Raw genomic sequence first — 144,179 nt, 5'->3', positions numbered from 1 at the left:
AAGTTCCATCTATCTAACTGTACTTCATTTAAATTTTAGATAACATTACTTTGTTTATAATTTTAGATGCTATCATATTTAACATAATTTTAGTGACTAAATTATAATTTAATATTGGCTATATCTTGGATCTCACTTATATATGTTAGATTGTTTTATAAATATATTTTAATTTTGTCTTAAATTTTATGTTATTTATTTATATGTTCAATTTCTATAGTGCCCATCTCAGCTAAATGACTCTGGCAGCTTACAATTATGAACCAATAAAACAGTTAAAACAATTGAAAACAATAAAAATAAATAAATACATACAGCAGTTGAGATAGTTAATCAACTAACAGTAAAGCCAAGAAATGGGGCTCTTATAGATGGCTTTACTTATCATTTACTAAGATGAATGGATGGATATATAGAAGATAGATAGATAGATAGAGAGAGAGAGAGAGAGAGAGAGAGAGAGAGAGAGACAGACAGACAGACAGACAGACAGACAGACAGACAGACAGACAGATTTTCACAGAGTGCTCTGCTTCTACGGTCTAACAACCACAATAAACTTAATTAAATATGTATTGTATATGAATTGCATATACAGGCTAACCTTGTGTTTCACAAATTTTGAATAACAAGAGTAAATTACAATAATCTTTCTCTATAATGCCCAAGCATGGTTGTGCTTGGGACAGAAATAAAGTACAAGTTTTAAGAGAATTGGAGATGCTACGGAAAGATATCATGTTTGTTCAATATTTAAAAACAAATTCTGCAAGCTTGACAGCAAGTTAAATACATTCTGCAGATTTGAGTACTACAAAACACAATGATTGATCAAAATTGTGATAAAATAATATGCAATTAATCAGAAACCAAAGAGCTTTATCATATTAGCTTCAATTTTCTTTTCAAAAAATACTGACTACTTTAAATTGCCAAACAATCCTATGGTTTGATCAGAACACTCTAATCTCAGAATGTTCTGCCAATTTCTAAAATTGCATTATAGGGTTGAAGTAAGAAAAAACAGAATGTACTGTCATTCCTTCTGTTTGGTTGGTTCTTCAGTTTTGTGGAAAAATAGATTTTCAAATATATACAGTACATACTATTGGTGGGTAATTTCAAGATCTACTTGTGAAACTCTTAGTTGTTTATATTGAAATCAAACTTGATTTCATTCTGTTAAGCAGCTGTTCTATCATTATGTGACCATTTTCCATGATAAGTGGGAAGCTACTTATTTGTGAGCATTCCTCACAAAAAGAAGGACTAACCTTGAAGAAAACTCTTTTTTCTGGTGCATTATGGTCATTTCAGTGTTATTTCATTGATTCAATCATTCATTCATTCGATTACAATAACTGAAGTTATCTGAGTAGATTGTAAAGTTAAATTAAAAGTTTCTAAAACATTTTTTAAACCAGCAAAGCAAATAAAACAAACATCCACCTTCTTCTTCTGAATAAAAGGCAGCACACTTCTTCAATAAAACATGGATAAATAATATATAATATAATAGTAGTAAAGTTGGAAGGGACCTTGGAGGTCATCTAGTCCAACCCCCTGCTCGGGCAGGAAACCCTACACCATTTTGGACAAGTGGCTGTCCAGTCTCTTCTTAAAAACTTCCAGTGTTGGAGCATTTACTGCTTCTGGAGGCAAGCTGTTCCACTGATTAATTGTTCTCACTGTCAGGAAGTTTCTCCTTAGTTCTAGGTTGCTTCTCTCCTTGATTAGTTTCCACCCGTTGCTTCTTGTCCTGCCTTCAGGTGCTTTGGAAAATAGCTTAATTCCCTCTTCTTTATGGCAGCCCCTGAGATATTGGAATACTGCTATCATGTCCCCCCTTGTCCTTCTCTTCGTTAACCTAGACATACCCAATTCTACCAACCGTTCCTTTTATGTTTTAGCCTTCAGTCCCCTAATCATCTTTGTTGCTCTTCTCTGTACTCTTTCTAGAGTCTCAACATCTTTTTTACATCGTGGTGACCAAAACTGGATGCAGTATTCCAAGTGTGGCCTTACCAAGGCATTGAAGAGTGGTATTAATACTTCACGTGATCTTGATTCTATCCCTCTGTTGATGCAGCCTAGCACTGTGTTGGCCTTTTTGGCAACTGCAGCACACTGCTGGCTCATATTTAGGTGATTGTCTACTAGGACTCCGAGGTCCCTCTCACAGTTACTACTATTGAGCATGGTGCCACCTATGCTGTACTTGTGCATTAATGACTAGTTTGTGCATTAATGACTAGTTTGTGCATTAATGACTAGTTTGCTTCCTTTTGCTCATGTAATAGTAGAATGTCTGCATGGGTGTTCCTCTCTCTTTCTCTTTCTTGTTTACATACACACACACACACACACGCACACACACACACACACACACAGAGAGAGAGAGAGAGAGAGAGAGACATAGACACCTCTAACACAAATACACACACCTAACACAAACACACATCTATGTGTGTGAAGTAGAAATAGTTTTATCATAGATGGAATTCTTTGATGATAGCAACTGCAGGGAATTAATCTGATGCTATGTCTACAGTTAGTATTTGACTTACCACTTTTCATTCAGTGACTGTTCAAAGTTATGACAGTGCTGAATGAAGGGACTTAGGACCCATGGCTAAAGTTTATTTATATTTCTGAACAAGCTACCTCCTTCAAAGAGTCCATCTCCCTCAAAAGGTCACAACCATTACAGCAACCCCCATGGTCACCTAATTGCAATCTGGTTGCTTATTACCAAATGCCAAGCATCCTGTGAACATGTGAATACCATTTGCAATCTCTTTTGCTAATTTTCCAGCAGGGAAAATCACAAGTTGCTGCCACCTACCAAGAGGCCTTCCCTGTAGACTCCGTGGGCTGTCTAAAAAAGACCTGTGCTTGAAATCCAAGCAGGATTATCAGCCTCAGAACAGAGAAGCTTCAGAAGCCTCTTGACTCTGGGACTGAAAATCCAACTGGTTCAGAGGCCCTTTGTACCTTCCCATGGACCTCTCCGCCTGGCAGGGTTTGGGACTTGTAACTTCCTACTGGCTTCCCCACTGACTTGATTGTAGGAAGCCAACAGGAATTCACCTCACCTAACGATCATGGCATTCGCTTAGTGATTGCAGCCAGGACTTCCTGGATTGCTATCACTAAACAAAGCAGTTGCACTTTATCACTGCACTAGTTAGTGATGAAAATTACAATTTCAACTGTGGTTGGAAATCAAGGACTGTATTTCAATTGTTTTTCAAAGGACATTTGTCTGATTAGTATCATTACATATTTTACCCGTGCCTTATTTAACATAGTTAATATTAAGGTGACCAACTTTTTTACAACAAGAAGGAGGACATGAATAAATTTAAGAAAAAAATATCGTAAATAAAAGAAACATTGTATTTATTGCAACAATAATACAGAATACACTATAATATGATAAATGCATAATAAAAAACATTTGTAACAATAACATTTTATATTGTAATTATGCTTACATGCCTATTAATTATTTAAATGAGTACTTTTCCATTGAATGAATATTTTTTGTCAATATATCATCTTCTAACAATATATTGGAAATATCTGAACAAGAAATATCCTTCATATTGAATTTTACGGCAAGTGCTGCAGCTAGAGTATCAATATTCAATCTCGATTTCTCACTTGTCCAAAAATCTACACAGCTGGACTGCGCGGGGGTGGGCGGCGGAGGCAGGTGTTGTGAGCCAGGCGCTCCAGGATGGCCATGTAGATGCGCAGGGTGAGGTGGTGGCAGCGCAGGTCAGCACTGTGTAGACCACCAGCTGGCGCAGCCCATGGAAGGTCAACTGCCCGCCGCGACCCCGCCCACAGCTGCCCCGCCAGCACTGCTGCCCTGCCGTGGAGAGCCGGCCCTACGGCTCACAAAGCACCAGCCACGCCAGCTCCGGCCCTGCAGCTGCCCCCCAGCACCACCGCCCCCCCTGGCCATCCCTGTAGAGCCGGCCCCGCGGCTTGCAAAGCACCAGCCGTGCAGGCTCTGGCCCTGCAGCTGCCCCCGTCGCAGGGTGCGCAGGGTGGATGATGGTGCTGGGGCAAAGCACCAGCCGCGCCGGCTCTGGTCCTGCAGCCACCCCCCCCAGCCGCCCCCCAGCACCACCGCCTACCCTGTGTATCCCCGCGTAGAACCGAACAGGGAAGATCAAGTGAAACTTACCGCTCCAGTCTCCTCCAGCTATCTTTGGAACTAAGAAGTAGGAGATCGTGTGGTTGGGTAGCAGTGAGGGGTGCAAGTTCCTGCAACTTGCACATGCAAAGTTTGCCGCCCAGGTGTTTTGGCGCGCTCAGCAGCAATTCCTATTGGCTTTCGAAAGAACAATAGGGGGAGTAGATGCAAAAGTTGAAAAAAAATTAAAAAAAAAGGTCCCGGAACGCCTTCTGAGCGTTCTATGAGGAAACAAAAGCCCTGCAGATTAGTTGTCAAAAAGAGGACATTTAGGAGGACATTTTCGAGAGAGGACAGAACTCACAAAAGGAGGACTGTCCTCCCAAAAGGAGGACGGTATATAGAAAAGGAGGACATTTAGGAGGACATTTTTCAAGGGAGGACAGAACTCAAAAAAGGAGGACGGTCCTTCCAAAAGGAGGACGGTTGGTCACCTTATTAACATAGATAACTATTTAACATAATTCTGCAAGTCATAGGAAGACTAGATATGTACAAAAGATCTGAAATGCACCATATGTGTAGCATTCCACATTCATCTATATATTAAAAAAAATGTTTCCCAGGAGACAGTATTTTCTGGAAATGACTAGCTCCAAAATTCTTTATGCTACAAGTCGCCCACTATACCCTGTGGATTGATGTGGATTGCTCACATTGGTTACTCATAGCTTTGATATGCTGATGTATCTATTTTAAATTGCAAATGTTGGATGTTATGTGAGTTCAGACCAGGTTTCCCAATCTGCTGTTCTGTGTGTTTTACACAACTCTCATTGTCCCTGAACTGGCCATGTGTTTTGAGCTGAAGAACACAGTACTCCCTAAGTTGGACGTTATTCTGAATCTTAGTGAAATATGGGGAGTTAGGATATGGGTGACATTTTTAATTTATCAAAGCTATTTAATTTCTGTCTAAACCTTTCAGAGTTATGAATATATTTTATTTCTGAAATGTTATTTCTTTTTTAGGTAACAAGAGACAAGAACCATAAAAAAGAGATAGTTCTGTTTTTCATTAACTGCAATTTAGCATTCCATCTGAACTCTAAGTTCTTGTTAATAGGTGTTGAAACAAGGCATAAGATGCTATATGAATTTGGCTAATTTCAGTCTTCTGTAGCTAAAAATGTAGCATAATTTGGCTTCAGATGTAACAATATACAAAAAGTGTGGTTAATTAAAACAGGAAAGAAAAGTGTTTCCTATTCTCCTTGTTCATCATGCTGGAAGTTGAGAAAGGATGTTGATGAATACAAGACTAATTTTTGTAATGATAAGCCTTAGTTTACCATTAGATCTCAGCTCAAATATGGTTGACTAGTTATTTTATTTTTTTACTTAAAAATATATTGTGTCACTTACTCCCATATTGTTAGGATCGTTTGATCTTTGCTCAGTTGACCCCTAAAAGACAACAAAGAAATAAGGAAAACTCTCTTTTCTGCAATCTTGTGGGCATCTGAATTTTGGCAACCCAGATCTGTTGGCCCTATGTTGTTTGAGCTCACAAAATGGTTCAACTCTATGGCCAAGTTGAACATGCTTAGCAATAACTCTCCTGCTACCTCTATTTCCCCCAACTTTTGAACTATGGCACTATTGAAATTAGGATGTAGACATCTGTGGTGAGGTGAACTTAGATCAATTTAGAGTTTTCGTAGAGTGGGATGAAGAAGTTGCTTGAGGAGAGTATCCTTTAGTGGAATTAAGCAAGCAAGCTTTCATATTAATCTTGGGAGAAATGGCTGTGACCTCCTATTTCCATGACACATGGAATGCAAAGGTTTATAGGGACTACTTTTCAGTGTACTTTTCATCTACTCTGTGGAAAAGCTTCCTCTAGGTCTAGGAAGCCTCATCTGACCTAGCTTTTTCGAAGTTCTTGAAAACTCAGTTATTCTGGCGGTATATGGTGAGTGTCAGGATGCTCAGTTTGATTTATTTGTAGATATTTTGGAATTATATTTTATACTTGTATTTGTTTTAATCATACTGTGGAGTTTTATTTAAAAGATTAATTACTTTAAATTGCAAATATCAATTTGATAAATATGTCCATATAGATTATTTCAGTTCTTTTAATAATAAGTAGCAAGGCAGGCTTAGATGTGCTTGCACTAGAAGGGCCGCATTTAACTTCTTTAATTGTAAAGAAAGATAAGAAAAAGGAGGTATATCAAAATGCCATTTGGCTTCTTAATCCAGAGCAGTTGTGTTTTCTATGCCCCGGAAGTTATAGCCCTGATTTGGTAGATCAAGTGTGTGAGTTCATAAGGTGACCAACTTTTTTACAATGAAAAGGAGGACACAAATTGAAGAAAAAAATATCGTAAATAAAAGAAACATTTTATTCATTGCAACAATAATACAGACAACTTGCATGTACAAAGTTTGCCAGCCGGGTGTTTTGGCGCACTCAGCAGCAATTCCTATTGGCTTTCGAAAGCCAATAGTGGGAATAGCACAGCTCATGCAAAAGTTGAAAAAAAAAACCATCAAAAAAAGGTGCTGGAATGCCGTTCTAAGCATTATATGAGGAAAAAAAAAAAGTCCTGCAGATTAGTCTTCAAATATCGAAAAGGAGGACATAAATGAGGATACTTTTTGAGGGAGGACAGAACTTACAAAAGGAGGACTGTCCTCCCTAAAGGAGGACGGTTGGTCACCTTAGAATTCAGCCAATGCAGTTACCATATTGTTCAATTAATTAATTGAGATAATTCAATAAACCATGGCTCAGTTAATTATAGATTAGTATTAAAGCGATCATAGCTACAATAAAAAGCTGTAACTCCGTAAGTTGTCATTTCTTTTTACTTCTCTCTCTCACTTTCTTTGTGACACACATACTTTATAGCTCTGCAATAGTGCAGCTGGTTGTAGTTTAGCATTTTATGTGAATCCAGCTAATATGACTATGTATCATGGCTTAGGCTGTTATTTTGTTTGAACCCACCCAACTGTGTTGTATTCAACCAATCATATTTAAGAATAACAAAATTCAGCTACAGTCAAATAGGAATTTTCTAAATCACCACAGCTCTTTTTCTAGAAATGCAACATATTGGTATGATTTTTTTTCTATAGTTTTTTTCTATAGTTTGTTGGCATTCTAAATTTAAAACAGATGACATCAGAATCAGACATGGAACCAGACACCACCAAATCATATAGCACCTCATAAATATTCAACCTGGTGGAGCAAAGGAAATGTAAACTGCATTGCTGGCCAACAGGCTTGGCCAGGGCTGGATAGGACATTCTTAAGCATTACAAGTATGCACCCCATTCTCAGTGGTGAATCCTATGGAGAGCTCTCCAAAATGTTTGCAGATTCCTTTAGAAGTTTGCCATATCAAAGGCAGTGCATGAAGCAAATAAAATAGACCATTTTATTAAATTCCCCACACAGAATCACTATATCTTTAAACTGTAGCAATGGCTACATTAAAAAGAAAATAAAGTAAGCACTATATTTGAGGCAACACTTGAACAAACATTATATAATTGTAAGTGACTAGAAAGACATCAGTAAAGAATAGTGTTGCTCCTTACTCATAAAAATAAAGGGAAGAAACAGATTAAAAAAAATTAAAGCAGGTTTCCATGGAGAGAAAAAAGAATATAACTGAGTTTACAAGATAATAGCAATTATTATAGGATTTGCACTGCAGTTCTGTCATCTCTTTATACAGAGCCAGTCAGCTTTCACAGAATGGGACACATTTAACTGTCCATACAATTGCAGGGTAAGGCCACAGTCTGTTTACATTTATTTGCCAACAAACACACTAGCCCTCTTGGGTGTGCAGGCAAACATGTGGAGGGCTTCAACCTGGGTACAAAATAGGACTGTCCACCCAGCCAAGCTTCCTACTTTCCATAACCTATACCCAGTCAATGAATTGAAAAAGCTTCTTGGATGAGAAGTGAAACATTTCCAAGGGAAAAAAACCCCAAAAGCCCAGTTACTTTTGGAAAAGCACCTTTGGGACCCACTCAACAAGAGAAGAAAGCTGTCTTCATAGTTCCTTGAATTCAAGTACAACTCCTACATGATCATATATTAGCTTAGAACAGTCCTTAGTGACAAACTGTAAGACCCAATATGGCTCTTGTTCCAATATGCCTTACATTCCTTTGCCTAATTAGAGGAAGTGAATTAAGTAGGCTTTATACATATTTTTGTATGTTTAGGATTGCAGCCTACACAAATGATAATTGCCTCCAGTGTGTAGAGAAGTTTAAACTTCTTTGATGAGATGTCAGGAATTATTTATGTAGCTCAACTGCTGAAGCATGTTGTGTTCTCTTTGAGCTTTCATTATGGCCAACCTGAGACATTTTACTTAATATATAAAGAGGTACTTGAGGTTACTTCTCAAACAGCAGAACAGTTGAGATGCTTTGAGAACAAAATTTTCAAATATCTACATTTGTACAACACATCAAAATATGGTTTGATATTTGCTGGCTTAGAATTAATCTAAAATGTGGCTTGATATTTGCTGGCTTAGAATTAATCTAAAATATGGTTTGATATTTGCTGATTTAGTGGTTGTAAATAGTGTGACTTGAATTATCATGGTTAGTGAGTAAATGTGCAATGTAAACACAACCTACAATTTTTTTCAATGAACTCTACTTAAGGAAGCCATAGCTTAGCATAACACATAAAAACAGACTTCCATTCGTTGAAAGGGATAATTCATATCTTGCGCTTGCATAATCCCTCTCTGGAATTATGTGCGTGTGAGAGAGACAGAATGTGTGTGTGTAACAATAAAAAAATGAAGTACATTTAAAACTTGTGTCATACAACTAGATCCTGGGAATGAATCCATACTTTGGCAACTACTATTGGAAGTTGTTGTTGATGCTTCCCCATTCTTGCTCAAATTTAACAGTGAAGATGCTAAACTTTCCATTTATTTGACATTACCTAGAATAGACATGTCAAACTCGCGACATCACGTGACGTTATGCAACGTATCAGGACAGTTTTGCCATTGCTGGCAATGGGTTGGGCATGGCTTCTGCATGACGGTCTGGCTTGCGGGCTGGCAGTTTGACACCCCTGCCCTCGAATGCTTATGAAGCTTGAATATCCTCACTTTCTTTTATTCTGCTTAGAACTGATCAAACCATTGCTTAAATGGTAGACAGCAAAAGAGGAAATTAGTTCAGATGAGGGTTACTGCCATGTTGCTTTGACACACATTTATATGGGCAACAGAGAAAATTAATTTTTACTATGGAGAAGGAAAAGAAAGAATGAAATCCAATCCTTTGTTTTGTTTTTATGCTCAGCAGATAGCTTTTCCTGACTGTTGCCAAATGCTTCTACAAAGATAGATATGCAGCATGACAATGATGAAAACATTGCAGATTTTTGCACTAATTGCTCATACTAAAAAGCAATCCAACTGGAGCCTCTTGAGTTTAAGGAAGAATAGGATATTTCTGAAATAGACCTTATGGATTCTGATGAAAATTTCATTATTTCCTTATATGATTACTAAAATCCAATACTTTCAAATAACTGTGTTTAAATCCTTCCAATTATAGCAGGTAACTTATCAAAAGAGCTTGTTTGCATCTATTCTTTATAAATTGAAAGTGAAAACAGGTTCTCTGGAGACCATTGAGCACTATTGACCTGTGAAATTTACATAGTTTTTATTAAAAGATTTTACATATATAATGAGAAATATATTCAAAGAAAAAGATACAGTAAATGTGAAAAAGAAAAAAATGCTTATAGATAATGATATTTGCTCTCTAAAAATGGATTTTTGGTCAAAGGGAAAAAATCTAAAAATAAGACTTTGAAATGCGGTGCTTAAAATTTTATCATTTCCTTGAAAATGCAACACTGAAAAGCACTCAATAAAATTTTATTTAAGCATTAGGATAGAAAGATTTCTAAAAAAGCAGGTAATGCTCGATTTACAACCACAATTTCCATTGTTAAGCAAGTAGCTTCTAATTTTATGATCCTTTTATGACCCTTTTTGGCCATGGTTGTTAAGTGAATCATGCAATCATTAAGCAAATCCAATTTCCCACATTGAATTTTATCTATTTATATATTAAATTTCTATGCTACCTCTTTCATTGTCTTGAGAGACTCTGGGTGGTTTTGCCTATTGGAAACCAACTGGAAAGTTCTCAAATGGTGATCACTTGACCCCGGGAAACTGGTTGCTGGTTGCCAAGTGCCCAAATTTTGATCACATGACCATGGGGATGATGTGACTATCATATGTGCAAGAACTGGATGTAAGTCACATTTTTCATTGCCATTATAACTTTCAATGGTTGTTAAACGAAAGGATGTAAGTTGAGGACTATCTGTACAACTTAACTTCATTTTCTTTCAGGCAAGCAGTCGACTCAAGAATACTTTTTTTACAGCATACTGTTGTAAAGAATGTTTTTTTCCTAAGCATTATTTGTGTTATTAAAGCTATGTTCTGTCCAATACCAAATATAAATGTAGGCAGCATTTCCACATGGCATCGTAAGACATTTGGCTTCCTACTCCCTACTGTTTAAAGCTGACTTAGATCTGGACTGAGGCCAGCTGAAACTTTAAACACAGGCCAGCGATGGTGCTCCTGAAACAGCCATGAAGCTCTCATGCTATGAGACAGAAATGATGGTATATTGGATGATACCTTCAAACGAAACTTTTAAACGTTTGTCATTCATCATGCCAAAAACATCTTTTTTAAAAAAACAATGCAGATTAAACTCAAACCCAGCAGATAAAGACAATGATAAAAAAAAAATCAAGCTGAAGTCAAGTGTGGCAATGAAAGAATTGAGAATATGATAGCTGGTATCCCCTTCCCTTGGTGCCCTAAGCCAGGGGTCCCCAACTCCCAGTCCATGGACCAGTACCGGGCTGCGGCATGCCAGCAACCGGGCCACACAAACAAGCAAAGCCCCATCCGTGAGATGCAGGCATCGCACAAAACCATGCACCCTCTGGTCCACAGAAAAACCTATCTCCACAGAACAGGTCCCTGGTGCCCAAAAGGTTGGGAACCTCTGCTCTAAGCAATGCTTATTTTGTTTAACAGTTAATCCAGGGCTGAGCTGAGCTGATTTCAGAAATTTCAGTCCAGTTTGCTGTAGGTTGGTAATGGGATTGGGCTGGTGCTCATCTCAGACTTGGATCAATGAGGGACCTGATTGGTCATTCTCCTGTTTTTTAACCTTCCAATCTGTTCAGAAAAGCTAAGCATTATTGGATAGCCTTGGTGTGGGTAAGTCTACATCTGCCTGCCTTTTGCAGAGTTTGGTCCCCCATGTTTGCTTCCCCTCTGTGAGTCCTTTGAGGCACATTTATGATGGTTGCAATGTTCCATGGTCATATGATCATCACTGACTAGCTTCTGACAAGCAAACTCAATGGGGAAGCTGGCAGGAAATCACAAGTCAATTCATGTGACATCACACTTAACAGCCCATGGTGCTTTGCTTAATGTCTGCAGGTGGAACTAATGTCATGGTGCAGTCACGTGATATTATTTACTTATTTATTTATATGGGACACAATGATTACTGTCCAGTTGCACTTACATCCATCATTATGAAATGTTTTGAGAGGCTGATAAAGGACATTATTGTATCCTCCCTCCCTCTAGCATTTGACTCACTTCAGTTTGCTTATTGTCCAAATCACTCTACAGAAGATATTATTTCTTCTGTTCTCCATCTGAGCTTGGTGCACTTAGAAGAAAGAAACATTCATTTGTGAATGCTGTTTGTCGACTTCAGTTTGGCATTTAATACAATCATTCCTCAGCATCTAATAGACAAACTGGGCCTTTTAGGCTTTAATATTCTTTTGTGCAACTGGATTCTTGATTTTCTTATTGATAGGCCTCAGTATTTGCGAGTTGGGACTAATATTTCTAACACCATTTTCTTGAGCACAGGTTCTCCTCAGGGCTATGTCCTAAGTCCACTTTTGTTGACCTTGATGACTCATGACTGTTGTGCTAGGTTTGACACCAACCATATCGTTAAGTATGCGGATGATACAACAGTAGTGGGCCTTATTCAAGATGACAATGAAGGTACTTACCACAAGGAAGTAGAGGCAAGCACAGCCACACACCTCTGTGTATTAATGATTCACCTGTGGAGGTGGTTAGCAACATCAAGTTTCTGGGTGTGCAGCTAACAAGTAGGTTAGCTTGGTCGCTCAACAGTGAGACACTGGTGAAACGGGCACAGCAGCACCTGCATTTTCTTCATTGCAGGAGAAAAGTACATCTTCCTTCCCCTGTTCTGATCACTTTTTATAGAGGGATGATTGAGAGCATCCTGTCATATTGCATTATTGTCTGGTTTGGAAGCATTACTGCTTCAGACAGGAAGGCGGTGCAGAGAATGGTAAGGATGGCAGAAAAGATTATTGGTAGTTCACTTCCTTTTATCCAGGACATGGCATCTAAGCAATACTTGACCAGGGTCCGCAGGATTGTCTGGGATGCTGCACATCCTCTTAATGACATGTTTTCCTTGATACCTTCTGGGAGGAGGCTTTGTGGTATCCGAAGCAGAACTCCAGATTCAGTCACAGTTTTGTTCTATATAGCATCAACCTTGTGAACTCTCAAGTTTCCTCTTTCTGCTATGTATTCAAAATAGCGATTAATATTTATATGTATATATGTGTGTGTATGGGTGTAGGTATATCTATATATATGTTTTCTGAGGTTTTTGTGGGTATTTGTATGTAGGTCTTTGGTTATTCGGGTTTTCTCTCGCGTAAAATTGGAAGTGTCTGGGCGACGTTTCGACGAAGTCCCATTCGTCATCTTCAGGCTGGTGTTTTCAGCTTCGTGCTTCGAGGAGGAATGTGTGGTCTTAGCTGTTTCTTCCTTTTAACTGCCAGTGGGGGTGTGAACTGATTGGGTGGGAGCTTGGCTGTGTTCTGATTGGGTGAAGGTGTGTATATATATAGCATGTGCATATATGTGTAATGTATGGGTATAGGTCAGTGATGGCGAACCTTTTAAAGACTGAGTGCCCAAACTGAAACCCCAAACCCATTTATGCATCGTTGGGTGCCGGGTGAGTGTGGCCCATTGGGTGGGTATGGCCCATTGGGTGGGTGTGGCTGCGGTGGTAACGGCAGACTGGGTGGGATTAAAAAGTTCAATCAATCAATTCCAACTTTGCAAGATTTTTTTTTCCCGCAAGAAGTTGAAATTGACTGATTGATTGAACCTTTTTTTTTTTTGCACACGGCAGCAGAGGCCTAAAGCGAAAAGTTTTATAAAATCCAGCTGAAGGCCTAGGACTGGGGCGATGGCGCGCGTGCCCACAGAGAGGGCCATAGGTTTGCCACCACTGGTATAGGTAGATATATACTTTCTTTTGAGAGCAGGCAACAGAATTTCATTTTTAATGTGGGCCAGTGTGCTCATAGTAAAAAAAATGACAATAAAGGTTTATGTCTCGTCTTGTCTTATCTTATCTTATCTTATCTTATAATCTTCTATCTTTTGTATTTCTACATGGCCCATCTCCCTCAAAGATTGTGCTTAACAATTATGCCAAATAGTAAGAGAAAGCCTAAAAGATTAATTGGCCTCAATCAGCATTCCATCATTTATCAACCACCTATTAACACTAAATTGAGATGTTATTATCCTAGCCAGAACTCATTATTGCTAGCAAAATGTTTCAACCTCAGCCATTTATCTTACTAGAAGATGAAGAAGGCTAGAAGTGCAGATAGAAAGTACAGCTTCACACATCTGCAGCATGGTACACTGTTGGCCAAAATTTATGGTGCATTATTGTTATGTGCAAACAATGGCCCCATAGATAGTAAAGAAACCCTATTTTAAAAATCCTTTTTATTGCTTCTTCTCTTGCCCTATTTTTAATAGAGTAGATTCTAAACGATTCTGCTATTAGTTTTGCAAGAGAATAATAGCTGCATATCTGATGCTTGAAATATCAAATTCACCTTTCTCTCTTAATTAAACTATGTAGGACAGTAGTTCTCAACCTGTGGGTCGGGACCCCATTTGGGGTCGAACGACCATTTCACGGGGGTCGCCAAACAACGCAGTCCGCCATTTTTTCCCCCTTTTCCTTAGCTGTGCTACTCCCTTTTATTCTATTGGCTTTTGAAAGACAATAGAATAGACTCTCTTGAATAGAGTCTAATTCTATTGGCTTTCAAAAACCAATAGGAATTGTCCAGGCTGTCTCTGCCCTTCTGAGCCCGCCAAAAGTCCCATTCTGCAAACGGTGCTGCACCAGTTGAGTAGTCCTTGACTTACGACCGGTTGAATAGTCTTCGACTTATGACCGGTTGGGGGTCACGGCATTAAAAAGGTTGAGAACCACTGATGTAGGAAGAGCTTTCTTCCCTTTTCCATTTTTCTTGCACAGACCATCTTTAATGTAAATATCTTTTTTTTCTATCACAAAGTGCCTCTAGTTCAACACAGGGTTTAATTATGACTCCAGTCATTCATTCTTACAGAGTGAAAGAAAATGGAAATCAGTTATAATTACATATGCTTACTTGTTTCATCTTTGTCCTTTGAGATGAAACTGCCAGCCCTTGTTATGTTATAAGCATAATCAGCCAGAAATGAATTAACTTTCCCCCATGCATTATAAAAACATCTTTGAATTTTGAAATGCTTCTTAAAAACATGTTGCTGTATCATCCTGATAAGTGTTCTTATAAGGTTTTAAGTGTTGCAGTTAATTCAGACAATGAATGGACTTTTATACTAGCAGCCTGTATTGTTTAGACAGTGCCTGAAGAACTGCAGTATGTGATAGACAGGCAGGTTTCATTTTACAAAAAGGTTGAACCAGAACCTACTATTTCTATATAGATAGTCGACTTAATTAATTAGCAAGCATTCTAAATTATGATGGACATCCCAAAAAGTACTTATTATCCACTACCAAAGTTCTAACAATCTACCTCACGTGTACATGTGGCCGTATTTTGGGTGTTCAACAACTGCCCCACATTTATGGCCATTTGCAGTGTCCTGTCATCATGTGACCACAATTTACTTTTTTTCCAGGAACTGGTGTTTACATCTGTTTTCCGGAAAAAAAACCCATCTATAGCGAACATTAGGTTCACTTAACAACCACTTCAGTAGAGGTCATAAAATCGGGTCTGGTCATGATCCACTTTACGACAGTCACAAATTACAAACTGTAGATTAATCTGTTTCTTTTTTCTTTTTCTCTGTTTTATATTTTATCTTTGGTGATAAAATAAATAAATATGTTTTAAAAAAACAAATTACAACTGTAATTGCCAGGTTTAATTACAGTTATAAGTCAAGATTTGTCCACAGAATGTGGTAAAAGAGTCATGAAGATAGCAACTGAATTCCACCTGATTTCATATGCAACGTAGTGGTATATGCAACACATAGAAAAAGCAGGTGGAGCTTGGATCACACTGTCATGGCCATCTTGAAAATCTTATGAGTTAACAGAAATGCTTATGGCTTAACAGAAACCTGGCTGTTCTCTTGAGAACCTTGGGAGGCACCTGATATATAATCTCCTCAGATTTGTGATTACTAATTTTTGTTGGGTGGCTTCCATCATTTGTTGGATCACTACCTTCTCTATTTCTCCTTCTGAGTCTGTAGGTGCCAAGTACTTCTCCCCCTGCTTCCTTCAAGAGGTGGATGGCTGGAGGACCTTGTCCATTTTCTTTCTTTTTTTTTTAATTAAAAGTTTTACAAATTTGCTTATAATAATAATAGTAGTAAAGTTGGAAGGGACCTTGGAGGTCATCTAATCCAACCCCCTGCTCGGGCAGGAAACCCTACACCATTTTGGACAAGTGGCTGTCCAGTCTCTTCTTAAAAACTTCCAGTGTTGGATCATTTACTGCTTCTGGAGGCAGGCTGTTCCACAGATTAATTGTTCTCACTGTCAGGAAGTTTCTCCTTAGTTCTAGGTTGCTTCTCTCCTTGATTAGTTTCCACCCGTTGCTTCTTGTCCTGCCTTCAGGTGCTTTGGAAAATAGCTTAATTCCCTCTTCTTTATGGCAGCCCTTGAGATATTGGAATACTTCTATCATGTCCCCCCTTGTCCTTCTGTTCGTTAAACTAGACATACCCAATTCTAGCAACCGTTCCTTATATGTTTTAGCCTCCAGTCCCCTAATCATCTTTGTTGCTCTTCTCTGCACTCTTTCTAGAGTCTCAACATCTTTTTACATCGTGGTGACCAAAACTGGATGCAGTATTCCAAGTGTGGCCTTACCAAGGCATTGAAGAGTGGTATTAATACTTCACGTGATCTTGATTCTATCCCTCTGTTGATGCAGCCTAGCACTGTGTTGGCCTTTTTGGCAACTGCAGCACACTGCTGGCTCATATTTAGGTGATTGTCTACTAGGACTCCGAGGTCCCTCTCACAGTTACTACTATTGAGCATGGTGCCACCTATGCTGTACTTGTGCATTTGGTTTTTCTTGCCTAAATGTAGAACCTTGCTTTTTTCCCCATTGAATTTCATTTTGTTAGTTAGTGCCCAGTGTTCAAGTCTGTCCAGATCCTTCTGTATCTTAAGCCTGTCTTCTGGAGTGTTGGCTATTTCTGCCAGCTTGGTGTCGTCTGCAAATTTGATGAATTCCCCATCTATCCCTTCATCCAAATCATTGATGAAGATGTTGAAGAGTACTGGGCCCAGAACAGAGCCCTGGGGCACCCCACTATACACTTCCCTCCATATAGATGCAATTCCATTGAAGACCACTCGCTGAGTACGGCCGGTCAGCCAGCTACGGATCCATCTGGTGGTGGTTCCGTCTACCCCACATTTTTCTATCTTGTCAAGTAGTAGGTTGTGATCTACTTTATCAAATGCCTTACTGAAGTCCAAGTAAATTATGTCCACAGCATTCCTCTGATCCCCTAATTTTGTCACGTGGTCAAAGAATGCAATAAGATTTGTCTGGCATGATCTATTTTTGACAAACCCATGTTGGCTTTTAGTAATGACTTTGTTTGCCTCTAGGTGTTCGTTGATTCGTTGTTTGATTATCTTTTCCAGGATCTTCCCAGGTATTGAGGTCAGGCTGATAGGTCTGTAATTTCCTGGATCCATTTTTTTTCCTTTTTTGAGGATGGGAACTACATCAGCTCTTTTCCAGTCCTATGGTAGTTCCCCTGTGTTCCAGGATCTTTGAAAAATATAGTTCAGTGGCTCCGATATCACATCTGCCAGTTCCTTGAGAACTCTGGGGTGTAATCCATCTGGTCCTGGCGATTTGAACTCATCTAGGCTGGACAATTTAATACAATATAACCCAAACCCCTCCTACCCCTTCCCCCCTCCCCCACTTCCCAGAGCTGATTACAGGGTAACAAATAAGCAATCATAATCTAGCAAACATTACCCGACTATACTATCAATCAATCTATAACATACTTTAACTCCTTTTCAAAACAAATGTTAACTAATTAAAAACAAAAATAATAATATAATTAAACCATAACACTAAAAATAATATAAATTCAACCATATTAAACTATTAATAATAATCTAAAATCTACTCATAAGCAAGAGAATACTTTTCAGTCTCATATTTCTTTTGAATATAATCAATCCATCTTCTCCAAACCGAAATATATTTTTCTTGTGAATGGTCCTTCAAATAGGCGGAGATTTTCGCCATTTCTGCTAAATTAGGACCTTGTCCATTTTCATATCTTCATTGGCTGCAGCTGTCAGGTCTCTTCTGCCTCCCCCTGAAACTATGGATTGTCAAGTGCAGGAAATCAGGAGTCTAGTTCAAATGAATGTATAGTTTATTGCAAACTTCAGAATCTGAACTACTAACAGTCAAAGCAATTTGGTGGTAGATAATGAATTCCTGTGGTGGAATTCACAGGGAACTGAATTTAGATCTCTTGTGGGCATGAAGGTATTTGAGATTGATGATGCACTTGACTCTCTCCCCCAGGCTTAGCCTAGTCATCCCCTACATGGACAATGAGAAGGAGAAGAATCTGCATTTGTTCATTAATTAAATCTGGTAAGACCCCTGTCCTTCTATATCAAGGGTATCAAACTGCCGGCCCGAGGGCCAGATGCATCATAGCGAAACCGAGCCTACCCCCATTGTCGGAAATGGCAAAAAAAGTCATGATACGTTGCGACACGTCGTGATGTTGCGAGTTTGACACCCCTGTTCTACATCTTTCTGTCCATCCTCTCTCTGATACTAGACAATCACTTTTATTTATTTGATAAGAATTCCTACACACTCACTACTCCACCATCCATTCCAGAACAGAATTTCACTCTTGATTCTGTGATGGGGAAGGTTTTTAGTTTCTCTCAGCAAGGGCCAAAACCCAACTGTGAAGTCAATAAGGTGGCTGGAGCTTGTGAAGGTACAAGTCATTGCCATGTAAGCAGCTTAAACACTGGAAGTTTTTAAGAAGAAACTGGACAGCCATTTGTCCAAAATGGTATAGGGTTACCTGCCTGAGCAGGGGTTGGACTTGATGACCTCCAAGGTCCCTTCCAACTTTTTTTATTATTATTATTATTATTATTATTATTATTATTATTATTATTATTAAGTTTGGCTGAAATGTAGTGTCTTTCTCAAGAACTTAATTCATGCCCCCCCTTTTTTCTTATTTACTGACTTTAAATGAAAACACCTATCATTTATGTTGACAAAATAGGATTTTAAAGCATGATCTGGGTCTGTTTTTAGTCATGTCACTGAAACATTGTCTCTTACCCTTTTTTGTATATCACTTAGTGCTGAAATTATTCTTATACATACAGTACTTTCATTATTGATCCTTCTACTGGCCATCGGAAGAAAGGGAGGGGGATAAAGAAGTCTTGTGGACCAAGACAGTTGCCCAAGCCAAAATCTTTCTCCAGCTGTTAAAATGTTAAAATTTTACCCAGAGAAGAATTTGAATGGGGGAGACTTTTAAAGGTTGCCTCTTCTTCTGGGGCAAGTTTTATCTATCCCCACTTACTATGCCTGCCTTAGATAATTTGAAAGGATCTTCAGCTGAACTGCTAAATGCTTGTTCCATTTTGCAGCTTGCGAAAATGATGAGATTCAGAAATCTTGCCGCTATCTAGATATTGGTAAAATTCCTATACCAATCAACTGTTTTGCAAAACCAATGAGATCATCTGCTCTGTTCATTGTATCCAAACTGATTTTACTTATCCTTTTAAAGTGTCTGCTCTTTCCTGGTTCATGTTTCAATTTGTTGTTTGCTTCATGGCCCTCCTGACACCCTATAAACTCCTCACAATACTGTCATCATTAAATGTAATCACCTTCTTTGTTGCTCAAGGTTTTATTTATCTTGCAGCCCTAGAGAGACTAGCTGGGATAAATTAGTGGTAACAGCTCTAAATGTACACATAATCTCTGGCGTTATTTTACTGTATGGAGTTCTAGAAAGGACCTTGTCAAGCACTCGTGCTCTGGAAAGCATCATCAGTCAGAACACTTTTTTTTAAAAAAGATTTATTTTTAATAAATGAAGGTCAGAAAATTGGTTTTGATTTTGAAAAAATGCCAAAGATTTGAAGAAAAGAAGCAGAAAAGGCTTGCAAGAGCTTTTGTTTTTATAACTCCTCCATTTTCAAGCTAAAAGCATTTCACTACTTAACAATCAGCCCCATGCCAACCACTGAGCATCCTTGCTATGTGGCTATGGCACAGGCCGTCACTCTGCTAAACAACTAATTCCCACAACACTGTCATACCACCTAGTAGGGCTGTGTTACTATTATCTTTCTCATCTTTCCTTTCCTATTACCTATTTCTTTATCTTCTTATGAATATAACTTTGTTGCTTGTATCTTATGATTTATATTGATTGTTTTTATTTAGTATCCTAGTATGATTTATGTCAATTGCTTACTTAGTATCCTATGACTATCACTGAGTGTTGTATCATGATTTATGATCTGTATTTTATTATTATGATCATGATTTATCACTTGTTGCTTGTTTGTAAACTGAGAGCTTATGCACCAAAGACAAATTTGTGTCCAATCACACTTGGTCAATAAGGAACTCTATTTTATTCTATTCTATTTCCTAAATAAATCCTATTAGCTTTTCTTAGAATCTTAAGCCTAAGAAAATGTGTTCTTGAAATAGTAAACATTGATATGCTACCCTTCCATTATGCTCAAGGTGGCAAACAAGCCGAGGTGGCGCAGCAGTTAGAGTGCAGTACTGCAGGCCACTTTAGCTGACTGTGTTCAGCAGGTCAGCGGTTCAGATCTCACCAGCTCAAGGTTGACTCAGCCTTCCATCCTTCCGGGGTAGGTAAAATGAGGACCCAGATTGTTGGGGGCAATGTAAATAAATAAATATATATATATATATATATATATATATATATATATATATATACATTGCTTACTGGTGTACACCGCTTAGAGAGTGCTTGCACTTAAAGCGGTATATAAGTCTCACAAATAAATAAATAAATAAACAAACAAACAAAAGAAGAAACAATGCAGAAATAAATGACTGGATATAGATTAGAACTGAATCGATGAAATCAATTACAACAAATTAAATCACAATTAAAATTATTTCACTGGGTCTTAGGGTATTTCTTCAACCCAGAGTTCTCACTGGAGATATTTGTGACCAGGCTCAACCTACCCTATTTTGGGCACATAATGTGAGAAGGCTCTGCTGGAAAAGGTGAAAGAAGAAGAGGACAACCAGCAGCAGAGTGGATGGACTTGGTTACAGTGATAATGTATGCACAATTGAAAGACCTGAAGCACCAGGTTAGGAGCAGAACATTACAGAGAAAATCTGCATGGTTAAGAGTCATCACCAGCTTGATATCACTTAATCAGTTGGGCATATCTGCTTTTCAGTGACTGAAGCCAATGAACTTGACTCCTGCCAGTGAATCTCAGAACACCGAGGAGAACATGATGAAATTAAACTGTTTTTCTTCCAATTGACCAATGACAATTTTTAACAAAAATAAACATTTTGAATATTCTTTTGACCGAAGATCTCCTCCCATCCCTGCATTCATAACTCAATACATGTGCCAGTATTTTGATCAGTTGCAAAATCATCATCATTATCATATCATCATCATTATCAACTCAGCGGCCGTAGCATTACCATCACCATCATCTGAACAATTCTAGTGGGGGGAAATTGCTTGTCTATCAAGTTACCATGTCTCCTTTCCATATCCCATTCCAACTTCTACCAGTGCATTTTCCCAGTGCCCCTAATCATAGTTATAGGGTGCAGTGGCAATTTAAGTGGAACAGGAGAGATGCTAATTTCTAATTAAAATGCATACTGTTTAGATGGCGGGACTGAAATTTGCTATTTTTACCACTTTCACATCACTGCTTTTTCTATTCCATTACAAGAGGACTCAAAAGCCATTCAATACCTCCATCACCTCTGTCCACTGTACCAAAAAAGAAACACCGACACACAAACATACAATGCACACAGCTTGGTCATTTGAAAGCCTCTTTGTTCCCTGGTGAAAAGGAGAATAGCCAGAATTCTTGCCAATTTCACTCCTGGTAAATTAACCCAGCATCTGCTTTAGACTTCTAAAGCAACTGAAGCATAGGAAGAGGGGTGAGGAAACCATCTTCATTGCTGCACAAAGAAAAGCATCCTTTTAATTATTTGGATTAGTCCTCAGCTAAAATTGTAATACATTAAGTCCATAGCTGCTTTGGCACCAAATTCTCACACAGAAATGCCTTTAGTTCAAACATGCTGAGATGTAGATACAGTACAGCCTCTCCCTTAGACAGCCAGATGGCTCCAACCAGAAGGTGATACAAAATTGGCTTTTCTCACAGACTGAAGGATTGGGTTGTGATTGAAGACAATGTGCCTTAGCTTTTGTATTTTTCACTTTGTATGCATTATGTTTGTTTGTACCTGTATTAGTTGTTTTTATCGTTTGTATTGAAACCTCCAAGAGTCATTTGCTTAAGATCAGTGGCCATATAAATTCCCTAATTAAATGAATAAGTAAAATAAGAATACAATCATGAAAAAAAGAAAACACTAAAGTATTTTTGTAAGAATGAGTTAGTCTGGTGTAGTTAAGGCATCAGGCTAGAAACTGTTGCCTCAGGCACAAAGTCAGCTGGGTGTCTTTAGGTCAGCCATTTTCTCTCAGTACTTGTTGTTGTTGTTAATTGCGAAGTCGTGTCCGACCCATCGCGACCCCATGGACAACGTTCCTCCAGGTCTTCCTGTCCTCTACCATCTTCTGGAGTCCATTTAAGTTCACACCTACTGCTTCAGTGACTACACCCAGCCATCTCATTCTCTGTCGTCCCTTTCTTCTATTGCCCTCAATCTTTCCCAGCATTAGGCCCTTCTCCAGTGAGTCCTTCCTTCTCGTTAGGTGGCCAAAGTATTTGAGTTTCAACTTCAGGATCTGGCCTTCTAAAGAGCAGTCGGGGTTGATCTCTTTTAGGACTGACCGGTTTGAACGCTTTGCAGTCCAAGGGACTCGCAGGAGTCTTCTCCAGCACCATAGTTCAAAGGCCTCAATTCTTTGGCGCTCAGCCTTTCTTAGTACTAGAAGGAGACAATGTAAAATTACTTCTAAAGAACTGCCGTGTCTCCAGGCAGTCTCTAAGAACTGGACACAATTGTATAGAGGGGAAAAAGAGAGAGAACAGCGAAGTTCAGGAATATAAAATAACCAGAAGAACATAAGCTTGGGAGTTGTTTTTTATATGTTTAAAAAAAATCAGGGTTCACTAAAATAGCTATCAGTTGAAAATCTTCTTGTCATAAGTATTTTTACACTGGAGCTGAATGACCTTCATGTCTATGAAAGGACAGACTTTTAAAAAGTCATGCACAAAGGTGGTTGGTTCAGCTGAAATAAGAATGTGCTTTCTGTGATCCTTATCTTCTTGTTTTTATGGCCACCTCCATTGGGGTCACTAGACCTCAAGTCTCTCTCAGATTAGTGTTACTCTGTGGTAAGAGGGGCAGGCAATAAATTTGATAAATGAACAAACAAATAAATTATCACAACAAGTTATTGTTCCAACTGCAGACATTGTTAAAAAAAGGGCAGAATCAAACTTGGTTTGGCTCAACAGCACAGAAATCATCCCTTATTCTAGCCAACTTCCTCACCTTTCTATGTTCAGTTTCCGTGAGGGAAAAATATAACTGATCTGGCTAGAAAAAGATGCCTAGTCAAATCTGAGAGTACTGAGTGTTGGTTTCTTCATAGCTAAGTGTGGAGAAGAACTATGGAGCTGAAAGGCAGGAAAGGTTTATTGCAAAAGTGAAGTCTTGCAGTTTGAACTTTTGGCCAGTAGACTCAGATGTAAATCCCCTTGGCTGCCCATTGCAGATACTAGTATGGGGACTCTGAGGTATGGCAATGCTCTAAGAATCAAGTCCATGGGAAGGCTCCCTGTAGGAAAGTGAAGCCATAGCAATTTTTTAAAGGTATATTCCCTTGATATTGTTTTCACCTTATCCCAGTCCATGAGTGAAATAGGCTTAAGTCATCCTTAACTATGCCAGTGTCAAAGGGGTATCTTTTCCTCATTAGTCCTAAACAATCAAAAGCAGCCTTAGAAAACATAAAATATATTAGGCACCAAGTAATAAAAGTATACAGTTCTCTAGGTCTATGGTTGGTTCCGTTCTACATTTGGAAGGGACTTTGGAGGTCTACTAATATAGCCCATGCCAAGGGCAGGAATCCTCAAGCCATCCAGATAAATGGCTGTCCAACCTTTGTTTAAAAACCTCTAATGAGAAGCAAACATGAGCCCAGGAAGTCAACTGCTTCCCATTACCTTGGAAAGAAATTAAGTGACTTACAACAGACAATAAAGAAAGATAAAGTGCAGGGATTGATAATGCTGTAGCAAATTTCATATTGCCTTATTTTTCTGCCAACTCGGGGATTAGTGGAGAATATCTTATCAGTTGGATAAAGCCAAAAGTCAGCCTAACTGCTCACACAGTGTGCACTCACTAAGTATTTGCATGTTTCTCTCCTGAAACACTTTCCCCCCCTATGACATCATAATGACAATTCAACTATTCAAGCCCCTTCTTTAAATGCTCAACCAGTCCATTAAGCACAAAGATTAAACAGGTTCTGAGCACCTACATTTAAGATAGGAAATGTTGAATAGATCTGTATTCATTTGACTTCTTTTATTTCTTTTTCTTCCGTTCAGTCGTGTCTGGTTTTGAAAATGATCTGGAAAAGTCTCTGCAGTTTTGTTGGCAAGGTTTTTCACTGCCTCCTTCCTAGAACTGAGAGAAAGTGACTAGTGACTTGTCAAAGGTCACCCAACTGGCTTTTGCCTAAAGCAGGGCTAGAACTCACAGTCTCCCACTTTACCTGAAGCCTAATGCCCACTTCACCTTCTAGCCTGTTGCCATAATGACTCTCTGTTTACACCTTTAATTTGGTGTCAATTAAACTACATTTAGTTTTTTTCCCTTGGTCCTGCCTTACTAGTTTCCTGACTAACTATTCCTAGGGCCACTTGAGACCCTCATCTTGAAAAATGTTACACTAATACACAGGTGTCAAACTCGCCACGTCACGTGACGTGTCACGACATATTGCAACTCTTTTTGCTTTGCCGGCAATGGGGTGAGCGGGGTTTTGGTAATAATGAAACCGGCCCTCAGGCCAGCAGTCTGACACCTCTGCACTAATATAATAAACCTAACATCAACCTCTCAAAGTGAGGGTTCACTTAATTGCCATTACCATTAAATGCTTATATGAAAATATTCTGATGAGTTTTGGCATATTTTTCCTAACACTTTGTTTATAAAAAAAACTGTTATCCCTTTGTGTGCTGAGTGTTATTTTTGGATTTCAGTGCTAATAAAACACCTTCTCCAATCATGCTGAAGAACTCAAGAAGGGAAAAGATAACTGTTTCTAATTGTTTTCTTATTGTTGGTTTTCAACATCACATCTTTCCTGCTGATGTCTGCTCAAAAATGCCTTCTGAGGGAATATAATATTTCTACTGTGAGATGGTGATCAGACTGCATGGCAAGACGTTTATCAGAAGAAAAAAATGTTTTGATCTGTGACTTTCTTTGTAGGTGGGTTAATATGTTAATTTGGGTATGATTCGGCATGATGGATTATTTTGCAGGGTTTTATCATGCATTATAATTAGGGACATTTTACTAATAGCCACTATTTTTCTGCTTTCAGTTAAGGTAGAGGAGTAAATGTTATGTCTTCAGTTTTTTTTTTAAAAAAGCAATCCACATTTAACACAATGTAAGGAATTCCTCATTTATAAAAGTTTTTGTTAATTTGGCTCATCTCAGGTCACAGCAAAGGCTGCCCTGACAATGGTGATAAATTTGTATGTGTGTTCAAAAGAAGACATGGGTGCTTTAAAAAAAAAAAAAGAAATACCAATTTCAATAAAAATGCAAAGATATTAAAATGGTACCATGAATGAAAAGGAAAAAAAGAAAGTGTCCAATCTAAATTTTGTTGTTTGCCTCTGCTATGAACAGGACTTGCAAAATTTTCCCTTTGCTAATGTCTAATACAAATTATTTAAAAAGAAAGAAATAGGAGAAAAGAATCTGAAGATCCTTAATGTTAATCCAGTTATTTAGAATGAAGATTGGAGAAGAGCTGGAATTCTTGAAATAGTACAGAACTAAAATAATACAATATTAATACAATAATAGTTGCTAATAAAGTCAAATAAACATGTTGGACCTTGTTGATGGGATTTTTATGAGGAGTTCAACCATTTTTGACATTGTAGGAGATGACCAAGCTGTGCCTGAAGAAGGCATCAAGCATGTCATCCGTTTGGAGTCCTTTCATGTTCATAAGAGATCTAAGTCCAGCCTTCCTAGAATTCCATTGACTCATATATATTGCCAATTTGTCTTGGCCTTTAGTAGTTCAGATTCTTGTAGAGAGCTAGCATGGAATAAACTTGTACTTATTTGAACAGCCTTGGTTCCTGATTGCTTGTGCCTGACACTTTTAATTCTCCTGTGTCTATCAGTCTTTCTTTTCTTTCCAGAAAACATAGAATGGGAGGAAGGTATTAGCATCTCATTTCATTTATTTATTATTTTATTTTATTATTTTATATTTTATTTTATCATTATATTTTTCCAGGAGCTCTAGAAACTTAATGAACAGAAGAGAGTTTAAAACTCCTTTCTTTTAGGCTCCCCAATTATTAAGTTGAATGAATATATTGACTTCTGATGTTCCTTGTTTTCAGAGTTTCATGGCTCCCAGAAGCCAAGATGATTGAAAGTGGACTTCAAAGTGGGTTTGTGAGGAACTGGGGTGAAACTTTTATTTATTTATTTATATCCCATTTTTATAAGTAACTCAAAATAGCAAATGTATCTAATACTCCTTCCTCCCCCTATTTTTCCCAACAACAACAACTCTGTGAATTGAGTTGGGCTGAGAGAGAGTGACTGGTCCAATGTCACCCAACTGCCTTTCATGGCTAAGGCAGGATTAGAACTCACAGTCTTAGCCTTCTTTAGTCTCACCACTAGACCACACTGGACTGATAACTGCCATGTGAATGTGCATTTATAAGTTGGGCTGTCAATGGAGTCTTCTACATTTTCATGACATATCTACTCTCATTATTTTTCCAGCCTCTCCAGAATCTCTCACTAGTTTGGGGAAAGTTGATATTTGGGAACAAGCATCTGTGGGAAGGGAAGGCAGAATGCACCTGTTTATTCCTTCCCCTTCAGAATGTTACAATCAAGTTTATATACGAATCAATGTTAGTCTTCTGTATTTATTACCCTTCTATTGAACCGCTGGTGTATCAAAGAAATGATTTTCAGAAGCACCATGTCTCAAGATGGATCCTTATAATCACACATAGTTTCTTCTAGAATCTAGACTGTAATCAATGTTGTTGTTGTTAATTGCGAAGTCGTGTCCGACCCATCGCGACCCCATGGACAACATTCCTCCAGGTCTTCCTGTCCTCTACCATCTTCTGGAGTCCATTTAAGTTCACACCTACTGCTTCAGTGACTCCATCCATCCATCTCATTCTCTGTCGTCCCCTTCTTCTATTGCCCTCAATCTTTCCCAGCATTAGGCCCTTCTCCAGTGAGTCCTTCCTTCTCATTAGGTGGCCAAAGTATTTGAGTTTCAACTTCAGGATCTTCCCTTCTAAAGAGCAGTCGGGGTTGATCTCTTCTAGGACTGAACGGTTTGAACGCCTTGCAGTCCAAGGGACTCGCAGGAGTCTTCTCCAGCACCACAGTTCAAAGGCCTCAATTCTTTTGCGCTCAGCCGTTCTTATGGTCCAACTTTCACAGCCATACATTGCAACTGGGAAAATCATGGCCTGGACTATGCGCACTTTTGTTGGCAGGGTGATGTCTCTGCTTTTTAGAATGCTGTCTAGATTTGCCATAGCTTTCCTCCCCAGGAGCAAGCGTCTTTTAATTTCTTGGCTGCAGTCTCCATCTGAGGTGATCTTGGAGCCCAGAAAAATAAAATCTGTCACTACCTCCAGTTCTTCCCCATCTATTTGCCAGGAATTGAGAGGGCCGGATGCCATGATTTTGGTTTTCTTAATGTTGAGTTTCAAGCCAACTTTTGCACTCTCCTTCTTCACCTGCATCAAGAGGCTCTTTAGTTCCTCTTCACTTTCTGCCATTAGAGTGTATCATCTGCATATCTTAGGTTGTTGATATTTCTCCCGACAATCTTAATTCCAACTTTTGATTCATCTAGCCCTGCCTTTCTCATGATGTGCTCTGCATATAAGTTAAATAGGCAGGGCGACAGTATACAGCCTTGCCAGACTCCTTTTCCAATTTTGAACCAATCAGTGATTCCGTGTTCGGTTCTCACTGTTGCTTCTTGACCCACATATAGATTTCTCAAGAGACAAATGAGATGGTCTGGTACTCCCATCTCTTTAAGGACTTGCCACAATTTGTTGTGATCCACACAATCCAAGGCTTTTGCATAGTCAATGAAGCAGAAGTAGATGTTTTTCTGGAACTCCCTAGCTTTCTCCATGATCCAGCGTATGTTGGCAATTTGATCTCTAGTTCCTCTGCCTCTTCGAAATCCTGCCTGTACTTCTGGTAGTTCTCGATCCACATACTGCTGGAGTCTAGCTTGTAGGATTTTAAGCATAACTTTACTAGCATGTGAAATGAGTGCAATGGTGCGATAGTTTGAACATTCTTTGGCATTGCCTTTCTTTGGAATTGGAATGTAAACTGACCTTTTCCAATCCTGTGGCCACTGTTGAGTTTTCCAAATTTGCTGGCAAATTGAGTGTAGCACTTTTACTGCATCGTCTTTTAAGATTTTGAATAGCTCAGCTGGAATACTGTCACCTCCACTAGCTTTGTTGTTGCTCAGATTTTCTAAGTCCCATTTCACTTCACATTCTAGGATGTCTGGTTCGAGGTCAATGACCATCTCATTATGGTTATCTGGGATGTTAAGCTCATTCTTGTATAGTTCTTCTGTGTAGTTTTGCCATCTCTTCTTAATCTCTTCTGCCTCTGTTAGGTCTCTGCCATTTTGGTCCTTTATCATGCCCATCTTTGCATGAAACGTTCCCTTCATATCTCCAATTTTCTTGAAGAGATCTCTGGTCCTCCCTGTTCTGTTGTTTTCTTCTATTTCTTTGCACTGTTCATTTAAGAAGGCATTCTTATTTCTTCTAGCTACTCTCTGGAATTCTGCATTCAATTGGGTGTATCTTTCTCTTTCTCCTTTGCCTTTCGCTTCCCTTCTGTCCTCAGCTATTTGCAAAGCTTCCTGAGACAGCCATTTTGCTTTCTTGCATTTCTTTTTCTTTGGGATGGTTTTAGTTGCTACTTCTTGTACAATGTTGCGAACTTCCATTCATAGTTCTTCAGGCATTCTGTCTATCAGATCCAGTTCCTTAAATCTATTTGTCACCTCTACTGTATATTCATCAGGAATATGATTTAGTTCATACCTGAGTGGCCTAGTGCTTTTCCCTACTTTTTTCAATTTAAGCCTAAATTTTGCAACGAGAAGCTCATGATCTGAGCCACAGTCAACTGTAATCAATAGAATCAGCTAAATATACCCAATTCTGCCTACAGATAAGTATATATCCCCTGCTATGATCAGGCATAATATCTGAGACCAGGAAGAGATAGGACATTTCTGGAATTGCCCAGATTTTAAATCTCTAAACAGTCAGAAAGGGCTTTAAAAGGTTTTCCACTTTAAAATTGGAATATTTATAGATACTCCTGGGGTGGGAGGGGAATGGATTTGGAAGTGAAAATGAAAACAGATACATTATGATGCTAACTGCCCTCCCACTTTGCATACTTGTATAAAATGGAACAACCCAAATATGAAAAGGCACAGCATGTGTCCTGATGTATGGTGAATGATGTTTTATTATCATCGTGGTTGAGAACTGATACCTATACTGATCAAGTTGCAAACTCACTAAAAATCCCAAATAAACCATGATTTTACTCTTTGTCCCTTAGATGGTGTGCATTAGTTGGATGAGATGACTAGCTAGAGAATAATAGTTTTCCAGATGTACAACAAACAGGTTGGGTAAACAGACACACACAAAGAGAGAGAGAGAGAGAGTTACAGTATGTCCATTGGCATTTTCTGCAAGTAATAAAATATGTGTTTGGAGATATCTGTTTATTTTAATAATAGTTGGGTAATATTTGCTCCTTCAATTTGGGAATAATTGTCACGATTAATTTACTGCTGTACATTTATTGGAGTCTACTAAAAAAGATGAAAGATAGTCTAATAAGAAATATGCTTGAAACAAATGAATTCCACAAAATGTATTATATTTGGATAAAGCATCTGATTAGATCATGATTTATTTTACTGGTTTATAGAGAATGCATACCAAGTTTTGTCATGGTTCTGTAAGCCCAACATCCCACAAATGTTTGATTGTGACCTCCTCCTCCTCCTCATTGGCTTGGAAAGAGTTGGAATATTAAAGAAACTTGGAGAACTGTGTGGGGAAATCAGTAATATATCACCATAATAAGGAAGAGAAAGCTGGAAAGAACACACAAAGTATTATCAGGCATAGTTGACCAATGGTCCTGACTAATAAATTAATGCTTGGCAAAAGTCTTGTAAACATGGAATTAATATCTATTTCACATTTTATAACTTTTATATACAATAGTTTATTTATGTAAAAGATTTGTAGAGTAAAGCTATCCAGCTGATATGGCATCTGGAGGTCTGACATGAAGTTCTGGGTTTTTTGCCCGTTGTATTGTTTTATTCTTTTAATTGTGGCATTCAAACTCAAAAATTATTCTTCCCCATTAAAATAATACTAGCTATGGTTAAATGTTATCACATGGCTTCAGGCAGCCCACAAAATTTCTTATATTGTGAAGTCCTTTAAATCTGATGGTGATATCGCTGTCGCATATTGATAAGAAAAGAGATCCATTATACAAAGGGTATATTTTTAATTCATTTTTATATAATAGTGCAAAGTAGTCTGATTTTTTTTAACTAATATGTAATAAGTGAAAGATACAGCTAGGTACAGACTAATGGATAAAGTGTAAAACTTAACAGTGGAAATAATATTCTCAGTTTTTATATAAAAATACTTCATGAAATCACCCACTAACTGGCTGAGTGATTTCTTGTAAGAACAAAAGTGTCAAATGAAATTCATATGCAATTCCTCATATGCAAATCAGTATCTTATTGTTTCAGTTGCCCTCGTCAATTCTAAAAGAATATATTATAAAATACTAAAAGTAATCTCAGGACTCCAACTATTTTCATAAATTTTACTGCCAAGGACATTTTGTCTGGATACAACCAAAAAAATAAAAAACAGCATTAAGCAGAAAGTCAACATTTATTACAGGCAGTGAAAAACCATGTTACTATTTAATGCTGACGATAAGATCTGTGGCAGCAAAAAATTCCACAAGGGAAATTGGTATGGATTGTAGCAGAACGTTTGCAAGATAATGGCACAAATCAAATAGCTACTGTATAAATAACTATAATTCAGTGCATTGTGTTATATTAGTCTTCCCCATACTAAATGAGAATTCTGGGAGTTGATTTTGTTTGGTGTCATGGGAAAAGATGAATTGGCATGATGTGTATTACTGTAGTCATGACAAGTAAGCAATCAGTGGCTTACCAAACACGTTGACCAAATAGAGTTTTGAATTGGGAAGGATTTAGTACACCTATTTCCTGACACCCCCTCAAAGATTGCTGGGTAAGTATGTACAAGAAGAAGAACTGTCAGCCAGGTCATAGAATAATCAACACAATGACTATTGGAACTCTTATTGCTACAGGTATTACAACAGAATCTTGAAAGTCTGTCAGATTATCCCTCTGTCCCCTATTATACCAAACAGAATCAAGAAAGGGTTATTTTGAGTTTTTCCCCCCCACGCTTTCTCCTTTTCCAAGACCAAGTTGTCATTTAATGGTTGTTACCTTTCTTCCTCACTGTTCTACTATTCTACAGCATATGTAGCAAATCATTATGCCTCATTATGCCTAAAAAGACTGTGGTTTATTTTAAGTTTCTGTTTGTTCTGACCAAAAGAGAAAACTGTGCTGCATTTCCACAACACAGCATCTTAAAATAACACCACTGAGGATGACTTTTAAGCACTTTTTAGAGACAGTAGTAGCAGGCAATATATCATCTAAATGCAGAACCATTGGTTAAATGGAGGAGAATAATGTGTTTTGGATGAAGGGGATGTCAGTTGACCTAATCAACTAGCCCATAAGCATTTAAATTTAGCATTAAATAAGAGATTAAAACTATGCTGTGTGTATGCCTAAAAGCATTTATTGTCCCATTTCATAAACCTAGTTCTCCAAAAAAAGATGAACTAGAGCAGAGATAGGCAACCTTGGCTCTTTTATGACTTGTGGACTTCAACTCCCAGAATTCCTGAGTCCACGAGTCATAAAAGAGCCAAGGTTGCCTACCCCTGAACTAGAGGGAAAGAATGTGTGGAAAAAAACCAATGTTCTCAGTAATAGATTTCTCTGCCAAGGTTTGAATACAGGAGACTTTCCCAAACACTGATTGACAGTAGTGACCCTACCACCTGCCTGACTAATGCAGAAGGGCTAGCAATATTCTGGAACTTTTTGAGTATTCTGACGAAAGGATCATGGTACTAAGCATTTCCTGAGCAAGCAAGTAGGGAGTCTATTGTTTTAAATTTTAAAGATTTTTAAATTTTAAGATATATTTTTCCTTTGTTCTTTTGGTAACAGATCCCACCTATCTCTATCAAGGTCATCTTTTTTACTCTCCACATCAGTCAAGCCAACAGCCTATAAACATTTATTTTTGTATACAAGACTTTATTACTATAGAGGAAATTCTGGCAGTTACCTTCAATAGGTGTCCCATGTTTGCCTTTCTCTTAGATAACAAAGCAGACTTCATCAGGGTAAACTCTTAGCTTGGGGAAGTAGTGAACCCAAGATTGGTGAAATGGAGGCCAACGTATTCTGTTTAATCTCAACTGAAGATTTCTTGAAGAATAATGCGGACGCCATTAGCTGCTATAAGCAGAAGAGCAATGTGAAATGTACAACTTCTCCATAGGATGAGAATGAAGACAGCTGACAATACATCATCCTAAGAAGTAAAATTATTACAAAGCAGGTCTTCTCCCTGTGCCATGGCAATTGATTCCAACCTCCAGTCTAAATTTGTACAAAACTGCAAAAGTCTCCCCACCCTCTATCCCCGCTCCAGCCCTTGAAGTTACAAAAGTTTTTCTGGTTCATTTGAATGCCTTTAGGTCTTCAGGACCTGATGAAACAAGCGCTGGGATAATGAAGGAATTGGCACCATTACATCAGCCTGTCCCATCCAATCAGGCAAGGAAAGTACAGTGCAGACCCCTTCAGTTAAAAAACTCCAACTAGTGGGGTCTAGGAAGAGAGCCTTTTCTGCTTTTAGCTCCACCTTGTAGAATATTATCCCCCAGAAGTGAGGCATGCCCCCACTTTCTTGGGCTTCCGTAAAGGACTCAAAACATGGCTCTGAGGCCTTGCGGGGGAACCTCAGAGGAGCATGCAGCCATGAAGCTGATGCCTTGAGAGTCCTATCTTCATCTTTTAACTAATTTTTATAGTACAGATAGTCCTTGATTTACAACCATTAATTTAGTGGCCATTTGAAGTTACAACAGCACTGAAAAAGTGACTTACGACTATTTTTCACACTTACAGCCATTGCAATATCTCCATGAACACATGATCAAAATTCAGATGCAATTGGTTCATACGTGTGATGTTGCAGTGGTGTCATGTGATCACCCTTTGCGACCCTCTCACAAGCAGAGTCAACGGGGAAGCCAGATTTACTTAAAAACCATGCTACTAATTTAAGGGGGGAAAGGGAAGGGTAGAGAAGGTTCATGAATTTAATATGAAAACCAGAAAGACATTAAAGAAGGCCAGTTGTATATTTTTTGAAGACAATGCCGTGATTGCTATTAGTTGTCATTATTTTGTCAAAAATAGGCAGTGTGGGGGGGAAATTCTCATCTCCTTTGACAAGGTAACTAATGAGCAAGGATAATTTTGTGTTTATAATCTGACTTGATTTCAGTAAAGTGTTTGATAAGATCTGCTTTACATACTCCCTATAGGGTATTAAATGTATTTGGAATGCACTATGGTAAGGTGGGTCCATAAGTGGCTGGCTAAACACTTTCAGAGAGTCAGCATAATGTCTCCACATCAAACTGAAGGGCAGAACCAATGTGGTCCTGTAGGGATTTCTCTCAGGGTCAGTATTAGTCCATGTTTTGATTAATGATGTGGAAAAGTGAATTGATGAGCTACTTATTACATTTATAGATGTCACAAAATTGGGAAGTCTGGCAAACACCTCAGAAAACACAACAAAATTATACTCTAATCTTAACAGATTGGGCTGAGAAAAGCAAGATGTTCTTTAAGAGGGAAAATGTGAAGTATTGTATTTAGGCAGAGGGAAATATATGGCATGCAAGATATGAGATTCATAGATTAAAGCTCTACACTGGAAAAGGAATTGGGTGTGGCCACTGACCACAAGCTGAACAGGAGACAGCAGCTAGAAAGGCTAAGAGTTCTGGGTTATATCACAAAAAGCATTTTCTCAGATACTTGTGAAGTCCTTATTCTCTTGTACTCTGAATTGGTCACATCATACCTGGAAAACTATGTACAGTTCAGGACATTATAGTAGGATATTAATAAATTAGGAGGGTAAATGTATTTCTAAAAAAGTCTATATTCTTTTAAAACTCCTATATATTTAAAAAAATACGATAAGATCTACATGTAGGATTTTATTTGTTTATTATTTATTTATGACATTTACTGTATATAGCCGCCCATATTATAACAAACTCAGGGCTCTCAAATAAAAAAATATTAAAATTAAAATAACATAAAAATATACTAAAACTCTTAATACCAAAACCAAATTCCAAAACAGTGAAAACCAAAACCTGATGCAAGTCAAGCTTCTGATGTTCTGTCACGTCATCTTATCCGAGCACGTGGGGGGAAAGCCAGGTCTTCAGTGCTTCTCAGAAGACCAGGAGATGGTGAGGACTTGCCAGACTTCAGGGAGAAGAGTATTTTGTAAGGCAAGGGTGCCGTGGACAAGCCATGCTTCCTAGCTCTCATAAAATGGCAAAGTTTAAAGGAAGGGACTAGGAGCATGCCTACCCTATCTAACCTAGTGTTTCTCAACCTTGGCAATTTCAAGTCATGTGGATGGAGAATTCTGAGAATTAGGAGTTCACACCATCTGAAAGTTGCTGAGGTTGAAAAATACTGCTCTAATGTGATTTGTCTGGATGCACTTTAAAATGGCTCTGTTCACGAAACATGTGAAGTCAGAAAAATAAGCAAAGCAAGTAATGATTAAGTGTGTAGTGCTAGTTGTTATGGTTGGTAACTTTTGTTTATAGTTTAGCATAGTATATCAGCATTCCCATTGTGTCTTACTCATTCATCATGGGCAAGCAAAAAGGGTGCAAAACTAATCATCAACAGGCAACAGCATTCTTTCCTGCTCTTATTTGGAGATGCCAGAAGTTCAGTATGGATTTTTCTGCAGAGAAATCAGTGCTGTACAAACTTGTCAATAATGTGTACTGTATATCTTAACTTTCAACCTCAATGGGCCTCTAAGCAGCTTAAAAAATACTGATCATAATTAAAAAAATAAAATAATGAAGAGAGCAGTAAATGTAAGAGAAAATTATCTTATAAGAGAGCAATAGAAATAATATAACTTTGAGTTGCTGCCTTTGAAAGGATAAGAGAAATAGCTCCTGAGGAAGATTTTCAGAACTGGAAATACATTAAAAATGCTCTGATTGCTGTCTTCCTAATTTCTGAAGGTATCTGGGCAGGCTTATTTTAGCAAGTAAGCTTTTAGATTACAGATAATCCTCACTTACTGACTGCCTCGTTTAGCAACTGTTCAAAGTTACAATGGTATAAAAAATTAGCTTTGTAACCAATCCTCATATTTATGACAGTCACAGCATCCTGCAGTTATGCGATCACCATTTGGTGCTTCACAACTATGCATTTATGACCATCAGAGTGTTCTGCAGTCACATGATTGCTATTCATGTTCTTCTCAACCAGTTTGCAATAAGTAGAGTTAATGAGAATGTGGACATAAAATCTTAAATTTCGGTCATGTGATATTTTATATATATAATATATGCAAGTGTGAATATAGCTTCTGTCACATAAAAATCACATTATTTTATTTCTGTGTGAGCTTGAAAAGAAGGGGTGTTTTTAATGTGTTAATTCATTAAAGCAGCTTTATCTTTACTATCATTTTTACAGTATTGCATCTTTTTAAAGACTTATGCCAAACCCTGACAAAATATGCTATTTTAATGAGTAACAGAGATATGTTCATACAGGTTTATATATATATAAATTTTTGAAGGGTACATAGTCCTGCTAAATATAATAGCTTCAGTCTGAAAAACATGTGGCCATTTAGTATGAACATAACACCTTTTTTGTGCTAATTCTCTGAACTGTAGGAGTACTGCAGGTGGTCTGTGTGTGGGACAGAGAAGAGGTAAATAATATAATTACATAATTCAATGCACTGATTATGTATTATATTATTGTTACATTATTATTGGCAATATAGCTTATTTCATGAAGTTCCTTATGTAATATAATAGTCTATAAATTGAAATAGTGTACTGTTCTTTAACATTAAAATGAACCTTTTTTTTTTTTGCATATCCAAAGGTTAAATGAGGGCATACAGAAAAGTATTGGTAGTCTATGCTTTAGAGAGTAGGAATACTAACAATAGTTTGCTTATCCATAAATGATCCATAAATCTTTCAATCGTTATGTAGCAATTTCCATATAGGAAATATTGGAAATTACTATGTCATTCTGCCTAGAATGGTTAATAAACACGAATCTGCTCATACATTCTGAGCCAAAACAAACAAATTGAATTTCAGCTTAATCTGATGGCCTAGTTCACATGTTATAACATAGATTGTTTGAATTTGACTTATCTATTTGTTTGTCATATTCTTGGTAATCTTTGTGATCAGTCAATTTGGGGCCATGGAAAGCAACTTGAGATGAGATATGATCTGAACAAATAGGATCAGCCAAATATCAGAACTACATGGGGAAACTGAGGACCAGAGAACAATCAGAACTACTGTAAAATACCAATCAAATTTTACTGATTTTATTTGCAAAGTTGAAAATAAAATTTCATAGCAAATGATCAGATCAATATATAATAAGACCAGGAAAGCCACACCTTCTTCATGTTTTCCCCCATATAAATAAGACAAAGGTCACTTCCAGTGATGACAATTGAATTCTATACAAAAACTCTCTTTTTATGACCCTGTAGGCCCTCCTATTCAGGGGCAACTGATTGGAGCTGGGCATTTAGAGGCTGAATGCCCTTCCTGATGTCTACATGGAGTTTGCAGCAGAAGAGAAACATCTGCCACTGGCTAGGATTGAACTCTCAACCTTCTGAATGGCTGGGGAGTATCTTCACTACTAGGCCACCATGTCCTTCTATATGCAGGACTGAAATCATACTGAAAATAATAACTGTAAAATTAATTCTCATTTCTTCTGGAATTCTCTGTAACTGGTGCAGTACTACTTTCTTCAAAATCTTCCTTTTTGCTGTCCAAATGGCTGGATCCAGAAATGATTTCCTCAGAAGTGAATTCATCTCTTTCAAAGCAATAGTATAATCCCCTCCCTCAGAGAAGCATCAACCTCAAGGAGTTTCTTCTATCAATTCATGTCTGGAGACCTTTTGTACATCAGGATGTGTGACAAGATTAGATTACAGAAAGGCCACTTGAGGACAGTCTCATCCAATGCCTTCATCACCTTTGCATTCAGACCATAAGAAGATTATGCCATGAAGTCGCCATCAGCCATGTTATCAATGATAGCCCCAAGTCAAGAGTCTCGGTAGCACTTTTTCTGACTAATAAATTTTAATAAAAGTCATATGTTTAATAGAATTAGTTAGTCAGAAAAGATTTTACCGGATTTTTTCTGATTGGGGACTACCAGAGATAACATGGCTCTCCTCCGACCATGATTCACTCAATTAGCTCCATTGTTTGGTGTTGCCTAATGTATAGTGAACCTTTAGCTAATTCCATCAGCTCGGCTCATACAACATGCTAGATTAAAATACAACTGAAACTCTAAGTCACTGTGTCATTTGAACACAGCAGTCAGTGAATAGCTTCATATTTTACCCAAAGCAATAATGTGGGTAGCTTTTTCTATTTGTGGTTTAGCATGTTGTATGAACTTAACCCATGCACTTTATTCACGAAAGCACAGCTAAACAAATCTTAATTTAGCACAATATGTGAACTCAGGTTATATATTAGCTTTGTATATGGATGCCAAAACTTCATGGTCCAATTATATTTATGTAGCATGTTTACATTCTATTCTTGGAATTATGGGCAATATAATCTCAATGCATCTGGAGGGCTGAACAATTTCAAGAGGACATAATGCCTGACTAGGCAGATTTTTTTTTTGCCTGATCCAGCACAGCTCTTATCGTTTTTAATTTATTTTATTACTCCTTCTCACTATAATCAGTTTGTCAGGCAACACCATTTAGAAAGGCTGTGGCAATTTTCCACAAAAAAGTGATGGAGGCATTCTTTTCAAATCTGCAGCATTCTGTACTGGAGCACAGAATACCTTTTCTCCGCCCTGATGCCTTCCATATGTGTTGGATGTGCTAGCTAGTAAAACCAAAAGGGATTGAAGCATTCGAAAAATTTAGCAATCTGGAGGGCACTAAACTGAGAAAGGTTTATGCAGATGTTATTCTGAACATCCAAAAGCCTTAAATTGACTCCTTTTCTTCAGAAGGAGGTTAAAAAAAGGTCCTCAGCTACCTACTGTATACATTTTTACCTACTTCAGAATTTGGAAGAACGTCTCCATCATAAACTGTATAGTTACTCACCACAACAGCCATTTTAGACTTTTCATTGTTTTATAGTGCAGAATTATTATTTTATTACCTGCAGTTATCAGAACAATTTGCCAGGTATTAAAAAGCATCTTCAGTGTAGGAATGCAGCAAGCTGCTCAGACTCTGGCCACTATTGTTCCTAGCCAAGAAAATGTCCATCTTTGTACGCTGAAAGAAACCAGGACATTCGCTAGCTCCATCAATGTTATTTTTAACAGCTGCTTTCTGCTGTGCCCACAAATAGAGACCAATAGTTTTCTGACTTAGCCTCATAGGCCATTCTTCATTTGTATATCTCCATTATAGGTAGTTATGTATATTTTTCCATCATCTCACCCTACAGTAAAAATTGCAGTTTCATTGGGGTTCTTTGTATACATTATACACATGGTGGGAAAACACATTCTTCACTTACACATACAGAAGAGAAATGCACAGTACTACAGTCGCAGAGAAGTGAGCCTGCTGTGCAAAGCATTATTCCCTATTTTAAATGTGCCAAATCTGAAACAGCCGTTCCAGCAAATTACAAAGGAGTTGTTTTGTTTGGCCATCAGGAAGATTTTTTTTTCCCAAGGATGGTTTAGAATGAAAGCTCCTCCCTGGAAAGGAGCCATTTCAAATGCATCAAAACTCTTATCTGAACAGCTGTTAGCAGGTAATCTGAAATAAAATGCATATGCCTGATGGCTTAAGTTGCGTGATTTTGTTCAATTGCAAATTTCTGTTTATTACAGAACCTTCAGGAAAAACAATTATGGGGTAGCTTATAGCTATTATATTCAACATCTTGGTTCTTATCTTAGTCTACCCCTCCCACTTTGAACAGATACCAATAATAAATCAGTAACACATGGGCTAGCTCTTTACAAATGTCTAACTTTGTTACTCAATTAATCCATTTGTAAGTTTTACATAATATGTCATATTATAAACTAACCAAGTATACGGGTTTGCTCAGAAATCTGGGTTACAAAAGTCCAATAACCAGGGCTTTTTTTCTCATAGAACGTCCAGAACGGAGTTCCACCACCTTTTTTGGATGGAACCTTGTAGTGTAGGCAAGGCAGGTTGTATGACATTTGGGAGTTCTGGCACCTTTTTTTTTTTTTTTTTAGAAAAAAAGCACTGCCAATAACCCTAGATGACAGTAAAAAGATCCAGTAAGCTATCCTTCCTGTGCTGCTATCTTGTGGTCATCAGTATTTTTGCATTTTCAAACGATCTATGCTTACAATATATATAAAATCATGTAATATATACATAAATATTCTGAGAATTGATGAGCTTTGACACAAATTAAGGTGAATTTGACTGTAACAGTTCTATATCCACATCTTCCTTCCTCAAATTCTGAAAAACAGCCTAAAGGCAACTGTGACAGTGGGTTTTTTTTTTTAACCAACCTGATGACACTGCAAACAAGGAGAAAAGTTGGCCCTAGTTGCTGAATAATGAGTTACTCATACTAGAAGAAGCTGACTTGACTCAGACTGAAGGAATATAAATGTGTAAGCATTTTTTTTTAAATTTAGAAGAAACACAACCTAAGGCTTTATAAAAGATGAATAAATTGAATTATCTGTTCAGATAATTTAATGATGACTATAGTATAAAAACAAATCCCTGGATGGTAAATCAGAGAGGTAGGGATTTGTTGCTGATTTCGCTGTACGCATATTGCAATCAGTAGCATGTGTGTACATATCCTCTTTGAAGAAGCTGCAAAGTATGCTATATAGAGCATAGTTTTCCAATATTTGGACTTTCATCCAGTGCTTACATTAAAAGATAAATCTTGAGCTGCTTACCAAATAACAAAAGAGGTGTTATTCTCACAGTCCATTCCTTCTTTTTAATATAATAAAATCATCATCATCGTCACCATCATTATCATCATCCTGGGTAAGGACTCGATAGGTAGACAAAATGCCAAACCCAGTCTGAACATTTGGCTGACTGCGATGATCCATAATAATAATAATAATAATAATAATAATAATAATAATAATAATAATAAAGTTGGAAGGGACCTTGGAGGTCGAGTCCAACCCTCTGCTCAGGTAGGAAACCCTACACCATTTCAGACAAATGGCTGTCCAATCTCTTCTTAAAAACTTCCAGTGTTGGAGCATTCACCGCTTCTGGAGGCAGGCTGTTCCATTGGTTAATTGTTCTAACTGTCAGGAAGTTTATCCTTAGTTCTAGGTTGTTTCTCTCCTTGATTAGTTTCCATCTGTTGCTTCTTGTCCTGCCTTCAGGTGCTTTGGAGAATAGCTTGACTTCCTCTTCTTTGTGGCAGCCCCTGAGATATTGGAACACTGCTGTTATGTCCCCACTCGTCCTTCTCTTCGTTAAATTAGACATACCCAATTCCAGCAACTGTTCTTTATATGTTTTAGCCTCCAGTCCCCTAATCATCTTTGTTGCGCTTCTCTGTACTCTTTCTAGAGTCTCAACATCTTTTTTACATCGTGGTGACCAAAACTGAATGCAGTATTCCAAGTGTGGCCTTACCAAGGCATTGTAAAGTGGTATTAATACTTCACGTGATCTTGATTCTATCCCTCTGTTAATGCAACCCAGCACTGTGTTGGCTTTTTTGGCAGCTGCAGCACACTGCTGGCTCATATTTAAGTGATTGTAGAAGCTTGGCAAATCTGAATAGGAAGAGAAAATGTAGTAGAGCATCAGGTTTCTGTAATATCTTGCAGAAGTGCTTGAAAATAATGCATTTCTAGATTTTTCAAGACCAAATGAAAGTGTACTTTATTTCCTTGATCAGATATTCTTGATGTACACAAATTCCAGATGAGTCTAAATGGTCACCAACTCTTCAGTGTTTTCCTTCTACTAGTTTCCCAATTGTTTATTCTTTTTATTCTATTTTAGGGAAGCATAAACACTTCCAAATTTTGAGAATGGACCGTAATATATACCCAGTATGTACAGTGGCTTGCTGAAATTTTCACAAAGCCTTTTTTGATTTTTAAGTCAAATGTTCAGTGAAAGACCATTTTGCTTAACAATCTGGTTGTTGTAATGGAATTTTGTTGCTAAATGGAGAATTAGAATTAAACCCATAATCATGCTAAATCCTAATATGATTTGTTTGTCTTTGTCTTTGTTGTATAAACCCAGCTATGGTAGTAGAAAATCAAAGTTGACTTGAAAATCAAAGTTTAGTTTGTTTTATAAACACAACCAATAATAGTTTATTCAAAAATATTGATTCAGATCAAATATAGTTAGGCTACAGATGCTCTTCATTCTTTCATTGATTCACTAGGTATCCAAGAAGGATGCCCAGATATACTGATAAGAGACACTTATTTTGACCTATAGACTGATAGCCTACTATCAGTTCTCTTGCCTTTGAACAAAGGTTTGATTTTCTTAAAATACACATTTATTTATTAGGTTTACTAAAGTGCTTTGCACCTCATTTCCTGTTTCTATACATGGATGAGGCCAAACAAAGAAGCAGAAAAGTTATGTGGAGTTTTAATTTCTGCTGGTCACAGTTTCCAGTGGGAATTATAAGTGATTTTTCCTTTTCTTACCATAGCTCTTTAATTAAAACAGATTGCTATGTTAACAGAATGTATTTTTATATATCTTTAGAATCTGTGCCAGCTATCATTACAGTTTAACTGCCATATAGGATCATCATTAGAGAATCCATGATTGATTTGCACCCTAGAAAGCAAAAATGTGCCTCTTTTCTCAGCATTTCCTTTCATTCTGAAGCCTATAGAGAAGCTATAGAAATCAGAAAGCAACATGAGGATCTGTTAAAGATTTGCTAATATTTGCCATCCGAGGACAGTCATAGATTTTATTGATAACATAATTAACATATAAATTTTCAGCTAAGGATCTGTATATTTATAGGGATAAAATTTAAAAACAATAGCTGTAATTTAAATAAAAATGGAAGGGACCTCAAAGGTCTTCTAGTCCAACCACCTGCTTGAGGCAGGAGACCTTATTCCATCCCAGACAAATGGTTGTCCAATTTTTTCTTGCATACCTCCACTGATGAAGCACCCATAACTCTGGTAGCAAGCTGTTCCATTGATAGTTCTTACTGTCAGGAAAATTCTCCTTACTTCCAAGATATAAACACCATGGAAAATATGGCTATGTGAACCTCCTTGTTGGCAGAAGCAGCAGAAACCCTGGAATGTACCTACTGGTGACAGAATCAAGAATACCAAGCTGGCAGAACCTACCCATAGTTTAAAATGTCTTAGTCCTGTTTTTCAAACAGAGGCCCATGCTCCTTCAAAAGAACACAGACCACGTTATACAAGGAGTTTATCTATCAAGCACTTTAGAAATACTAATCAAAAATTGCATGATGTCTACTCTTCAAGGTTGACCAGTTCATAAAACAGACTCCCTAAGAAGAATAGAATACAGATGGATCAGTGGGAAAATATGTGGTTAAAAGGGTTGAAATTTACATTGTGTAATGATCTCAAAGAGAATTTTTATAAAATGATGTGTTGCTGGTACAGGTAATCCTCAACTTACAACAGTTCATTTAGTGACTGTTCAAAGTTACAACCCGCTCGGAAAAAAAGTGACTTATGACCGCTTTTCAGACTTTCAACCATTGCAGCATCCCCGTGATCACCTGAGCAAAATTCGGACGCTGGGCAACTGGCATGTATTTATTGTGGTTGCAGTCTCCCGGGTTTTGCGACCTTTTGACAAGCAAAGTCAATGGGGAAGACAGATTCACTTAACAGTGTGTTACTAAGTTAACAACCGCAGTGATTCACTTAACAACTGTGGCAATAAAGATTGTAAAATGGTGCAAAACTCACTTAACAACTATCTCACTTAGCAACAAAAAATTTGGGCTTAATTGTAATCATAGGTTAAGGCCTATCTATACAAGATACCAGAGAAATTACCTAGAACAGTGGTTCTCAACCTGTGGGTCGGGACCCCATTTGGGGTCGAACGACCATTTCACGGGGGTCGCCAAACCACGCTGTCCGCCATTTTTTCCCTTTTCCCTAGCTGTCCTACTCCCTCTTATTGGTGGCCACACCCATTTGGGGGTCACCACAACATGGGGAACTGTATTATGGGGTCACGGCATTAGAAAGGTTGAGAACCACTGACCTAGAACATACTACATAAAGGCATTTCAAATGTCTTCAAATGTTGAAGGGACACTTTATCATCCTTGGTGGACATGTAAAAAAGCAAAACAAAAAAAAAACTTCAGTTAAAAAGTGTGTGTGTGTGTGTGTGTGTGTGTTTATAAAGCACTGACAAAGCTAATATTATCAATAGAAAAGCCCCCTTTTTCTGTTAGTAAAAAGAACTTTAAAAGATTACCAAATTATCAACCCACTGTAGCCTCAGTAAATTAAAAATAAATTTAAAACAGGCTCAGGCTTCTTCCAAGAGGCCTCCTATTAATTCTAATTAAACACTATCAGGGGATAGTGATATGGGGATTGCTCCACTCAAGAATTATTAGTGTTTCTTGTCAATGGCAGTCCTTTTGTTTACTTGCATAAACAGAGCAAACAAAATTTCATTATGTTAATCTTCTTTGGCAAATTTTCAAAATGTTAGAAAAGTTATGTTTCCCAAAAATGCTTTGTATTTTTAATATAATTGATTTCCCTAGCTGAAAAATCTAGATATTATTGATCTCAAAGGATTTATCTTCATTTCCTTTCTGTCCATGTGAAATACTACTATAGGCCATCTTGAAAAAGGGCCAACATTTTGCCTAATTGCATAAGGAATCTTATTTAGGTTGCACTTGCTATTTTTATTCTTTTTTGTTTCATCAGAAAATCCATTTTTCAACATCATTATGCCAACAATTCTTGTTCTTTCATTTCAATAAGCAATTTCACTTAGACTGAAATTAGTTATGACTGATGATCAAAATGCAAACCCTAATATGATTTAGGAGGTTGCAAAGAACAAATCAGAAGAAATCATCTTCAGAAAATAATCCCTTCTCTGAGACTATTTTAATGTTGAAAAAGACAATAGAAATATATAGATACATTATAATAGCTCTTCTGGATCTGACAGAGCCTCATCTAGTTGAACATTCAGAGCTATGTGTAAACATTTTAGCCTGCTGTCTTCCACTTTTGGCTTCCAGCAACCAGAATTTAAGACTTCCTGCCTTGATTCTGGAAATAGTAAAAAATCTACCAATGCTAGTAGTAACAGTTGATAGATTGATGACCCATGAATCATCTTAACAGTTTTTAAACTGCTGAAATTAGCTGCAATCATAACTGATAGCAGCAAACTGTGCTATGTAAAAACTGTATTCCTCTGCATTTAATTTTACTGGTTATTCATACATTCTAAAATTGTGACAAGAAACAAAAACCTCGCTATCCATTTGAACTATGCTATGCCTAATTTTATATAGTTCTATCATGTCTTACCTTGCCCTTCTTGATTCCAAGCTAAATAAGCCCCACTTCTGGAATATCTCATGGTAAGTGAGCTACTCCCCAATCACTTTGGTCGTCTTTTTTTTTTTTTTTTTTTTTTTTTGTAGCATTCTTTTTAAGATGTGATGACCAGAAGTGTACACAGTGTTCCAAGGAGAACTTTGGGACAAGAAAATGAATAGAACTTGAGCTATTCCACATATGACTTCTATAGCCCAGCTGTTTTATTAATAACTAGACAACCTGTGGCCCGCTGATCATCTTTTCAAAGATATTTCTCACTCAACAAAAGAACAGAATGACCACAGGTGGGCAAAAAAGTAGTGGGAGCAGGAGCAAATTCTGACTTCCATTCGGCATCCCCATTGACTTTCCTTGTGAGAAGCTAGCAGGAAGTATTGGAAATGATGACAACTTGATCATTGAAGTGGTCACAACTTTGCCAAATTTCAATCCCACGGGACTCAAGAAACTCCAATTTTGTTTAAGTTGGCCCATTTGGGGCATGTTGATTCAAAACTTGTCCTATGATATTTTACCCAATTGCAGGTGATAAACAGGAGAGCTTTAGTAGTATATAGATCAGGGGTGTCAAACTGCCGGCCTGTGGGCTGGATGCGTCACGCCATAACCGCGCCTACCCCATTGCCAGCAATGGGCAAAAAGTCGCAATTTGTCATGACACATCACATGACATCGCGAGTTTGACACCTGTGATATAGATGATGAGGTTCCTGCTGATAGTTGAGTCATGTTTCTTCCATTTTGATTGGCCAACATATAACATCACAAAGCTTCAAGATAAACTATGTGCACATTGGGAACAACTACTATCCAATCCTGCCTCCTTGGCGTTCCCTCTTTCTATAGCCAGCAGCCAGCAATCTGCCTTGGAGCCTTCCATTTTTTGTATCTAAAGTATGATATGAATGTGTTGGTATTCTCTGAACTCTGCTATGGTCTATGACATTTCCTTCATCTCATCCTCAATCTATGAATGAGACTGAAATATCTTTATTGTTCCAGTTTTAAAGTTCATGTTCACATTCACTTTACTCACATCACAAATATGTTATGATAACCTTTTATTTTATGCCAGTGTAGAACTGGCATCAGGGCTTAGAGAGGGATCCATTTACAAAATTTATTAATTGCCTCAAACAAAGACTCTGGGTGGGGTATAAAATTGTGGAGCGGAAATGCTAGTAGAGTAGAAGTGATCTTTAATATAGCAAAGTTGTATTTTTCTTTTTTCTTTTCTTTCCTTTTCTTCTTTTCTTTTCTTTTTCTTTTTTTTCTTGGCCACTCATCTTGAAAAACTCAGCTATAGGCAGATCACAACAATAATGAAACCCAAAACAAGAAAACCATTACATCATATAATCCCCGTGCTCTAATCTTACCTTTTCCCAGTGCCTAGGGGAAAAGCCACCCATTTATGGCTATCCAGAAGGCTAAAAATGTGGGTGCTTGCCAGATTGTGGGGGAAAGATGTACCACCAGGCAGTGACAACTACAAAAAGGAATACTTCCTAAATTCTACTCAATGCCAACACTTAAATACATTTCCACTCTATCCAACCTAATGGAGCAAGCAGGTAAAACTTCAAAAAGAGGCTGTCTCACGAATAACCTGGCCCTGTTTGCCATTCCATGATATGTATCCATTCTTTCTCAGACCCAAATTCTAATAGCCAGTGGGATGATCATGCCATATAATGTGCTTCATTGAATTAGATGGTGTTTTGGAGCACCATGGGACTCAGAAATGCCTGGTGTGGAGTTTCTATTGCATGCAGTAATGATTTTTTCTCTTCAAGCTACCAACCTAACACCTGTTTTTGATTGTTTATTTGTTTGAAAGACAATTTGATCTAGTGCAGGCATGTCAAATTGCCGGCCCATGGGCCGGATGCATCATACTGAAACCGCACCCACCCCATTGCCAGCAATGGGGAAAAAGTCGTGATATATCGTACGACATCACATGATGTCACAAGTTTGATATGCCTGGTCTAGTGGTTAAGGCATGAGGCTAGAAAGAGGAACAATGTGAGTTCCAGTGCCACCTTAGCCATGAAAGCCAGATGGTGACTTTGGACCAGTCACTCTCTCTCAACCCATCTTACAGAGCTGTTGTGGGGGAAATAAGAGGAGGGAGGTGTCTTGGATATGTTCACTGCCTTGAGTTATTTGTAAATATAATAAAGGTGAGATATAAATAAACAAACAAATAAACTATTCCCTCAATGCAGCGTCATATATGTACATGAGACATTTTTTAGTTAGGACATGGCATAAGAAAATTGATCCCTTCTCTGTGGCCCCCTATTCCAACTGGAAAACTATCATTTAATAAGATGTGACCTTAAAATCTTATCTGGCAGTAGCAGTACTTGATCTTTTATATACCCATGTCTACATATAACATTAATGCTTCTATAAAAATTGCCCAAAACTTACAGTAACCTTTAAGTTACTAGTTTTGAAAACAGAATACAGACCCAGACCGTAGGCACTACTGCATGGTTTGAATATATTCCCTCATTATTATTTTATTATTTTAACCTCTAAAGAACACTAGGTCTGCTCTCCCAGAATGGTTGAAGATTTCAAAGTACAAAAAGCAGATTTACTTGTTTATTTTCCACTATTGTTCTAAAGTTAACTTCAGAACAGAGTGACCAACAACAATGCACGTGTAGCCATATTTCAGTCAATGAATTAAATGTTCCTTAATCTTGAGGATGTTTTCTTCAAATATGCTTACTCAGATTGAATTTGGATTGGTTTCCATTGATTTCCACAAGTCTGAAATATTAGTCTTTCTTTATTCACTATCTCCTTATCTTTTTTCAAATATTAGCTTGATAGATATCCATATATTTCCACAACGTACAAATTCTGTTTCCTGCAATTACTGTTAAAATCCTTGATGACATCAGCTCTGAGGAATTTTATATTTGGTTTGAAAGATGTAAACCTATTGAAAGAAAACTAATTTGAATTACAATTGTATAATGCTTTATGCATTTGCCTAGATAATTGCAGCCATGGTCATTTATATATTTAAATGATAGAGTTAGCTATCAAATTAGCCACTTTGTGTTTAACCAGTGATATTGCCTTACAGAGAATGAGGTGTCACTTTCCCTTGAAATTTCCCTCAATTTTAATAAATGCTCAGTGATCCAGCCTGAAGTATTAATTGGCTGGTTCATCGAGTATGTATGACCTGGTTGTTATTTTTTTTCCCTCAAGATCCAGAAAGCTATGTCTTTCCTCATTCTGCCCCAATTACTTCACTTCTTGGCCTGAGAAAGGACTTCCTGCCCTGGGGAGTTATATGTGCAGAACAAGCAAAGTGGCAGCCACCCTTCTAGTGAGAGAAGAATGATAGTCTGGATAGGTGAAAGAACCGATATTCATCACACAATGAGCTTCTCCTTCCCTTGTAAACTGAAGGGAATCCAAGGGCCAGGCTGCTGAGCTTCCAACTCCCCTCTGCTAGTATTCCCAGAAAATCATGCAGCATTTTCCTGCCACTCCAGTTGGAAAAGCATGGCATATCTGTATTCCTGAGTTGCTACTGTAAGACATTTCCCCAAGTTCCCATGCTAAGAGATCCTGGAAGGTACAGTAGCTGCAAGACCTGCAAATATCCTGTACCATCCATGAAGGCTGTTAAAGTTACTGATGGAAAGGTTGAGACTGGGATGTGGCAGGAATACTGGAGCCAAGCATCATCTCTTATCTGGCCATGATGCATTACTGTTGGAACTGGTTGTTTCTTAGTTTAGATTACATCTCAGGATTCACCTAATTAAAGGACAGTTTTTGCATCAGGGTCCAACTTGCTTCGATAATACTTGAACATTTTGTGTGGTTGAATGTGTAATTAAAAAGCTTTGCGTTAGAAGTAGTGTTGAACAAAGAGTAAAATTCTCTGTCTCTGTTGTCAGATATAAAATGGCTGATTTTATACATCAAGAGACAAAAATTAATACAAATGACTGAGATCATGACCAAATTTGTGGGGAACAAAAGGTGTGGTTTCTTCACATTTCTCTGTAGAAGGAAAAAATCTCCAATGTCTCTAGAGCAGAGCTTCTTTGCAGTGAAGCTGTACTACACTAGAAAAAGTCTTATGGGATAACTGCCCATATCTTCCCCTGGGGTTTAACTAAAGTATTGTGGATTGCAGAATGCTGGAGATAATCAAACAATCAGAGACAGGGCATGTATGTGAATTGTTTTATAATTCTTCCAACAAATTATCTGCAATTGAATGAGATACCCAATACCTTAGAGGAAAAAATACAATATAGTTTTTTGCTTGGCACTGCTTAATATCTAGAGAATAGCTGATTAAGAAAGTTGGCCTCATTATTATGTGTTCTAAACATTGACATTTACATGATTTGAATCAACAGAATGGATGCAAGGTGTGGGGAAGTGGTGTCCTTGCTAACCAATGCCTTGTGTAGTTTCAACATGGTATCTAATTTTACTGTAAATCACAGTTCACTAAAATGGTCAGTACTGATCCCCAGGGACTGATGAGACAATCCAAGGAGTTGTTTATGTCATTATTACTATGGTTGGTTGCACAGTCAGTCAGAGGTTTAGACTGGATTTGGCAATTTTACCCACCCTATTGAGCCCTTCCCAGGGACATGAGATATGCAGATATTGTTGTTTGATAGTGTTAAAGGTATCATCATACAATGTAAGCCGTTCCAAGTAAAGCTGCCTTTCGCAATTATATTTTATTGCACACAGCCAAATGTTCAGACTCGATTTGGCATTTTTGTCCATCTATCGCAGTGGTTCTCAACCTTTCTAATGCCGTGACCCCATAATACAGTTCCCCATGTTGTGGTGACCCCCAAATGGGTGTGGCCACCAATAAGAGGGAGTAGGACAGCTAGGGAAAAGGGAAAAAATGGCGGACAGCGTGGTTTGGCGACCCCCGTGAAATGGTCGTTCGACCCCAAATGGGGTCCCGACCCACAGGTTGAGAACCACTGATCTATCGAGTCCTTCCCAAGGACCTGGGCTAGGCAGATGTTTGATGATGTTAGAAGTATCATCACAGGATGTAAGCTATTCTGAGTAAACCTGCCTTTTGCAATTGACTGGTGGTGAATTTGTCTTTGCTGAACATGTTCAAATGGTGCTCTAGTTATTTTGGGATTGCACCCAAGATGCCTATTACTACTGCTACTACCTTTGCTTTTTTTTTTTTTCCCCAGAATGAATGCTTTTACACTAATGTCCATTCAGTTCCAATGTTTAACAAAGGTCATTGCTGATGTTCAACACAGCTGGCAGATGATTGCAGACAGATTCTGACTTGCCTCTGTCTTTTGGTGCTCAAAAAGCTGCTTTCACAACTGCTTTGCAGTTAGGTACTTTAAACTAATAATTACAGATTAAGGCATAATGCAGAACTTACTTATTTTAGCCCTAAGACTTAGTTAACTGATAGAAGTACTTAAACATCACTGTTAATTCTGTGGATATATTGTAGAATTAGATCTAGTATCTGAAGTATGCCCATTCCTGTTTCGTTTGATTTATTCAGAAATAGTATTTTGTCCAGAGACCCAGTTTGGTACGATGGTTTAGGCATCAGGCTAGAGATGAATAATTCAGTCTTGCCTTAGGCACAAAGCCAGCTGGCTGACCTTAAGCTAATCATTCCCTCTCAGTCCTAGGAAAGAGGTAATGGCAAACCACTTCTGAAAAAAACCTTGCCAAGAAAACTGCAGAAACTTGTCTAGGCAACCTCCAAGAATCAGACATAAATGAATGAAAGAGAAAAATATTTCTGCAATGCTTCAAAAACTAGGAGAGTATATATTACTTTGATTAAAGAAGGTCTTCACAATATTATCAAACTGTATCTTGGGAGTATAAATGTGAAGAGATAAGCATCTCCCTGTAAAAGATACAATTTTTGGTGCTCCTTAAATAGAAAGAGTTGAAACATGAACAATTGGACAAATTTAACAGTCTGCATCACTTCGTAAAGAAATGCTTGAAGATCCATTACTTATGTTTGTTTAGCAATATCATATCATGAAGTTTGAAAGATCTACGGTAATAAAAATCCCTTTATTTTTCTTAGGAATCACTATCATTTTTAGTATTTATAACATAAGCCATCTATATAAAATTTACAATGTTTTTCCTAACAACAGCTGTTACAGATAATACCTTAACTGTTAAAACAAGTGTGTGTTTATTAATACTTATTAAACTGAATTAAGACAAACAACAGCAAATAAAGGTCTATTAATGACATGTTTTAGACAAGCAAGCCATGGTTCATGTAGGGTATCAACTCTGACAAGTCTAAGTTGAAATCCAGCCATCCAGTATTTCCTTAGTAGCATCTTATGAAGTTATTTTTTTAAAAGGCAGTTTTGACTCCTGCCACATTCCAGGACAAATCCCTGCACTTTTCTTTGTAGAAGTATTTTGCCATGCCTTTTCCTTAAGGATGAGAGAAAGTTGAAGATCACCCAACACTCAGCTGGCTTGTGTCTAAGGTAGGACTAGAATTCATGGTCACCTGGTTTCAAGCTAAATGCCATAACCACGGCACTAAACTAGCTCTTGCTTTATGCAATATACTTTTCTTTTCAAAAATATAGCCCCATAAAACTGATTAATTTTTTAAAAAATAACAAAGGTTTCCTTACCCCAGAAAAGAGCATTTTATAGGAAAATACTCTACATCTGTATGAACTATTTTCATAAGGCATAATCTAGAATTTCCTTTTATTTAGTTATCTTGCTTGTTTCAGAGCATTTCATAATAGTATGCATTTATTGCCAAAATACACACTGTCCTTAAGATCTGTGTCAGGATTTCACAGTAAAACAACAGTTGAAAGAAGCAGTGATAAGCCACTTCCCTGCTATTGTCAAGATCATTAAATGGAAACATCTAAGAAGTCACCAAAATTTAATTTGGCAAGAGGGAACCTGTGGTCAACTATCCCTACCATGAATGGCCATAGAAAAAGATTGTCACAATGGCTAGGTAATATTTAAATCAATTTAAATGATATTGAGAAAGAATAGAATAGATAGTTTGAAGCTGCCAATTAGTATTTGCTGCTGGACTGTAAACTGAGAAACCACACATGTACTTCATTTTTCCCATTAGGATAGCTTTCTTTGATTACTGTATAAAAATTTCAGTAATGATTTCAAAATTGGAGTTTTTCATATGAATTTGCAAAGGCAATTTTTATGTAGATTTGGGTCTTCATTTTCATCTGATAATTTATTGAGTTAAATATTTTGAATTTAATGCCCTGATCAGACATAGTTTGTATAAGTTATAGCTAATAAGGCATAGTTGGCTGTGACCACAAATTGTAGTAAGCCATAAACTAAACTATGCTTTACAAAACACAGAGACTGAGGTTAAATATAATTTTGGTTAATAATATAATTTTGCCAAAACAACTAGACACAAACATAGTTTATTCCCCCATGCCATCACTCTGCTAAAGTCCTAACTCCTATAGCACTGTCTTATGCCTAAAGATATTTACCCATGTAGTAATTTGTATTGATATTGTGCTAGTCATCTTTTCATCTTTCTTATTTTCTCATCTTTCTCACCTCTTAGTTTTCCTACTACCTTCTCCTATTAGTATAGTATGGTTTATTAATTGTTCTTTGTATTTTATGATTTAGATAGATAGATAGATAACCTTTATTGTTATTTTTATACTGTGGGCACAATGGCACACATCAAAAATGAAATTTAGTTACCCGCTCTCAAAGTGAAACACATACATTACACAAACCTAAACATACTATGAACAACATATGTATGGACCCACATCCTTACATATACGTAGCAAATAAATATTAAATATTGTCCATCTTGAATATATAACAGAAGGAGGAAACTTGAGAGTTCACAAGGTTAATGCTGTATGGAATGAAACTATGGCTGAATCTGGATGTTCTGCTTCGGATACTACGAAGCCTCCTCCCAGAAGGTAACAAGGAAAACAGGTCGTGAAGAGGATGTGTAGTGTCCCATATAATCTTACAGACCCTGCTCAAGCAGCGCTTCTGTGCTATGTCCTGGATGGCAGGGAGGGAACTGCCAGTGATCTTTTCGGCCATTCTCACCACTCTCTGCACCGCCTTCCTGTCTGAAGTAGTGATGCCTCCAAACCAGACTTTGATGCTGTATGACAGGATGCTCTCGATTGTCTCCCTGTAGAAAGTGGTCAGGGCAGGGGAAGGAAGATGTGCTTTTCTCATGCAGCGCAGAAAATGCAGACACTGCTGTGCCCACTTCACCAGTTTCTCACTGTTGAGCGACCAAGTCAGCCTACTTGTTAGCTGCACACCCAGGAATTTGATGCTGGTAATAATCTCCACAGGTGAATCATTTGTGCAAAGAGAAGTGTGGCTGTGCCTGCCTTTTCTGAAATCAACAATGATCTCTTTGGTTTTTCCGGTATTTAAAACTAGCCTGTTTTCCTTACACCAGATCACCAACCCTTCAACCTCCTTGTGGTAAGCTTCCACCTTGTCATCCTGAATAAGGCCCACTACTGTTGTATCATCTGCAAACTTCACAATATGGTTGGTGGCAAACCTAGCACAACAGTCATGCATCAACAGGGTGAACAGCAGCATATCTTATGATTTATGATGTATGACATCACTTTGTTGTTTGTATCTACACTGAGAGCTTATGCACAAGAGACAAATTCCTTATGTGTTCAATCACACTTGGCCAATAAAAAGCTCTGCTCTGCTCCCACTCCCACTCCCACTCCATAGGCTTATATATGTTTTATATAGAAACTTCAGTCTATAAAGATTACTCACATTAATCCCCCAATTCCTAAACTTTTGCTTCTGTGTGCATTGCAGATTTTGAAATGGAACTATTGCAGTCTTTTAATTTAAATCAGCGGTTCTCAACCTGTGGGTTGCAACCCCATTTGGGGTCGAACGACCATTTCACAGGGGTCGCCAAACAACACAGTCCGCCATTTTTTCCCCTTTTCCTTAGCTGTGCTACTCCCTTTTATTCTATTGGCTTTTGAAAGCCAATAGAATAGATTCTCTTGAATAGAGTCTAATTCTATTGGCTTTCAAAAGCCAATAGGAATTGTTCAGGCTGTGTCTGCCATGCTGAGCCCGCCAAAAGTCCCATTCTACAAATGGTGCTGCAAGTTGTCTGCAGCGAAGGCAAGCTGTCTGGAAGTTTCCACCCCTTCCTGCTGAGCAACTACTAAAAATGTAAATAAAAGAGGGCGAGGGGTGGGAGGTGGGAGGCTGGCGGGCACAGGGAGGGTTGCTGGCGTGCGTGTGGCCCAGCAGGTGCCTTACCTCCCTTGGGCTGGGCCAGCTGGTGGCCAAGCCAGTGGTCGCCCTGCGCCATCGCTGCCCCTTGCCAGCTACGCCTCGGCCGGCGCAGGGGGCGGCACCACACATGCGCGGCGCTCCCGGGCAGCGAAAGTCCTCAACTTATGACCGGTTGGGTAGTCCTCGACTTACGACCGGTTGGGTAGTCCTCGACTTATGACCGGTTGGGGGGGTCGCAGCATTAAAAAGATTGAGAACCACTGCTTTAAATCATTTGTTGAACAAGCCAGAGTGGTTGGATTCACATAAGCCAAAATCAACTAAACTACATTATGATATTCATTCCATAGTATACTAAACATAACTAAATAATTGGATATAAGCAATCTAACTGATCAGCTACACTTTAAATTAAATATGGAAGGTTCACCCAACATAGAGTCATAGTATGTCTGGGGTCTGTCTTAGCTCTCAGCAAAGACAGAAAATTTTGATATGGACAAGAGCTACCCTTTTAATTTTTGTAACTTTGATTTTGAAAGATATACCAATGAAAAGATGAAGTAAAGTTTGGTGTTTTTTAAAATAATTATTGAACTGTACAATACTGTAGCTGTAACACAGAAGTGCAGGAAGTTGAGGGAAGCTGTCAGAATTTATCTCTGTCACTGATTTATGCCAGAAAGGAAACAAATGATTTTTCCAAGCACAAGAGGAAAAAAAAGTCACTAAGTGATGAATGAAGGCTAGAAATTAGGCATTTACTTTTTACCATTCTTGATCATTACAGATTTATGCAGCTGAAAATGTTGACATTTAATTTTGGTAATAAGCATGACATTTTCAGAATTATGGCAACATAATCAAATGTCAGAATAAAGTGCCATTATCACATCAATCACAGCCAAATAGCTACCAGGCATCACAAGTTTATGTTCATCAATCTTTTGTCTCAATGACCTCTCTGTGGTGCCTAGAAATAATGATACTGAATAATTACAAAAGGAGTAATAGTAAAATGGGCTCAGGATGACAAAGGGACATTTTCAAAGAAAAGATTGATTACTATTCTATCCATATGTCAGAAGACCAAACAGTGATCAACTGAACTAAACCTTGAAATGCTCAAACATTTATGACTTAAAAGCTTCTCATCTAGAAGGTGCCCTCACTCATCTTTGAGCTCTATACTATAAAGTTCACATTGCAAATCCTAGACTTCCCAAGCAACATGGCTCATAACATTAAGTCATCATTCCATCATACTTTTATAGAAAATGTGCATATGACAAGTGAATTGTTAAGAATAATGTATGCCTCTTTTTTGAGCAGGTATAAGCAACATATCAATTCTACTCCTCCATCCTACTGAAATTCATAGCAATCGATAATGTCTCTTCAGCTTGTTGCCTATGTGCTATCAAAGGCAATAAAGATGTTTTAATAATTTTTTGTTCTGGATTTTGCTCTGCAATTTGCAAAAGTCATATTATTTTCTAGAACATGTAAGTCATTTATTCTCAACAGTAACCTAACAATCAAGTAAAATAAAGTCTACATTATTTCTAGTTCATTCTTGTGATTTCACCTTTCCTATTCCCTTAAATTGTAGTTATTACTATTTTTAAAAAAAGCATAAAAAAGTGACTCAAAGAAATGCTGGCAAAGGATTTTTTCAGGAAAACAAAAAGGATATTTTTGCTGATATTTTTGCTCAGTGCTGTGCTGATATTTTTGACTAAAATTAAACAGTTACATATGAATTGTGTAACATAGACAATACAGTAATATAGTGGATATTTTGATACATTAGACAAATCTCATCTTGCATGTTCCATAGAAAATGTATGTTTCCATCTTCCTTATCTGGTGCTTTAAAATAAATCAATTTAATAAATAAATAGATCTTGAAGTGATATTGGCTACATAACAGATTTACACTATTCTCACAAACAGCTGCTCCATGTAAAGAATTCAAGATTCAACAGTCAATCCTGAATATTCCTAGATTTCTCACGATTATCATTGTGTGAACCTGCCAAAAGTACAATATATCCATGGCTTCTAATAATTAAACTTATCCTACCAAACAAGAAACAATTCTTTCCTACATTTTTTGAACATGCATGGAAATGTCTTATGAATCTTGGTGTTCGGGAGGACAAGAGAAGGAACTGTAATACCATGATTAGATACATACCTCAGTATGTCATCAGATGGTAAATTGACATATTTAAGAATTCAGAAGAAGTCATGTATTAAAAACTAATCAAGTTGCAGTTTTTTGCAAAGACAGATTCTCATTTATTTAGCCCTTGAAACTCGAGTACTATAGTTTACATATCAAGCACATTATAACTGATTGGTTGATGCTGTATGCTATGACATTTTCAAGACAAGCATCTGAAGCTTTGCAAAGGTCACTTTCTTTGAAGTAACACTAAAAAAGACAACATTTATCTTTCCCAGGAAATACAAAATTACCGCTTTTGATCATGATGTCAAACCCACTCCAATATTAACATGTATGGGGGCCAGTCTGCTACTAACTTGTAAGGCACAGAAAAACATCCCACAAATACAGCCCTGTGGGTTTGGTGGAAAAAGAATCCAGAAATAATCTGTTTACTAGGTTCAACCAAAGAAGTTTAGAATTGTTCCTAAGACAAATTGTTATATAAAAAGGGGTGGGTACAGAGGGAACAATAGCTTGTGAGCAATAAACACACTGTGATACAGATTATGGATCTTAGCTTGTAAATTTTCAAAACAACATTTATAAAAAGCCATACGTTAGTTTTCTATTAGATTAGTAAACACTTTTCATGTTACTGAACAGATTTGATTAAACTGCTCAAAATATTAGGAAATAGTCAATGGGGGGTAACCCCATTGTTGTTCCCATCCCATCCCTGACCCAATCCCAACCCTGACCCCCATCCCGAATCCCAACTCCCATACTGATCCCATCCCTTCCCTAACTTTATAAAACTCAATAAAATTTATTTAAAAAAAGAAAAATATTAGGAAATTAATCATAGGCAGAAGGATGAATATGTAAGAGTCACTCTGATCTTCAATAGTGGATTTCCTCAGCTGAGAAACAACGGCTGGCTTCACACACTGCACTAGGTCATAATAGTTTGGTAAGCTGAGCCATTGTTCAAAAATCATATTTTATGGATTAGCATTAAGTATGAACCTGACCAATTGTGGTTTATTTGACAAAAAAAGTTAAGCAAACCATGACTTGGCACTGAATTTCAGTTCAATCAGTTTCTGAAAATCCATTGAGTCTTCAGTTCTAACAGCTATATGAGAAAGAAATTTTTGTGGAAGAAAATATTGCCTTCTGGAAATTCTCTTCCGGGGAATTCTTTAGGAGAACTGGCTCCATAGGGATAGAAGACCTTGGAAGTCTTCTAATCCAACCCCCTGCTCAAGCAGAAGACCCTATACCATTCCAGAAAGTGGTTGTCCAGTATATTCTTAAAAGCCTCCAGCAATGGGGCACCCATCACTTCTGAAAGCAATGCATTCCAGTGGTTAATTGTTCTCATGGTTAGGAAATCTCTCCTTTTTTCTAGGTTGCTTCTCTCCTTGATTAGTTTCCATCCATTGCTTCTTGTCTTGCCTTCTGGTGCTTTGGAAAATAGATTGATCGCCTCTTTTTTATGGCAGCCCCTCAAATTTTGGAACCCTGCTATCATGTCACCCCTTCTTTTCACTAGACTAGACAAGTCCAATTCCTGAATTTCTCCAGAAGAGAAGGGGGAAAAAAATCTAGTTTGATTTTAAACTATTTTAAAAAATATTCTTAAATATTTTTATTGGTTATCTAGCTAAGAAGAAGCAAATTCAGTTCTCTGGGATATAAATGAGTACAATATAATACCATAAATGTTTGCAAAATGTACAAATATTAATTTTTGTGCCTGTCATAAATCTCAAATCACATTGCTAATTTGATCATGCTTTTTCCACAAAGTATTAATAAGAAAAACACTAAGATCTTGAAAGGATCAGATATAGAACTGTAAAAGTCAGTATATAAGCTATCTGGAGAAAGAAAACTAATTTGCAGTCTAGAAATGTCTATCAAATTTGCTGGCTGCTTTGTGCATTACGCCTCAAAGAATCTTGACAGTTAATTACAGACATGCAATTATGCAATGATTCAAAAGAAAATTAACAAGCAATCCCCCTCTCTCCTCATTTAAGTGACAGCCATATTGGTTGAGCTGATTTGTAGAGCTATATTAATATTTTTCTGGCATCAGTATGCATACTTAAAATTTTGTAGATACATGGCATTTTATTACACTGCAATTCTTTCCATGTTGAAATCATCCCCAGTGTGCTTTATTGTTGCCATGTCTTTGGCTTCAACCTGCATGAATTCAAGTACATTTAGCATCTGGTTGTACAGCTCAGAGTTTGCTAAGTGCCTTCAGCAAAACACAATACGGTACATGCCAGCCAGTAAGGCGATAGTCCCATCTGCCTGAACAATCAGGCTTTGCTCTCCTGTCCAGAAATAACACTTGCAAAATTTACAGTTGCACTCACATGTTGCTTCTAGGACTTAGTGACTTCATGAACTATAAAAAGGAAAACAAAAAAAATAGTTTTGGTATGATGTGACAGTGCTCCTATAGAAATTAAATGAATAAATCATTAAACCTTTGGTTAGCTTAAAAGGTCTGTCTTGTATAATCCCATTTAGACAAGAAAAAATGTGAACAGTAAGTTTAGAATTTCAACAAGAGTTAGGTATTATTAAATAATTTTCTGGTGTGATCAATGATCCCAGTAATAATAATATTAATATTATTAGTGGGATCATTGATCACACCAGAAAATGTTTACATAATACAGCATTTTCTTTGATTGACTTATTTTATGGCCCCAAGGTCAGCTATTCTCCATTTGCTATAGAATGGAGGGTATCTGTCAGAAAGAGACAAAAAAACAAGGCCAATTTATCTTTCTCTACCAGACTATGCTTGACATATTCCTTTGCATATTACAACCTTCCCTAAGATGTTTAGAGGCCAAAAAAATAACAAAATATAAAATAAAATGCTGCTCCCCAAAAAAATACCCCCAACCATTTTTGTCTCCTTCAGGGCTTTGAAGACTTGGCTCTTCCCCCAAAACATTGGGTTAGGATAGGAGTTGAGATGCAAGGATGTTTGGTTTACTACTCTGGGGAAAGCTATCTTTGTTTTTATTTCATGGATTGTTATGAGCCCACCTAGTCATAGTATGATATAGGTGGCTATATAACTCTTGTAGATAAATAGACAATAAATAAACTTTCATGTCAGAGAAGGTAAATGTGATAGTATACAGACAAATCATTGTGTCACAAATTAGCCAACATATTTCAGGCTACAGAATTGGGCCAACAAGGAAAACTGCATTGAGCAAACCATGATCAACTATGGTTTAGAATGTAGCACAAAAACACCTATTGAAAAGTTAAACTGGTACTGGTACAACTCTTTAATCAGCGGTCTTTTCTGTAAATAAGTAAACTATCTACATTTTTACAGAAATGTTTTGCTTAAGAACAGGGGGTAGGGCAGGCACGTTCATATCACATGCAAACTGAATTCAGCAGTGTTAGGAATTTAAAGATAGTGTCAAAAGAAAAATCTTCATCAGGGTCCAATCCAAGCCAAGAATAATCAAAATGGAGACTGCTTTAAAAAGAAGGTTGTAATTTCATGAAGAGGAGAGCCAGACAGAAAGATGGCTCTGGAAAAACCGACTACATGTAGTAGAGAGTGGTGGGTTTTTATACCTTATTGAGCTTTTTTTTGGAGTTGTTCCTGTGGCATGAACTTTGACCTGAGTCTGAGTGTGCCTTTCTGGTATTCTGACAGTGGTGGGTTAATCCTATTATTTCCCAAAGGTCAAAGCCTGCTTCCCTGGGGCTGGGGCTGATGACTGGATTTTTGGTGTGAGGGAGTGTTGATTCTAGGGATCTTTCTTTCAAACCCCAGCTTCCTGACTCCAATCTTTCTGACACGACTATCAAATCTGCATTTCTGGTTTCTGTTTGGGGCAGACAGACTTGGAGGGTGGAGTTGGTTTCTGCCTTTAAGATCCTTTGGGGAAATATATTCTGCTTTTTTAGTATTTCCCAAAATATTTCTTTCTCTGGATTCTTCCCACAATGGCATACAGTTATCTCTCAATTATAAAAATATATATTATAACAGTTCCTAATAGATGGAGCCTTGAAACCTAAAGGTCAAAATTGTGGTAATAAAAGTTACTTCTTAATATAGCCTGACACAGCTAATAACATTTCGACTAAGGACCTCCTTCTCCAGCCAGTTTCTAGAATGCTTTCGGTACAGCGATTGGTTATCTCAAGGACGCTAAGGCATTACCATTGGTGGAAAAAGAAGTGTCACTCAAGTAAAGCAAAGAAATAGAGGGGAAAGGGGGATAGGTGACTGCTGGTTAGTTCTATAGACTAATTTGCGCGATATTGTGGTATTTTTGGGTTGAATAAAACGCAAGAACGCAAGTAAAAATGGCGCCATTCTCCGGTTTTCAGGAAGGTAGATAAGGCGAGGCTCGGTGGAAGATTCCCTTCGAGGGGTGCCGGCAGAGCGGAGTACCAACTCGACGGGGCTACCTGAGCGTTTCCGCAGGTGATGTGATGGCAAATCGGGTGTCCGTCTTGTTTTGTAATAGAAACAAGAGGAGGAGGTTTGAGGAGGCTTCTATGCAAGGAAAAGCTTCAAGCACGCTCTTGTTCCTCGGAGGCCAATCTCCAAATGAAGGAGAAGTTTGCAGCACAAACATAAAATACCAAATGCGATTGCTAAATGAGGCTGTGTACGGGGGTTGCAACTCGGAAACAAGTCCCATAGGCACACGCGGGACCAGGCCAAGCGGCGTATTCTCCCCCAGATATTATCTTGTAACACGGGAGTGTAAATTCCCCGGAGTTCAGAGTTTGGAAAAGTTGGGCGTCTTGCAGTTCCCTCTGGGGACTTAGGAGTTAAGGCGGCCGGCCTGATCCAACGTGTCCTTATTGACTGCTTCGAATTGCCGTCCTGTGGACGTGCTCACTTAGCCACAATCCCCGCCATCCTTGGGGAAGCTTAACGTTTGCCGTAAGCATGTCTAGAAATTGTTGTATCTAATAAGCTATTGAAACGTGACGCCGGCTCTTGCTTGAGCTCGCTTAGGAAAGAGGCGAGGAATTTCCTTGGCTCGCTTCAGTTTTGGGGGTGAACCTTTTCCTTTTCCTGCCATCTCCTTCGTTAACAGCGACGAGAAGGATGGTCGTCAGAAAATCGTGAAACTTGGAGCCCTGCCCGGTCTCGGCCAGCCATTCCCTTTTCCTTCCTCGGGGGAGGAATTTGGCAAGGTGCGGCGATTTTCCCTAAGAATGTATTACTTGGGGCAAATCTCACAGAGCCAGATTTCAGTTGAAGTTGCTTATCATCCATACCCGGTGCGACAGCAGTGCTGGCTGTGGATGATGGAAGTTGTTACTGAACATGCTTTGGGACTGAGATGCACCATGCTCTTTAATGAATATTAAAGAACTAAGACTTACCAGCTCTTTACAGAAACAAGGTTGACCACTTCCTTGTATGCCTCAGGTTTTGCCCATGCCTTCAGAAATCCAATTTTGGAGAAAAAAACCAAGTAGTTTTATGTTTTAAGATACTGAGAGCTGCATTCAGAGCAATACAGCACAAAGCACATGGTGGTCCTGTATTAAACTGAAATGAAGCATTTTTATGCAACATTCAAAGGGCTGTTTAAGGTTTATAAAAATGCTTTACAGGTTGACGGGTTTTTTTACTTTTTTAGAATAGATGGCTTTATATTTTGAAAAAAGTTCATCTTAATTTGTATAAACATAAAAGATAGATCTGTGGAAAAAAATTGACATGGGCTGGAATAACCACTAGAAAAAAAAAAAAGAAAGGTCTTTAGTATACAGAACTAGTTAACTTTTGCTTAGGCTTTTGTGGGCTACATTAACTTTGCTGAATGCAGGGATCGTTATGGAGAAAGAATTTTGAATGATGAGATTAATGAGAAACAAAATGGAGAAGACACATTGTGCTGAACCACATCATTTTTATAATAGATTCATGGCATATTCATGCAACATCCAAAATTGAAACCAGACCAGTTGCATTTTTGGAGCAATGTGATATGTGAACCCAACCATTAAGAATGATATAGGCACAACATATTCCTTTAGGATAGATAGTGTTATACAGAGTGCAGAAGAAGAGAAAGAAAATAGTAAGCAAAAGAAATTGGAGGCAGGAGATAAGATTTCCTTTTTGTTTTTCACCAATACTATTAACTATAGTTTTTAATCCTTTTATGTCCTTGTAAATCATACATCATCCCCTATTTCCCTATGCCAGTTCAGAGAATCATTTGTTGTTAAAATTCATCTTCTTTTCCTCTCAACCCATCTTTCTTTATATACTCATTTTACAATTTGATTTTCATTCTACACGAGCAAACCATATAAATATACTTATTTTACTAATTGCATAGTTGTAAACAATTAGTAAATATAGTTCACCTTTATTTTTTACTCATTCATTCCTGACCTCATCTCTTCTTATTTTCTATAAATATATACTTTTAAGAATCCCACTGGCTGAAAACATTTCCAACTTTTACCTCCATGTAAAATGAGTAGACACATGCTTTTATGTAAGGCAGGCATGTCAAACTGCCAGTCTGTGGGCTGGATGCATCATACTGAAACTGTGCCCACCCCATTGCCAGCAATGGGGGAAAAGTCACGATATGTCGTGTGACGTTATGTGACATTGCGAGTTTGACATGCCTGAGGTATTCTACTTTTTGACCAATACTTATTGCAATCATTGGTGTGCTCCTAACTTCCTTTAAATCACTTTCTCAATATATCCACTTTTAGTAAACATTCAGTCAAGTGCAGCAATTCAAGAAAATGTAAAAATATAGCTTGATTTGACTTTATAGGATTAACAGAATTATCGGATTGCAGCATTAAGGAAGTACACAACCTAGTTGGACTACAATTCATCAATTACCTTTGAAGGCATTTACAGTCAATATGGTATGTGAACAATCTAACTGCTTTATTTCTATTTATTAAAATGCATGTTAACACAGCAACTAGAAATGCTGATTTTTATAAAATACCAAGATATTTTGTCTTTAGGTTTTAGGTGCAAATAATGAGTCATAGTTTCAAAGTGAATATTATGAAAGTGTCTTAGAGCATATTTGAAAGACACTCTGATTCTGGATACTGTAGAACCTGTCATGTTTGTTATTTGAAAGTATGATAAAACCTCCATTAATCCTTGTTTAATGGACTTTAGATATAAAGGAAAATGTATAGAATATGATTTTACATACATTTTAATATATGGAAATTACATAAATTTGGGCTTAATGGATACATGGCTTTTCCCTTCAATTGGGATGTAAAAAGGCTTTACTGTAGTTCCATTTGAGTATAATAAGGCTTCTCCTTGTTAGTTCAAAATGTTTTGTTGTTCTCCGATTATATGATCAATTCTCATTAGATCCAGCAGAGAAAGCATATTGTAGATACCATCTGCCAGGGACTTATCTTTGGTAGGACCTAGGTGGCAAGCCTTCTCTGCCATGGTGTTCAACTTATGAAACATTCTCTCCCCAAAATTAGGTTAGCTCCATCCCTCTTGATGTTCCAGAAATCCTTTATGATCTGGTTATGTTACCAGGGTTCCACTATTGAGGTGGATATACTCATTCTCTCTCTCTCCCTACCTCTCTTTATATTTTAAAATGTTAATTAACTTCTGATTTTTTAATGTTGGCTTTTTATATTTTGAAAGGCTTGTTTTGTTATATGTATTGTTTTTATTTAATTATTGTATGCTACATAGAGTCACTTGTGAGATAGGGAGCTATATAAATTTGATGCATGGATGGATGGAGTTCTAGAATAGCACACTTCTAACTACTTCCCTTTGACTCCTCTTAGGACAGCAAAATTCTGCAAGATATAGAAAAAGCCCTCAACAAGGCTAAAAACAACCTTGAGCAGTTAAAGGCCTTAGAAGAGGTAAGTGGGCCAACTAAACTCTGTATGAGTTGTTATTATCTCCCGACAGCTCTTACACTCTGGGAATTGAAAATTTTCTTTTTTTAAAAAAATATTTGAAAATACTGCTTCAACATTTGATGGTAAGTAAACTTCAGAAGTGATAATACCAGATATTAGGTCAGCCCCAGGGAATTAATAGCCTGTTACTATATAGCAGGGCTTTTCAACCAGTGGTATGGGTACCACCTGTGGTACATTGGCACCTGGCAGGTGGTACACGACCATCCTAGAAAAGTAGCGGTGGAGGGGAATGAGCTGAACTGGTGGCAGCACTGCACAAGATGGCTGGAGCTGCAGGGCTGTCAGGGCTCAGTGGAAGCACCAGGATCAGCACCAGGCTCCAGCTGGAACTCGGCGCTGATCCTGGTGCTTCTGTTAAGCCCTGAAGAAGCGCCGATCAGCTGGAATGTTGCAGCATCTCCAGGGTCTTGTGATTTACATTCAGATGCGTGGCAACTGATTCATATCTATGACAGTCACAATGTCCCAGAGTCATGTGAATTGACCAAAACCTGCTGCAACCACCCAGCAGACGGGGGGAATAAAAACCAAACCCCCCCCCCCGCTGCCAATCCTCAACAGACATGCTCACAACAATGAAAACCTCGGACAGGAGGAAGAGCGCGGACAGACGAGCAGGGTGGGCAGGCAGGTGTCTTGCTCGGATGTGGGTTGGGGGGCACTTTTTTCAGTGCCATTGTAACTTCGAACAGTCACTAAGTGAACTGTTGTAAGTCGAGGACTACCTGTACTTCATCACTTTTTTCTTTTTTGGGGGGGGGGTCATCACGTTTTTGACATCTTGCTAGGCAACTGATGGTACTTGGATATTGCTATATCCTAAAAGTGGGTGAAAAGGTTGAAAAGCCCTGCTGTATAGTATCTAATAACAAGCTTGGAATAAGGTATCAGACAGACCTTCTGACCAAGTAGATGCCATTGCAACCTTTTTGTGTAAGATGACCAATCTTTGAAAAAATATAATAATAATGAAAGACTTCAATTCTCCAGACAACTTGTGAGAATCTAAGTTTGCCAAGAGTCAAGAGTACAGCAAATTTTGTCCTCTCTTATAGTGACAACAAGAGGGTTTGCTAGAATCTCACAAATCTCAATAATGCCACTGACTCACAGTTGCCTTTGAAGAAAATAGCAGGTGCCAGAGGGCTCTTTTCCGGCCCATGTATTGTTCAACATTTTTATTAGTGACTTGGATGAGAAGGTTGAGGGCATATGAATCAAGTTTGTATATGACAGAGTTGGGAAAAATAGTTAATACTGTAGAGCAGAAGAGAAGATTCCAAAAGATTTAGACAGGTTTGAGCAATGGACTGAAATGAATAGGATGGGATTTAACATAAATAAAGTTCTGTATTTGAGAAGAAAAACAGAATTACAAGCACAGAATGGAGTGTCTTGCAGATACTGAAAATACAAATAATATCCTCATTTGTGTTAATAGAATAATAGAAATAAGTAAGTTCAAGCTAAAGGAGTTTAGGAGCAGTCAGCCAGTAGGACAGACTGCCACATGAGTTATATAGTACTTCTGGCTGGAGATCTTCAAACACGCTGGACTATCTGTCGGAAATGATAGTGAATCTGGAGCAGAGGTTGCATTACATGACCTTTGTTTGTGTGTAAAATTTGACCACCTGAAACCAGATGGACTCTAGGAAGCTTATTTAGTTAAACCATACAACCATAATGCCTTTTTCTAGTAGCCAAGTAGTGTTTTCACACTCTTCTGCTAGATAGAAAAATGGATGAAGATGACTTTTTAAAAAAGTAAATATTGTGCAAGCAAGCTACAAGAACCATATAATGCTTGCTGTGGCTCATTTTTCTACAGTTTGGATGATCAGTAGAACTTAACACCGTTTAATTAACTATTTTTGTTGTATTAAATTCATACTGCTGCTTCTGATGATACCCTTTAAATAAAATGCTCTTTTTGTTTTTTTCCTGAAGTTCCTGAATCCAGAACATGAAAATTTAGTGCTTTTCTCAGAAGATCAGAATGTTTCACAAATATAAATATAAATAAAACTATGAGCTGATAATGGCTTTCTGCATCTAATTTAAGTACTGCTGTTAAATTTTACATTACTGAAAGTGCATTGGAAGAAGTGCCTTAATGTGTGCATTTACATGTACATAATTATATTTCTTTGAAGCACCACACTGAGCCCTTCAACTATGGTATTCATGAGTGGTGACTAGATTTTGATGGCATTACATTCCTATTGACTTTCTCTGACCATTGAATATTTTTGCCAATTCAATATCTTAAAAACGTGTGACCTTTTATTTTATTTGGAATATTTAATTACTATAGCTGTTAAAGCTGCATTGAATAAATAATATCAAACAAAATTATCTTATTAAAATTTATCACTAAAGCACTTAGAAGAAGAGATTTTTGTGTTGCTTTTCTTATTCTAGTCAAATAGTACTTACGTTTTTATATTCTGTCAACAAGGTGTGCAAGTGTGGCTATGTTTTTAATATATATTTTTTTAAAAAATGAATAAGCTACTTCAACAGTTGGTCACTGAAACAAAACAGGAAGAAAGCAAGATTGCAGATGTTATTACTGCCAAGTTTACAGATTGTATGGCTTCTCTGAACTCAAGGTAACATGTTTAAAATTATGGTACTGATTTTGTCTGAATTCTACAGTACATATTTCTGTATGGATTAATTTTATAGTAAATTGTGGAAAAAGACAATTTATTCAAATTGTTTACTCATTGGGTTTGTTTTTGGCAAAGGGAAACAAATATTACAAAATAACTACCTTCCATTTTTCCTTTTCTGCTGTTTCTTCCTCTTTTATTTGTTCCACCTTGATTTGTTCAGGTTATAATTCTTATTCTGATACTATGATTTGTTAGCTTGGAGTAATTGTTATGCTTTCACCTAATTTAAAAGTTAGTTTACTTTTAAATTCTTTATCAAAATGTTAGTTCTTGAAACATTCCTTCAAATGCTAAGCGACTGTATTTCAGAGTCAGTTTTATTTATCTTTCAGAGAAATGTGAGTTTATGATAAACAGATTTATGATATAATTATTTTGTGACTATTAATTTATAAGTTTATTTTTAAGTCAGATAATGTGTAGTTTTCTATGCTATATAATTATACATATATTGCTATATAATTGTATAATTATTCAGATGCTCAAATTATGTGGTATTTCTCTAGGATATGACCATATTTTCTAATTTATTTGTTTCTAATCAGGAAAAGGAAGATTGAGGCAGAGTTGGTAATGAACACCAGTTATTATGTAACTGATATACATAGCATTCAGGTTGCTGTTATACAGAAAAGAAGCAATTTGATTGATGCCATAAAGACAGCAAAGGAACTGAAAACAATTCATTCATTAGAATCCTGCCACAGCTTAAATCAGGTAATGTTAAACTATGTATTGTATTTCTTTGCTTTCTATTTGGAGTTTTCATTAATGAAATCTATGCTTTCAGTAATAAGAAATGCATTTTAAGGATTTAAGTAAAGGTTATTTCAACAGTAAAATAAACTATAAAATGTAACAAAATAATACAAGTAAAATAAACATCAGGACTAGTTTTATTGATACTTTATTGTTTTAGAATTCTAACCTGAGGGGTAACATACAAATGATTCTAAATTTAATTAATTAAAATTGGTCATAAAAATAAATGCACTTATATTCTATATTAGTACTCTAATCAACTAATTCCAACAACAAAAGTTAATTTATTTGTTTTTAAGTTTATAAAACTATTTTAGCTTAGGCACCATTTTAATCTTTCATGTCTTATTACATATATTCTTATGTGTGTGTGTGAATGAATAATTGTCAAAGGGAAACAAATATAAAGTAAAATATGAATTGTGGCATTCAATTCTCAATCATGTATTTTCTACATAACTGCTTGCTATGTTGTATTGAAAATTGAATAAGGACTCATTATTCTTCAAGGCTCTTTGCAACTTAAATGTATCAATTGAAGAAGAAGTCTTAAAACTAAATAATCTGAAAAAAAGAACACTTCCAAGGTATGTTTCTGGAAAACTCTAGGGGTTTTTAGCCCATTCATTTTTGTGTATAAGGAGTATTAAAATAAATTTTAGTTGCTAGTATGACTACAGTGGATCCAACTAATTTATTGAAAATAAGCTCAAATGATTTCATATTTGCAGTCTTCTGAGTAAACCCAATTGCACAGTAAGAATGTTAAAGATTCTACATTTAAAATAAAGCCTATGATACAAACAAAGTCAAATTAAAATCATATTGAAATCATAAAAGAATTTTCAAAGACTTGATTGATATAGAGGTCTTAATTATTTAATAGCAAATGATTTAATAAGCCACAAATTATTAGGTTTGCACGATAACTATAATTCATGATTCACTAACTGAATTCAAGATTCACTAACTGATTATGTGCCACTGAGTCATTTTCAACTTTAAATGACCATATATGTAGTTAGATTTTCTCCATGATGACTGTCACTAACTTGTTTTTTTCAATACTTTCAATAGTGCATTCATTGCCACTAACTGAGTTCATCCACCTGGCTGCCAGTCATTTTCTTCTTCTGTTCTATCTTTCTCAGCATTAGAGACTTTTTTTTGGAGAGACAGGTCTACACATAATGTATATGAAGTGCAGAATAATTTTGAGGTTGGTCATTTGTGCCTTGAGTGACAACTCTGGATTAATTTGTTCAATGATCCATCAGTTTGTTTTCTTGGCTGTCTATTATATTCTCAGGAGTTTTTCCAACACCCAAAGTTCAAAAGTGTCAGTACTTTTTCTGTCTTGCTTCTTAAAAGTCCATTTTTTTTTTACTTCCATAGAGTATCTGGCTTGCATGATTCTAATCTTTATAGATATAGACACATCATGGCATATGAATATCTTTTCTAAAGCCTCATATCTGCTGTATTGACCTCTAGTCTGCAGTGTACTTTTTGACTGCTTGTTTCTTTACTGTTGATGATTGATCCTAAAAGGTAGAAGTATCCACCAGTTCAGAATCTTCATTGTCAATTCTAAGACTCTTGTTCTACCTGTTGTCATTAGTTTTGTGGTCTTTATATTTAATTTTAGTCCCATTTTTTTCATTGTGCTTTTTGACTTAGTGACTTCCAGATCCTTTGTATTTCCAGCTATTGCAGTGGTGTTAGTAGCATAATGCATGTTATTAATGTCTTTGTTCCAGTTTAAAACCACCTCTCCTTAATATATCTCCTCATTCCACTAATGAAAACTATTCTTTTGGTGGGAGGAGTTAGTTTTGTATCCATCTGAACTCATCAATTAAATACCAAAAACTCAATTATATGCTTACAATATGTCCAGAAAATATATTTGTAATATGGATTGTATATTCCTAATGCAGGTTTTACATGGACTATGATGAGATAAACCATATGTTTGAAAAGATAGGTAAATTTTCCTATGATGCCTCAAATGTGTAAGTATTTTGCGTGTATTTGAAACATAATGGTTTTGTTCGGCTACCTTAGATTTTTTCAGTTTGTATAACAGTCTATCTTCTACTGAGACACTTACAGGTATAAAGAACAAACAATACTAAGAAAAGGAAATAAACTGGAGACAGCACCTATATAACCATGGCTGATCTTAAAAATAAAAGATCTAACCCTAGTTAGTTTTTGGTTTGAAGAACAATTCCAAAGCTTTAAGTATAAAATTTGTATAAATAAAATTGGTAAAAAAAAAATCTTGGGAAAAGAAATGGGAACTACCCTATTCGTTGAAAAAAAAGAAAAACATTGAAGCTCAACTTGAGGGAAATTTTAGCTGTAATGTGAAAACAGCCAACTGGTTCCAATCAGAAATAGGATTTCTGGTTATTTTCGGGGCAGTAACTACAAATTGCATTTGTACTTTTGATCATGCTGTCAATGAACTTTATTTAGAAATGTTTCCATTATTAAGTACTGTGCAGAAGCCCCTGGAACAAAATGAACAGTTCAGTTGACATAAAGACAAGTGAGATTTTCTGTTAGGATCAATATATCTAGTTTGCTCATTTTCAGTGGTATTTGGCATAATTCCTGTGAGTAGCAATTATGAGATATTTGATATTCACGGGACCAGCAGCAGAAAGATCCAGTCTGTGGCTCCTCAAAATATTGGTTGTATTGTATTGAATAAAATATTCTCCAAATTGTAATTTTTAATTGAATAGGAGACAAAAATAATTAAATATGTGAGAGTTGGTTATGTTTTAAATGAAATACAATTGGATAATTATTATACAATTAGGGAATCAGGCTTCCATTAAGCATCTGTGATCAAATTCAGTCCTCAGCCTTTCCAGAGTTATATGCCTCTATTCAATAAAGTGAGTTTGGTATGGATATAAATGGCAAACCAAGATTTGTTTTAATGAGCAATTAAAAATGTCCTGGTCACATAGAGCAAAAATCTATAAATCATAGTTTACAATTTACAGTGCCTAGGATGCAAATTTAAATATGAAGAAATTATATTATGGTTTACGTGTAATGTATAAATCGAAGCTTACACGCTATATACATTAGTTTTGTCTCATTCTTGTCCATGGGGGCAGCTGGTGATAAGATCAGAATTTTTTAAAACTGCTGAATCTGGAATTGTTACAACCATGGTTAGATTTATTATAGATTACTGTATTAAAATAAGTTCAGACCAGTGAAAAACTGCCTATAATGTGTCAAAGTATATAAGTTAAGATACATCAAATAAAGATTTTTTTTCCTGACTCTGTGGTTATGTCAGAGAAGTAGGGAAATTTGGGAGCAAAAGGCACATTTATATATCATTGGAACTTAAGCTAGCATATAGCAGAAACTGAAAGTTAATGATTTGACCACAAAAGATCATCCACAGAAAATAGTCCATAAGAAGCAGTACACAAAAGTAGATTTTGATGTTTCTTTAGATTGTATTGTATAAGAATTATAAAATGAAATTGATTAATGTTGCTACTAGATGAGTCTTCATGAGTACTTAAAGTACATCTTTCTTTGGACCACTATCTTTAAAAGGATCGGAATTTGGCTGAAAAATGTATACAATATTGAAGTTTTAAAGAATCAAATTGTATATAGGTTTATCTTAGTCATTTATTATCCATACTAATGATTTTTTTCTGAAGTGATTTCTTTCATGTACAGATGCCTTTCTGGATAGACATACTCAATACAAATGCATAAATTTTATGGTGAGGTATATGGATACCATACCTCATTTTTTTAGCTTCTTTTCTTTCAATTATTTTCTTTATGGCGGTATTTTCTGTTTTTTAAAATATTTTTTCTTCTGATAAAAGTGAAGTTAAAAATGAAAAAAAATATTGAAAAATCAGTGATTTTGCTGTAAGAGTTTGGTAAAGAAATCTGAAAGCGTTCTGAAAATAAATTATTAGAGGATATATTTAGATTTTAGGTTTAAGGGAAATTAAAGTAGTTTTAAAGTCAAAGGGCTTTCCATTATTTCTATTGCTTATTTGATCTTTTGTGCTAAAATGGTGTTTAATGAACAAACAGTATTCAATTAATAATTGGTCAACATAGGTACAACTTTGAAGACAGCTCTCTAAAAATGAATAATGAACTTGATACTTCACATCAAGTATATATAAATCTTGTTAAAGAAGTTGATGTAATTCCTCCTTCGGAAGAATTTGATGATATATGTTTTGAAGAGGCCCACCTGCAAGAAATGGCTCCATTATCCATTCAGAAACACACTGCTGCATTATCTCAGGTCGCATCTACACCAGATGTTATCATTGAAGAAATAATTGAAGATGATCAAGAAAGTGAGTAGGAGCTTTAAACCCCTTTAAAGCTCTTTATGTAATTTGTTACATTACAGTTATGATTTTTCTTTCAAAGTGTTCATAGTTCATATATATGTGTGTGTGTGTGTGTAGTGTGTTTGTGTGTACACACAGTACACATAGTATTTTGCAATAGCAGAGCAAACACCAGATGCTGAACTATAGTTCTGAGCTTCCCATAACCACGGAGTATGATGACTAGAGTTACTGAGAGCTGTGGTTGAGCAATCAAGAACAACAAATGGTCCACTTTTTTAAACTAAAGAATCACAGATAACTCACTCTAAAATTGAGAATGCTTTTTCCTGGTAAAGAGCAACTCATGAAGAGTTACATATTGTATCCCTTTTTTAATATGATAACTCACCGCCGCTACCTCGCCACTGCCAACTCAACATCACCACTTTGCCCCAGCCACCTGGCTAACTCACCATGGGGACACCTCACCACGAGCCTGAGCCTTCTGCTCTGGTTTCTAAAGCTGGCCCAGTTTAAGTGAGGTGAAAGTTCCTGCCACCCGCATTCCTTCTCTGAAGGCTTCCTTGCCTCGCTTTCCAGTACCCCCCTAAATGACAGGCTAAGCAAGACACATATGCACAAACACATTTGGAAACCAGAGTGAAAGGCCCAGGCTTGCAACGAGTTATCTCCACCGCAAGTTAGCTGGAGCGAGGTGGCAGCAGTGAGGAGCTAATTGTCCCATTCCGCTACTTTCATACAGGTGGCATCCCCCATTATCTTGCTGGTTTTAACACACACAATACCTGACAATGCCATTGTGTGTGACTCCTGGGATTTCTCAGAATAGATTTCTCAGGGCAAAATGGAAAACTGTAAGCTTGACTTCTGAACTTGGCTTTAGAAGGCTGGTTGTTAAGTTTCAGTTGTACAATCAGTTTTTCAATAAATTTGTTCCAGGTGAATAATATTGACATCTGAAGTTTATTAAATATATTTGTGTTTTTCCTCCAAGCATTTTCTACAGAATATCGCAAATCTACATATCAGAAGAGTCTTTTTCAAATACAGCAGGTCCCATCTGAGTTAAAGGCTGGTATGTAACTATGATCTGGCAAAACAAAATGTCACATTGATTGGTTCAATAGTTTGATTTTTGAAATACTGTATAGAAAGAAATGCTACCATCCCTTTTTTTAAACAATAACTTTGAAAATGTAGCTGGAGTACATAAGAGGAAGTTTATGGAATAGAATACACTTTTTTCACTTGATAACTGGTTGTAAAGCAAAAAATGCTTCATTTGGAATAGCCAAGTGTATTGATTTTTAATATTTCAAATGTAACATAACTATTATTGAGAGATGTAAATAGATCGATATTAATTCTAAAACAGTTAAAGGTTGAGCCAAATGCTGCTGTTTTCAAGTAAATGTTTTGCAATTTCATTCAGCATGTTTTTCTGTGTAGAAATCCAGTTTGCTAATTACTTAATGGACCCTTTATTTCATATTGTTATGATATTGATGTATCCATGTTATTTTCTTTTTCATTGTTTATTTTATTGTTCTATTATTTTACTTCTGTTTTGTTTATATTTCATTTTGTTTCTTTGTTTTTATTATGGTAAGCCGTCTAACCCAAAGTGAGATAGGTGGCAAATAAAATTAACAAATAAAAAAATTTCTGCACAAATAACTTGATTTTTATATATATTTATGTATAAAAACTTGCTTATTATTTGATTTTATTCATTCTTTTATATTCTATCTTACACAGAAATTCCTGAATATGTTATTGTCAGTTCTGTAATAAATCCATGTCACTTCTATGTTCGGAAAGTTTCCCAAAAGAAAACTGCAATCTATTTGGAAAAAGTTTTGAAATACTATTGTAGGAATAACTATTTATCTCCTATTGACATTTTGGAACTAGGTAACAATACTTCCTGAATTTTTGTTGGTTTTGCTAAATGTAAAAGATTTCCCCTGTCCAGTCATGTCTGACTTTAGTGGGTGGTGCTCATCTCTGTTTCTTAGCTGAAGGAGTCAGTGTTGTCCAAAAACACTTCTGTAGTCATGTGGCCAGCATGTTGTGACGCACGAAACGCTGTTACCTTCCCACCAAAGTGGTACCTATTTATCTACTCACATTTGCATGCTTTCGAACTGCTAGATGGGCCGGAGCTAGGGCAAGGGTAGGCAACCTTGGCTCGTGGACTTCAACTCCCAGAATTCCTGAGCCAGCATGGCTGGCTTAGGAATTCTGGGAATTGAAGTCCACGAGTCATAAAAAAGCCAAGGTTGCCTATCCCTGAGCTAGGGCAAGTAACGGCAGCTCCCACCGTCACACAGTGCTCAGGTCTCAAACCTGGGCTGCCAGCTTTCCAATAACAAGCTAAGGATCTTTATCCACTGAACCATTGTGCCCCCTGGATTAAGCTAAACCATCTTCTAATTCTAAAGTTTTATTGTTTATTTCTTCATGGGTATTGTATTCAGATTTTGGTTGGGGTTGCTTCATTTATTTTGAAATTTGAAAAATGATTGTGAACTATGTTTGCTAGCTGTACAGATGCATTCTTTTTAGTAAAACCTTATGCGAATACCATGTTTTATTAATGGAATTTTGCTGCCATCTCATGACTAGCCAGAGTTTTGCAGCCCTAAGAACTTTCCCAAAAGTAAAACCTCTATTCTTACTTTCAGACAAATTTTAAATGAAAAAGATTGAATTGAAGAATGAAACCATTCAACAGTTCTATAAATATCCTTTCTTAATAATGTTTAAAAGTTGCAATGAATTTAAAGATATTTAAATTTTAATGTATTTCAGGCACAAGGATTTTGGTTAAAAGTAAAGAACATGGATTGTGGTGCCGTGCAGAAATAATTGAACTAATTCCACTCCTGAATACAAATGAGGGGAAACCTTGTGGTCTGACAAAATACAAAATTTGTGATATTGCAATTATGAAAGTATTCCTTATAGACTTTGGGCATCCAGAAGCTTTAATTATTTCAGGGTATGAATAATTTTAAATACATTTTGTTCAAATCTATCATGTTTAGATTTTCCCATTTTTTGTGTAATTATAAGCTGGTTTTGAAATTATCATTTCTGCCCAAAATGATTTAGTGAATGATGAGTCACCAGAGGCTTCAGAATGAATTTGATTTTTTTTAATCTTACTTCTGGCTGGAACATGATAGAGAGATGTTATTAGTTATCCTGTTGCATAGTTTGATAGAGCAGGGATCCCCAATCCCCAGGCCACATCCCACTACTGGGCCATAGGTGAGTTGGGCAAGCACATGTGCCCACTTGAAGCTCCACTCGGAGGGCCCGCCCCTTGCACAAGTGGAGCTTCATGCTTGAGCACAAGTGTCCTCTGCTCACACAAGTGTAACTTTGCGTGTGAGCACAAGTGCCTGCCGCTCGCGCAAATGGAGCTTTGTGCGTGAGCGCAAGTAACTCTGCTCATGCGTGAAGCTTCACATCAGTGTAGGGTGCACGCTCATGCTGCTTGCGCAAATGGAGCTGTGCGTGTGCATGTGCACCTGCCACTCACACGCCTCCCGCACTGGGCTAGGCTGCCAAGCTTGAAAGGTTGGGAATCGCTGCAATAGAGTGTTATAGGGGATATAAGTAGATGACATAAGGGTCTTTTTTCCCCTTCTACAAATGAGTTATGTTCCTTTATTGGTTACCATTTCAATAATATTGTGGAATGCTCTGGAAAAAGGTAAAAATTGAATCCAGATAAATCAAAAGTTGAATTATTTTTCGCATATAGTGAAGAGGTCACGCTCCCAAAGTAGTACTTCTGCAGATCTTTTACAGTCCTTTCAGATAGCTACTATTCATGTGCTGGTTATTTTCTGAATTAGTGTTCGCTTATTCTAAGTTATTTATTTAGCTTGTATTCCACTATAGCCAAAAGACTTTGCGACTTATACAGCGAAACCAATAAGTTTCAAAAATTGGGAAATAACAAATTGTAGTCACTATAAAAATAACACAGCTCAGTAAACTAAAATAAAATGAAAACAAAGCAATTGCCCCAAATTGGCTAGAATACTCTCTGGTCTCCAGCATTTGCAGTAAGGAATTGTGCTAGCCTGATTGCCTGGTGGAGAACAGGCTTTACAACCATGAAGCAATGTCTTCTGGCATTTGGTTAAAATGGCAAACAAGACTGAAGAGATTGCTGTTGCAGTAATGCTTTAGGACCACATCACTTAACAAGGAGATTCAGTCCCAATTACCACAGTAAGTCAAGGACTGTCTATCTCTTTTTTGTGATTCACATACGGTATAAATATCAATATTAGTGAAATGACCTCTTAATGTATGATATTCCAAACTGCATAATGAAACCATATGTGGGTTTTTTTCTTCTGCCATCAGAGTACCTAATGAAGTTACTGTGAATCCAGAACATGTTACTCTTAAATACATGATGGTTGAAGATCTATGTTTGGTTGTAAGAAAAATGGATTTATCTTTAGAGACTCGGCTCAGAGGTATAAGTAAGCTAGCCCTACAGTGTTCACTAAAGGGCATTGTTCCTAAGGATTCAGTAAGTGAGAATTATATTGGCTGCCTTTTTTCATTGTTTATTTAAATGTTTTTATAGTCTCATTGATTTTTTTCTTTATAGCAGTTATGGAGGAATTTTTGATACTTCTATAGATGAGGATAGAGATTCCTGAAGCAAGGGGAACAGATATACCTAATATTCTAGAACCTTCTGGGAGGATTCTATTTAAGTCAAATAATGCTTGTGAATACTGTATGCAAAATTTTCTGAGGTTTGGTTTGAAGTAAACCATATTTCACAACCATTATGCTTCTAGAAGCTACTATGCTAATGAAATGAGAGTGTCTTTTTGAAACATATTCCAAGAGGAGAGAAATAGAAGGAAATGAGCAGCTGTAAAACATAATTTGTGGTATACTTACAACTCACACAGTGGTTTGAGTTTTGTGATTAATATAAATCATAATGGAACATGATGTCTGAATTGAGTGTTTGGGAATTTTATCTCTAATTCACTGCTAGTTGTGAACTTATTTTGATGATTTAAGAGCCATGGTGGTACAGTATTGCAGGGTAATTCTGTCAACTGCCAGCAGTTCAATCCTGACCGAGTCAAGGTTGATTCAGCCTTCCATCCTTCTGAGGTTGGTAAAATGAGGACCCAGATTGTTGGGGGCAATATGCTGACTCTGTAAACTGCTTAGAGCTGTAAAGCACTATGAAGCGGTATTTAAGTCTAAGTGCTATTGCTAAGCAATTTCACAGAAATAACATCCAGTGATATACTTCTATCATTGGAAGCTGTTTCCATTCATGGAACAAGAAAGAGTAATTGTAACCTCTCTGCACTTTAAATCCTACTCTGGATGGTATTTCCAGAATAGATTTTGAGGGCTTAAAAAGGCTTCTTGTGTTCTACTGTTCCTCAAGATGTATGTCATTTTTTTTCTAAATGGATTTGAAAGTGACTGAAGTTTACGTAAATTTGTATGTATTTTTGTGACCAGTTAAAGTTAATACACAGTATAGCTCAGAGCTCCCCAACCTTTCCGGCTTGGTGGCCCAGAAGGGAGGAGCAGGGAAATGTGCGCACACGCGCAGCCCCGTATGCCCATACGCATGTGCAAGCAGCTATATGCACCTGTGGTGGCGTACAGGTGCCCGCTGCATGTGCAAGAGAGCTGCTAGTGCCTGTGCACATGCACAAATCATTCTCGTGGACCGGTGGGCAGCAGGTCACAGCCCAGTTGGTTGGGGACCCCTAGTATAGCCTATTCCTTTACTGATTTAATCTTAAATATCAAGTATTTAGTGGTCTGAATTGATTGCCTAGAATAAAAGAAATCTTGCAAAGGTACAACCGGTTTTAAAAAAAATCACAAATCTACAAGTTTGCTTCTGAGAATCTTCATCATATCATTTCAAAAGATTAGTTTAGTTATTGTTACTGGGAGATCCTCCCGACTGAGCTGTGGGGCAGGCTGGCAACTGATATAAGGCAAATTTGTCCACATCACTATTTGAAGGGTTTCAGTTGTTCAAACACAAAGATTGGAAGGATTTCCTGATGATCAAAGACTCAGAGCCATGTCTTCCTTCAGGAAAAAGATAAGGGGACTAAAAAAGAATCCTTTACTTTTCAAGAAATCTCCTTCAGTCTTATTAAATGGGATACTACTACACTATTCTGATTCTGCTCCAAGCTTCCCCCAGTTCCAAATCCTTCAATTATCAAACCTTACATTGTTAGATCAGGCAAAAGAGGCTTTCAACTACCATAAGAGCCGTGGTGGTGCAGTGGTTAGAATGCAGTATTGCAGGCTAACTCTGCTCACTGACAGAAGTTTGATTCCTTCGATCCTGACTGGCTCAAGGTTGACTCAGCTTTCTATCCTTCCGAGGTTGGTAAATTGAGGACCCAGATATGCTGACTCTGTAAGCCACTTAGAGAGTGCTGTAAAGCATTATAAAGCAGTATATAAATCTAAATGCTATTTCTATCTCCAGTTATCCAGATTAAAAGATTGATTTCAAGTTTAGGAAATCTCACTTTATGATTTCTTGGAGTGATGATGTTTTAATTAACTAAATAAAAAACCCACAGAAAATTCCTGGTTATTGAGTATTCTTAATAAAAGTTATTTTACAGAGTACCTTCTACAGGTAGTCCTTGATAGCAACCATTCATTTAATGGCCGATTAAAGTTATGATGATGCTGAAAAAAGTTAACAACTGTTGCATCATCCCAGAAAGTCATTTAATCATGATTTAGGCACTTGTCAACCAGCTCACATTTCCAGTGTGAATCTTGCAATCTATGGTCATATGATCGCAATTTGCAATCTTCCCAGCCAGCTTCCAACAAGCAAAGTCAGTGGGGACAAAATCAGGGAAGATTGCAAATCGCAATCACATGATGTCCTGCTTAATGACTTTGCAAAATATGGTTGTAACATCAGGAGCAGTCATGTGATGCTTTGCTTGACAACTGTGCTGTTTAATTTTCTGATCCCCAGTTGTGGTGGTTATAAGTTGAGAACAACCTATAGTTTGCTATAGTGGAGATTACTCAAGACTATTTATTTTGGTGTTTCTCATGCATTATTTTTCATCAAACTTTTCTAAGGATAAATTTGATTTTTCCCCTTATCCTGAAGCTACCTTCCTAGGCAGTTATTTAAAATTTATTCTGTTTAACTTACAGTTAAAGAAATGAAGGAAGAAGATTGAGAAAAAATTAAACTGTTTGGCTTTTCTGTCCACAACAGGAAAAAGGTTGGGGTAGAGGAGCAAGGATAGAATTTTTGAGAATGGTAAATAGCAAAGCTGTTCTGATGAAAATTTTTAGAGAAGAGAATGGTGTGCTTATTGTAGATCTTATGAAGCCTCCAGCAAACAAAATAAGCAGTGACATGCCTGTGTCCCTCAGAGATGCTCTAGTTTTCTTGGACTTAGCAAGGTATGCATAGCTAAAAAGCTTTTTAAAAGATACTCTGTGTAATTTGTTCTCAGAGCTAGGCTTCATGTCTTAATTGTATTTCATATTCAGGACTACTAACAGTTAGTAAAACTTAGTCTCAGATTGCTTTCTCTTGCATATTAACAGTTTATTCTCATCTCTTTACCTTATTAGCTTTCAGAATGAATTTTCTGATTGGTCAGAAAACGCTGTACCACTGAAGTACTATCCACCTGTGATGCCACGGGAAAATACAGAGGTTGCCGCTGTTGTTAGTTACATTAATAGCCCTGGCGACTTCTACATTCAGCTGGTAAGTGTTGCATTTTAATGTTAGCGTTCATGTTAGTACACATAGTTCTTGACGTATGACTACAATTGAGCCTAACATTTCTGTTGCTAAGTGAGAATTTGTTAAGTGAATTGTGCCCCATTTTATGACCTTTCTTGCCACGGTTGTCAAATGAATCGCCGCAGTTGTTAAATTAGTAATACGGTTGTTAAATGAATCTGGCTCCTCCCATTGACTTTGCTTGTCAGAAGGTCGCAAAAGGCGATCACATGACCTTGGGACACCGCAACCGTCATAAATATGAACCAGTTGCCAAGCATCCAAATTTTGATCACATGGCCATGGGGATTCTGCAGTGGTTGTAAGTGTGAAAAACAATCATAAGTCACTTTTTTCGGTGATGTTGTAACTTTGAACGGTCACTAAATGAAGTATTGTAAGTCAAGGATTACCTGTGGTCTTAATGTTTTTGTTCATGTTGGTACTTTTTTCAGTACTAATATAAAGTATTAAAAAAAATTAAACTAAGCTTTTTTAAAATAAAAAGTGCAAGGATTCAGGGCTGAAAGAAATACATTTCAGAGCTGCCTGAATCGCAGCCACTTACAGATGAATAAAAACAAAATAATGCAGGAACTCCTCAGAGTACAAGTACAATTGGGACCAGAGTTTCCGTCACTAAGCAACGCAATCGTTAAGTGAGTTGTGCCCAATACCATCATTGTTTTTGCCAAGGTTGTTAAGTGAACCACCATGGTTATTAAGCGAATCATGGAGTGGCTCAGTGAATCTGGCTTCCCCCACTGACTTTGCTTGTCAGAAGCCCCCCGAGAAGGTTGCTGAAACACTGCAGTCGTAAATACAGGCCTATTTCCAAGTGTCTGAATTTTGATCATTTGTGGGGATTATGGGGACGCTGCGACAATCATAATATGCATGAGGACCAGTCGTAAGTCGCTTTTTTCATCATCGTCATACCTTCAGTTGTTAAACGAACGGTTGCAAGTCAAGGAATACTTGTACCCAAAAATAGCCACTAAAAATCTACAAATGGGAGTTATAGCCAATCATAGGGATGCGGTTGGTGTGCCTGGCATGTAGTTTAAATTTACAGAAGTGATTTCATAGAGTTTCCCATTTCTGTCCTAATATCTTTTAATTACTATTTACCTGTTCCCAAATAACAGTTTATATTTTACAAATGGCTATTTTAAATTCTAGGGATACACAGCATGGGGCAGCATGGATCAGCCTAGTGCAGTGATGGCAAACCTTTTAGAGACCAAGTGCCCAAAAACTGCCTCCGCCCCTGCTTCGCCCCATCCCACCTGCCCATGGGGCCACTCACTGCCTCCACAGCCTGCCGCAGATTGCCCAGGCAGCCCAGCAGCACCATGGTGGCCACGCCCTCCACCCGCACCATCAACTGCGCGTGATGGGCCGTGAGGGCAAAGTCTTGTCCCCATTGCCTGGCTGCCATGTCCTTGGCTGTGCTGCTCTGTGCAGGCTGCGCTCGGGAGTGACTCTCCTCCAGGAGGGCTAGTGGTGAGGGGGCCACAGGGAAGGCGGGGCTGGGGCAATGGCATGCGTGCCCACAGAGAGGGCTCTGAGTGCTGCCTCTGGCACGCGTGCCATAGGTTTGCCACCACTGGCCTAGTGGCTTTTAAATAGGATGTTTTGGTTCCACTCCTAATGTGAGCAGGACTACCAGTTGAAGTGAGCAAGACCCAAGAATGGAAGGGTTAGGGCCATTGCTAACTAATGACAATAAATATGAAAAACAACAGAAAGGAAATGTTATTTTTATTTTTAAACGAATGGGAACAGCGTTGGATATCTGCTCTGGGTCAGCATTCAGTCCGATTGAAAACTCCAGGGTGTTGCAGGGAAAACCTTCTTTGTGTTCCTTCCTAATAGTTGGCATTCAATGCTCCTTAAGCGTGGTGAGCAGTTTCAGAGAGGGGCAGTGTTCAGGTTTTTCTACATTTGTGAGATTTGTTAATGTCAAAAAGGGGCATTTCCAGATCATGAGATTCCTTCTACCTCTTATATACCGTATTTTTCCAGTCTATTTCCATGCCATACAGTAATTCATTCTTTCTCATCATTCAGCTTTTCATGTCTTATAATTAGCTATTAATTGGTGATTTAAATGCATTTATGGAATTGTATGGCATAAAGGAAAAGCATGTGTCTTTTTCACATTTGACTTTTAGAGTTATAGACACTCAGTGAAAAATGCACTACAATTAAAATAGCAATTGGAAGCAAAAAATAAAACAAGATGTATAAAAATGTTAGTTATAAGGGGAAGCAACATCTATTAGGCTAAAATACAGAGTAGCAAGTGGCTTCTACTTGGCTTTCAGCTTGAAAGCTGATATTTGATTGCGTCAGTTGCATCTTTGCTAACCCTTATATCTTTCTGAGCCCTTCCTGTGGCATTAAGTACAGAACCATCAAATTCAGCTGAAAATAAGCAATATGATTATGCAAATTAGTATAGTAGTGCCAAATGTTAGCATGAAGGAATTAATTTTTCTTTCCATTGTGGTAGTTAGAACAGGGTCCCGAATTTGCAGCTTTTCTAAAGAAAGTTGAAGAAGTATATGAAAATGAACTAGGACCCGACTTGCAAATCCTTTGTCCAACCCAAGGCCAACCATGTGTGGCCAAATTTGAAGATGATGGTCTTTGGTACAGAGCACAGGTGATTGGTAAGTATCTGGAATGCATAATTATTCTGATCTCCAATTCAAAAACTTTTTCCAATGAAACGTTGTAGAACATTTCATCTATCCAATGTTGTGATTATTGTAGTCCGATAATATATTTGTTTTGACATTGTATCACAAATGTATAAAAAGCAACATTATTCTCTGGGCAACATATGACTAATGTAGTAATTAAGAAATTCACCTTTGAAAGATATGTCCGGTGCAGGAACCCTTCAACTTTGGAGTTCATTGGATTTCTTTGAACCACTATTTTTTCTTTTAGCCCAATCTTTTTTATAGGGTTAGGATTATGAAGTCATTAAAGTATAAGTATAAAGACTTACAGGTTAATAACTTTTTTATAGTTAACTTCATAACTGTACATGAAGTTTGCTCACTTGTAGCAATGGCAAATTTTGCTATGCTTTTTCTCAAATTTATGTTTGCTTCCAACTTGGGTACTTTGAGTCCTGATATTCTGGTTTAAAAAAGCCCAAATCACAATTTATATTTTGTCCATGTGAAAATAGATTTCAGATTTTGGTTTTCAGGACTGAAGCATAGTATGCCAATATGGATTTCTATAATGACAGTTATATTTTTAAAAATCTCTAATTCAGATCAGGCTAACAAATGCTGATTTTTGATACCAGAAAAAAATATATAACAGACTTTTTGATTTTCTTGGATTTTCTAGCATTAATTAAAATCAGGAAGGGAATTGTAGCATAGAGATTGAGACATTTTCTTTTATGTAACTTTGGAGAAGAAGTAAGATGATGGCTACCTGAAAAAAAATTGGCATATCAATACACTTTGCAGATGTTTTTCATTCCGATAAACACATTTCTTGTTATAATTTCAAAGTCTAAATCTTTTCTAATTTCATTTTTTCCCCAAAGGATTGCCAGGTCATCAAAAAGTTGAAGTTAAATATGTTGACTATGGTAATACTGCTAAAATAAATATAAAAGAAATGTGTAAAATAAAAGATGAGTTTTTAGTTCCCCCAGAAAAGGTAAGAAAAACCATCTATTTTATAGAATCTAGATAAACTGCCAAGATACCTTGTACAATTTTTGCATTTTCTTTAATAATGATTGCATTCATTTTAATATCAATTAAATGTTTGTTTCAATGTTTATTTACTTTAAAGTATATTTGAATTTAAATAAATATGTAAAAATGTAATACTCAAGATACTGTATACGAACCATATGATTTCCTTAGAAGATTTTGCCTTGAGCATTCTAATACATTGTCCTTACCATGTTTCCCCAAAAGTAAGATCTACCCCGAAAATAAGCCCTGGTTTTGGGGCGTGGCGCAAGCTAGGGTGGAGGTGGAGTTTACCATTGCAGCCAGGCTTCCCATGGATCAACACTTGCCTTGCCAGCCCACTTCTTCTGCGGCCAAAGGAGCAGCTTCATTCTGCAGCTGAGAATGGAGCTCAGGCCTGCATTTCGCTGTCAGAGGCTTTTCTGGAAGGCCTGTGCAGCCAAGAACCAAGCTATGGATTGAATCCATAGCTTGGTCCTCAGCTGCACAGACTTTCTGGAAAAGCCTCTGACAGCAAAATGCAGGCCTGAGCTCCATTCTCAGCTGCAGAATGAAGCTGCTCCTTCGGCCGCAGAAGAAGTGGGCTGGCTGGGCAGGACTGTTGGTATCGCCGCCGTGAGGTCTTATTTTGGGGAAAACATGGTAGAATCCATTGTATAAATGGATCAATCTGCTATAGTATAAAATCTGAATAAGAGAGCCAGTTTGGTCTAATGGTTAAGTCACCAGGCTGCAAACTGGGAGACCATGTGTTCAAATCCCACCTTAGCGTGGAAGTCAGCTGGTTGACCTTGGGCCAGTCACAGTCTCTCAGACCGACCCATCTTACAGGGTGGTTGTGAGGAAAATGGTTGCTTTGAGTTATTTGTAAAAATAATAAAGGCGGGATACAAATAAATAAATATCAAAATCCAGTAATGAGTCTGGGAATACCTAATAATACAAGGAAGAAGTTTAAGTTGTGTGAATCTAACTTTTGTTGTTTTGGAAATCATTACAATTTCTATGTATGAGAATATATTTCTAAGTATTTCTGTCATGAGAATGGTTTCTCAGCTAAACTGTCTGTATTTTGCAACACAGGCTATCAGGTGCAAATTGGCTTATATTAGGCCATGTAAAGGAGCCACTGAATGGACTGTCCAATCAAAGGATAGATTTGAACAACTAATTCAGGACAAATGTATGCTCTGCTTTGTTACTGGTAAGTATTTATCTTTCTGCCCTGAGAATATTAACTTCTAGCCTGCTCACCATTTAGTTGACTACTGCAAGAAACCTTAGGGCTGATTTTGAAAACAACCTAGACATTTCATCTTGGCACAAAACTCAGTGTCTAGATTGCCAGTGTAAACTACTGTTACATTGTCTTGGTTATCAGTAGGTTTCCACACCTCATTCAAAATGCTGGCAATTATCTTTAAAGCTGTATAAACTACAGGATCAGGATACATGAGTCACTGTGCCCTCAGAATTAAATCCATGCTTAAGATATCCAGAAAAGACCAATGGAGGGTTCGTCTTCTCATGAGGTGATTTATTTTGTCTGTCATGGTTCCCATCCAATGGAATACTCTCAAATGAGAGATGATTGGCTCTAGTCCTCCTCAAATACTGCAAGCAGGTTAATGTTACAGGTAGTCCTTGTTCAGTAACCACATTGACATTGGCAATTTTATTGTTAAACAGAGATGAGTGGCATATAAATTTGATAAATAATAAAAACAAGTGAAACCGTGAATGATATTATTTTTGATTTCTTTTGATTTGATTTGATTTGATTTTCTGCCATACCCTGTCCTGTCCTCCAAAGGTCATAAATGTGAGGACTGGTTACCTTTTCATCATCATGTAGTGGTAAAAGTAGTAGTAGTAGTAAGGACTACTGTTTTCAGTCTTCAGTTGATTTTGGGTATTATCGACATATGATTATATGGATGTTTTAACTATCTTCATATATTTGTTCTTTAATACTGCTGCTTTTCTGTTATTCATGATATAAGTTAAAATACTTTCAGATAAATATCTGTAGGTTAACAATTAACTGATCAAAGAACTGTTGTTTACTCTGGTTCTTGTTTGGAGGAGAGAGTCCTATGATGGCTAATTCTTCCTAATGGTCTTGTGAAAATCATACCTGCAGCATGTTTAGGTTCTGCTATAATTTCTACTTCCTTGCTAAGTTAACTATCTGGACGCTGTTAGGTGGTCATATATGTCTAAACAGCAGTGCAGGAAGAACTCCATTACCCAGTTCATTTAATATATCAATTCATTTCATTAGAACCCCTTGGAGTTCAGGCTTAAATAATGTTGGGTGATTATAGGGCATAATTAATGTTATTTTCATAGTTATTTTCTCTTAAGCCACATTTAGTTGGGTTCACACAATATTAAGCACAAATCACTGCTTAGAGCAAAATGTAAACAGTTATGTTCTTAATTTGGAATACAGAATAATTGAACCATTAGATAATTCCCCCCCCCAAAAAAAAAAATTCAGCAGATTTGAATGTATTTTCCTCCCTTTGTAGAAAAAGCAGAAGACAATGTACTATCTGTTGAGCTCTATCAAAGTGTATGTGTCCCCTCAAAGCAGTCAGGCAGTGTGAATAATCTTTTGGTTGAAGAGGGCTTAGCATCTTACATAACAGGGTAAGTATGCTTATTAGCTTGTCATAACAACTGTCCTGAATTTATACAATATTTCAGCATATTTCTCATATGCAGCTTTGAGCAAATTTACAATTTTCAAAGTATACATGGTAATTACTGGGCGTATTTTAGCTTTTTTGGCATTGGTAGTAGGTATATGCCAATATAAATGAAATTGATTTTCTTTTTATAGTGATAAAAAAATGATTGCTACAGCATATAATGAAATATGGGATCCTGATCTGGAGGACATATTCAAAACAGAGAAATCTTTATTAAAACTTAAGATTGAAGACTTGCCATGGATGGAAGATTTAGTTTTGGAAAGTAATAAAGAATTGCAAGTGCAAATTAATCACATTGTATCTCCTAGCAAGATATTTGTGCATTTTATGTCATCAGAAAAAATTCTAAAAAGGTAAGGGAGCAATTTGGTGCCACAAAATATATTTTAGATGAAAACATAAAGACTAAATCAATATGCCATGTTTTCTTTGCTAGAACTGATTAGGTTGTCCTGATTGACAGGGATTTTAATAGTAAGAAATGACATTTTTGCACAGATCCGCAAAATTAATTTTTAGAGTCATTTTGAAAATCTAGACTGATGGTGTGATTCACTTTAAAACTTTTAGGTTACAGGAAAAGATGATTGCTACTTATTTTGAAACAGAGTATAAAGCAATTAACTGGGAAGTTGATATGAATTGTGCAGCTTATATATGTGAGCAGAATCAATGGCAAAGAGGCCAGATCATCAGGATTGTTTCTGAAAAAGATGTAGAGGTAAATTTTAAGAAGTTGTTTCAGATGCAAAACAGTTTCTTATAACTGGAAAGAATTCATCAGTAAGTACAGTATGTTTTGCAGCATAATTTTACCCTGGTCTAATCGTAATTTGTTAACTATTTGTTGAGCAGATAAAAAATAATGTAGCTAATGATCGTTGTTAAATATTGTTTGCTGAATGAAACTAACCAAATTCTGGCTTAATATGGCATGTGAACGAGACACTAGTTTATAGAATAGCTGGAAGTTAGAAAATACTATAAACGGAATGTACCAGACACCTCTTTCTCCTTCCTTGTCGATGAACTTTAATCAATTGTAAAACTGTTGGACTTAGAAAGCTCCGAATGAAGAATTCTATATGCCAAAAATCTGGTTGCATTGTGAATCTTCAGAAAAGAGTAAATAACAGAATAAGAGTTGAAGCGACTTGAAAGTCTTTTAGTCCTACTCCTTGCTCAAGCAGGAGATCCTATACCATTTCAGACAAATGGCTATCCAGTCTCTTCTTGAAATCCTCTAGTGATGGAACACCCACAACTTCTGGAGGCAAGCCATTCCACTTGTTAATTGTTCTCAGGAAATAGTTGTCAGGAAATTTCTCCTTAGTTCCGAGTAGGATCTCTGCTTGATAAGTTTCCATCCATTACTTCTTGTCCTGCCTTCAAGTGCTTTGGAGAATAGGTTGACCACCTCCCTTTTCTTTTTGAACAACCCCTTAGATATTAGAAGACTGCTACCATGTCCCCCCAGTTCTTCTCTTTGTAAGACTAAAATCCAAGAGTATGATTTATATACCTTACATTGTATCTTAAAATCCAGGCCATAAAAATTGTTTCTTTATGGCTATATATGGCTGCCCATTTCACATACTGTACATCACTCTGAGCAGCACATTGGCAATAAAATATCTGAAAAATTAAATTAAAATATATACCTAAATAAGTTCTATATGTTTTGCTCTCTCGGGTCTTGGTCTTTTGTAAAAATGTAAAAAGTCAACATTAAAAATTAGAAATCAAAAGAAGTCCAAAATAATAAATATTCTCTAACACAGATTAATGTGCCGTTTATTTTATTAATGTGCTGTTTATTTTATTAATGAAGCTAGTAATTATATGTTATTGCAGTGTTGAAGAAAATTATGGTGAGGTTGTACTCATATCGAGTAATAATAAAGAACGGATTAATTCATAAAGACATTTAGTAAACAACAGAGAACTCACATTATCTAAATTTTAGTTAAACAATTCTTTTGCAGGTATTCCTTATTGATTTAGGTGTAGTCAGAATTGTGGATATTACTTGTCTAAGAGAAATTGAACAGAATCTGAAGACTATCAGACCACTTGCAGTAGAGTGCTCATTAACAAATATAAGGTAATATATCCATTTCCTACTCATTGTAATAAACTATTATAAGCCCATATAGATTAAAACAAAACCCAAGTTAAAATAAAAAATCTGCTTGCAGAGCAGAATTCTGTATGATAAGAGATGTATAATTTTACTATTATACTACCTCTCTTAACAATGGAAATTGGGACCAAAATGTCACCATGATGTAAAAAAGTTATTGAGACTCTAGAACAGTGGTTCTCAACCTTTTTAATGCCGCGACCCCCCCCAACCGGTCGTAAGTCGAGGACTACTCAACTGGTCATAAGTCGAGGACTACTCAACTGGTGCAGCACCGTTTGCAGAATGGGACTTTTGGTGGGCTCAGCAGGGCAGAGACAGCCTGATCAATTCCTATTGGCTTTTGAAAGCCAATAGAATTAGACTCTATTCAAGAGAGTCTATTCTATGGGCTTTCAAAAGCCAATAGAATAAAAGGGAGTAGCGCAGCTAAGGAAAAGGGGGGAAAATGGTGGACTGCGTTGTTTGGCGACCCCCGTGAAATGGTCGTTCGACCCCAAATGGGTTCCTGACCCACAGGTTGAGAACCACTGCTCTAGAAAGAGTACAGAGAAGAGCAACAAAGTTGATTAGGGGACTGGAGGCTAAAACATATAAGGAACGTTTACTAGAATTGGGTATGTCTAGTCTAATGAAGACAAGGATGAGGGATGACATGATAGCAGTGATCCAATATCTCGGGTTGTCACAAAGAAGAGGGAGTCAAGCTATTCTCCAAAGCACCTGAGGGCAGGACAAGAAGCAATGGATGGAAACTAATCAAAGAAAAAAGCAACCTAGAACTAAGGAGAAATTTTCTGACAGTTAGAACAATTAACCAATGGAAGGACCTGCCTCCAGAAGCTGTGAATGTTCCAACAGTGGAAGTTTTTAAGAAGAGACTGGACAGCCATTTGTCTGAAATGGTATAGGCTTTCCTGCCTGAGCAGAGGGTTGAACTAATGACCTCCAAGGTCCCTTCCAACATTATCATCATTATCAGTAGTAGTAGTAGTATTTTCCATCACTAAGTGGTGTGAACTTAAAATGTGATGTCATATGACGGTATTCTTAGCAATAGCAATCCTCCAGTCCCTGTTGCTGTTGTTAACTAAATCCCACCAGTCATTAGGCAAGCACCTATCAGAGTCCAAGCTATTCCTGGCGACGTTCCTTCCGGTTCCGAGACTCAGTAAGAAATGGGATTGCCTCATCTTGAATTCCATCCAACCACCCATCTTCCCTCATCACTGCTCTTTTAGCTGTCCTGCACAGCGGCATCATGAGCAATGGTGGCAACTCTGGGGCTAAAGCAGAGTCTGGGACCTTTAGTATTCTCAGTGGCCACTATCCCTGGGCCTCTACCTTAGCTACTACTGCTGTGTGCTTCTTAGGTCCAGTGCCATGGTCAGCTAACCCAGAGCCACAGTTTAAAGTCCCAGCTGCCATCAGCACGCTGCTCTCTGCCATCTATGTGACCCTAGCTGACCGTCACCCACTTCTTCCACTTGCTGCTTTCTTGCCTCTACTTCAGCCCCAGCACCATCACCACTAAGGAGTGTCACTGTTAGGGCAGTCAAAAACTGGATAGGGAGAAATAGGCAGGTGAGGAAATTATAGCACTCACATGGTCATAAGGCTGCCAGGTGCCTGAGTTCTGATGATGTGACTGGGGGGGAGGAGGTGCTGCAACAGCCATAAATTCAAGGGCCTGGTGTAAGTACCATTTGTCAGTACTGCCATAACTTCAGTTGTTAAACAAGATGGTTAACCGATACCATCTGCATAACAATATGCCTTTTCTATCCACAACTTTTCATTCTAGTCCAACCGGTGGGACCGAACAGTGGACAGCAACTGCTTGTGATGTTCTTAAGTCTTATTTAACTGGAGCTATTGTAAACTTAATAATACAGGTTTGTACTGGTAAAGGTTCGGTTTTTTTTAGTGTAGATTCTATTTCTGGGGTCATTATTCAACTGAAAGTATAAGATATTATCATGTGATACTAAATATTGTACGCTATGCAGATTTTACCCAGATTGGGATTTGTTACATTGCTTTTCATCCCATGTCTTTTCTGATCTTGACAAAGAGATCAGAAGAGACAAAGAGATTTCTAAATGAAGATAATCCTGTGTACACTTCGATAGTACTTTAACTTGATAGTAGCAAAGCAGTGTAAAGAAAGAATGTAAAGACTTATCTCAATTTTATCAATTCAGATTTAATGGACACTCTTCTTCCCCAGTTTTCTGTAAATCAAGATTTTAATATATTTGGTATTTGTTCAGCAAAGTCAACATTTAGGCTACTTTTTGATACCAAGCAATGATATTCTTTTAGCTAATGCCTATGATATTTTGGTGGTCTGCCAGGAATCCCAGCTGAGAACACAAATTATTTAAGATTGGAAGACAATATAGTAAACTTCAGAGTTTTGTAACTATTTAAGATGGTTTAAATGAGCCAGCATCTGCACTTTGCTTTTAATTTTGCCAAGTATTGTCCTTCAAAGAATGAGTGAACCTAGGACAAATTGATTTACCTAAGTTAATTCAATATAATTGTTAATATGATTATTTGCCACATATTTGTTTCCCCATCCATCATATTTTAAAAAATTGATTTGGTAGCAGCATTTTATTTTGATTTTGGTAGCACCCGCAGGATAGGTGGCATACTGAGAAATTCTTCCCCAAGACCTGACAACTCACCTAGTCATGGCTGGATTCATGCTTCCCTCCTTGTTTTCTTATCCTTACAGCTGAGAAGTGAATTATCAGCTTAATTTCAGGGTGGTTGCAAAGCTGGATCCGTCCGTCATACTAAGCCAGGTCTGTTCGAAGTAGCAGCTTGTTGGAGAAATCCGAATACAGCCCCTGAAGCTCCCTAGGGTAGTCCTTCTCTCCAGCCCATCCTACCTCGCCAGGATGATATTATAGGGCAAAAAGGACTGCAAACACTGTTTTGTGCTCCAAGGCGAAATATAAATCAAATAAGGCAGCCATCCTGGTTTATACAGAACTGTCCCTCTTTTGGTACTTTTTTAACTCCTGCCTTGGGCAGGGGGTTGGACTAGAAGACCTCCAAGGTCCCTTCCAGCCCTGTGATTCTATAGTTCTATTTGGAGAAGCCACCCACAGTTGTAGGAGCGGAAGATTGCATATTTCTAGTTTAAATCTTACTTGCTGATGAATGCAAACATCTAAAAATGAAATATTTTCTTTTATATATGTTCTCATTTTTTCTCAAATATCATATTTGTGTCCCAGTATTTATACATTTGTTTTTCAATTAAAACATTTTTTTAATTTTAAAAGATTGCTTTTTTTTTTACTACTGCTGCTTTGTGTACAGACTAAGTTGCCACAAATTCCAGAATAACTACCTAGATTTTATCACCTTGTGGATGTACTATGTCTGAAAATTGGATGTTTGTAATATTTGGAAATTGGGTATGTTCACGTTTTCTTTTTCAATGAATAATTGATTTTTACCCCTAAACATTCTTAAATTGTCCCAGGATACTGATTTGTCACCTTTGCCTGTAAAAATATTTTGCAAAGATGAACAAAACTGTACTGACGTTTCGGAGTACATGATTAAAGAAGGCTTAGCACTTAGAAAGAGGTACGTATTTTTTTTAAAAAAAAAAAAACCAAATAGTGTTTATTCATTTTTAATGTACTTAAAATACTTGTTTTCTATATAAAATTTAATGCTATAATTTTTATCTGTAATTCACTCCGTTATAAACCAACAGAAAAATGTTTAACCTAGTTCGGAGTGGGACAACTCGCCACAGCCAATTTGCTACGATCAACTTGCTGCGGCCAACTCGCCATGGGACAACTCGCTACGGAACAATTCAATTTTATTATTTAAAATAGTTAAAAAATATTTTAAATTTTGTCATTCACATTTCATTTTGTCTCTCCTTTGGCATCCTTTCTTTAATGATTCTATTCCACTATTTCTTCAATATTAGTGTAACTCTTGTCCCACAATGTGTTGTCCCATGGCAAGTTGGCTGTTGTGAGTTGACCGTGGTGACAGTTGGCCATGGTGACTTGGCCCCAGGTACAGTATTTAAGGGGAATAATATGTGAGGGGTCCTTGGTGCTCTCTGAGCTTTCTTGTTTTCTTGCAGACGTTTCATTACCCTAACTAGGTAACATCATCAGTGCTAGTAAGGAGTGCTGTTTCCTGTCAGTTTATATTCTGGTGTTTTGCCTGTCTGTGTGGGTGGGGGGCAGTCTTAGGGATTTGTTGGTTGGGCTGTTTAACAATGGCTCTTTGGCAGTTTCTTGATTGGGGTATTGCTTACTTGATTCTTGGTCTGAAGTTGACTTTGGAGTTAATCTATGCTGATCTGAGTGCAGATTACTGATGGGGAGATGCTGGAGTCTTTTTCTCTTTTGGGCTAGTTGATTGTCTCTTTTGCATAGTCTATAGATGCTGTTAATGTCTGTATGTTTATTGATGGCTGATTTGTCAGAATGCCACGCGTCTTTGTCAGAATATGTATTTGATTTTTAAAAATTTGCTGACATACGTTTGTTGAATCCTAATAGAGCACCTAAAATTCATCCAAATCAAGCTTCCTCTAATAAACTACAAAAGAATGTGGACATAAACCAGCTGGTTTCAGAAAAAGAAAGCCCTTCGAAACTGGAAAAGCATTTTGATACTTCAAATACTGATAGTAAGCAACAAGAACTGAAAATGTCAGTGGCTAAGCCTCTAGTGGTTGAGACCTATAAACTACCAGCTCTTCCTAGCTCGGATTGCTTCAATGCTATAGTTAGCTGTGTTTCGGATAATGGAACAATTTATGTGATTCCCACATCACAAGGTAAAGCATTTGTACAATTATGATAGATGTTACATAATTTCTAAGAATTATATATAAATGTAATAGGTACTGTTACAGACAATCAAGTCAAAAGCAACTCTTCGTGACAACAGAATTCCCTGCAGTTTGTTCCACAACATTTTTCAGGATCTTCCCAAAATCATCTTTTTTTAATATATGGAGACAATGACTAGTCCAGAGTCACCCAACTAGCTTCTGTGCCAAAGGCAGGACTAGAACTCATGGATTTTCAGCTTCTAATCTAGCACTTTAACCACTAGGACAAACTGACTCTCTGTAATTGGACTAGAGGCATTGATTTATACTAATGTGATCAATCATTCACTTGCTATGTTTTTCCAAAATTAAGACCTCCCCTGAAAATAAGCCCTAGCTTGATTTTTGGGGGTGGGCCTAATATAAACCCTACCTCAAAAATAAGTCCTAGTTTGGGAGCGAGGTGCACGCCTAAAAATCAAGCAAGAGTGGGGATGGAGTTTACCATTGCAGCCAGGCCTCCCATGGATTGTCACTTGCCTCGCCAGCCACTTCTGTGGCCAAAGGAGCAGCTTCATTCTTCAGCTGAGAATGAAGCTCGGGCCTGCATTTCGCCATCAGAGACCTTTGCAGAAGGCCTGTGCAGCTGAGAACCGAGCTATGGTGCCTATAAGACTTGGTGCCTCTTTTGGAGGCCAAAAAAAAAAAAAAAAAGATGGTCTTATTTTTGGAGAAACACGGTACATATAGCTGTATTTAAAAAAAGTGTTTGGAGAGATTCTCATACCAAACGTGTAAAGAATACCAAACATGACTGACTTCTTAGACTATTGTGAGAAGGACTGATTTGCACACACATATAGCCTCTATGTTTCATTTATTTGATCATAAAAATACTATTTATTCATGTTTCTCTGTACATACTAGCCGAGTTTCTATTGAATTCAACACATCCTGAATTCACTGATATTTCTTAAAGTGTTCTATATAATATAGAGATATAGATAATAATATAATTAATAGTTTATACCAGTGGTTTTTAACCTGGGCGATTTCATTTTTCAGGGGGGGCGATGGAACAAAAAGGGGCGACGCGGAGGCGAAGGAACGAAAAGGGGGCAATATGAGGGCAATGGAGCGAGAAGTTTTGGGGAGACTTTTGAGACTTTTTCGTACAGTGAATCACTGCATATCTGTCGTACAAAAATATCAGATCACTCGCTATTAGTGGATTGAATTGTGTTTTCAAATGTTCCTCCAGTTAGCTTCAGTACAGAATGCCGTACATATGTGAATATGCATTGCTTATCTTCATGCGCGTTGCGCAGCAGCCTCTACCCTTTTTATATTTCTTTTTGCATCTTAAATTTCACTTGTAATTCAATCATTAAATGTTACTGTTTTTCTTTTTGGGCATTTCACTTTCTTGCAATTGAATTTTGTTTTCAGTGGTCATTACATTAAAGTGTCTTGAATAAATAAGATAATAATGAAATACATGTATCACAAAGTTTGGGAATAAAGTGACGGGTGGCACCAAAAATTTTCAAATAGTTGAGATATGGGAAAAAGACTGGAAATAAATTATTTGTATTGATATGTCCTGATGACAATTTTAAAGAAAACAGAAAAAGTGTTTGCATAAATTGAAGAATTATTTCCTATGTTGTGATTGAGAAGTTATGTTGGGGGAGGGGGCGATGACAACTTCCTCATTGGCTCAAGGGGGCAATTCTTTCAAAAAGGTTAAGACTCACTGGTATATATTATACTAATACTAGTTAATATATAATATAATACAGTGGTTGCGAACCTATGGCACACGTGCCAGAGGTGGAACTCAGAGCCCTCTCTGTGGGCACGCACGCCGTCACCCCAGTCCCGCCTTCCCCTGTGGCCCCCTCCTCACCAGCAGCCCCCTGGAGGAGAGTTGCCCTTGGGCACAGCCCGCACAGAGCAGCGCAGCCAAGGACATAGCCAGGCAGCAGGGACAACTCCGCTCTTGCGCCCCATAGCGTGCAGATGATGCTGCAGGGTGTGGGCAGAGGGGTGGCTGTCATGGCGCTGCAAGACTGCCTGAGCGATCGGCAGGCCATGGCAGTACATGGCCCTGTGGGTGGGCGGGGCAGAGGGAGGGTGGGGGCACAGCAGGCAGGGCAGGAGGCAGAGTGGGGGTGAGGGCAATTTTGGGGCACTCGGTCTCTAAAAGATTCGCCATCACTGATATAAAATAACATAACATAACAATATAATATAACAACCAACTTGAGTACAATCAAAACATTTGGAATGTCCTTTGAACACCATCAACAAAGGCAAAAATCACCTTTAATCAGTTGCAAAAAACATGTCTATTTGGAACAGCTTACATCCTACAACAATATTTCTAACACCATCGAACAACTTTGCCTATCCCAGATCTTTGGGAAGAACTCTATAGGTAGATAAAAATACCAAATGTAGTTTAAGTATCTGGCTGACTGTGCTCCCAGCTATAATATATTCAATTTACATACTGCCCAATTCCCAGCAACTCTAGATCTTTATTTCCTTGTTTTTAACAAACAAGAATAAAAATGACAGAAATGACAAAACTGGACAGGAACAACAAAAAAAAAAAAACGCACTACAATCTAAAGGGTTGCCCTTTCCAAAGACTTGGGCTAAATTACAAATGTTTGTTACCTGAAATGCACATGTTGCTTTACCGTCTACCTCATTGTTTGTTTGTTTAATTTCTATAATCATTGATCTCAATCAGTGTCAGGCATTGAAACATATGTGTCATAGTAGCAATAAATTGGTTGTGGAAAGAGATATTATGACTAGCAGCATCTGTATCTTTCTGCATTGCTGCTGTTCTTTCCCCAACATTTCTGGCACCAGAGACCAGTTTTGAAATAAAAATTATCTTGCATGGACCAGGGGGGGGGAGATGTTCAACCTAGATCCTTTGCTTGCTTGCTTGCTCATTTCTTGTATGGCCTGGTCCCTAACAAGCTATGGACCAGTACCAGTCTGTGGCCCGGGGATTGGGGAACCCCGCTATAGCACATGAATTCTGTGCTCTGTAGAGGATAGCACAGAGTCCTCTAGAAAATTAATTATTTTATACATGTATGTATATTGTATGTTTTAGCAGTAACATATATGCAGTTATATATGGAATTATTAAAAGTATTTGAGAAAAGAAACATTGCCGATGATGATCAGACTGGGAGATCAAAATTGGAAAATATACTACAGTGGCAAAATTTATGGTATATATCTATAATAGGAGTTGAGCAAAATTGAGACAGTACACATCAAGGCAAATTCAGACATTTGGAATATGGTTTCTGGAAAAAGTTATGAGACCATTAGAAATAATAGATCAGTGATGGCGAACCTTTTAGAGACAGAGTGCCCAAACTGCAACTCAAAACCCACTTACGCATCGTTGGGTGCCGGGTGGGTGTGCCCCATTGGGTGGGCGTGGCTGCGGTGGTAACAGCAGACTGGGTGAGACTAAAAAATTCAATCAATTCCAACTTTGCAAGATCTTTTTTTTTCCCCGCGAGAAGTTGAAATTGACTGATTGATTGAACCTTTTTTTTTTTTTTGTACACGGCGGCGGAGGCCTAAAGCGAAAAGGTTTTATAAAACCCAGCTGAAGGCCTAGGACTGGGGCGATGGCGCGTGTGCCCACAGAGAGGGCTCTGAGTGCCGCCTCTGGCACCCGTGCCATAGGTTCACCACCACTGTAATAGATGAAAACATTTTAAAAGAAGCTAGCAATAATCCTTAATATTTAAATTGCAGTCAGCTGCTAGGGACATGAAGGGAAGGGAAGAGATCAGTGTTTCAGTAGAAACTTTTTCCACAATGCTTTTTATTCATAGTGGGGGAGAGGTTGTATCCATTTATATTTTTCCCTTTGTATTGCATTTCTTTTTTAAAAAAATACTTTTTATTAAAGTTTTACAACGAACATAAAAACTAACACAAATTAATAAAAAACAGAAAAGAGAAAATAAAAAAGACAAAAGTACAGAAAGAAAGAAGAAACTTTCAATTTTCTTTGTAGCAAATATAAGTACAATTACAAAGATATAAAAACTAACACAAATTAATAAAAAAACAGAAAAGAGAGAAAAGAAAAAAGACAAAAGTGCAGAAAGAAAGAAGAAACTTCCAATTTCCTTTGCAGCAGATATAAATACAATTACAAGGTTTTCTCTTATTCTACAATTACAAAAGAAAGCTTACTCTTTTCTATTAATCTAGCTTTTTTTAATCATAGAAACCATGAATCATAAATGCATTTCTTCCATTTTACACAAAAAGTCTATAATGTATTTGCAGTCAGCCATAAATGTAGACATTGTTTTTTCTCTAAACAAAGAAGTTAATTTCAGCCATCTCTGAAAGTTTCACCATCTTTACCAACCATTCCTCTGTTGTGGGTATTACCATAATTATCCACTTTTTGAGCATAAAATAATCTCGCTGTAGTCACACTATATAAAAACAATTCCATGACATTTTTCTAGTTGCTTATCCATTTGTCTCTAAAGAAAAATCTCTGGTTTCAATTATATTTTACCTTTAAAAACTTCAAAATTTATGTATTTGTATCCAAATTTTTTAACTTTTTTACATACCCACCAAGCAAGATAAAATATCTCCTCATGTTGTTCCCATTTCAAGCATTTTATGCAAAGATCATATTGCATTATCTTAGCAAAAAAAATTAAATTGTTAAAAGAGATAATAAACTTAACACCATTTGCTTGGATTTTCCTAGAGCAAAAGTTAAAAGAGTTAATGTGTAAAATACAAGATAATGTCAAAGGTTTAGGCCTTCTGAAACCCTATAACTGGAAAAATGGAGAAGCTTGTGTTGTAAGAGCAGCAGATACAATGTGGTACCGAGGTGAAGTTAAAGATGTTGGCGCTGGCATTGTAAAGGTAATGTTGATGTTTTTAAGAACATTCTGGTTTTCACCACTGGTGGTTTTTTCTTGTGTTTTGTTAAAATGAAGGCAGTGTTGTCTATGGAGATTCTCAGTCATCTAGGTCATGGTTGTCCCAAGGATGCTTTTTCAAATGGCAACTGGACTTTCTTTGTTTTTCCTTGAATAAGTTACGCTTCTCATAAGACACCACCTATCTCCTGTTTACAACACAATCCTTTCAGCAGTTCCAATAAGGTTCCACACCTATTTGCTTTATTCAGGTGACCCTGAGGGCACAGTGACTTCAGTGATTCTCAGAAAGAATGCTAGTGACTAGATGACTGCAAGGAACATAAATCCTTCCATCCTCCTCCACTATTCAGTCAGAACTCACAACACTTCTTGGATGAGAAGTGAAATGTCTTCAGGGCGAAAAAAAAGTCCAGTTGCCTGGTGAAGGCAGTTTTATAAAAGTATACTCCTTTGTTATAAAAGTATATTCCTTTGAGCATACTTCCTACTACTTATGCTTGAAAATATGAGATTTCTGCTATTTTATGTGAAGGATATTCAACAACAGGTTAATTTCACAAGATGCATTCCTTTTTTTAGTGCCTTTTGCCTCCCATTTAGGACAAACATGATGCAGATAAATGCCAAACGATCTATCATTGCCCCTTATATTTTAGAAACTAGTTCAACTAAATATATCTTCTCTTAGCATTATGTATGAATCAGTGTGTCACATCTACTTCCTAAAACCATATGGGTTGGACAGCATTTTTGTGCATTTGTGCATGACACGTTTTTCAAAAAGAACTACATCATGAAGTGTACTGATGTAGTTTTTCTTGTGTATTGTTTCTTTTCATAGGTACTTTATATGGATTATGGATATACCGAGAAGATTCCTCCATGCCATCTATACCCCACTATTTTGTATGCTGAGATACCTCCATTTTCTATACCATGTCAGCTGTATAAAACTGTACCAGTGAGTTCGATGCTATGATTTGAACATAATGCATTTCTACAAGACAGTATATGAAAGTGTACAAATAATTTATCAGCATGATGCAGTGTAATTGCATCAGTATTGTAGTTCATGCTTATCATCAGCAGAATCGGGCATACATTCTTTTTTTCCTTTCCACTTTGAAACAAGTCTTAGGTACATATTCCACTTTGTAATGATAAAATAATTTTGGGAAGTCTAAGGTTTTCCAGGGCTCACTACTAGAAAGTGGTAGGCTTTAAATGCATAAAAGCTGAATATTAGATGAAAGTGTTCAATGCTAACAAGCCCTGGTGGTGTTAGAATGCAGTATTGTAAGTTAAACTCTGCTGATAGCCTGGAGTTTTATCCTGACTGGGTCAAGGTTGACTTGGCCTTTCATCCCTCCAAGGTCAGTAAAATGAGGACCCAGATTGTTGAGGGCAATATGCTGAATGTATAAACTGACCAGAAAATGCTATAAAGCACTACGGGGTTGTTGCTATTGCTAACTGTCTAGTGTGTCCCTGGCCCCCAGTTTATTTCTAGGGTGGTGCAAAATACTAGTTTTCGTTCTAGTTCCAGCACAAATCGCCTACCTGCTCCATAAGCTGATCTTGTTGCTTGTCTCATTATCTAGTAAAGCGGAGAAAATTAAATCTTCTAGACTGTCATCTAGGCAGAGTGAAAGCAGCATACTTGTACATATTCCCCTTCTGTATTAAGTGTTATTTAAATTCTATTAAATGACCAGAACACTTTAGTAAGATTGTAAAGACTTACCTCCAGGCTTGATTTGCCTGAATGCCCTGTATTCCAATGAATGAAAAATGAAATGTGCTGAAAGGCAGTTCTTCATGTTCCTACAACATACAGTAGACAAAAATAAGGGAAGGGTGTGATTTTACTATAAGGAAAAGGGAGACTTGGGTACTGCAGGCCACTTTAGCTGACTGTGTTCAGCAGGTCAGCGGTTCAAATCTCACCTGCTCAAGGTTGACTCAGCCTTCCATCCTTCCGGGGTAGGTAAAATGAGGACCCAGATTGTTGGGGGCAATGTAAATATATATATATATACATTGCTTACTGGTGTACACCGCTTAGAGAGTGCTTGCACTTAAAGTGGTATATAAGTCTCATAAATAAATAAATAAATTCGGTGGAGAAAAATGGGTTTTGATCTGGGAGAAGCAGCATGGAGATTAGGGCTCAAGTAGAGATAACAGGAGAAACAAGGAAAATGTGGATTTGATGAGTTGTGCAATGTGGAATGTGGAATGAAAAATAATGATGTGAATTAAAAGATATTACTGAAGAAAAAAGTTTGTATTTAGAAGGTCAGGTTCTACTCCTTCCTCTTGTTCAGATTCTTGATAAGCTATTGCCATGTAGCCTCAAAAGTTTTCCTTTTCTATGAAATGTAAGTAGTTGTACCCTATAGGAACCAATTTGTGATAGCATCTAAGACAATGCTTTGAAATTCCAACTGGTTTCAAAGATTGTTTTCCAATATTTGCCTTTTTGAGGCATTCTAACTCCAACTGAAACACCTCATCAGGATAACAGCAACCCTCCATTGCCTTTTTCACATCTTAGAGAATATGCCAAATGTTAATTTTGATTTTAATTGTTACATAAGGCTTCCATCAACAGAAGCCTTAAGTAACAATTGGAATTAAAAATATTTCATGGAACCATTTTGGCCAACCCAGGAGCTCATGTCATTCTTAACAGTTCTTCTTTAGGAGAAAAAATTAGATAGATCACAACAGGTAAGGCTGTTCAATTGAGCATGGATGATCTTTGGTCTAAAACATCTTAGTATATGATGAAAAAAATGCAGTTGTGCTTACCCTCTGGTTTTGGGTGAACTTGAACTTGATCATTTTCTGCTTCTTGACAATTCTTTTTCCAGATTAGCTAGTCTTGTGAATGGAGGTTTTGGACCAATGGCCTTTCATAGTTGATAATCGATTGGTGTATTTTTCCTCATGATTATTTAGGTTGGCAACATTTGGCAGCAGGATGCCATTGAATTGCTTAAAGAGCTACTTACAAAAAGATCAGTTAAAGTACGCATAATGGTATGTCTAAATACTGTATCTTTTATTATTTCAATCATTGTGCTACCCTTACCAAAGGCTTATGGGGGGGAGCTAAATGTAAAAACAAAAACAACCCCCTTAATCAGATAAATAGATTTAACCAATAAAATAAACTAAGTACAATACCAGTATTATACAGAAAGAAAATTCACAAAAAAACATGCAGCCATCAAATAATGTCTGTAATAAGGCCTACCTTCTCCATGATCTAATAATGAATAATAGGGGTAACCTGAAATGCATTACTGAAATCTGATTGGGTATGGCGGAGGAGATCCCCCTTTCAAAAATGGGCTTCCTAGACTTCAGGTGTGATACCACCTGAAACACTGAGTGCGGAGTGTAGCCATTGCTGTCCAGAGGTTTGCCATGGAGTTCTCTATAGGAAGGAGCAATTTGTTCAATCTGCTCCAAATGGACCCAGCAGGAAGACTAGGATTCAACACAACGATAGCACGACTGAGTGGCTATAAGTGTTAAGGTCCCCTAGATCTGGAGATCTTACGTCATTAATTCTGGAGAGGATTGCATTCTCATAGATTGGTAGGAAGTTGGTAGGTAATCTAGGGGTCCTCCAAATAAAAGTTCAAGTCTTCAATCACTACAAAGCTTGATAATTTTAATAGATTATCTAAAACCTGAAGGAAGCAGCAGATGAAATTTTTATAGGGAGCCAAAGAATGGAACGTAGCAGTAAAAAATGCCTGCTTCCAAGGTGTTGTAAGATGTCATTTTCACAGAATGGAGGGAATTGACCTTATGTAATTGGATTGGAGGGGCAAATATATTCACTTAAGTCAGAAGAAAAAAAGTAAAAAGAGAATGTAGCTTCTCATTCTTCTTTCTTGATAAGTTCCACATGATCTAGTACAGAACCACATGGGACCTTAAAAATGACAACTATTGTAAAGAGCCTTGAGGCAATAGAGATGTCATTGGAGAACTCTCTTCCTCCACCAATGGAAGAACACTGCTCTTCACTCTGATTTTGTGGAGTAGTCTAGAAGTATTGAAAATCTCTGAGGGATTAAAGATGACCAGGAAGGTTGTGTTCCCCTGATCCCAGTTTCTCCAAAGGTTATCCACAAGTTCAACTAATGCAGTTTTTTGGATGCATCCTGGCCTGAAATCAGACTACCAAGAGTTAGTCCATTTTCCTCTATGCGCATGTAAATATAGAAAGTGTTTCTTTAACAACTATAATTTGTTTTGGAGTTGTTGATACACTTTGTCATGAGTGAACATTATAGCAAGTATCTCAAATTACTACAGACTTTCGGCCGTAAGAAGGGATTGCCCATGCCTGTTTTTAGAGCTGTTTTAGTAGCAAATGGGATGGTAGTAATGAGTTTGTTAATCTTTCAACAGGAGCAGTCAGATCTTCCTTGGGGGAAAGTGTCTGTCAAGCTCTGGTTTTCGGGGATGTCACTATCTTATTTCATGGCATTCCATAAACATTGTATTACCAAAGATGATGATGATTCTATACCAACATGGGTAATTTTTTTTTCTTTTCACGCACAGTTTAACTCAAATATTTCATGCTGAAACAAGTAACTTGTCCAGGTATAGTGCTATTAAGCATAGTGCTGATTGGTGGTGATGTAGTCTTTGGGTATAAGTTGAGTCAGTACTGAAAATCTTCTTTTAGAATAAAAAAACTTGTTATCAATAGTAAAAGCAATGTTTATTGGTGAGATATGAAAAACACAGTATAGTAAGAGTTACCTCATTATTTTCTCTTATATCACCAGTTCTAAACAGCATTCCTAGATGTAATCTGGAGTTCAAACTGCAGAACTAGTGTACAGCCTTTTTTTCCCTGCAGTATAGCATTGATCCTTTCTTAACAAGGACTTTGGAGTTTCTAGACCAGTGGTTCTCAACCTTTGTGCAGCGGCGCCCCCTGAGGGGGAAAAATGGCGGATCGCGTTGTTTGGCGACCCCCGTAAAATGGTCGTTCGACCCCAAATGGGGTCACGACCCATAGGTTGAGAACCGCTGTTCTAGACAAATTCTTCACAAAGAATTTGGAGACAAAAAGATAAAAATGTTTGCTATTGTCATTTTTGTTCTGGGACTGAGTTGCAAATTTAGGAACAATCCATAAGACAGACCTTACTATTTTCAAGAATCTTATTATACTGTTTCATTGAATCCGTGATTGTTCCTCATCAAATTCAATGTAATTCCTCCTTTGTGGTGTTCCTATGCACTCTCTCAAGTACATGAACTTCTTCACTTGGGAGCTGTTAAATTTATGCTGTGCAACCAGTGTGATTTTGCATTTAGCAGTGTGTAGCCTTAGATTGCAGGTTGTGCATTTCTAGTTTAAATCTTACTTGTCGATGAATATCTTAAAATGAAAATATTTCCATTTAAATCCCTTTCCAAATTATTCTTATGGTATTTGCAAAATTGCCACCCAAATATAAATATATTTATTGAAAGCAAGAAGCACAATATTAAAAAACATGCTGAATTCTTGAATATGGCTTCTGTGTATTACTAGCTGAGTTGCCACAATCCCCATAATATCTGGGGTTTTTTTTAATCACGTTGATGCAGTGTATCTGGAAATTGGGTGTATATACATTTTATTTTTCAGTTAATAATTTATTTTTCCACCCTAACAATTTTCTAATTTATCTCAGGATAGTAGCTTATCACTTTGCCTGTGAAAGTATTTCCTCTTATCTATCTTATTACCAGAACAGTTGTCAAACTCCATCAAAATATAATTGCATCAGCCCCATAACGCCATGGTTTCTGAGGTAAATATAGATCATCTATATAGGGCCAGACATTAGTTTCAGCATTATCCTTGTACGTTTTTTGAATGTTAAGGTTAAGTATTCTCTTTGGAACCACAAACCCTGTGCTTAATGAGCTGGTTATGCTGTGACTAATTTCTCCTCTGTAAATTTGCTTTACAATCCTCTAAGCTCTGTGTTCTTACAGAGTAAGTTGCCCCTTTCTTTTGAAAATTCAGCATTCTGTGGCTGACTTCGATTTAATCTATTTGAATATTTGGCTGCTTCTTCAGATTTCATCCCTATTTTGCTAATAGTTTGGATTGTTTATACCATTTAGCTGCAAGGCATGCTGGTGACTGTGCAAATTCAAAGTTTAACCTTCTTTGAATTATGTGACATAAAGATAAAGTCATGGTACAATCTGATTCTCCTTTTGTTACCTGATGCCACCAATTTTGTAGAATCTTCACTATGATGGTCAAATGTTACAAATCTTCACTATGATGGTCAAATTTTACACAGAAGACCACAAAACTCTTTCATGTAAAGTTTCTTTGTTCGTAATTTTGATGGTTTCTGGCTATTTCATAATATAGGTAGTCCCATATTTTTCTGCTGAAAAATAATTTTGCTGCTTTGTGTACATTAAAGAGCTTTCTAACGTGAGTCCGTGAAATTAATACTGTATTAAGATTTGAATTTATATGTTGTAGGATATGCTAGAATCCAGTAATGAAACCTTGGAGGAAAATTGTGAAATCAGTTATGAGGTAAGATTTAACACTAAATCCATTTAAGGGTATGTAATACCTTAAACAAATTGTATTAGATGCCTACTGTTACCCTGCCTAGCTAATAGCATATTGTCCATTACAGTTTGTTTCCAGGCTGAGGATGGGTCATAGCTTTGTGCTTTGTAAAATGGAATAGCCTTGGAGATTGCCTTGGCTTTCTTCCTTTGTAGTGGTCCAGGAATGTTCATACATTCAATGGCAATAATCTACTAATTAACTAGATTCCAAAACTCCTATTTCCCGGTATTTAAAACAGTAGAGAAATTAGCTGCTCCCTAAATAAGTCGTGAATGTGTGTAGGGAATCTATACAAAATAGTCTCCAGGACAGGTTGTTGCATTCTCTAGGGTTGTTTTGCCAATTGTGTTCTAATAATTTGCTTATTTTAGGGATTACTGAAGATTAAATTAAAGACTCCTCTTTTACCACCATATATTTCCGCATCATTGCCTATCCTTGGAGAACACTTTCCAGTGAAAGTAACACACATTGTGTCACCGAATGAGGTATTTTAATTAAAAATGTTGGGGGGGAGGGAGGGGAGGGGAGGGAAGAAACTCAGTGGGGAAGCTGCCAGGAAATCAGAAGTTGCTTGCACTCACACTGCTTTTGCCTACCCATGATCATTCTGTTTCTCTGTTTAAGAAAATATCTGAAATGCAATCATCTCTTCAAGGGAAAATTATTCAAAGAGTTTTTCCTCGTCTACGTAATCCACTTAATGATGACATTTGAAATAATTTATGGGAAATGACCAATAACACAATAATAGACATTATCATAAAAACTATTAACATAAAAATTTAAAATTCAATATATGGACTCTTTTATATAAAACAATACACCAGGTAGGCAGGAGAAGGGTTTTTTTTTCCTTTGAGTTTCTATGGCAGTTCCACACAAAAGATGTATCTGATGGAATAAGAAGCAGTGTCTTCCCTACTCTTTTGGTACATTTCTTCTAATTTACAGAAGATACTCTCAGTTTATAGATCTTGCTTATCGAGTTCCATTTGGGACCTTTCAAAAGCATCTAGGAGTAAAGATAAGTCAAAGGACTTGATTATTTCATCTGAATATTCTAGCTCAGAGGTCTCCAAACTTTTGGGCACCAGGGACTGGTTCCATGGAGAAAGGTTTTTCCAAAGACTGGAGAGTGTCTAGTTTTGTGTGCTGCCTGCATCCCACGGATGGGGCTTTGCTTGTTTGTGCAGACCAGTTGCTGGCATGCTGCGGCCCAGTACCGGTCCATGCCCCAGGGGTTGGGAACCCCTGTTTCTAGCTGCTGTATTCTTCCACTCTAGAAAACTTTAGTCTGGAGGAAGAATGCTAGAGCATAAACAGGGAATGTAAAGCTCTTCAGCTCTAGAAGTGAAAAAGGTACTCCTGAGGAGACATAGATGTGCTCAGTGCACCTACTAGAGAACTTTAAAGAAATGTAAGCTGCTACCATCTCATTAGCTCAAATATATTTTAGCTCAAACATACATAGCAGCGATGCACCTGCAACCATTCCCCCTTTTTTTCACTTCAAGTCCTAATAGTTGAATATCACAAGGAGAAATGAAATGCGAGTGAGAGAAGCTTATTCTTTGCAAAGAATCCCGAGAGATTAAATTATTGTTGCTTAAATTCACTAGTGTAATATTTCTGTCTTCTCCCCCCCCTTTATTATTAAAAAATCAGTGTTTCACCCAACTCAGAGTGGCAGAGGAAAATAAGTATATGAATATTTACATATGGCAGCTACTGTGTTATTAACTTTCTGCTAATTCGGTGGCAGTTGGAGTGCAGCATAACATGTTTGTAGCTTTATACAAATTTAGGATGCAGTTAAGGAAAATGTTAACAGACACCTGTATGTTCCTCAGATGGTCTGGAAAATGAGCAGCCAGAGAAGCGGTATTAGAAAGAAACTGAACATATCTCCACCCCCAACAAATGAAAAAATAAACTGAATTCTAAAATAAAAGTAATGCAGTAATGGAAATTGTACTAACTTGATCTCTTCCCTGATAATAACTTGATAAGGAAAAAAATGAGAATTTTGTTCTTAATGAAGTTGGTTTCTAGGAACTTGATTCCTAAATAAATAATCCAAATCCTAAGTGTGAGTGATTTGGCTTTCAAAATAGAGCCTTCCAGAGAAGGAAGGCCATTCCCTTCCAAATTCCTTTTTCACCAGGATGTGAAAATAAACAATGTTGCTGTTGCACTAGGTTCTATTATTTACGTTTTGGCTGTTTGTCAAACTGCTCCCCATTGGTTAAAACCAGGAAGGTTATCTCTTGATAAAGTATTAGATCTAACTTTCTTTGCTTTTACATGAACAAATATATTTCTAATCTTACAGTCTTTTGATACAGATATTTTCCTGTACCCCAGGTCTATATTTCCATTGTTCACTCAAACAGTACCAGCCAACAGAGAGAGATGGATTCTGACACTCTAGAGAAAGCCTTGGCTCAGTGTAATCAGAACATAGAGACTCTTCCACATCCAACTGATTTTCAAAAAGGTATAGTACTTAGAAGCTAATAGCCTGCTTTAAATATTTTCAGTTGTATTCAAGGTGGCTCTCCCCTGTTTGCTTAGAAGCCTGAAAATCACGTGTCCCAGTTTGCATGAGCTCCTTTCCACATTTAAAAATAGAAGGAAAATCTTGCTGAATTGGGCCATAAAGCTCACTTTGTCCACATGGAGACATGCCAAATGGAGGCATTAGGGAAACTCACAACCTCCTCTGCTGTCACTTCCCAGCAAACCAGTACTTGAGGTTTGGTGCCTGGGATTCAGGAGTTAGTTAGCAGCCATCTAATACAAATAGCCAGTGATACCATAATTCTTCATGAAATTGTCCAGTTGCCTTTCAAAACCAGCCAAATTGATTGATATTACCACAAAGAGTACATTGCATCCAGGGTTAAGATGGCCTTTGGGAAGGTTGTTTGTGCGTGTCAGTTGTGCCCATTTCTGCACTTTTCTCATTTGTCACTTATGCTTTACTCCTTGTTTGGACTATGAGTAGGTCTCAATTTACAACTATTCAGTGACCATTTGAAGTTACAATGATGCTGAAAATACGGACTTAACAACCTGTGCTCAAAGTAAGGGCCATTGCTGTGGTCCTGCAGTCATGTGATTAAAATTCAAGTGCTTGGCAGCTTAGACTATAATGGCACGTCAGCTACCCCTACCTGCCTATCTCTTCCCCCCTTTTGGCTGCCTTGAACCCTGCCTTGTGGGGTGGCAAACACTTCCAGAACTGCATGGTTCTGGGGCTGCTTGCCATGCCCTGGGTAGACTCAGCCACCCCAGGAAGCACCTGCAAGCATTAGTTTGTCCAGTTGCCTTCTCTATCAACCCATCACCTTTTCCACCCAGCCACCATAGCCAAAGCAGAAGCACTTCACTACCTTTATCGTCTCCTTTTTGGACCTGCTATGCAACTCTTGGCATTCCAACATCTCAGACCTCCTACAAGTGTGACTCTCCAACAGCTCAGTGCTAAACTTCAGCAAGCTTCAGTAAGCATTCATTCACCCAGCTGTGTTCTCTCTCAGTTCTCTGCATCAATTTTTTGAGTATGTGTAGTAAACATTTGCTGGAGAAGTTGTGTCCAGAAAGTCTTCAATTTTCCTTATATTTATTTTGCTTTAAAATATTAGTAATTGGTAAGTTGCTAAATAAACAAACCTGGACCTCAGTTGAATACAGGTAGTCCTCGACTTACAACAGTTCTTTAGTGACCCAAGGTACAGCAGCACTGAAAGAAATTCTTTTTGACTGTTTTTCACTTATGACCATTGCAGCATGGTCACATGATCAAAATTCAGACGCTTGGCAAGTGGTTGATATTTATGATGGTTGCAGTGTCCTGTGATCAGCTTTTGCGACCTCCAGATAAGCAAAGTCAATGGGGAATCCAGATTCACTTAACAACTGTGGCAAGAAAAGTTGTAAAATGGAGACAAACTCACGTAAATGTGTCCACTTTGAAACAGAAATTTTAGGCTCAATTGTGGCCGTAACTTGAGGACCACCTGTAGTTTCGTGCTATCAAGTTACCTGTCCTTTCATCTTTCTCATGCTCTCCTTGGGATAACCGGTGCAAAGAGATTCCCCTAACTGAATGGCATGCTTTCCTTGTAGACATGCCCTGCCTTGCGGAATATAGTGATGGTTTGTGGTATCGAGCAAAACTCATTTCTATTCTTGAGTTCAATCCTGTTTCAGTTCTTGTGGAATTTGTTGACTATGGATCGACTAAAACATTGCCCACAAACAGGTAAACCAAAGATGTTCTTTTTTCAAATTGCTTTATCAGGATTAATAATTCAGTAACTAGAAATATTGTGCTACAATAAGTGTTACTGTTTTAGATTTAATTATCTAAGATGTTCATAAATTATCAGCTTGTTTTCAGAGGTGTTCACAATAGAAAAAGGGACTAGACAGGGATGCCCATTGTCACCATTACTGTTTGTTTTAACTTTGGAAATATTGCTGATTAAAATTCGAGAATCACAGCAAATAAAAGGAATAGAAGTTAATAAAAAAGAATACAAATTAAGGGCTTTTGCAGATGACTTGGTGGTTACCTTATCCCAACCTATTTATTCTGTAGTAGAGTTACTACAATTGATACATCAATATGGACGGGTTTCGGGTTTTAAAATTAATAATAATAAGACTAAAATATTGCCCAAAAATATGACTAATCTGGATAAGTTGACTTTGGTTAATTTGACAGATTTTGAGGTTGTCGATAAGGTAAAATATCTGGGGGTTACTTTATCTGTTTCTAATGTAAAATTGTATAAAAATAATTATGAAAGGCTGTGGGTCAAGACACAAAGAGATTTGAAAAATTGGGAGAAGTTGCAATTATCTCTTTTGGGAAGAATTGCGGTGATTAAAATGAATGTTTTGCCAAAGTTTCTTTTTTTATTTCAAATGATACCTATCTTAAAGAATGAGGTTAACTTAGATGAATGGCAGAAAAGGCATTAATAAATTCATTTGGGCAGGGAAAAAACCAAGAGTAAAACTTAAAATTATACAAGACATTCGTGAGAGAGGTGGGCTCAAGGTACCGAACTTGAAATTGTATTACGAGGCTGTGGTTTTAACATTAATAAGTGATTGGGTTAATTTAACAAATGTAGAAATACTCCTCTTGGAGGGTTGGGATTTACTTTTCGGATGGCATGCCTATTTAATTTTTAATAAAAAGGTGGATAGGGTTTTTAAATCTCATATTATAAGGATTTCTCTACTTCGGGTCTGGAGGAAATATTATAGAAGTGATTCCAAAATTCCATTATGGGCTATACCAGGGCATGTGATTGAGGGGATAAAGAGAGGAGTTAAGATGGATAGTGTTTCTTATGCACAATTACTTAGATGGGATGGTAAAAATTGGCAGTTAAAATCTTTGGAAGATTTAGCACAAGAAAATATTATATACTCATGGTTTCAGTATAGACAAATAGTGGATAGATGGATGATAGATCGTAATGTGGGTTTGCTCAGAGAAGATGAGAACTTTTTTAAACAAGTAAAAGATCAAAGACGAACTCACATTAAGAGAATTTATGGGGTGTTAGTAACATTGGATTCAGAAGCAGAATTAGTTAAAGAATGTATGATTAAATGGGCACAAAACTTTGGTGAACCAGTTCTATTAGATACTTGGGAAACTATTTGGGTGAGGAATGTCAAATTTACACAAGCCCAGAATTTAAGGGAGAATTTTTACAAAATGTTTTATAGATGGCACCTTGATCCACAAAAAATGTCTCGTATGTATCCTGACTTACAGCCTAAATGTTGGAGATGTGGATGTTTGGATGCTACTTATTATCATATCTGGTGGTCGTGTAAAAATATAAAAGCTTTTTGGATTAAGATATGGTGGAATATTCAAAGAATTTTTAGGAGGGTAAAATTTACCCCACAATTGTTTTTGTTAGGTATTGTTACTGATTTAAATTTAATTACAGCGGCAAGGTTGTTAGTAGGGCAATGTTGGAAGAAGGAATCTTTGCCTACTTTGCAAGAGTGGTTTGTTAAAGTCTCTTATTTGGCGGAAATGGCAAAGATTTCGGCTTTCTTGAAGGATCAATCGCAAGAGAAGTACTTTGTGGTGTGGAAAAGATGGATAGATTTCATACAATACAAGTTGGATATAAAAAATATTATTTAGTTTTTTAATAACATATTTAAAATTTAAAATATTTTATAGATTTTATTTTTTTCTATTTTATTTTTTTTATCTTCTTTTTTCTTTTTTCCTATTTTTTTTCCTCTTCTTTTTAAGTATTTTTTTGTACTTGTTTTTTTTATATATATATATTATTGTTAAGTATTTTATAATTTGTTTAATTAATGTATTTAGACTTATTTATGTTTTATATCTTTTTTAAGATTTTTAGAAGAAATTTTAATTAAGCCTATATTCAGCTCTGGGAAGGTCGGGGGAGGGAATGGGAGGGTTGGGGAGGTTTGGGGAAGGGTTATATTATCTTGTAAAATTTTAAAAAACTTTCAATAAAAAAAAAATTATCAGCTTGTATAGTTTGACTTGCTAACTGTGTTTCAGGTTGCGTCAGATTCCTCATAAGCTCATGCAATATCCTGTTCAAGCATTCAGAGTGTTACTGGCTGGATTTAAACCTGCTCTAAATGATTCTGCAACAGAGAGAATTCCGTACTGTTCAGAATGGAGCCTAGATGCCTTGTGGGCTGCAATGAACTGCTTTGAAGGCAAAAACCTCAGTGCTTCTTCAGTGGTAAGCTTTTTTTTTTTATCCTTCTCAATTTATCTCACTTTCATCTGGGAACTGTATATTCCTTCTATATTTAAATTTTTCCATTGAAGCTGCTTGGAAGAAATAAAATCAAGAAAGAAATTAAAAGCCAAAACCACAGTCAAATTCCTTGATGAGTTGGATTTGTACTCAAAGCAGAAAATGTTTCTTTTTCATCTTTGTGAAAGGTAGCATAAGGGTTTTGAATTTATAGCATGGTGGTCAAAATCCATTTTTTCTAATTGTTTACTGTTTGCTGTTTGTGCATTGTGGTGAAGCACAAAAGGGCTTGAACTGCCATTGCAATCTTCCAGGCTTGGTACCTACTATTGCTGTCAGTAGGGGAAAAAAATCATTTCCCCCAAATTCTTCAAGCAGACAAGTGCAAAAGCTTGTAGCTGCAGACAAGATTCAGATGGTGGGAAAAAATGGGATTTCTTGTCTATAGTGTACTTCTTACTGGAAATATTGATATTGCTTCTGAAACTATATTTATTGTCAATTTTGAAAAACCTTGCTTCCAAGACACATACACCAGAGCATATTATATTTTTATATGAAGAAGGACATCTCTTTCATATGAAGCTTGTGGAAATGGGATTTGCAGAACTGACACAATGATAGGTAAGCAACCAATATCGGTTATTATCTATGTCTTTACCAGCATTAAAAAAGATATACTGATCTTGCTGAAAATTTGCAAAAAATTAGAAAGTAAAAACTTTATGAATAGATCCTACTAATTTTGATCAGTGATTTTTTAAAAAAAAATACTGGAATTCTTGTAGAAAATGTTTTTAAACTGTGTAAGCCCTAATATTTCTAGGAATAAATAAAATAAAATTGCATAAAATTGCAACTTTCTTTTTTTTTAACTCGGTCATAAAATCAGCCACATACAGAGGTGGATTTAAACTGAAGGTGCTAAGAGCTGTATCTGAATTGTAGTCCACAAGGTGGAAAATAAAGGCACCGGAAAAGAAAACTGAATTAGAAAAAAAAATAAACAGAAAAGTTCAGTAAAAGGACCAATGCTTTTATAGCTTTTTGTGAATAATAACTGCATTATCCAAATGGTTCCCCCTTTTTTACAATCATCAATGCAATAAGATAAGGGACTCAATAGCAATACTATGTAGAAGTTGATTGCTTGAAAGTTTGTGGATATCTATTTTTACATTCCCAGGGAATAATTCACATGGGAATAATACTGTTTTTGTTTTTTCAGATGCAGACTACCTTGATTAGAAAAAAATTGAACTGGTTGTGTACTAAAACTATCTTAAGAGTTACAGTTTTTTGTAAATTCTGGGAAATACATAGAAGTGTTAAGTTTTTGTTAAGTTGTTCAAGTACTGATGGTTGTTTAAATAAAAATAGTTGGTGTTGCATCAAAATGTCTTTATAGTAGTTTATGTTTTATTTAATAAGTAGGGATAGGAAAAATATTTCAACGGCTTCGAGCATGGAACTTCCTGACCCAAGAGCAAAAACTGTTCCTTCAAATGCTGAGTAAGAATTCTGGGAATTAAAGTCTACAGATCTTAAAATTGCTAAGTTTGAAGACTACCAATGTCAATTGTCCAACCACAGAATGATTGTCAACCATCCCACTCAGTCATGTAGCAAAGAAAGATTCCTGGCCATTTGTTTTGCCAAGAGTATACTTTACTGACGCTTAAATAGTTATAGAAATAGCATAAGACGAATCTGAGGTTTTCCCATGCAAACAACACAAAGGAAAGTTAATGCAAATCAGCTCCTCTATACAGTATCATCTCTTAGAACAGATATGTCAAACACAAGGCCCAGGGGCCGGATGCGGCCCGCGAAGTGGTTTCATGTGGCCCATGAAGACATCCTGGAAACAGTGAGGGAACGGCCCCCGCTGCCTTGGCCCTGGCCCAGGCCAGCTGGGAGCCAATGTACAATTTTGTGGTGGCTATCTTGGCACTTGCCCCAGTGGACCATGACTTGGCACTTGCCCCAGTCCCAACCTTCTGTCAGAGACCCTCAGATCTGTCCCACTCCTGCCCAAGCCCCCACAGGCACCCTTGACATGATGTAGAACTGGCCACGCCCACCCAGTAGGCCACACCCACTCCATCCACGCCCACCCAGTAGGCTGCACCCACTCTGGCCACACTCACCCGGCCCCCCAAGGGCAACCGCAATGCTGATGCGGCCCTCAGTGAAATTGAGTTTGACACCCCTGTCTTAGAAGCTGTTACAGACTACCAAAAACAATTGGCAATATATTATCTGCAAATAATTTGGTACCCATGTCCCTATAATAAAGCTTCCAAAATTTTGGCCAGTTTTAAAAATAAATTCTTTCAACTGTTCCAGGTAGTTGAGCCTGCTTTTCTAGGCTTAAGATTGATTATTTTCATTCTAATTAGAATACTTGCTTCTTTATTTTAAAAAATGTATTGGAATGATATGATCTAATAACATAGTTTGGAATTTAAAATTCTTTACACTTGGTTGCAGTTTTTTTCTTCCAGTGATTCACACCAGTATTTTACTGATTAATACAAGCCGAAAATTTGCAGATTGTGCTTATTTGAGTAACTTTCCTAATAGAAATGTGGAGATGTTAATTTCACCAAAACATTTGACAGTGTTGCCCATTACATTATGATTAGCAGGTTAATTATTTATTGGCTAGATGGCATGTCTATTAGGGAATTGGCTTGAAACTAATCTCAAAGAAAGATCATAAAGCTTCCTTAACAAATTACAGTGAAATCATAAATGGAATGCCACAAATTTGGTTCAAGACCTGTACTCCAAAAATTTTACGTGGAATGAATGCTTATCAGATTCATAGGTTATACAAAATTGGGTGAGTAGCTAATACAAGAGAAATGGTTTGAAAATAAAAGTGAAATTTAATAGTCAAATGAGTTATTTAGAAAAAAATCAAATCACTGGTACACAATTGGCTATACAAAGACAAGTGTAAATCTGCATTTGTAATTCATATTATTTTAGATAATAATAATATAATAATAATAATAATAATAATAATAATAATAATAATAATAATAAAGTTGGAAGGGTCCTTGGAGGTCATCTAGTCCAACCCCCTGCTCAGGCAGGAAACCCTACACCAGTGGTTCTCAACCTGTGGGTCAGGACCCCAGTTGGGGTCGAATGACCATTTCACGGGTGGTCACCAAACCATGCTGTCCGCCATTTTTTTCCCTTTTCCCTAGCTGTCCTACTCCCTCTTATTGGTGGCCACACCCACTTGGGGGTCACCACAACATGGGGAACTGTATTATGGGGTCACGGCATTAGAAATGTTGAGAATCACTGCCAACACCATTTTGGACAGATGGCTGTCCAGTCTCTTCTTAAAAACTTCCAGTGTTGGAGCATTCACCGCTTCTGGAGGCAGGTTGTTCCATTGGTTAATTGTTCTAACTGTCAGGAAGTTTCTCCTTAGTTCTAGGTTGCTTCTCTCCTTGATTAGTTTCCACCCATTGCTTCTTGTCCTGCCTTCAGGCACTTTGGAAATAGCTTGACTCCCTCTTCTTTGTGGTAGCCCCTGAGATATTGGAACACTGCTATCATGTCCCCCCTCGTCCTTCTTTGTTAAACTAGACATACCCAATTCCAGCAACCGTTCCTTATATGTTTTAGCCTCTAGTCCCCTAATCATCTTTGTTGCTCTTCTCTGTACTCTTTCTAGAGTCTCAACATCTTTTTTACATTGTGGTGACCAAAACTGGATGCAGTATTCCAAATGTGGCCTTACCAAGGCATTGTAAAGTGGTATTAATACTTCACGTGATCTTGATTCTATCCCTGTTAATGCAGCCTAGCACTGTGTTGGCTTTTTTGGCAGCTGCAGCACACTGCTGGCTCATATTTAAATGATTGTCCACTAGGACTCCGAGATCCCTCACACAGCTACTACTATTGAGCAAGGTACCCCCTATACTATACCTGTACATTTGGTTTTTCTTGCCTAAATGTAGAACCTTACTTTGTTCACCATTGAATTTCATTTTGTTAGATAGCGCCCAGTATCCTAAGCCTGTCTACTGGAGTATTCACTATTCCTGCCAGCTTGGTGTCATCTGCAAATTTGATGAGTTCCCCATCTATCCCCTCGTCCAGATCGTTGATGAAGATGTTGAAGAGCACTGGGCCCAGAACAGAGCCCTGGGGCACCCCACTACACACTTCCCTCCATGTAGATGCGGTTCCATTGAGGATCACACGCTGAGTACAGCCGGTCAGCCAGCTACGGATCCATCTGGTGGTGATGCTGTCTAACCCGCATTTTTCTATCTTGTCAAGTAGTAGGTTGTGGTCTACTTTGTCAAATGCCTTACTGAAGTCTAAGTAAATTATATCCACAGCATTCCTCTGGTCCACTAATTTTGTCACTTGATCAAAGAATGCAATAAGATTTGACTGGCATGATCTGTTTTTGACAAACCCGTGTTGGCTTTTAGTAATGACTTTGTTTGCCTGTAGGTATTCGCTGATTCGTTGTTTGATTATCTTTTTCCAGAATCTTCCCAGGTATTGAGGTCAGGCTGATAGGTCTGTAATTTCCTGGGTCCTTTTTTTTTCCTTTTTTGAAGATGGGAACTACATCAGTTCTTTTCCAGTCCTCTGGTAGTTCCCCAGTGCTCCAGGATCTTTGAAAAATATAGTTCAGTGGTTCTGAGATCACATCTGCCAGTTCCTTGAAAACCTTGGGGTGTAATCCATCTGGTCCTGGTGATTTGAACTTGTCTAGGCTGGACAGGTGTTCACTTACCATTTTCTTGCCTATCTTAACTTGTATTTATATTTTGTTTTTTTATGGCACTATTTTTGATAGGTTGGTCTGTTTTTTCCCTTTGTGTAAAGACAGATGCAAAAAACAAGTTAAATAGTTCTGCTTTCTCCCTGTTGCTTGTCACCTTCTTGCCACTTTCACCCACTAATGGACAATCGTTTCCTTCACTTTTTTCTTGTTCTTTACATGTTGAAAGAAGCGTTTATTGTTATTTTTGACTTTGGTTGCAAGCCTTAGTTCATTTTGAGCCTCAGCTTTCCTCACTTCGTCTTTGCAGACTCGGGCTATTTGCTGATATTTTGACTTAGTTATGTGTCCCTCTTTCCACTTTCTATACTTGTCCTTTTTATCTTTCAATTGATCAGAGAGTTCTTTATGCAGCCATGCTTTTGAGAGCTGTTATTTTTCCTCTTTGTTGGTATTGTGCTAGACTGGGCCTTTATTATCTCACTTTTCAAAATTTCCCAAGCCTCTTGAGTTGTTTTCCCCTGGAGGATTCTCATCCATGGAATCCTTCCCAAACCCTCTCTAAGTTTATTGAAATTAGCTCTCCTGAAGTCCAAGACTCTAGTTTGTGTTCTATTGCTTGTGCTTCCATAATGTTGAATTCCAATATTGCATGATCACTTCCTCCCAAGGTTCCTATGGCTTCAACACCTTCTATCATTTCATCTCTGTTAGTGAGAATTAGGTCCAAAATGGCTAATCCCCTAGTTCCCTTCTCTACTTTTTGGGAGACAAAGTTGTCTGCTAGGTTTGTCAGGAATCTGTTTGATTTTAAAGTACAGTTCCCCAGCAATAGGAAGTAAGAGTTCTACAATATTCTGCATTTGTCGGACTTCTATTGTCCAATTCCAGGTACGATATATTAAGAGTAAGAGAAATGAAAGTGCAGAGAAGGGCAACCAGTTTGATTAGAGAACTGCTAATTAATCCCTGAAGTGATGGAACAAGGTGGTTTAGTCTTTTTAGAGAAGTGGGTTTTGTTCCTGATGAAGCTGTGTACAGCAATGGTAATATATAAGCATTAGACATCTAAGTTTTAAAAATAATTTATTAGGAAGTTTATTGCATGTGTACAAACATAGAGCTTTTAGATTTTTATGCAAACAAGACAACATCTAGAAAATATAACAAAGAAATGTTGATAAATATTAAGATACAGCAAAACATAAAATGTTCAAGGATGAGTGTCCATGACAACATCACCATTCTTATTTTTAACTCTTAGTCTACCAGAGGCATATTGAGTCTCTTGATGTCCATCAGCATAAACAGTTTTGATTGTGCCATCAGGATACTCACGTCTTTTGAAATCAGCAGTATGTACTTCTTGCTGACCATTGCTGAACTCTATAATCTTACTTCCATCTCTACATTAAAATATAAAAGAATACCAATACCTTGTCTTATTAAATTCTGCAGAAAAGAAAAATTAAGAACTGGGAAAAAGAATATGATTTTAGCCTACTTACTATTTGAGTTCAATTGCTATACAAGGTGATTTTCCATAAAATATGCATACCTCAAATACTATTTTATATTTCTGGTATTGATAATCTTCCTGCTATATATTTTGCTTCTTCCCTTTTCTCCCTTTGCCACATTATGTTTCTATTATGAAAAGTCTAAATAACTAGAATCAACCTAATTTTTTCACATGTTTACGTCTCAACTGCCATCAGTCCAAGAAAGTCCAGTTAATACGGTAATACAAGAGTTGTCAAAAATATTTGGAAGCACTCTAAATTTAGAATAAGTAGTAATTATGGAGAATCTTACATTTAGAATAAATAATTATTCTGGTCCATAACTCTTTCTCACCCTCTTTTACTCTTTAATATGGGCAGATGGACTGGGACTCAAGACAAATGGTCATCTGAAAGACTACCAGTAGAATTTGATAGATTATTCTCCCCACCCAGCACTTATCCTAGGTTGCTCCCAAAGCCAGACTTAATGATAACACCCCCCCCCCATATACTTGCAATTAAATTTAGATCAAACTTTCTCTAAAATTATATTTTATCAGGGTAAAAACCTTACTGTTGCATGTGGACAATGGTGCCATCAGGAAAAATATTTACTTCTCGCCCATCTGTGAATACATTCTTAATGGTTTGATCAGGGAATGTAATTTCTTTTTTTCCATCTGGAAAATGCTTTTCTGCAATAATATATTATGCATCAGATTTCTCTTATACTGTATGTACAAAAGAAATAGAATTCTCAATAACTGCATGCAAGCACTCCTCAGCTTACCTATCTGTCCATTTGAGAAATGGAGAACCTCTAAACCTGTAGGGTAGGTGGTATGTATAGTTTTTGCATCTGCATAATAGTATATCTGTTGAGAAAAGTTATAATGTTAATGCTAATGCATAGTTCTGATTATGTAAGACTGCCATTTGATCGATACATACGACTCTCTGATCTTCCAGGACTTGTTTTACATCCCCATTAAAAAAGGTTACAGTTGTAGTCTTTCCATCGTAGCTTACTTCTTTCCTTGTGCCATTAGGGAAGATAATAAGATGGCAACCATTTTTTAAAACTTTTTCAACCTAAAAGGAAGCAAATGAAAGGTTTCATTACTAATAATTCTAATCTGGGAAAGTTTAAATGAAACACTATATAGCTTTACTTTTATAAAGTCACACAATATTTAAACTGGTGAACAATCCAACATTTAGAAGCAAAGAACTGGAAAAAGAAATATTTTTCTCCCCAAAGAAATTAATCTGATTAGAATCAGGTTTCCTTCCTTATTCCAAAAAGTCACAGATAAGACTTGCAACATAAATTATTACTATCCTGACCCCTCCAGTCTGGGTTCAGCCTAGGCCATGAGTCAAAAATAACACTGGTTGGCCTTGTGGATGATCTGCAGTGGACACTGGATGGGTGTGGTGTTTGTACCTTTATCTTGCTAGCTCTCTTGGCAGCACTCAGAGCAATTTTGGCACACTTTTGGACCATCTACGAGGATTAGGAATCGAGGTACTGTTTTACAATGGTTCTGCTCCTTCCTAAGTGGGCAATTCCAGTGGATATTAATGGAGGGTATTTTGATCTATGGATTTATCAGTGTCAAGGTTGCATTGTTCATTGTAAAATTATACTGGGGCCAAATATGAGTAGGTTCCATGTACTTGGCATTGCATGGGAATAGCTTTAAAGATTGGAAAAATAGCAATCTGCTTTATTCCATTCAAGATAGCTCAAATGTACAAGATTGAGTAGAACATATAAATAAACTGGTACAACTTGGTCTAGGATCCTTCAGCTCCTACCCTTGGCTGCATCTCCTTCGCCTCGAGCCTACCACCTCCGCCCATTTGTCTGCAGCGTTCCTCAGTGGCCCTCTGCCTCGCACCTTCAGCCCAGCCCATTCGCTGAGGTCCCCTTTGTTCCAGGCTTTTGGCCTCACAGGACAGTTAGCTGCCAGCCAATCAGATGGGTGGCAGGCAGCAGCCCGTTGCTCTCGGGGGCAATGTGCAATCACGGGATGTGTTGTGAGGCAGCAAGCGAAAGGCAGGGCCGGTGCAGCTTCTCCAATTGTGTGGAGGGGAAGCCTGGCATTGGGGCAGCAGACCAATGCCCATTCATTGTGAGGATGGAATCCAGGAGCCAGAGGCAATGGAGGGGAGGGTGGAAGAAAAAAAGGAAGCTGGTGCTCTCCAGGCTTTTTTTTTAAAAGTTGCCAGAGACTCCATGCAGAGAGGGGAACAGGCAGGCAGTGACGGGCCTCTGCCATTCACCTACTGCCCACAACACAGCCCCTCCGATTGCCCATCACTCACTGCCCCCCTGAGAGCAACAGGGCTGCTTCCTGCCATCCATCTGATTGGCTGGCAGTTAACTGTCCTATAAGGTCAAAAGCGCAGGACAAAGGGGGGCTCGGCAAATGGGCTGGGCTGAAGGGTGCGAGGCAGAGGGCCAGGGGCCTGTTGGCCAGGGAGAATGGGCGGGATTGGTCTAGCCAAGGAAGAACGCTGCAGGCAAATGGGCGGAGGCGGTAGGCTTGAGGCAAAGGAGGTGTGACCAAGGGTAGGAGCCTAAAGGTCCCATTACGCACTTTGAGCCAATATAAACATCTCTATTATGGTGTCCATTCTCAGTTTGAATTCCAAAATTCAGATAACATAGCACATTTTTAGACTAAATTTAAAAGACCTACAAGATGAGGTTTAATATTTTTTATAGGTCCAGATACGGAACAAGAAAATGTTCCCCCTGTACTTCATTACTTCTTAGCCCTGCATCCTAATTTAGGGAATGAGAGGAACTTACTTTTCCATCAGGATGACTGGCTTCTCTCTCAACTTCTTCTTCACTTTCTGAAGAATCAAAAGTTACTGCTGCTGATGATTCAACAGTTCCATCAGCAGGAAAATTCTAAAATGGCAAAAGTAATAGTAACTTTCTAAAGAGGCAAACTATATTGCTATAGATTTTGTACAGATATACCTTATGATATTGAGAATGTTCTTTAGATTGACTGAGGCAATTCTGCATTTCATACAACTATAGAAGCTGGCCCTCAAGAAAACTGTGTTTTCAAAGAGATCTCATTTCCAAAGAAAACAGGGTTCCAAAAAATATATCATGAAAATCAAAGGTCAGAATAAAAATTATTTAGTTGAATTTCTTGCATCTGAGCTGCTCAGAAGACAAATTCTGCCTATTCATAGTCTAAGAATAAAAAACTAGGGTTTTCTAATGTATATGTACATTATACATAATTACACATAATTTTAAGTATCAACCAATATTTTTCTTAACACTTTTTACAAATTTCATCATGGTTAAAAGTTGCATATAATGGGCATAAAGATATATTTTGTTTAAACCATTAAATTAACTGTCTTAGTTGTAATAGTCATTCTATGGTTAGTTTTAGGTATCATACTAGCATGCCCACTTTCAACAAAAAAGTGAACTTACTGCCATAAATATTTGGGAGGAATCTTCAGGTTTTATCTTTTTGTCCAAATCAGCTTCATATGCTTTTGCTGGTTCACATTTTGGTGACAAGCTTTCTATTTCAAATAAAAGATTCATTAATAAATATGAATATAAACCTTACAAAATCTTATCAATTACATTAATCCACTTACGCAGACCAATAGTAAAGCACTGATAATTGATGTGGCTGAACATATTTAAAATCAAATAGATTAAAGAAAAAGATTGTTTTAATCCAAGAAAGAAAACACCTTGCAGATTCATATACAATCATAAATCCATTCTAACACATTCAAAATTCTGAAGGGATAATAAACTGCTACTTCTGGTTACTAGATCCATTTTTTAATCAAACAGTTTACCTTCTGATGGCAAATCACTTTTGACATTTATTTTACTGCTCTTTTCTATTTGATTCATTGAAGACCCATTGTGAGATTTTGGCAATGCTGGCAAATGCTAGACAAAAAAAGGGAGAATTTCTTCGTCAAATGTCTACTATCGCAAAAGTTAAGATTCTTCAAGAAACAAATTACGTATCATTTTTTAAAATTCACAAACCAACAAAATACGGTAAATATTAGTATTCATGTTTGTATACTTCACAAAAGCAATCAAGAAATAGAATGTTATAGTAACACAATAATAAAAACTTTAGAAATTATTTTATAAAGTTGCAATTTTTATACTTCAGTTCTGCTCTTTTTGTATACTTCTCCAAGATCAAGGTGATCTCTAAAATAGCTATTTCTAGGTGCTTACACAGAACATCGAAAAGCAGTTTATATTATAACAAAAACAAAATGTATAGTTTGGATTTAAAAAAATCTTCGAAATACCTAGCAATGCAACGCAATACAGATCACTAGGGGCTCAACAAATATCCTGGAAGCAAAGCCATATTTGTAAAGATTTGTGGTACCCTTATAGGATAAGCGCTTGCAAATCTCCAGGGAAATGCTGTTCCAAAGGATGGGTACTGTATAAGAGAAGGCACACTACTAGAATCCCATTGGTGGCATTATTTAATCACTTAGTGGGATCCAGAGCACCTCCACTCTGCCTATCTTTAGTAGACAGACAGAAATTATTGAGACAGTCCCTCAAATATCCTAATACTATCAAAATACAGTGGTACCTCAGAACTCTTTGTTAATTGGTTCCGGGAGGTGTGATGAGCACCAAACAATTTTTTCCCATAAGGAATAATGAGTCACAAGGCAGCCAACACCTACAAGCTTGTGCGTTGAGTACAATACCTCAATACCAGGATAAAATATTCACGTCAAAATGAATACCAAATTCGATGAGTTTCAAAGCAGTTGAGTATCAAGTTACCACTGTATTTAGGGTTGCTTGAATAGTGAAACATACCCAAATGCAATAAAATTTTCAAAACAAAGAGCAAAACAGATGCTTTCAAAGAAACAGCTATCTGGAAAAACCATGTATTCAAATGTAAAATACTTGTCACCCATTTAGGTAAAAGTTTATTTTAAATTCACTTGAAAGAAAGCTGTATATGTATCAGTAGACTATCTCTTCAAATTCAAAGTTGGAAATATGCTGAAGCTATATGGCAGACATGTCAAAACACAAGGCCCGGTGGCCGGATGCGGCCCGCGAAGTGGTTTCATGTGGCCCGTGAAGCCATCCTGGAAACAGTGAGGGAACGCCCCCCTCTGCCTTGGCCCTGGTCCAGGCTGGCCGGGAGCCAATTTACAATTTTGTGGTGGCCATCTATGCTAAAACACATTCAGTCTTAGCTCCACAAGGCTATCTGGAACCAGCAAGGAACCAGTCCCTGCCGCGTTGGCCCCGCCCCCTGGGTGCATGCTGGGGAGGTGTTGCCCTTTGTGATGAATTCAGAAATGCACTATTGCCTGGAAGTGGTGAGCAAATGGCCCTCGCCTACTTCACCTATCTGGCTTGATGGGCTCCGGGGGAGGGGGTTTGGCAGGCAGTGGGGCACTCTCCTCACAGCACTGAGAGGCTGAGCCGGACGGCACGAATACAAAAAGAAGCACGACGCTACCAAAACCCCAGCATGCCCAGTTTCGGCAGGCAGCGGGGTGCAAAGCTGGTGAGCTTCGCACTACCCGGCTCAACCTCTCGGCGCTGTGAGGAGAGTGCCTCGCTGCCTGCCGAAACCGGGCAGGCTGGGAGCTGGGCGGCATTGCGCAGGTAACGTTGACTCTCACGCTGCTCATGGCATCTTCTCTCCCAGAGCCTGGGCAGGCAGCCCAAGCCAGATATGTGAAGTAGGTGAGGGCCATGTGCTGGTCACTTCCAGGCGATGGTGCATTTCTTCATTCCTCACGAAAGGTCACATCTCCCCAGCTGCATTTCTTGCCTGTTTTTCTCCCTCATCTCAAATATTTTCCCACCACTCTGTACTTAGGAAGGAAGGAAAGAAGGAGAGGGAGGGTCTGAGGGAAGTCCTGCCTTAATCCTGCCCTGCTGCCCTTTCACCATCCCCTTGCCCCTCCTCCTGGCCTATTCTGGGGCTCTCCCATCCTATTGCTAAGGAAGCTTTGGATACAAAGCCATATCTCCTCCCATGGAGAGGGAATGGGCCTCCCTCTGACTTTGCCCTCATACCCATCATGAGCAACCTGGCTAAGGAGAGCAAGCACAGCAGCAGCAGCAGACTTGAGGAGGTAAGTGCAGATGGGTGCCTCCTTGGGGAAGTGGGGCTGGCTTGGTGCTGCAGTTGCTCAAGGGCCAGGCTGGGCATTTGACCTCTGCTGCCCAGGGCTCCGGGCAGCCCGCACCACCATCCAACCCCCCCCCCGCATGGCCTAAGAGGAACAGTGAGGCTCCTCCAATGGACCATGCCTTGGCACTTGCCCTGGTCCCACCCCCTTCTGCCAGAGACCCACAGATTTGTCCCACTCCTGCCCAGGCCCCCACAGGCACCCTTGACATGAAAAATGTAGAGCTGGCCATGCCCACCAGTAGGCCGCACCCACTCCATCCACACCCACCCAGTATGCCGCACCCACCCGGTCTCTCAAGGGCAACCGCAATGCTGATGTGGCCCTCAATGAAATTGAGTTTGACACCCCTGCCATATGGGTTTTAGAAAATGAAAAATACAGTGTCAACTATCTCTGAAGACTGTTTCTGCTGCAATTTGATACCTGCAGTGGAACTCCAAATAAATCCTCTCAGGTTTGGAAAACATTGGATGCCATGGGAGCTGCTTCTGAAGCAGTGCAAAATCTTTGTGTCTCTAGTTTTCTGAAAACATTTTTTTTTTCAAAAAGAAGAAACTCACTATAGATTCATTCTTGTCTGAGTAACCAGAATTACTATTTTTCTTTTTCTTTGTGGGGGCTTCTTTTCTCTTCCAGGCCTCCAAACGGAATCTTTCCATAATTTTGATTTCTTCTCGCAGTTGTGTATTCTCCTTCGTTAAGGCTTCAATCTGATCCCTCAGACGAGTATGAGTTGCTGACCATTTTGTTTCTCTCTTTTTTACATCTTCCTGCAATGTTGCTATTTGTTGCTTCAAAGCCTTAAGAAAAAATAGACAGATGAACATCTTTCCACATATTAGATATCAGAATTGCATTGATTCAGTTTAGATACGAATAATGTACTTTCCCCCAAAAGACTCGCTTTTATACTTTTGTACTCACTTTTAATTAACCTGTGTTCCTCACTTTTAACACATAATTGGATTCCCCCTTCCACAGATTGTGAGAATGAAGAGGTAAACTTGCAGAAAGGATATATCAGGAGGGCCTCACAGCAAGGCCTATTGGACTTGACGAGCACTCCAACTGGGGAATAAACTGCAAAGCATAATTGTGCAATAGACACAATCACTTTTATAAGCAACAACTGAAGCAATCTTTAAAAAGTGGTAACTTTTACTTTGCTGTTTGATGCTAAACCACTATCTTCATGTTCTCCCACAGCAAATGCTGGTGTAGAAACAATTTATAATGCTTCAGTTGTGGTATCAGTGATAAGACAACCAGGGACTGGCATCTGCCAACTTCCTGTTAGCCAGCTGCTGTGAGCAGAGCTCTTCAGCTCCATCACCAAGTACTGCCATTTAATTTGTGATGCAGAAGAGACTAGACACTGGTTTCTGCAGGGGTATCTATCTTCATCCTGTCTTCACAAAGTACTATTTATAGACCTGCCTTAATATTCGTGGGTATACTAGTTTTCTGGTATTAAATGGGTTCAAGACCAACAGACCTGTCTTGAAAAAAAAGGGCTAACAATAAATTTACCAGAGATGTGCTATTGATTCTTCCCTAATTAATGCCTAGTAGGTTTTTACCCACTTTTGCAAACAAGGGATTCAGTCTAGTCAAGCTTTCTACTGCTTCATTATTCTGTTACATTTCACTAATATTTAAAAAAAACACAACATATATAAGTGATTATTCAGTAAACACAACAAAGGATTTTTACGGGAATTAAAATAAGTTGAACATAATTTAAAAAATAGAAAAAAATAAGACCTATGTAATATCAGTGTAAAAATTAATTCAATTTGTTAAATCTAGAGTCTACAGAAACACACTTCATCTTTTCATTTTTAGAATATAAACGTTTCAAAAATGGTAACGCATATCTGGAATGCATTCTTTAACATCCCAAAAATGTTTCTTGTTTCTTTCAATCTACATAAAATGATTTTTTGCTGAACTGTACTGTTTTATTACTGAGGGTGGGACAACACACCATGTGCCTTGGAATGCCTCCATGAAGTATGGCTAACTCATCCCAAGTGCTATTGCTTCTTTCTAGCCTTCATCATTAAGTGGGAGCTGGATGAAATTCAATGCCAATGTCCCCCTTTGGCCCAAGGGAAAGGAACACAAGTAAACTGATGTCTAAATAGCTCTGATGGCAACAGACCCAGGATGAAATGAGAGCTCTCTGGATAGGCCAGGCAAGCTCGTTCCCACTTGACCTCAAAAGAAGGTCTGTCAGCTGGTCTATATTTTGCCTGTTTTCTAGAAAACTGGTAAACCAATGTGATAAGTTATTATTAATGCCCCTATACCAGCAACTCTTCCTAGGCAACTTGAAATATGCCATCCTTTTAGGTACACATCCACACCAACTAAGCCTCTCCCACCAGTTTGACTAAATTAAGAAGAAACAGTTCATTATCCCATAGCAATGGTTTCACAGCCAAGCTTATTGAATGAGCCAGTTTGGTCTAGTGGTTTAGGCACCAGGAGAGGCCTAGAAAGCAGGAGATTGTGAGTTCAAGTCCTGCCTTAGCCATGAAAGCCACCTAGGTGATCTTGGGCCAGTCATTCTCTCAGCCCAACCCATTTCACTGCGTTTTTGTTGTAGGGAAAATAGGAGGAGGAAGGTGGGTTAGATATATTTGCTGCCTTGAGTTATTTCTAAAAAAAATATTAAAAAATAAAGGGGGAAATGAATGAATGATGAACAAATGAACAAGCGAAAGAACGAACAAATGAATGAATGAATGAATAAATAAATAAATGTTTTCTCCTAAAACTTTCACAACTGGAACAGTATAGGAGTGTAACTGAATCTGGTAGCAAGCCACATTGCCTATTCTTTTCATTAGCAAGCCAGTTGTTTTACAGGAAAAATTAGGGAAATCTCTTCAACTCTTGATGCAGTCTTCTGTTCACCATAGTATAACAAAAATTAATCTCTTTGGTCCTATGGTCATATTTGCTTTTGTGAAAAAATGTCCAACTCCCCCAAAATTTATCTGATGCTTTAATTTCTATTGTTAAGTGGAAAGCATACATCTATCTGAAAAGAAGTCACTACATAATGCATACTACTGTACCACAAGTTACTGAAATTAATTATCCAGCTGCCACCGCTATCAGAATTAGATAGGATAACTGTACAGTGCATGTAGGACACATCTGGTTTTACATTTGAATTTAAGTTAATTGTATATGGAACATTGGTTATGTTTTATAGAATGAACGCATTAAAAACAATAATCTATATTTACTTTTGATATCTTTAGATAATGGGGAGTTTTTCCCATTATTCATTTCCCCCAATTAGGTTGCTTATTTATGTTGCATTCATACCTGAATTTCATCACGTTCTTTTTTATCTGGAATGGCTCTAGCTGCCTGTGCATACTTCTCAAAAACTTTACGTTCTTTCTGCAATTTTCTTGCTTCTTCTTTTTTAAGTTCTTCTATTTGAGCAAGCTGTTGTGTTTTATGGTGTTCATAGTCAGATTTTTCTTTCCTGAAAGTTTACAGAACAAAAATTAGAAAATATTTATCACATAAAAATCAGATATCACAATGTAACTTGGAAACATTGGTCCACGTTTTTTTAAAAAAACGGATGTGCATGAAGCTGAACTCTTTCAAAGACTTTTAGAATATCCTTTTCATTAATTTATAATAATAGGCTTGACATATTTTCAAAAAACTGTCCATGGATTGTTAGCTGGAAAAATAAACAAAAAAGAAGTTATATTTGTAATTCTCCCTGTTAAATCAGCAATTATTCAAAATAAAAATTCTTGGTCATTGGACACTGCTAATGTATGGTCAATTACTTTTTTTGGGAAAAGGCACTTATAACATTTGAATATTATTTTTAAATCTGGAAAAAGTTACATATTTTATGTTAATAACAGCTCTAATTTTGACAAATACGGAAACAATGACTGAATTTTGACATATAGTGTTCCAGGACATCAAAGGAAAAACAGCCCTTCCTATTAATGTGTCTAGGGTGAATGAGGAGACCAAACTCTCTTGTACAAAAGGAGCATAATTTGTTAATCATTAATGATCTTCTTTCTCTCTCTGCATAGAGACGGAAGAAAGGAAGAAAACACTACAGGGATAAACATCATCATTCTAGATCAGGGGTAGGCAACCTTGGCTCTTTTATGACTCGTGGACTTCAATTCCCAGAATTCCTGAGCCAGCATTTAGTCATAAAAGAGCCAAGGTTGCCTACCCCTGTTCTAGATCATTTAGCCTGTAGAGACAGAACTTAGATTACCTAAGTTTTTCCAGGGCAGTTTCATGCTCTTCTCTAAGTTTTGATAGGGATGCATTTTCAGTCCTGAACCTTTCAATTTCCATTTCCAATTCAACAAGTTTCTCTTTCAAGAGCTGTGAGCGCACACTTTCTCCTAAAAGGGAACAAATTATACATTTCAATACGTATCAAATCTCATGTACTCATCTCATTGTAAAATGGGATTAATACCTACGATTCTACTGAGGATTCTATAAGGTTAGTGGACTTTAAAAAAACCCCATTATTTAAAAACAATACTCTAGTTTTAGCTATTACAGTTACAGAACCATAACACTGGAAAGGTTCTAAGAGGTCATCAAGTCCATGCTCCTACACACTGCAGGACTCACTACCCCACCCTCACTAGATCATTATCCAGCCTCTGAAAACCTCCAGTGAAGGGCAAAAAACATTGCAATGACCTATTCTACTGTTTGAGAGCTATTACAGTTAGGTTTTTCCTAATGTCCAATGTGGATCTACTCCCTTGAAGTTTTATCTCACTACGCTTACCCTCTGAATGTATCCCAACTTTTCTAGTGAAGGTAGTACATTAGAAATTCTGTTATTGAGCAATCTGCTAAAGAAATTACCCTGGAACAATGACCTAAGGGGTCAATGCTTGTCTAGATTTAATTAAAACCATTTATGACAGCCTGCAAAATATGCATCAAATAGATCCCTAAAGCCTCTATATATCTTACATAAAACTGCCACACAATTTGAAAACCATGTTTTATATATGCATTCCATAATTTCTGGCTCTTGGTTATAGTTTAAGAGTGCAGTGAAACTATATGCCGTATAAAAAGAACATGCACATATAGGAAATTCTGTATGAAATGATATAGAGCTAATTCAGTAATTGATTTTTATAACTTTTATAATCGATTTTTATAATTGATTTTAGGAATTGATTTAATACAGTAATTGATTTTTCTCTCTCCCTTACCACTTGATTCTTCCTGAATCATGTTCGATTTGCTCTCATGTCTTGATTGTGCATCTACCTTCTGTTTAGGTTTTAGGGAAGGAAAGAGTTTTAGCATCAAAGCTGATGTAGGAGGCTCAGTTTCCTCATTAACGGCCATATTTTGTTTTAGCAAAGCATCTCCTTTCTTTACCATGGCAATCTTCCTCTTTATTACTTTATCAGGAAAAGGCGTCTTGGAACAATCAGGCGTCAGATGTACTTTAGAAACCATATTGCTACAGAGATTGCTATTCTCAAAGTCAGACCATGAGATTTCATCATCAAACTGAAAGTTATTTCTGTCGTTACAGAACACACTTGGATATGCAGCGTCTCTATATAGCTCATTAGACTGGCCACCGTCTTTTTCCATTGAATCAGGACTCTTAGCACTCTCTGTGCTCTCCATTGGTTCTTTGCACTCTGAAAATTCAGGACAGCCGCTTTGCTTTTTCAAAGTAATCTTATCAGCTCCCTCATTGGCAGGTTTTATGGTAATCTCAAATTCTTCTTCACTTTCAGACGTCATCTCACTGCTTTCATCAGATTTATCTTCATCTAATTCAGTGTTTTTAGTATCTTGAAATTCGGCTGAGGAAGAAGTTTGAAGTGCTTCATAGTCAGCTGAACTTCTGTGAACCATGAATGGTTCTGGTACCTGGGAACTATCCTGGTGCCTCTCATGGTTAGATCCTTGGGAAACCCCATTTCTTCCATTTATGTTAGCTGCAGTTGTGACATTTAACACATTAATCTGCTTCTCCTGCAAACTTGATTTAATAGGAGTAGAAGACAGTCTATGCCCTGAGGAAATTTGCTGGCCTTGATCCAAGATCCTTATTATGAGTGAAGAGTTACTGGCGAAAGATACTTCATCAGCAGCCTGCTCTAAAAACAAAAATTCATCCAATTCATTTTTTTCTTTTTCTTTTTCAGCTTCCCAGTTACCCAACTTTTTTTGGAAAGAAAGTTCAAAAGACAACTCTTGATCTTTTTCACATGGATTTATAAGAAATTCAGTTACTTCCGACAGTGCCTCTTTTCCTGCTGGTAATTTGACATCAGTTTCATGCAGCTTGGCAAGTGGCATTACATTTTCTTTATTCTTTTCTTTTTCCCCATTTACTTCTGATCTTAGAGAATTTCTCAGTACTTCTGGTTTCATTTCATTAGAGTTTTGCCTTGTGGATGAAGAAATGCCTTTTCCAGTGCAATTTCTAAGTCCTGTTGTCTTTCGAACAGAAAAGGACAAATTCTTTTTTGTTTTAATATTCTGATGTACAGGTTTAGGCACAAAATTGTCAGAAATTTTATTTGAAGAGGCAGTTTTCCGATGAAGCTGCAGTTTGTCTGTTTTAAGTGTATTTTTAATTTCTAAGGGATCAGGCTGAAGAATTGTCTTACTTTCCTTTTGTTTGGCAACTTTATATTTGGCATTAGTATATCTATTTAAGCCTTCACCTCGTTTTAAAAAGGGTTGCTTTGAAACTGGTTTCTGGAATGCTGCTTTTTCAACAACCTAAAAAACAAGCAATTTATATATGGGTAAGAAATTCAGTTATTTATATCTGTTAATTTATTACTATCAAAATAGTACGTTGAGATTCCAAGTTTGCTAAAATCTGTACAACATGTACATGAAAAAATTATTCTCACAATGAATATGAAAACTGAAATTGGCATATTTTGTATACTGTAACTATTAACCTTGAGATTTGCTTTTTCATTCAACCTCTGTTCCTCCAACCGTATCTGCTCTTCTAGAAATTCTTCAAATGTTTGCTTTCTCTCTTGCAAACAAGTAGCAATAGGCCTGTTTCAAGAGAATCAAAACATTGTTATAATTGTGTATATTTTTCTTGTTGTAATTTGTTAATTAAAAGAATTAAAAATTGTTAGATCCTGCAGCACTATAACAGTGTCCTAATGTACCCAATACTCATGAATGAAGGCAAATATACGTGTCCCACGGTAAAGTTGCAGGATTCAACCTGGGTTGGTCACCAGGACCGGAGGTTTAGTCTTCTGAGCTTTCAGACTTATGCTAGAGTCCCTCCTCTCTCTCGCCAGAAAGTGAAGTTTCCTAAGGATGAGCTCTAGCAGGAGTCCAAAAGTCTGGAAGATTAAACCTCTGATCCCAGTGACCAATCTAGATTGGATCCTGTATACAAAGCTATTGCTTGTTTTAGTACATTTTCACCTTTTGCCATTTATATGATGCTATTGCTTCCCTCTACTATCTACTATTAGTTGGACCTTTTCCTCAGAAATAGATATCAACACACCAGCTTTGACTGATATACTAACTCTGCTGTTTCCTGTACAAATGCAGCCTAGTTACAATTGTTCGTGTGCTGGTCACTTCTTATTTAGATTGCTACCATATGCTTTATGAAGACCTACCTTGTGTCTGATTCAGAGGTTGCAACTGCAAAATGTTGTAGCCAGATTACTGAGTGGACCACTTTACCATATACTACTTACTGAAACAATGAGTTACTTATCCAGAGAATCAATTATGATGTACAAGGCCACCATTATTGCTTTTTTGATTGTAAATTGCTTTGAAATGCTGAGGCATAAGAAATGGTATATAATATATATTAAATAATAACTAATAATAATATTTAGTACTTTCTTGCTCTCTTTTTAAAATTTGGTTACATTGACCATCTCCTACAATAGGTATCTATTATATTTTCTATTTTAATGAAAAAATGCAAGTGAAGGTTATTCTTGCCTTGATATTTACTATACATAGTTTGACATTTCTAAATGGATATAAGGATTCTGGAGTCATCTAGGAAATATTCAAAATAGTACTGACCTTTTGAAATCATATTCAATTTCTCCCCATCATTTTATAGATTAAATTGTAATGAGATTATTCTTATGAAATTCTTCTTTTTTAAAGTTATATATTCCTGCAGATGTCTATAGAGATTCTCAATCATCTAAGTCACGATTGTCCCAAAGGACAATCAAAAGGCAACTGGACTTTCCTGTTTTTTTTTACCCTGGAAAATGTCTTGCTTCTCATCCAAGAAGCTTTCTCAATTCTGGCTAAATGGTGGGGAATGGAAGGATTTATATTTTTAGCAGTCATCTGGTCATTAGTGCTCTGAAGGTTGGTTGTTAACTCCCTGAGAGTCATTAAGGCCATTTGGGGGTTTATCTGTACCCTCAGAGTCACCTGAATCAGAGTGAAAATGGTGTGGAACCTTCTTGGGGAGTGCTAAAAGAATTGTGTTGTAGATAGGAGATAGGAATATCTGAAAAGCTCAGGCTTTTCAATCAACCAACATAGGTGCATACTTTAACCCAGGAATGCATTAAGACAGAAGCTTGTCCAACTCAAGGATAAAACACCCAGAAACAAATTGAGTAATGTGGTATATGCTGTACATTGGTGAAACAAAACAACCACTTCACAAATGCAAGGTACGATAGAGGAGAATAAACCCATCAGAACAAGATTTAGCAGTCCATCTGGATCTGAAAGACAAAGGTCACTCTTTTGAAGACAATAAAGTCCACATTCTGGACAGAGGACTACTGGCTTGAAAAAGGAGTCAAGATGCCATCTATATTAAAACTGAACAGTCTTGTCTCAACAGAAGGGTAGGAATATAATACTACCTGTCTCCTGTCTAAAACACAGTCCTTTCAGCAGTCCCAAAAAGGTTCCACACCCATTTGCGCTCTGAATCAGGTGACTCTGAGGGTACAGATAAATTCCCAAGTGGCCTCAATGATGCTCAAAGAACTAACAACCAACCTTCAGAGTGCTAATGACCAGATGACTGCTAAGGAATGTAAATCCTTCCATTCCCCACCAATCAACCAGAACTGAAGAAGCTGCTTGGATGAGAAGTAAAATATTTTCAGGAAAAAAACCAAGAAAGTCCAATTGCTTTTTGAAAAGAACCTTTGGGATTCCTGCAGACTGGAATTTTCTTCCAGGCAAATAATTTTGCTGCTTTTAGTTTCAACTAAAATAAGTATAATCAAAATTAGTAAGCTTAATTGCTTTTACATTTTTTGTCAGCATTTGTAATACTGCACTGTTACTGTTTTACCTTTCTTCTGCATTAACAGCTTCTGAACACTTCCCTGCAGTCGGATTTTTAGAGACCTCCACGTTCCTTTGATCTTCACAATCACTGTCTCCTTCTATACTTCCTTGTAGACTTTGTTCTGGAGATTGTTTAGTTCTGCCTACAAAAGTAAAGGACATGCCCAGCTACTCCCTGTTGTCTTGTGCAAGCTTTGTCAAGAAAGCAGTGAAGTTGCCCTTCTGGCCAAGATTGTGATTTTCTTCTCTTCTAGCTTTTGTTAAAATTAACTTTATTTTCCTTAGAAAAGAAATCTAACCACAGAAACAGGATGTGGGACATATGACTTAGCAATAGATAATAAAATATACATTGAAAAAATATTACAGTGTAAAAGACAGGATTTAAAATTTAAAAATTTTTAAATCTATTTTAAAAGATTGAAAAACAAACTGAAAGCCAGTTTGGTGTAGCGGTTAAGGCATCAGAGTAAAAACCATCTTAGGCACATAGCCAGTTGCATGACCTTGGTCAAACCATTTCTGAAAAACCGTGACAAGAAAATTGCACAGACTTGTCCAGATAATCCCCAAGAATCGGACATGATCAAATGGGCGGGGGAGGGAAAGAAATCAAGACTCTAAAAATATTTTTTCTATGAATTGGGGTAAACAAAAATAATTTGGATTATTACATTTGAAAAAACAATAAAAATAAATAACACTCTGAGCAGCTTTAATTGGTTGTTTTAAAAAATGCTCCTCAGGAGCAAATCTGAACACCTCCGAAGCTCCAAGCTCACCATATTTCTCCATCTAGCTCCAACCAATATAGAGAAGGATATGGAAGGTTATGATGAAATTTGGAAATACTCTGAAGTAAGGAAAAGCTTCTTACTTTAGCACTGAACTTCAATGCTAAAACTAGAAAAAAATCCATTTTTTGCAGGATCAAGGGAAATACTGGGATCTCCCAGTAAGAGAGAAAATCATAATCTCCAATGGTAAAAAAATTTCTGTATAATTACATATATATTATGTCAATCATCCTAGGTTGGCCTGTGTTAGACATACATGTATTTTTAGTTAGGATAAAGGTTTGCTTTACCTGAAATAATATTTTGGTCTTCAACTTTCAATTCATTGTTTCCTTTCAAAGACATGTCTAAAGACTGATTCTTATAACAAGGGTCTGCAGAATGATTTTTCTTCAATATTTGATTATTGTTGAAATTTTGTAAAAAATCTCTTTGGTCCACAGGAGAAGAAACATGAGATGTACTGTCCCAATCAGTGTTGCCTCTACTGTGACATAGTGGAAAATAAGGGATAGGAGACAAACAAACCGATCCAGCATAGTTCTGGGTTCCTTCATCTTTGGTTGCAGGAAAGCCTTTCATTTAAACACAAAATGACATGTACTAAATTGATTTGTGGAAAACTGGAACATTCACCTTTTCTATTCCTTTCTGCATCTGCTATTTATGGTCAAGGAAAGCCTAAAACACTTAATACTTTGAAGTTTTACAGATATATTTTTTGAACTAATTGTATAGTTAAAGAGCTTAGAAGAATTAGCCTGACAATCTTGGGCTGAGAATTTTTTGCATTTTCATTCATGTGTCTCTTACCCTTATTTTTAAAAAATATTTTCAAAAATACAAATATATCATTTTCCTATAGTCAAAACTAATATTGGACCATGTGAATCGTATTTATTTTAGAATTCTTGAAACAGCTCAGTCATTGATTTGCTTTACAAAGCTTCATAAGTCTCCTGTTTTTACAGCCTTCTTAGTGTTTAAAATGGGTGTCAAATTTTCCACTCCTATTTAAAAAGAAGATCTACAGGTAGTCCTTGACTAATGACTGTTCATGTAAAGTTACAATGGCCTTGGAAAAGGTGACTTATGACCTGTACTTACACTTACAATTGTTGCACCAACTCTGCGGCCACATGATTGCAATCTGAGTGCTTGCAATTTATGACCAGTTGCACCTTCCTACTATCAAGCAATTATCACAATTTGCAATCTTTTTTGCTGATATTTGGCAAAAAGCATCCATTGGGGATGTAGGGTACATTTAACAGCTTTGTGATTCACTTAACAGCATGATTTTCTTAAAAACTGTGGTGATTTGTTTAACGGCCACTGTAAAAATTGTCATAAAATCAGATCCAACTCAATTTACAATCATGACTTACAACAGAAATTCCGCTCCCAATTGTGAACGTAAGTCAAGGACTACCTGCATTGTGATTTTATAAGAAGGGTATGTTTTAAAAACATGAATTCTATGCGTGAAATGCAATCTGAAAATTCAAATTTCCAGAATTTGTTATGTTTAAAACAGGAGGGTCTTAAAAGTAGCAGCCATAAAATGTCTCTCTAATCAAGGTTTTGGAGAAGGGCCAAAGTATGTTTAAGCAATTATATAGTAAAAAGAGAATTATGTCACATATTTATACACGTATGAAGATGTATGAAAAAAAGAGGTGTCAGCATCCATCTTCAAAAAATCTTTAGCAAGATTCATATTTCTTAATTTAGATGATTACTGATTAGCTAGATAGCAAGAAAAGTAGATTTTACCGGCTATCTCAAAGCACTTAAAAGAATATGTAAAATGAATGTCTATTATAGATGTTAAAATTAGGTCATTACTCACTCACCAGTGTGTTCCTGCTGCTCAGCAACCAGGGAAAGTAAGTTTTGTTGCTCTTCCATTAATCTCTGAATTTGCTCCATTTGCTGCCTTCTCAAAAGTTCCTTCTTGTGGTGTTGCAATTCTTTCAGCTTTTTGAGTATAATTAGACAGATTTATTCTTAGACCTTATGCATTAGACTAATTAGCTGATACAGTTAAGTGAAACAGTTTTCAGAAGAATAAGAATATACTTTAAAGCATTTCTAGCATTGAAGACTAAGTACAAGTACCATCTGATTCTTATAATTTGTACATTAGAGTCTGGCATTAAAAGAGGTAAGAAAATATGTATTTGTTATTGGTTGATAAGTACCACACTGAAATTCAAATGAAACTATAACATTTCTCCTCAGATCTGGCAAGAGTAGAGAAACCATAACAACAGATATAGAAATGGTTTCATGAAAGCTTCCTGGGCAAAAGGATAGTTATGTACTTAATTTTCACAAGGAAGAATATTTTTAATTTGTCTAAAAATATACATAGTCATCTTAGTGTTTTTTTACCTGTTCCAGCTTTTGTAATAGTAATTCAGTGCAGCATCCTTCATCCAGATCATCTAATTGATCAGAACCAGGCTTAGTTTCAGTGGAGGTCAACTGAGCTGGGACATCTTTAACCATTGATGTTTGCTCCTTGTTAGAAGCTGAAGTTGAAAAAAGTATCTTGGAGGAATTCACTTTTTCCTCAAAAGAACTTTTAGGGTCCAGTATTTGCTCTTTGTGCATAGTGTTTTCACTTGGAGAAATGCTACTTGATCTATATACCAAATTAATACCATGATCTGATGAGACACTTTCAGTACTGATTGCTCTGGTGGTTTTCAAACCAGGGACAGTAGGATTTAGTATGACTCCAGCACGGGCAGCATTAGACATCCAGTGCGAAATCAAGTTTTCCTCCCAATTCAGATCTGTGGATGTGGCCATCTGGAAAAGTAAAACAGTCCAATCTTAAATAATCTTATTTCTGGAGAGTTTGAGAAATCCAATGCCTCACTTTAGTTCCTGAACAATTTAAAAAAGAAAACAAGAACATAATTCACATATAGTGCTCGACATGATGGCAGTTGAGACTGGAATTTCTGTCACTAAATGATAGGGTTGTAAAGCTTGACGGCAATCTTGTAGTCCCAATTGTCATCCTTCACTGAATACCTCAGTGGTTAGGAAAGGCAATTTCCAGCTAGCTTCCCATAATCAAAGTCAGTGGGAAATCTGGCCGGATGTTACATGTCCCAGGCCGACAGCCAGACAAATGGCTTCTGCCAGGCAAGGGAGTGAGTGGGGTGAAGCATAGAGCTGTGAGGGAGGGTCAGGGAGGGTGCACAAAAGAGAGAATTCTATCTCTATTTGTATTTATTGAATACCAAGACAGGTACTTTTTTATTCACTTATTTTATTCACTTTGTAATAGTATTATTTTTCTGTGTTCAGAACACACATTAAACCCAAAGGTGATATAATGATGTTTGTGTGCAAATTCTTTGTTGTATCAGTATTCAGCAAGAAATTGTGCAAATTATAGTTGGTAATTCTTGAGGTAGGATGGGGTTTTGGTGATTTATCTAAAACATGCATGTGGATTCAGCATAACCTGCTCCATTTTAGAAAGAAAACAAAAGAAGCTTACTGAAGGATCTGGATCATTACCACAACTACTAGAGAAAAAAAGACAGGAAAAGACTAGTTGATTATAGAGCAATTTTAAATTAAGATGAAGGATGTTATATAAATCCTTATACTGCTAAAGTTGAACTATTTAGAGGATGTTTATTTCCATATAATTGTCTCCATCATAGATATGCTGATTATCAACACACAATTGTACATTTTCTGTATCTGGGCTGATTCTTTCAAACAAATTACAATGCAGTTGAAGCAAGTGTTAATTTATTAGAGTTTATGAGGAGCTAAAATATATTCATTCACCCAGGTCCTTTTAATGCTTTAGTTTAATTGTTTCATAAGCTGCTTTCAACTGTTAGAGCAGCAGAATAGCTTGAATTTATTTATTTATTTTATTTATGAGACTTATATACCGCTTTAAATGCAAGCACTCTCTAAGCGGTGTACACCAGTAAGCAATGTATATATATATATTTACATTGCCCCCAACAATCTGGGTCCTCATTTTACCTACCCCGGAAGGATGGAAGGCTGAGTCAACCTTGAGCCGGTGAGATTTGAACCGCTGACCTGCTGAACACAGCTAAAGTGGCCTGCAGTACTGCACTCTAACTGCTGCGCCACCTTACAGGCTTTCTGCAAGACCACCTTTCCCTAAAGACATCTACACATCCTACCATCCCGTCAGGGTGGGCATGCTCCTAGTCCCTTCCCACAAATATTGTCATCTAATGGAAACTAGAAAGCATGCCAGCAAGGCAGCCCGTCTTGCAGAACACCTTGTTCCCCAAAGTTCAGCAGGGCTCCACCCATTCATTCATTTATTAAATTTATTTGCTGCCTAATTCACCAGAGGATTATTCTAGGCCGTTTACAAAAATAAAAATGGAGAAATGAAAAGAAGTGTAAACGTAACAGTAATAAAGTAATGGAGCAATAGAATAAACAATGACAAAGAAAAACCTGACTTTTCTCCATGCTTTGGGAGAGGATTAGATGATGTTGTATTAACATGGATTGGCAAGGTTTTATTGTTTTAATATTTTAACTGGTTGTGCTTTACAGTTTTAAAAATGATTTTATATATCTTTTAATTTTTGATCGGGAACAAACCAGAGCTGCCTGAAAGATGACCAGCTATATCAATGTTTTAAACCAGGGGTCCCCAACCTGTGGGCTATGGCCCATTATTGGTTGGTGGCCTATTTGCAACCGGGCCACAAGCACTCTTGTCCCCATTCGCGCATCACAGGTGCTCTCGGCCTCACTCGCAAAAAGCAACAGGTGTTCGTGTGCGAACACGTGCCTGCCCCTCCCACAAAACCATCCCCTCTTTCCCCCCCCCTCAGGCCACCAACCGGGAACGGTTAGGGAACTCTATTTTAAACAAACAAATAAAATACTCTTCTAGACAGCCCATGAGGTTTAGAAATGACAGTCATCTTTCTCTTGAGTGGATATTTCATTAGACAGTAATGGAGAGAAGAAAAGTTAAGTACCTGGGCCTTCTATTATGGATGCCACAGGGTTAATACATTTGCTCCTCTTATTTTATATCTACAAGAAACCACAGAAAGATCGTTTGCTGACAAAAGTCAGGTATCATTTGTAAACTAATAAGGATTTTCCTATGTGAATGAAAGTAGCCATGTAGTGCCTCCTGGTGGTTGAAAATATCACACAGTAAATACAGTACACTGATTTTGTTCCCCACCCCACCCCAAGAAGGAAATGTGGAATTCGTGACATAGGGAATGACATAATGTAAGATCAGTATTTTTTTTTCATAGGGAAAGAGGACTTCTATATAATACTTTGGTAAACTAATTCTCAGTGGAACATCATGACTGCAGGCCAAACAAGAGATGCAGTTGTTTTTCCTGATGCCTGGAAGCTACTAGGGTGTGGATAGGGACAAACACTTAGTCTCAAGGCAGAATTACTTTGTGCATGAAAGCCTTCTGAGACCAAAGACCATCTTAATTAGTCTTAATTTAGCAAAAGTAGATTGTAATCCACAGTTCTTGTTCAAAAACCAGGTACTGTGCAAGGACCTGTACACAGAGCTTTTTTAGATTAGGACACCCTGCTCACTGTCACTCTGATTTGGACTACTGCAATATATTCCACATTGATTGCCCCTGAAGATTAACCTGAAGCTTCAGCTGGTCCAGAAGCTGAGTAGTTAGGGGTGCCAGTCATTTTGGTCCATTTAACACTATTATATTAACAGCTACATTAGATGCAATTTGAGGCAAGGATTGTCACCTATAATACTTGACTATTTTCAGAACCACATATTCCCAGCAGCTTTGCTATATGTTTTAAGATTTGGAAGCTAGAGTTTTTTCTGGGTCCTTATATCTAGAAAGTCATTTGTAGGGACTATCAGACAAGGCCTTCTCAGTCACTGTCCTTACCTTTCTTTGGAATTATATCTCCCAGAGACCAGATTGTTTTCAAAAACTCCATCTGATGTACTATATACAAATAGGAGAACTGTTTGCATTTGAACAGGTTGTTCCCTAGTACTTAGAATAATTAGATATAATTTTTTTAAATTAAGTTTTATTTATGTTACTTATGTAAGCTACTCAGAATCATATAAACCAAGAAAAATAAACAAATACATAGTCATGTACTAACTAAATATTTTTCAGCTTATTGGACCATATTTGATCAGGCTAATTCGGAACTAAGCTTCTTCTTTTGATGGGAAATACAATTTTATGATAATTAAGTGATCAATGTTTTAAAATCTATTTATGCTTGTGTTTTTTTATTTGGCTACCAAATTTATTTATTTACAATATCTTAATGCCATCCAATCTTTCAGTTCTAGATGGATTACAATTTAAAAAATACAAAAAAATCTATAAAACATATACCCAAAATATGAAAATATGACCAATCTCGCATGATAGACAAGTAATCCATATTGCTGTCTTATTGGTGTGAGATCAGTTTTTGCATTTCACAATTACCTTGACAGAATTCAACAGAACTTTGTTCCACCTTCTGATTTAGACAGCATTCATAAACTAAAAATATTTTCTGTGTTGATTCTGACAATATTTTTATTTATAAATCTCCAAAGTTTGCAGTATCTTTTCCCCCTTTTTATTATGTTGTTATAAAGTTGTTTATTGTTAGGTATCATTTTAATAGTGATGTTTATATAATTAAAGATAATTAACATTCTACTATTTAGATAGTTTAGAGAAGAAAAAGAATTCTATTAACATTATTTACAGCTTAGGATGTCAATGATGCAAGCATAAAATTATTTGATTTTTTCATCCAAAGTTGAGAATAATAATAATGATGATGATGATGATGATGTTGGAAGAGACCTTGGAGGTCATGTAGTGCAACCAATAATATTCCAATAACATTGAAAAAACATTACATCAAAGTATTTGTTTTATAATAGATGGTTTAATCTTAAACTAATTACTTAATATTAAAAGTAATATTACTAGTGTACTGTTGATTATGTGCCATTAAGTCATTTTTGACTCCTTAGCAACTAGATATTCCTCATCATGACCTATCCTTAACCTACTCTGTCAAGTCTCTCAGTGTTGCATACACTGTAACTGAGTCCTTGTTAAAAATTATTAATAATTGTCAACTGTTTTGTGTGTATACACACAGTACATGTTAATTAAAGGAAAAATAAAGTGTTCAGCTTTAGCAGTATAATAAGAATTAAATATCGAACAAGTAGAAAAAAAAGGAAATTTTTAAAAAGAACTATTGGATTTGATTCCATCATTTTTATACTTCTGATAATTTGCATGTTTTAACATAGAAAGATGAAATACAAGTGTCATCCCAAAAGTTTGATATGCACCCAAATAAATCATAAGCCCTTTAAACTCTGGCGTCTCTAAGGACAATGGAGTCCCAACTCCAAGAATTCTCCAGATAAGATTATATTCCTCATATATTTGGATGGCAGCACTGCAGACGTCCCGAACTCTATCTGACTTAGTGTAACAGGGATGGTGCCAAAGACGCCAGTATGTTCATTTAGGTAACCTTGGGGCCCTTTTGACTTCTTAATAAAAACTCTTAATCATCTGGTGTGACAACGAGAGAAGGCAGACAGGAAGCAAATACAACGAGACGGCGGGGCTTATCGCCCAGAGCGGGCCTAAGGTGGGCTAGAGATCCGTTTTCCTCAAATCCTGAACATAAATATATCTTATTTAAGACAGAAAAAGAAAAACAGACTACAACAGCCTCCATCTCTTGCCTCTCAGTCTCCTCACTCACCTCGCTCTACGTCCAACCTCTTTCAGCACAAAGCGCCGACAGTCAGATCCTTTACAGTACAAACCTACCGCCACCTTCGAAGCAATCAGCGCCACAGGCTGAAGAATAGGGAGCGCAAGGCTTTCTGGGAGTCGTAGTTCTCTGCCGGTAAGGTCACCGTTCTACGAAGCAGGCCAGCTGCCATGTAAATGACTACAATTCCCAAGAAGTTTCGGAAAATATTACTTGGCGTCATGGCTCTTGGCTGAACTTAATGGCAGTTAAAGGGAGGGGTGAGGTCCCTTTTTTTGAAGGAAAGACTAGCTCTAGGTATACACTACTGTAACCATCATCACCGCCGCAACAATATTAAATATTAAAGTGAGGAAATAATTTTAATATGTAATGTAAAAGTTAAAAATGATTTTAAAAAGTACAGAAAAATATTGTGGTAATCTGGCAGGATGAAAATAAGTTCTGTGTTGCCTTCAAGCTCAGAGAGCACCAAGGACATCATCATCATCATCATCATCAAGTTGGAAGGGACCTTGGAGGTCATCTAGTCCAACCCCCTGCTCAGGCAGGAAACCCTATACTATTTCAGACAAATGGCTGTCCAGTTTCTTCTTTAAAATGTCCAGTGTTGGAGCATTCACCGCTTTTGGCAGCAGGTTGTTCCACTGGTTAATTGTTCTGTCAGGAAGTTTCTTCTTAGTTCTAGGTTGCTTCTCTCTTTGGTTAGTTTCCATCCGTTGCTTCTCGTCCTGCCTTCAGGTGCTTTGGAGAATAGCTTGACACCCTCTTCTTTGTGGCAGCCCCTGAGATATTGGAACACTGCTATCATGTCCTCCCTTGTCCTTCTCTTCATTAAACTAGACATACCCAATTCCAGCAACCATTTCTTATATGTTTTAGCCTCCAGTCCCCTAATCATCTTTGTTGCTCTTTTCTGTACTCTTTCTAGAGTCTCAACATCTTTTTTACATTGTGGTGACCAAAACTGGATGCAATATTCCAAGTGTGGCCTTACCAAGGCATTGTAAAGTGGTATTAATACTTTGTGTGATCTTGATTCTATCCCTCTGTTAATGCAGCCTAGCATTGTGTTGGCTTTTTTGGCAGTTGCAGCACACTGCTGGCTCATATTTAAATGATTGTCCACTAGGACTCCGAGATCCCTCCCACAGTTACTACTATTGAGCAAGGTAGCCCCTATAATAACATCTCAGATTTTTTAAAAAAAAAAACTTCATGGGAATGAAGGCCAACACAAACTAAAGAACAGACAGCTATGATTTATTTAAATAACACCAACAATAAAAATAATTCAGAAAAAGAAATATATATCGAAACTACAAAAAATATACAGCTATTTACATCTTAACAACAAACAAAACATAACAACAGAAAAATGGAAATGGAAAAATGGAAAACATGTCACAAATTACTCAAA

At 37.3% G+C, this 144,179-nt stretch overlaps 2 protein-coding genes across 6 annotated transcripts; one reads left to right on the top strand and one right to left on the bottom strand.

The window, feature by feature from the left end:
* Positions 1 to 61,140: 61,140 nt before the first annotated feature.
* RNF17 (ring finger protein 17) lies at positions 61,141 to 113,678 on the top strand. Of its 2 annotated transcripts, none has more exons than XM_039351508.1 (35): positions 61,141 to 61,346; positions 63,688 to 63,784; positions 64,703 to 64,783; positions 67,361 to 67,461; positions 68,073 to 68,244; positions 68,800 to 68,876; positions 70,230 to 70,304; positions 72,415 to 72,662; positions 73,657 to 73,737; positions 74,421 to 74,576; positions 75,477 to 75,666; positions 77,052 to 77,223; positions 79,954 to 80,144; positions 80,319 to 80,457; positions 82,994 to 83,153; positions 84,056 to 84,171; positions 85,296 to 85,416; positions 86,747 to 86,867; positions 87,061 to 87,285; positions 87,503 to 87,653; positions 88,918 to 89,036; positions 90,880 to 90,970; positions 92,581 to 92,687; positions 93,632 to 93,912; positions 98,696 to 98,859; positions 99,721 to 99,840; positions 101,844 to 101,924; positions 103,314 to 103,442; positions 105,415 to 105,471; positions 105,885 to 106,001; positions 107,881 to 108,013; positions 109,648 to 109,783; positions 112,100 to 112,289; positions 112,833 to 112,931; positions 113,536 to 113,678. In XM_039351508.1, the coding sequence occupies exons 2-34, from the start codon at positions 63,782 to 63,784 to the stop codon at positions 112,926 to 112,928; spliced, it is 4,401 nt and encodes a 1,466-aa protein (XP_039207442.1). In that variant the 5' UTR covers positions 61,141 to 61,346; positions 63,688 to 63,781; the 3' UTR covers positions 112,929 to 112,931; positions 113,536 to 113,678. The 2 variants fall into 2 exon arrangements, with proteins under 2 accessions (XP_039207442.1, XP_039207443.1); XM_039351509.1 differs by lacking the exon at positions 61,141 to 61,346 and adding an exon at positions 61,418 to 62,071.
* A 4,338-nt stretch (positions 113,679 to 118,016) lies between these two features.
* On the bottom strand, positions 118,017 to 142,840 carry CENPJ (centromere protein J). Of its 4 annotated transcripts, XM_039351505.1 has the most exons (18): positions 142,748 to 142,811; positions 139,966 to 140,023; positions 137,345 to 137,767; positions 136,804 to 136,927; positions 135,238 to 135,522; positions 134,155 to 134,293; positions 131,783 to 131,888; positions 130,055 to 131,594; positions 129,082 to 129,214; positions 128,142 to 128,307; positions 125,360 to 125,599; positions 122,442 to 122,538; positions 122,059 to 122,153; positions 121,405 to 121,509; positions 119,535 to 119,675; positions 119,374 to 119,458; positions 119,158 to 119,278; positions 118,017 to 118,484 (listed from the first exon to the last, which is right to left on the bottom strand). In XM_039351505.1, exons 3-18 carry the CDS (start codon positions 137,765 to 137,767, stop codon positions 118,292 to 118,294), a joined length of 3,993 nt encoding a protein of 1,330 aa, XP_039207439.1. In that variant the 5' UTR covers positions 139,966 to 140,023; positions 142,748 to 142,811; the 3' UTR covers positions 118,017 to 118,291. The 4 variants fall into 4 exon arrangements, with proteins under 4 accessions (XP_039207439.1, XP_039207440.1, XP_039207438.1 ...); XM_039351506.1 differs by lacking the exons at positions 139,966 to 140,023; positions 142,748 to 142,811 and adding an exon at positions 140,887 to 140,931; XM_039351504.1 differs by lacking the exon at positions 139,966 to 140,023 and having other exon boundaries at positions 118,018 to 118,484; positions 142,748 to 142,840.
* Positions 142,841 to 144,179: the final 1,339 nt, after the last annotated feature.

Source organism: Crotalus tigris, unplaced genomic scaffold (assembly GCF_016545835.1).
Source record: "Crotalus tigris isolate CLP2741 ecotype Arizona unplaced genomic scaffold, ASM1654583v1 scf7180000018371.15429387391:27106975, whole genome shotgun sequence".
NCBI lineage: Eukaryota > Metazoa > Chordata > Lepidosauria > Squamata > Viperidae > Crotalus > Crotalus tigris.
The sequence above is the reverse complement of the archived record's forward strand: the minus strand, read 5'-3'. Positions and strand labels throughout refer to the sequence as shown.

What these genes read in the sequence shown, in the direction of transcription:
- RNF17 (XM_039351508.1), top strand. An exon ending in AAAAAAAGAACACTTCCAAG is followed by an intron (nt 68,877 to 70,229) that starts GTATGTTTCTGG and finishes TTCCTAATGCAG; the next exon opens with GTTTTACATGGACTATGATG. An exon ending in AGCTGTATAAAACTGTACCA is followed by an intron (nt 99,841 to 101,843) that starts GTGAGTTCGATG and finishes ATGATTATTTAG; the next exon opens with GTTGGCAACATTTGGCAGCA.
- CENPJ (XM_039351504.1), bottom strand. Translation starts at nt 137,767, where the DNA reads ATGGCCACATCCACAGATCTGAATTGGGAGGAAAACTTGATTTCGCAC. An exon ending in AAGTGATTTGCCATCAGAAG is followed by an intron (nt 122,154 to 122,441) that starts GTAAACTGTTTG and finishes TATTTGAAATAG; the next exon opens with AAAGCTTGTCACCAAAATGT. An exon ending in CCTCCCAAATATTTATGGCA is followed by an intron (nt 121,510 to 122,058) that starts GTAAGTTCACTT and finishes TTGCCATTTTAG; the next exon opens with AATTTTCCTGCTGATGGAAC.